The sequence below is a fragment of the Microplitis mediator genome, chromosome 8 (assembly GCF_029852145.1).
Source record: "Microplitis mediator isolate UGA2020A chromosome 8, iyMicMedi2.1, whole genome shotgun sequence".
Classification (NCBI taxonomy): Eukaryota; Metazoa; Arthropoda; class Insecta; order Hymenoptera; family Braconidae; genus Microplitis; species Microplitis mediator.
Genome location: NC_079976.1, coordinates 12,297,961 through 12,442,139, shown reverse-complemented (window position 1 = coordinate 12,442,139; position 144,179 = coordinate 12,297,961). Strand labels below are relative to the sequence as shown.

Here is a 144,179-nt window from a genome sequence, read left to right as displayed (position 1 = left end):
ATTTCGAAAAAAATTAAAAAAAAATTTTTTTTTAATTCTTTTGACAGCGGTTTCTCTTGAACGAATAAACGGATTTTGATGGTTGAGGTGGTATTCGGCGCGGCTTATAAAGCTCTAGAGCCCAGTCCATTTTGGAATCAATCCATCGAGCACATTAAAAGTTATCCGAAAACAATACTTTTGAAAAAATTTTATTTTTGGAATATCTCTGAACGAGCCCTACCGATCAAGCTCAATTTTCTTTCAGCTTTAAGATATTGACAAGCCGCGTCGAATGACACCTTAAAGTTCAAAATCGGTCCATCCGTTCAAAAGATACAAGTATTTACATACGTACGTACGTACGTACATGCATACATACATACACTCGGACATCATCGTGACATTAGTCAGAATAGCTTCCTGGGACCTCAAAACGTCGACATCTGATGAAAATTCGATTTTCGTAAATCGGACAGAAACCAATAACTCCCCGAATTTGTGAAAATTTACAATTTTCATAGCGGGAAGTTAAAAATACAAAATTTATGTTGAGGTTATATAACAGTGACCTCTAAGTGACATCATTTTCTATTAAATTGTACAAAGCACTTTTATGTGCTAGAAATTATAATTGCTACATTAAAAAAAAAAATTCATAAAGAAAAGATATAAGAGACATTAATATGTGATTTATTGGCTGAAAAACAGACATACTTTTTTCATATGAAAGTACATGCTTTTTAATAAATATTCAAAAATCTCCAAGTTCTTACTTTTGTTTATTTTTCTTGATACTGAAATATTATTGTTTTTTTGAGTATCGTCCCATATGGGTCGATACCAGATAAAAATGTCTCTGTTGGACTTGTTACCTCGAATGTGCATTCGATTGGGGGATAAAAGGTGGATCATATGTATCATTGGAGGAACAATTTGCGCGCCCATGAATATCTTAGCGGTGAATTCCTGAACTACCAAATATTTATTGTGCAGTGACTGCATGTTCTCACGTCAGATACTTTATTAATTTTTGCGCCTGCTTATAAATAATTATTTTATAATCATTTTTATTGTTCTTCATTTGTATTTAATTTAATAACAAAGAATAATAACAATACAAATTAGAAAAACTAAATAAAATGTCTAATCATAAAATAAATATATTAATAACCAGAAAAGTAATTATTTCAATTATTTATAAGCAAATGAAAATACAGATGCAAATTTATATAAATAAAAAAAAAGGTTACTTCACCGATTTGACATAAATCTCAGTGGGTTTCAATATCAAATATTATTTGTTACATAAATTTAATGTAAAAATATGAACTATAACAATTGTATAATGTTTATGCATAACCCTTTCTATCGCAATGCCGTCAAAATACGTACATCATTTTAAAGTAAAATTTTTTATATAAATGTGATAAAATGGTTCGATGTAAAATAAATATAACTATTTTTTATGTAAGAGTGCTGTAACAATATGAACATATCCGAAACATTGCATTGTGATGTAAATGTGACGATAAAATAGAATCACCAAGATTATCTGACTTATAAGTCGATTTTGTTACGTAATTCCGAGGTAATATCTAGAATGTAAAGCTAACGTTAGTATGTGATATAAATATAACGTTACATTTAGGTCACCAATGTGATATCACTCGGTCCGTAACATGCATATAATCTTGATGTCACATTTACGTCACAAATTTGACGTACCATTTACATTACAATTTATATCATCAGAATGTAAAATTTACTTTTGATTTGTTACGTTACATGTTCTCTAGATGTGATATCACTGTTACGTTGGTGTGTTCACTGGGTAATAGTTCCGTCTAATAATAGATTTAAATCAGGATCCAAATTATCTAATTTTATTTTTTTAATAGAATAGGTTGATCTGTCCCCCGTCGGATCAACCCCATTTAGTTTCCCTGATGCTGATTATTACTATTGTTTTGATTGTATCTGGGTCTTTTATTTAGTTGGTAATTTCGATTGCAAGTTTGTCGATTTTTACAATTTATTTTAACGTGTCCTTTCTTTCTACAGTTCCAACACGTAGGGGTAGTAGGGTTTGGATTAGGATTATTATTGTCAATTGCTAATCTCCTTTTAAGATTAGGCTTATAATTATCTGACTATTTATAATTATCTGAACGTTTAAAATTATCTGAATATGTAAAATTTTTATTCGATTGTATTTTATTTTTCTTTTCCCCATAAATTAATTTTGAAATTGATTCTAGTTCTAAAGCTCTTTCTAAAGCTTTATTGAAGGTCAAAATTTTTTCAGATCTTAAAGTAAATTGCAATCTCCTATCTAATAATCCACTAATAAAATATTGTGAAGATTGACGCTCAACTACATCATCTGTTGTGTCGGGATATGCGAGTCGTGTAAGTTTGTTAATTGTTTCAGCGAAGCTGTTAAGAGACTCGTAAGATTTTTGTCTTATATTTTGTAATTCATTTAAATGAACATAAGAAAATTTTCTTTCTCCGAATCGCGATAGTAAAATTTCTTTAATTTTATCATAACTTTTTAAGTTCTCCGATGATAATTTTTCTAACATTGTTTGAGCTTTCCCTCGCGAGGAAGCTCCTAAATATGACGCTTTAATTAGACCCGTCCACTCGTTATGGTTTGAAACTATTTCGAAATGTTTTAAGTACCTATCAGCGGATACAGAAGCATCGAATGTGTCTGGTTTCATTGAATCGATTGGTTTAAAAACAAATGATAGGTTGGATATCGCGATTATTTTTGTTTTATTTTTATTAATTTAGTCGCGCGATTTATTTTCTAAATTTTTAGTTGTTTCCGCGTCAACATGAATTTCTGCTTTAACGTTAATGCTTTGAGGACGAACCGTATCAGACGAAGTAGAGCTTGTGTCATTATTATTATTATTATTATTAGTAGATTTCATAAAAATCTAACTATTGCATTTGTCCTCATGATGAAATTTTCCAAAAATTTTGCTACCACTAAACTCAGCTCGACGAGCTGAGTCAGGAAATGCATTTGGTTCAAAAGTTTATAAATATATTTATATATATATTGAGACAATGTGAATTGTCATCTTCTCCCTCAGCCTTGCGGTTCCCATTTTTCCCCGTCTCGTCGCCGTCTGAAACCACCTAAAGCTAGAGTCATGGTGCCATGGTCACATGACTAATTATCACCTCAACGCATGACCGTGAGGGGAAGTGGGGAGCGAGCCCAAAAACTCAGCTCTAAGACCCTACGGTGATTGAACTTCACTTCGATCCTGGATCCGTTAACGTTCAGACGTTCTTATCATTTAGTATCAATTGTTATACTTGCGATATTCACGTGCTTTATATCTTGTAAATCTCATATTTCTTTCTGGCAATTAACTTGCAAAATAATATTTTTTTATTGTTTATTAGTTATTAATTATAATTAAATTTAAGTACATTGAAATTATACGTTACCGGTGACATATTCGCGGTTATAATATAAGAATTAAGCAGTAAAATCAGTGTGTAACAAGGATTTATTCTACGTGGCTACGACTGCGTATCCTGCGTTCCAGCCAGGACTATTAATATTGTATTCTGCGTGAAACGTGATTGTAAGTAATTGAACTTATTATAATTGGCAATAAATTTGCACATTGTCCTAATAAATTCCTTATTCTATTCATCACCTTACTCTATCCATATTTTAATATACTGGTGGGATTAGTTAATATGATAAAATAGTTATTAATTAAGTTAGAAATAATAAGTAAGTCAGCTGTAAGAAAGCAGCATACAAATTATCAGCCGTGAGGTAAGTTGATAAGCTTTTTTTTATACGTTCCCGAGTTTGAATAAGTGCGGGTCTTTGCTTTGCAAGAACCCCAGCCCACTGCTCTGTCCAGCAGAAAATAAAATTTGTTAGAGGCCAGCCTAAGCCAGGGTTCAACCCGCGAATTCCGGTGGCTGCTGGTAAAAATGGCGAAGACAAAAAGCGATTTGTCTCAATATATATACAATATAACGTGCCGTTCTACAACGATAGCGTCCACAATTTTACACCGATCTAGGAAACTTGGTATACTTATTCTATGGACGATTACCTTGGATGAGTTCGAAGATGAGTCAATTCGGCCAGTCAGTTTAGAAGTTATAGTTGATTAAAATTTTGTATAATTTTCAATAAAATTTTGTTTACTGATTTAACTGGATGTAACTTTTAAACGGAAAGAGATAGCTTATTTTTGTTTGTTCTATGTAAAAGATCGTTTGATTGCCTTCAATTTCCACTATACAGCTCATTGATTTAACTATTTTTTCTAATAGAAATGGTTTTGAACATTTACAAAATATTATAAAAAATAATTTTATGCAGGTTTTTACTTTGATTATAGCGACGATTTAAAACTGATCGCCTTGAAACTTGGTACTCGTACTTTGTGGGTGACTACCTTGATCGAGTTTGAAAATGAGCTCAATTGGTCCATTAGTTAAGAAGTTATAGCATTTCAAAATTTTCAAAATGTCCAAAATTCATATTTTTTCTTCAATATCTCTTAAATGTGATAACTTATCGACTTTCCATAAAATTTATCTGATAGCTCGAAAAATAAGCTTAAATTTTGATGACTATATATATGCCTAGACCAATAAAATTACTTATCTTACCATTCATTAAATAAAATTCTGCTATTGCATTAGTTCTCCTACTTTTTAGTAAATTCATAGAGCTACTTAAATTTATATGATTGCAGTGTAATACTTATAGAATCCAAACATCTCAATTTAGTGGGTATATCCAATTTTGTTTTATCGACAGTGTATGAATAATATGATATATCAATAACAAGATTAACATTAGTTATGATGATAATATTCTCTATATCTACTAGACGTTTGATATATTCTTATAGGCTTTTTATTTTAAATATTAGTACTAATTTCGAGTACGACACTTCGGCATATCACTATCAAATTTTGATCTTAGATTATTTTATTAGTAGATTTCATTGAAAGCAAACTATTGCCGTTGTCCTTATGGTATAATTTTCAAGGAATAAAACCATAATCTATCATAATTTTTCGAATAGGATTCGAAATACCATCAGTACGATAGTTTTGATATTATACATACGTATCTTTTAATAACTTTAAATCAAAACATACAGTGCATTATCATCAAAAATTCTTCTGAAGCCCATTCAGTTAGCTTCAATATTTGGCATTCACCTTAAAATTTTTCGATTTTTTTTGTTTCATTATCTTCAGAATTTTTAAAAGTGTCAAAAAAATTTCATTTCGTTATTAACTTTTATTTGAAAGGTGAAAATAATCAAATAATGCGAAATCTACTTCGATTTCGGCTGCCGAATGGCCGTTTAAGGTAGATTTTTTTAAAAATCTAACTATTGTATTTGTCCTCATGGTCGATTTTTCAAGGAATTTCGTTGTAAACTATCATAATTAGTTGAGTAGAGTTCAAAAATACCAATCGTTAAAAATTTATATGTGTATGTATATATATATATATATATTGTAACGTAATATTTCTTATAGACTCAATTAAACCCAATAATTACTCAAAATTCTTACTCGATAAACTTACCCCAAAACTCAAAACTCAAATAACTCAAAATCGGGCTACGTTACACTTCGCCCACCAATCACCCTTCTCATCTCCTCCAGATCCTGACGGGCGCCAGCCGACTTTTATTTCCCCGGTATCGGCAACCGGTCTAAACGTACACGTAAATTAAAACCTATAAACTATACCCTTTGGAGATGAAAGACATGACCAGTGGTAGCGGCATGTCCTGGTGCGCTCAGTATGCTAGGTTGTGGAGAGAGGGTCGCGGTTCTTTCAATGCGAAAGAAGCCGATTAATTAACTAATATAAAAGACATAAAATAACAAAACAAAACTAAATAAAATACCAAAAAGATGACGCGAGAGCGACGCGGAGGGCCCAAAAGACCCGCGGTCCAATACTCTCGGTCCATCGCGCAAATAAATACCTGGGCCAGACATCGGGAACCTCTCGACGACGACGACGAATCACAAACTTTATACACTATTAGATAAAATATAAAATAAAATATAAATAAATAATGCGGTAATTTGCGACAACTATCACGACAAACGGCTCCAAGAGCACCATACACAGAGCTACAGGCTCCAAAACGACGAAAGTCTCGGGTGGCGGTCGAGGTCCACCGTGGCGACTCTCCGACTCACCCCCGCTTACTCTAAAACTCCAAACTCGACTCCTGGGTCGACTCGTACACGAGCGATGCCAGGTCTCAACTTTTCTCCTCAACGGTACTCGCACAACTGTTTCACGATAAACTCCCACTCCAACTCGCTTACTCTACTCCATCTCTTTCAATCCTACATTCTCGCTTCTCCATCCATTCTTACCTTCACAAACATACAAGCCGCGGACTCACGGGCCTTCCCGTGATGTCACTCCCCGTGATATCCGAAGTTAGCGAATTGTTGGCTTCCTCGAGCATCGCAAACGAGGCCTGCCATCCCCCCAATAACCGTACACGTACCCCAGCCAACTTCGGGTACCACCACGAAGGGGCGGCGACATCTCAGTCGCACCTCCGCGATCACCACGTCAACCCCGAGGGCTAGGCCTTGGCCTAGTCGTCATCACTGGTCGGGAGGCACGTTATATTGGCCACTATCCGCGACACAGCTAGACATCCCCCGTTAAATCCACGCTCCATCACACAGACACTCCAAAAACATACTCCGTACACTACACGTACTCTATCGCACACTTAACTGATCATACACATTTATACTCCATATACTCAACTCATTCTCTACTACACTCAACTCAACACACATACTCACTTTTTTCTCTCACTATCACACCGACTTACACGTATTCCAACCTTCAACTCCATCCCTTCGGCAATGTAACGTCACAAACTCCCCCCTCCTTAGAGACAGGCTCGCCTGGCAAACCTTCTGGGGTCTGCCGTACATTGCCGAAAACACGACAACTTCGTGGCCCACGACCACACGAGACACAACAAAAAAAATGTTTCAAAGAATTACGGTCTTCATGACCGTAACTCAAAAAAAAAATAAAATAATTTTTGCCTTAAAGGCGCGGTACAGATCATCTAAACACACGGGATCGAATCCTGAGGTTCATGACACTTAACGATACTTATCGAGATATAGCCCGTTGGACCTAAAGTTCCCCTGGAACAGGTCTCAACTCGGCTTTCAGAATTATCGGGAAGTTGGTGAGGTTCAAATAAACACACAAATTATATCCAAGATATAAGCGTTTTATTAAAACTCTCTCGCCTTCACGGCACTCTCCAGTCGGCCTTACTCCGACTTCACTGTGGCCGCTTCCACTCATCTTCCGGTACACAGCGTCCTACCCGTCTGTCGTAGGGGCCTCGTCGAGTCCACCTCGTACGACACTCCGGGCAGTCAGCCATCGTCTTCTTGGCCCGTCCACAACCGTAGCAAAATTCGCCACGGGGTTTAGGGCACTCGGCATACTGGTGCCCTTCCTCCTTACAATTCCAGCATAGTGGATGTAAGTGGGGTGGAAGAGGTGTCCTGCGCCTCGGGTCATCTCTTCCACGCGACGTGCTTGGTCGCGAGCGCTTCTCCGATGCCTTCTCTCTCCGCTTTTCCGCGGATGGTGCTCGAGGTCGTTTATTGCGACTCTCAGCGGTGGTAGTCTGGTCGGTACTGGGGGGCGGTATAGTTTTTCTCGAGTCCGTTACCTCCGTCTGCCCGGAGGACTGCTCTGCAGCAAAGCGAGCTGCCGCTCGTCGACGTCGGGCTCGGCGTGCCTGCGCTGGTGGCAATTTGGCACCCTTGGGCTTGGCCCGATCTTCTCTTTCCTCAACGGGACTCAGAGGAGGAGGTCGTTGTACTGGCTCGGCAACACTCCTCAGCTGGTCCATGTCGACCGAGTTGCCCACCTCCATGGGCGTAACGCGGGACGTTGATGGAGGGTTCGGTCCCTCAGACTCTTCAGTCTGAGTTCCGACACTCCTCATCGGCGGGATGTCTGTAATCTGTCCACGGGTCGCGTAGACAGCACGACGCACAGTGGACCGCTCGAGAGCGCACCCATGCTCTCCTCGGTGACCCATGTTGACGGCGGTCACCATAATTGCCTGCATGAGGCCTGGGCGGTACTGTTCCAGCCACTCTAAATACGGTAGATGAGGCCGGACCGGATCCCATACGGGGTGGTCCTCCTCTGGCGGGATGTAAATCCCCGGTAAATATTCTGGAGGCTCCGGGAGGTCGATGAACTCCTCCACTTCCTCCGGTGTCGGGGGTCTCGAGTCGTCGATGGTGATGACCGAGACCGCGTCAGGTTCCGTCATCGCGTCCCCCTCGTCGGCAGCTAGCATCACGCGAGCTAACTCCTCCTGCAACTCCTCGACACTTTTCGCCATCTGTAACAAGGAATGGATTAGTACGTGGTAGCGGCTGGACTGGCCAAGCTATCACCGAGATTTACAATTAGACCGTTGCCTTTCCTACGATTTACATGATAACGAAACAACAAAAAAAAAGATACGACACAAAAAAAAAGAAAACGATACTAAATAAATCGGGACTAATTACTCGGGAGTGTGGTACGGTTTGAGATCCTGGACAGAGATCTTACCGAGATTCCGGCCGTCCAAGCTCTCCAACTCGTATACCGTATCAGAGATACGACGAGAAACAATAAATGGTCCATGAAACGGGGTCATCATCTTAGCCGTGAATCTCTTCGCGGCTGAGGATAACACATGCTGACGTTTCAATACCAAGTCACCAACCTGATACTGTCGGTGTCGTCGGCGCAAGTTATAATAGTGCGCCTGACGTTGAAATGCAGTCTCCAACGCATGCACAATGGACTCTCTCCATTTATTTAGACGTGCCATGCAGTCGACCCATTCTTGGTGTGGACGCGGAATAATTTCGATAACCCCCTCCACCTCTCGCCGAAGCGAAATAGCCGCCTCGGGCTCTCTACCAAAATTGGCAAAGGCTGGAGTGGCCCCCACGGAACTGTGAAATGCGGTATTATACGCGAATCGGAACTCATGCAAATGCAGGTCCCATTCGCGATGATCAGCACCAATAAAAGCACGTATCATAGTCCCCAGGACTCTGTTGACTCTCTCCACTGGATTTGCTTGCGCATGATACGGTGGAGTGGTCACGTGCTTATAACCAATTCTCGCTGCCAGAGCGTGCAAATCTCTGTTGACGAACTCGGTACCATTATCGGTAAGTAAAACTTTCGGTACTCCCCAGCGACACATAATTAGGTCTTCCAAGGCACACACGATCTTTGCTCCAGTTGCTCGTTTGAGGGGATATAATTCCACCCACTTAGTGTATAAATCCTGGATCACCAGAATGGCTGTATGACCAGATTTACTTGGAGTACCAGCACACATAACGTCTGCAGCAATCATGGCCCAAGGTGACTCGATGATACGTTGATGCATATGGCCCACGGGTGCAGCTTGCTCCACTTTACCTCGCTGGCATGCATCACACCTTCTCACGTACTCCGTTACATCTCGAAACATATTTGGCCAGTAGTAGAGTAAGGCCAAACGGTGATGAGTCTTATCCACGCCCAGATGACCTGCTTGAGGGGTCTCATGATTTTCCTGGAGCGCTCTTCTCCTCATCTCTTTCGGTAACACTAATTTCCAAGAATCGAGATCTTCAACTTCATAGTTGACGGAATGATTTGGCCGGTGGTGGTACATTTTATTCCCCTCCACGCGCCAATCGGGAAACCTATCTGGAGCTCGCGTGATATCTCGACATCTCCGCAGATACCACGGGTCTCGAACCTCCTCGAGTAGGTTCAGCAGCTCTGCTTCACCCTCCGGTATTCGAGACAAAGCATCCGGTACATGATGACAAGCTCCACGCCGGTGAACGATAGTGAACGTGTGCTCCATCATCTCCAGGGCCCACCTAGCCAGACGGCCCGTAGGATTCTTCAAGTTATTCAGCCAGCGTAGACTACTATGATCAGTGATCACAGTAAATTCATACCCTTCTAAATAACAACGGAACTTTCTGATCGACCAGATGACTGCGAGACATTCTTGTTCAGTCGTGGTGTATTTCTTCTCAGCCTCCGTGAGTGCACGACTCGCGTAGGCTATCACCCGCTCTTGGCCATCAACTACCTGCGTCAATACCGCTCCTAACCCTACGCTACTTGCGTCGGTCTGGAGAGTAAACGGTACTGAAAAATCGGGACAGACTAGAGTTGGAGCTGATGTCAACCTAGTCTTTAAAATCTCGAAAGCTTTTTGCTGCTCTTCAGCCCAGTGCCAAGAAATATTTTTCTTGGTCAGCCTGGTCAGAGGTTCAGCCACGGTAGCAAACTCTGGTATAAATCGTCGGTACCAAGATGCCATACCAAGAAATCTTCTCACCTGTCTGAGGTTTCTTGGTATCGGGAATTCACGAACTGCTGAGGTCTTCTCTGGGTCCACCTGGACTCCTTCGCTGTTCACTAAGAATCCCAAATACCGGACTTCAGCGCGACAGAAGACACTCTTGTCCCTATTGATGGTCAGTCCCGCCATCTTTATCTTTTCCAACACCTTCTCCAGCCAATACAGGTGCTCGTCGAAGGTTTCAGTAACGATAATAATATCGTCTAGGTAGACGAAGACATGAGGATACATTTCAGGGCCAATAAGACTATCCAATAACCGTTGAAAGGTCGCTGGAGCGTTGGTGAGTCCATATGGCATCCGTCTGAACTGAAATAATCCTCGACCTGGTACGGTAAATGCAGTAACCTCTCGACTATCTTCTGCCAGTGGTATCTGGAAATACGCTTGGCTGAGGTCAAGGGTAGTTAAATAATTTGCCCGCCTTAATTGATTCAATATGGCGGTCATGATCGGGATCGGGTAAGCATCTCGCTTAGTCTTGGCGTTAACTTTCCTGAAGTCGATACAGAAACGGTACTTGCCATTAGGTTTCTTGACCATGACAACTGGACTGGACCAGTTGCTGTTCGACTTCAGGAAAGTTAACGCCAAGACTAAGCGAGATGCTTACCCGATCCCGATCATGACCGCCATATTGAATCAATTAAGGCGGGCAAATTATTTAACTACCCTTGACCTCAGCCAAGCGTATTTCCAGATACCACTGGCAGAAGATAGTCGAGAGGTTACTGCATTTACCGTACCAGGTCGAGGATTATTTCAGTTCAGACGGATGCCATATGGACTCACCAACGCTCCAGCGACCTTTCAACGGTTATTGGATAGTCTTATTGGCGCCCAACGTGGGGCTCACAGTTAAAAGAAGCCGATTTTTTTTTGTTATTAACATTCATTTTGTTTATTAGTGATCCAGTTAGTTTTTTTTATTTAGTTCAAAGTTATTTTGTTGATTGGTAGTGTTACTGGATTCTTGGAATTTATTTTATTTTATTTCATTTTATTTTTTTTTCCCTTCGAGTTTTTTTTTTGTCTCCGTTATCGATTATTTTAATTTTGATATTTTATTTTATTTTGCTCGAGGAAGTTTTTTTTTTGTGTACTGATTTATTTGTCGAGTATGAAATTTCTTTTGTGGGTATGGCATCGGAACCTAAAAATAATATTTTAATCCTGGTAAGAAATATTACGTTACAAATTGGCCCCCACGTCGGGCGCCAATTTGTAACGTAATATTTCTTATAGACTCAATTAAACCCAATAATTACTCAAAATTCTTACTCGATAAACTTACCCCAAAACTCAAAACTCAAATAACTCAAAATCGGGCTACGTTACACTTCGCCCACCAATCACCCTTCTCATCTCCTCCAGATCCTGACGGGCGCCAGCCGACTTTTATTTCCCCGGTATCGGCAACCGGTCTAAACGTACACGTAAATTAAAACCTATAAACTATACCCTTTGGAGATGAAAGACATGACCAGTGGTAGCGGCATGTCCTGGTGCGCTCAGTATGCTAGGTTGTGGAGAGAGGGTCGCGGTTCTTTCAATGCGAAAGAAGCCGATTAATTAACTAATATAAAAGACATAAAATAACAAAACAAAACTAAATAAAATACCAAAAAGATGACGCGAGAGCGACGCGGAGGGCCCAAAAGACCCGCGGTCCAATACTCTCGGTCCATCGCGCAAATAAATACCTGGGCCAGACATCGGGAACCTCTCGACGACGACGACGAATCACAAACTTTATACACTATTAGATAAAATATAAAATAAAATATAAATAAATAATGCGGTAATTTGCGACAACTATCACGACAAACGGCTCCAAGAGCACCATACACAGAGCTACAGGCTCCAAAACGACGAAAGTCTCGGGTGGCGGTCGAGGTCCACCGTGGCGACTCTCCGACTCACCCCCGCTTACTCTAAAACTCCAAACTCGACTCCTGGGTCGACTCGTACACGAGCGATGCCAGGTCTCAACTTTTCTCCTCAACGGTACTCGCACAACTGTTTCACGATAAACTCCCACTCCAACTCGCTTACTCTACTCCATCTCTTTCAATCCTACATTCTCGCTTCTCCATCCATTCTTACCTTCACAAACATACAAGCCGCGGACTCACGGGCCTTCCCGTGATGTCACTCCCCGTGATATCCGAAGTTAGCGAATTGTTGGCTTCCTCGAGCATCGCAAACGAGGCCTGCCATCCCCCCAATAACCGTACACGTACCCCAGCCAACTTCGGGTACCACCACGAAGGGGCGGCGACATCTCAGTCGCACCTCCGCGATCACCACGTCAACCCCGAGGGCTAGGCCTTGGCCTAGTCGTCATCACTGGTCGGGAGGCACGTTATATTGGCCACTATCCGCGACACAGCTAGACATCCCCCGTTAAATCCACGCTCCATCACACAGACACTCCAAAAACATACTCCGTACACTACACGTACTCTATCGCACACTTAACTGATCATACACATTTATACTCCATATACTCAACTCATTCTCTACTACACTCAACTCAACACACATACTCACTTTTTTCTCTCACTATCACACCGACTTACACGTATTCCAACCTTCAACTCCATCCCTTCGGCAATGTAACGTCACAATATATATATATATATATATATATATATATATATATAAAAATATATATATATATTTTCCATGACTTCCAATGCAGTTAGCAGCATACGCATAAAGCATTGGAGTCGAATTCACAAATCACTATTTATTGATTGGTGCATTTGATGGTGCTAGGATGCTATTCTAACATTTTCAGAGCGATGTCTGTATGTATGTATGTATTCGTGTGTGTGTGTGTGTGTGTGTGTGTGTGTGTGTGTGTGTGTGTGTGTGTGTGTGTGTGTCCAGACATAGCGTGTTCATTCAACACGTTCGTGATCATTAGAGTGGTCGTTAAAAATTAATTTTCTTGAGGCGCCCCCTAAAAAGTTTCCTTTTGATGAAAAAACACTAGGAAAATTTTTTATAAATTTTTTACGTCAAAATAACACGTGCCTCAAGACGATTTAAGTTGATTTTTGAGTATAATCATGTTTTTTCAGAGAATTTCTGGTCAAATATATAGTAAAAATTATTTTAAGATTGGAAATGTTTCAACAATGAAATACCTTCAGTAATATCATTCTCAGTGATGAATTTCAAATTATAGTTTTATAAAAAGTTTAAACTTCTTCGTGGTTTAAGCTTATTTTTCAATTTTTATTATACTTTTAGTTTTTTATACGTCTGTAAGCATTCATATATGAGTTATTTTGATGAAAATGCTATAGAAAATTGCGGATGCACATGCATTAGATAACTTGTATAAAGGCCGTTAAATCATTCTCTGTCGATAAGTTACTAACAGTAGTATATACGTCTGTAATTTTTGTATAGTCTATATTGCAAAATTTGTATCAGCTGCTTTATATAAATCATTAACACGATATTGTTATAATTCAAACATCTTATTTTTAACAAGTAATATTGTTTATTACTTATTGAGTTTACTCGGGAATTGAATGTTATGTTTTGTTAGAAGTTATTGTGTAAGTCATTATCATCTGTAAAGTCTTACATGAGGTGCGAATTTAAGGTTAAACATTGAACATTATAAACGATACTCTTTTCGTGAAGTGTCATTTTTCCTTCATAATGGAAAATAAAATAGAAAACATATTTTTAATCGGAGAGACACATCATGAAATTGCAGGAAATCAACTTCCATCTAATTTACAAGTATTGAAATTTTTGTTTTACAACACGCGAATATTGAAACATAGTATAAAAGTCGGTGAAAGTTTAGTGTATAATGAATTGATTACTTTTTGGGAAAAAAAGAAAATTCCAACACAACAAAAATCTCGCTGTATGAAAAAAATTGATGATTTATATAACGATTGGAGAAGTTTACAAAGAAACTCATCAAGACGAAATAATATTCAAGAAAACAATGAAAAAGTATTTTTGTCACACTTAAATAATTTGTTTGATATAGCACACAGTGATGTTTTAACAATGGTTGATGACAGTACAAAAAGATTTTTATTAAATCAACGCGAACCTAATCGTGTTGGATTTATTGACGACGTTGAAGATATATCTGGTAAGTGTTAATATAAGTTAGACATTTTTAAAATTTATTCGTTAATTAAAATATTTTTTTTCTATCAATATAGAAAAATCTGAGCCTACTTCGCAATATGAATCATCCTCGCCATCATTCAGTCAAGAAAGTCTTCACAGAGATCCTAGTTTCGTTATTGACTTAGATGACGAGTCGCCACCATCGAAAAGGTCTCGTGGAAAAATAGACATTCTGACTCCAAAATTATGTACCATGTTAGATAAGTGTAAAATTAGTGATCGCGATGCAACAGGCTTATTAATTGCATTTCTTGAAGCTGTGGAACTTGATGCTACCCACTACATCGTTAATCGAACATCGATAAAACAAAAACGTGAAAATTTCAGAAAAAAAAGAGCGGCTGAAATCCAAACAAGATTTGCAAATAAAGATCTTTGTAGATTAATTGTTCATTGGGACGGAAAACACTTACCTGATATTACTGGCAGGAATTTCGTAGAACGTCTTCCGATAATAGTTTCATTTGAGAATGAAACTAAAATTCTGTCAATACCACCATTAGAAAACGCTACAGGCCGAGCAATGGCAAATGCAGTTTCTGATGCTCTTCAAGAGTATGGAGTCTGTGAATTAGTAGTCGGTTTATGTTGTGATACTACTGCATCGAATACTGGAGAATATAATGGTGCAGCAGTTTTAATTGAGCATTTGTTAGAAAAAGATCTTCTTCTTTTGCCATGCAGACATCATATATATGAGGTTGTATTGAGAGCTGTATTTGACAGTAAGTTAACCAATATTTCTGGACCAAATGTGCCTATATTTGCTCGATTCAAGAAAGAGTGGGATGGATTAGACCTAACTCAACTTCAGAGTGGAATAGCGGATCCCTTGATTGGTCAATTATTAGAAAATGATATTCAAGACATTCATGAATTCATTAAGCAACAACTTACTTTGAACCATGATAGAAAAGATTATTTAGAACTGCTAGAATTAAGCTTGCTATTTATTGGAATAATACCTGATAATATTACGTTTCATACTCCTGGAGCTATGCATCAGGCCAGGTGGATGGCTAAGGCAATATATTCGTTGAAAATTTTTCTGTTACGATCTACTTTTAAACTAAAGTCTACGGAGGAAAAAAGCCTGGCTATGATTTGTGTGTTTATTGTGAAAATTTATTTACGAATATGGTTTGTCGCCACATCATCGATCAAGGCGCCAAACTGTGATTTTCAGTTGATAAAATCCATTCATAAGTTTCAGCCTATTGACAAAAAAATCTACGAGAGTGCTTTAGGTAAAATTTTAAATCATCTGTGGTATCTGAATCCTGAAAATTGTTTATTGGCTTTATTCGATGATGATGTAGATATGGAAACGAAACAGAAAATGGTAAAAAAAGTGATCAAATTATCGCAAAATGCAGATAAACCATATTCATCAAACAGTAATGATGAACAAGTTCTTAGGAAGGCTGTAGTATCTCGTGCGGATATCCCAAAGTTATTTGACGAAGGATTAGAACAGTTTATTAATGCAACTTCTACCAATTTTTTCCATAAGCTTGGGCTAAATACGAGTTGGTTGACTGAAAATTGTGAGAATTGGTTGGAAGACTCTAATTATCAAGATTGTTTGACGGCTGTAACAAATTTATCAGTAGTTAACGATGTTGCAGAACGAGGTGTTAAACTAATGCAAGAGTACAACGATTTATTCACGAAAGATGAAGAACAAAAGCAATTCCTCATTCAAATTTTAGATGATTACAGAAGTAAAGGCATCAAGATAACGAAAAAAAGTTTACTCAAGGATTGGAATGATGAAAACTAAATTTTAAAATGAAATTTGTATGAATTTTGTAATAAAATGAAATTATTAATTAAAGTATCATGAATTTTTTTTTAATTAACACACCTTACTATTTGGAATATTTCCTGTTATTTTTAGTAACTATCGTATTCTCATGAATTCGGGTTCTGTAATTCTTTACATTTTGTATAAAATTGTATTTATTATAAGAAATCCTCAAAAAACATGATTATACTCAAAAATCAACTTAAATCGTCTTGAGGCACGTGTTATTTTGACTTAAAAAATTTATAAAAAATTTTCCTAGTGTTTTTTCATCAAAAGGAAACTTTTTAGGGGGCGCCTCAAGAAAATTAATTTTTAACGACCACTCTAGTGATCATGGCTTGTCCACCCAGCTGACCTTTTTCTTCCTTAAGTCAGCTGGCCTAATGTCCGAAACTAAAGGCTATATTTCTGCCGTCTCCTAAGGCAACGAAACTTGGCCTGTTGCGCATGCTGACCATTTTGTGGATGGAGCAGCGCAATAGTAACGATTTAGCGCTTAAGTGCGACCTTCGACAAAATCTGACTACTAGGGATGAGAATGTAAAGCAAACAAAAAATAATAATTAACCTTTTTAAGATTTTCTAAGCAGGATTTTTCATCTCCATTGACGTATTGGAATCGTTAATTGAAATATTCAACCTATTCTCCATTTCAGTATCAGAGATTCCACTTTTACCTTGGTCATCATTCCGTGAGTTTGCAAGAGCATAAGAACTAGGTTAAGACAAACCTAAGTTACCACGAAAAAAAAATCCGGAAAACGGTTGACTTTGCAGGCCAGCTTCGAAAGTTCCTGCTGTTTTCAAGCTCATGGAGCTTGAAAACATCGTTAATCCGTATTCAAGCTCTCTGAGCTCAAAAATACCTTTAAATACATTGGTATATTAATCTCTCTTGAGTTCGAAAATAATGACGTTTCGTATTAATCACCGAGAATTAGAGAAATTGAAAATAATTGATAATGATCATTTTTCAAAGTTTTGCCTACAAATACGCTCAATAAATTCAATATTTCTGGACAGAAATTAATAAATGATCAAGATGCAAAGTTAAGTAAGCTTTGAATAAAACCAACAAGTTTATATATGAATATAATGGTGCCACGACTACATATCCACGGACAAAATAACCGCAACAAAATATCAGCGGACAAAGTAACTGCATGAAGAAATATTCGAAAAAATATCAGCGGACAAAATATCCTTAAGAAAAATTTATAACATACTGTTAATGGTCTAGAAGTGGGCTCCATCTACTTTTGGCCATAAATTCTCCAGCTATCACCATACCTTATCAACAATTATCAGATTCAGAAGAACCGAAAGAACCGTGGGAAGATGAATTTGACTCAGGATTGGAGTCAGAGTCTGAGGAAGCGCCAGCTTCGTGTACACCAGCGTTACCCATTACTTCTCGCGTCGCTTTTCTGCCTGGGATTCTAAGAGGTAAACACCTACCCTCACACATTATTAAAAAAATCACTTCTCGTTCTAGATTTTTATCTGGCACTGGCTCACGTCCGCCAGTTATGACAGCCCGAATACCCGTATCTGTCTGGGTAGTCGGTATCCAATTGAACGGGATAATCGATACAGGCAGCGAGAGGTCGTATATAAATTCCAAAGTATACGACAAGATACGTAAATTTAGTTCAGGATAACTGCAGGAAGATGACACGTCACGTCAAGGTGTTCTTCTTGCCAACCACACAGCATGCAAGGCAATAGGAGGTGCACCATTTATAATCCAAATCGGTTCTGTGGCTGTAGAGCAGTATCTCAGTGTTATGGAAGGTTTCAGTCACTCGATTATCTTAGGAATGGATTTTGCTTTGCAATTTGGTATAAAAATTAATTGCGCCAATTAAACATAAAGATTTGATGACACCGAAGAAATATATCAGTTCCAGAAAATTAATTGCAATGAACAACGTGCTCGATGTCAGGTATTAACCTCTAGTCAGGAGGCTGATTTCGAGAAATTTCTCAAAGTAGAACTGGATAAATTTCAACTACTTTCGAAGCAAGACTCAACAAATTTAGCGCAGCATGAGATCGGATTCTTCAACCCGGAGTTGAGCCTATACAGGTGCGTCCTTATAGGAGAAGCCCTGTGATAGCTACAGAGCTTAACAAACAAATGGATAAACTTCTGGAGAAGGGCTATATTCGCCCGAGTAATAGTTTCTGGTCATGTTCACCGGTAATGGTCCATATAGCAAATGGAGACTGACGATTTTGCGTCGATTACCGACCAATTAATCGATGGACGATTTTCCTGCGCACCCACTGCTAAATATGCTCAGGATATTGAGTGCGTTACACGGAGCTGTCATCATAACGACGACGGATTTAACCGAAGCCTTCCACCAAATTTTAATGGCAGAAAATTCCATTCCTTTAACTGATTTTTCAGTTGCAGGGCGTTGACAGTATGAATGGATAAGGATGCCATATGGTTTATCTGGAGCACCATCTACATTCCAGAACGCGATAGATAAGCTTCGAGACCATTGCATACACCTAATCCATGAAAGGAATTAATCTCGAGTTTGGATCGACAAAGTTAATGCCTATTCGGATGACTGGGCATTATCAGTGAGACCTACGAAGAACATAAGCAAATACTTTCACTTGTTTTGGAAGTATTTTGTGAAGCCGGCTTGCTAATCAATCCAAAAAAGTGCAAGTTTGCCAGATCCGAGTCCAAGTTCTTGGGTTTTATTCTGGACAGTAAGGGCTTACGTCCTGACCCGGAAAAGATCGTTCTGATAATGAAACTTCCTCATCCTACCAGTAGGAGGCAAGTACCAAGTTTCTGTGGACTAGTTAATTGGTACAACCGTCTTTTACAGAATGTGGCAAAAGTTCAGGGATCACTTAAAAAGCTTTGCACCGTAAATTCCGAATGAAAATGGGGACCTGAAGGAGAGGTGGCTTTCCAGAAACTAAAGCAAGCACGTATCGAGGCCAAGCCTTTGGCGATACCGAAACCTGGGTGACTGTATATCCTGTATACCAACGCTAGTGATACTGGATTAGGGGCATTATTTTTACAAAAGGATCCCGAAACAGATAAAGAATACCTGATCATCTGTTTGAGTCGTCCACTACGAGGGGCGGAAACACACTATATAACTATTGAAAAGGAGTGTTTAGAAGTTGTCTGGGCCGTACGTAAGTTGAGATGTTACCAAGAGGGGGCACCCTTCACCGTAGTCACCGACCACGTCTCATTCAAATGGTTATATACTCTGAATGATCCCAAAAGTCATCTCGCAAAATGGGCAATGAAAATGCTGTCCCACCAGATCACTGTAGAGCATCGTCGTGGACATGAAAACGAAGGACCAGAAGCCCTTTAAATTTAATAATAATAATTATTATTATTATTATTATTATCATTATTATTTCGTTTTAGTAAAATGCTCAGGGGGTTATCCCCAGTAGTCCGACTCTACCGAGGGCCTCACCTGAGCACTAAATCGTTACTGCTGCGATGCTTCATCAACAAGATGATCAGCATGCGAAGCAGGCCAAGTTTTGTTGCCTAAGTAGACGGAGGGATACAAGAATTACAGCCTTTTGCATCCGTGATGCCAGAAACTCAACTTGTGCTGAACAAGTTGGAATTCTAGCCAGTGCGGACACAAAAGTCTACTTAATCCCTCCTAGGACGCCAACAATGAGGACGACAAGTTTGACACGGTAGCTTGGGTAAAGTTTGCCAATTTCAAACAGGAGATCCTGATTTATTTGGTGTTTGTGCTCTTCTTTTACCGTGATGTTATATTCAGCAGGTACTGAGAACTCAATGACATAAATGTCACGAGCGGTTTTATCCAAGAGCACAATTTTAAGTTTATAGTGGTCAATCTTCCACGTAGTTGCGAATGGCACGTTCCAATAAATACGGCAACGGTCATTCTCAACAACTTGCGGAATATCTCCTGGCAGATAAGGCAGCACTGGTGTTTTATCGATACCGTATGTATGTCTAAGATGGTAATAAAGTACTCGCAGAGCAGCATTGTGACGTTGAATGTATGCACTTCTTGCCAGCACAGGACATGCTGACAAGAGATGCATAAGCGTCTCAGGATGTTGCTTACATACCCTACACAATGTGTCAGGTAGCTGCATCTGGAGTACTTTAGCACGGTATTCGAGGCTATTGATTACACCGTCTTGGCAGGCAAAAATATATCCTTTGGTCTCGGACATCAGGCCAGCTGACTTAAGGAAGGAATACGTCATAAACAAATATTTTCTATTCAAATCCATAATTTAGTAATGTATATTTTATTGTTTAAAATGTGGAAATAAGTTACTGTACAGTCGTCTAGATCAGCGTAAAATAAAAATTTCCAAGTGAGAGAGCTTCTGTCAATAACTTTGAATGATTGAGTATGCTCATCAAAATAAGAATCATCCAAGTACTGAGTAATCAATACAATTTGGTCATTGTGAACATTTAGTATTTGTTTAACCTTTCAACTATTATAAATTCTGATGGTAACTGTTACCATCTAGATTATAAATATAACTATTTAAAATAATAATAGTAATTAACTCTAGTTAACATACAGGATCGTAACAATTATCATACATATGTTAAATATTACAATCTAGATGATTTATACAATCATCTAGACAATATCAACTACTATCAGATTGATAGTAAAATTTTTTACCATAACTAGACGGTAATTCCTATCATTGAATTTTCTGAGTGTGGATTAGAAATCTAAGAGATATTTTGTGTTTGGATAATAAGTGACGGTACCGGGTTTTACAGGTCATTTAGAACCGACGAGGGATAAAAAAAAATTTCAAATCTAGTAACAAATTAGGTGCCAATAATCTACTTCCCCGAGAAAAACGAATTATATATGACCATGTATGACAATATATGTACCATATACGGGCATACATGCTTCTCGAATGAAATAATATATATAACTATAAGTGATTCTATATAACTATATATGGGCATATCTAGTTACATATATTCATAGATAAAAGTGCATCATTTATTTTTTCACATTTTAGTCATCATATATGGCAATAAATAACTTGATCAAGGTATATATCGTAATATATTGGCATATGTACTTTTCAAATAATTCCATATATAACTACCCGACTAGAATTTTTTTCTAATTTGCCTGAAGTACCATAAGGACCTTGTCAAGTTAATATGAGGTTTGCCTTAATTGGGCAAACCTGAAGAGTTCCTTATCAGGACCTCATTAAGATATCCTAATTCAAAAAAAAGTTATTTGCCATCGGGTCAACCTGAAGAGTTCCTTATCAGGACCTCATCAAGATATCTTTATTCAAAAAAAATTTATTTGCTATTAGGTCAATCTGACGTGTTCCTTATCAGGACCACATGAGGATATCTTTATTAATAAAAAAGTTATCCCATCCCTTTAAATATTTTATTTACAAGCTAAAAATTAAACAAAGTACAAAACAATATTATATCAAAATTACGTCAATCATTGCAGCACGAATTGTTCACTTCTTCATCAGTTTTTCTTGGATATCATAATGGATATAATATTTACACTGACAAGATCACATATGTGTCAGCGCAGTGGATAGCATCAAAGACTTTGAATCGATAGGGTGCAGGTTCAAGACCAGCAGTCATCAGGATTATTTCATTAATAAAAAACATATTTACTTCCTCTAAGTAATGCTCTTAATACAATAGATCATATTCCGGATCGAATTAAAATTTTCTTATTTTTTTTCGAAATTTAATATTTTTTTTCAAATAATTACTAATAAGGCAACCCTGATAAGGATTTGATGAAGATATCCTGGTAAATACCTAATGGGGCTTAAGCGTTACATCCATATCAGTTCCTTGTCAGGATATCCTGATCTAGACCTGATTTGAAATAAGGTTAACCTGATAAAGTCCTTGCCAGGTCCTTGTGAAAAATTCTAGTCGGGAATATACGACTACATGTGGGTATATAAAACAGGGCACTATCTATTTTTACATATCTTACAGATCATATTCGGCTTAATCCGGGTGTATATGGTCATGTATGGGTATTGGCAAGGTGCGCGACGGAAACGACATCTGTCGACCGCATTAAATCATCCTCTAAAAGCGCAGAGATAATACGGCAAATTGATATAAACAAATAATTAAAATTTATAAAAATCGTGAAATATATGAGCAATACCACACTTGAAAGGTGGAAAAAAATAAATAGGATTGTATTAAAAAAGTAAGTATAAAAAATTTAAATAAATATTCTTTCGCACTGCATAAGCTTAGCTTCTGATAATAATGATAACAACAACAATAATAGTCATGATAACGAAAGAGTTCAAATAATTATAATTATTTTAAATTTGAAAACATTAATTTGCATTAAGTAAAGAAATCAAAATGATTTCAATTATTTGTAATTTTAAATTTTGAAACTCTAGAATTTAAAAAACTTTGTGTTAAAAATTTTTAACAACTCATTTTTTAACACTGCTTTCATATAACAATTCATAACATAAGTGCGATTTAACGCGTGTTTCGTCCACTGCGGGCGCTGTAGTAGATTCGGTTGTCCCTACCCTATACCCCACACCTTGCCAATATAAAATTCAGTACTAAACCATACGGTACTGAATCATACGGTACTGCATCATACGGTACTGAACCGTACGGTACTAAACCGTACGGTACGATACCGTACGGTGGAGTCGGAATAGTAACGGCCTTAGAAGTAACTCCACCTGAAATTAACCAAACTCTTAGCTGCATTAAATTTTTAAATGTAAGATTGTACTGAGTCCTATCTTACATTGTTGTCAGTTAAATGTCGCATGGTAACTGAATAAATATTAGATTTAAATAGGTTCCATCGGTAACATAGGATTGGTTACCGTCCTATAGATTAGACTGACTACAATGTAAGATCGTAGCCACTACCACGTGAGATTCAACTTAGTCCCATGTTACGCAGCCCCATCTTGGATGGAACTGAGTACAATCTTGGATTGGACTGAGTTAAATGTGCATTGTAGCCACTACAATGTAGATTGTAACAGCTCCAATGTGAAAACTTTTTTTACATTCGATGGGGCTCAGTACAATCCGACATTGTACACAGTCCAATCTCGTTCTTTCCGTGTAGCTAAAAACATTCTTTGAAATACGCAGAATTTTGTGGAGTAAATTTCATGTCGAAATTTCAGTAGTTTTTAAGTAATGCACGTTAAAAAAAAAGACGTATTATTTTATAGCTATAGATTATATATAATCATTTGTGATTTTTTCATGGCATTATATATAATTATATACAATTATGTAACATTATATATAATCATCTGTGATTTTTTTCTCGACGTTATATATAATTCTGTATAATTATATATAATTGTATAGAATAATATGTAACCATATGTAATTATGTGATATTATAATTATTTGTGAATTTTGTCGTGGCATTATATATAACTCTGTAAAATTGTATGTAATTCTATATGAATCATATTTAATTCTATATTAATCATATGTTATTGTGTATAATTATATATTATTTTTTTTACTCCGGCATGTACCCCAACGAAGAATTTTCCATAAATAAAACAACTTATAAGTTATAAATGGAATATATTTCGTATTTTTCGCTGAAATAAAAAAGTTTTCTATTTCATGATTTATTAATAAATATCATGTATTTATTTTCGATAGAATAGTCTGTTTGCACAAATGGAAAAAATGGAAATGGATAAAAAAAAGTAAGTAATAAAGCGTAAAAATGTGTAACTTGTCATTGATTACAATTCAATTATTCATTTAATTGGCCCATGAAAATTTGAATTTTTATTTTCCTTTACTTTAATCTTAATATTTTTTTGTTCTTTTTTTTCCTACCTAAATGACCGTGATGAATGAATTTAAAAAGTCATTAGTGATGGTCGTAGTGGTTATGGTGTTCGTATACTCGTACTTGGACAATGGTTAAATTTGAGTAGCAATTAGATTTGTCAAGTGACACGCGATCGTTTCTAGCTTCAATTGGATTAGCAAGAAGTGTTGAATGTGTATTGGTCATGTATATATATATATATATATATATATATATATATACATATATCACTGTATAGACGAATGTATATAGGAAGAGAATAGTGTTATAGTGTAAACGATGAGGATAGGGTTGAATGTCAGTTCAACTCCATTGAATTTAAATTTCTCTATACTGATAGCAGATGGATATATATATATATATATATATATTTACAGATACCATTTAATTGTTCTGTTCATATATCGTATAGTTTGCATCGTATAATTCGTTTAATCCGTAACGTGAGTATTCCAATGACTTTACCACCAACGCCCATCGTCACAATAATGTCATTTAAATGCTTCAATCGCCAATATCACTCTCTCGTCTTCTTAGTTTTTTTTATCTCTCTGTTACAATAAATATATATATTAGGGTGCTTCATTTCGGAGCCAGATTTTTTTTTTTCAAGTGCATATGGAAAAAACCATAGTTCAACACAAAAAAAAATTTTCGCGCATAAAAAAAAATTCTATGTCGATTACAGACCTAGCTCATTGAAAAATTCGATTTTCCCATTTAAATAACATGAGAAAATTTTTTTTTTTGTTTCAAGTATTTTTAACCTCATTAACAAATCAATAGATCAAATAGACTAATACATATTTTTGTAGGAAATTAAACGCTCTACAAAAAAGGTTTCTTATCATTTTTCGATGAATCCATCTGTTTCAAAGTTAGTAGAGCTCGAAGTAATGTTGGAGATCGTTTAAAAAAAAAAATCTGACTCTGAAATGAAGCACCCTAATATATATATTAGGGTGATTCAAAAAACAATCCTTTTTTTTTTTTTCCAAACAGGTTCCAAAGTTTCGTTTAGATAAAAAAAGACGCCTGTGAAAATTAGAGCTCTTAATATTAATATTAACATTGTCCGCATTGCACTTTTCTATTTCCCATAAGAATAACATGGAAAAAATTTTTTTTACGTCTTCTGATTTTTATAAGTAGCTAACGATGCGTCATAGGAATAATTGGCAGGGACATTTTTATAGGGAATTGAATGCTCTACAAAAAAAGATTCTTATCATTTTTTGAGGAATCTATTTGTTCAAAAGTTATTTGAGGTTGAAGTCAAATTCATATTGAATTTTGAGATTTTCTTACTTTTCCGGCGAAACTATCAGACCGAATACAAAATATCATCGGACCTTTTTTGTAGACAATTTTGATCCCTAGAAGTTATTTTGAATAATGTTTTTTCGAATTTCGCATTGTTTTCTAGTTATTTATACTTTGATGTCATGCTCATAAAAAAAACCGGTCTATCAGTTGACCCTGCGGACCAGCCCTAAAACTTCCCGCTGTTTTCGAGCTCAAGAACCTAGAAAACATTATTGTAAATACATTTTTGAACTCTTCTTTTGTATGCTGTTGTTTTCGGAAAAAAAAACGTTTTTCACCATTTTTTCTCCAACGATAGCGCTCAAACGAATTGATCGATTGAGACGGTTAAGGTGGCAACCGACGCGTTTTATCAAGTTCTAAAGCTGATCAAATTTTGAATTCGATTTATTGAGTCGTTTTTGAGATATTTGAAAAAAAATAAAAAATAAATTTTTTTTAAATTCTTTTGACAACGGTTTCTCTTGAACGAATAAACTGATTTTGATGGTTAGGGTGGCATTCGACATGGCTTATAAGGCTTCAGAGCCCAGTCGATTTTGGAATCAATCCATCGAGCACATGAAAAGTTATCAGAAAAAAACACTTTTGAAAAAATTTTATTTTTGGAATATCTCTGAACGAGCCCTACCGATCAAGCTCAATTTCTCACAGCTTCAAGATATTGACAAGCCGCGTCGAATGACACCTTAAAGTTTAAAATCGGTTCATCCGTTCAAAAGATACAGGTATTTACATACGTATGTACGTACATACGTACATACATACATACATACATACACTCGGACATCATCTTGAAATTAGTCAGAATAGCTTCCTAGGACCTCAAAACTTCGACATCTGATGAAAATTCGATTTTCGTAAATCGGACCGAAACCAATAACTTTCCGAATTTTTTAAAATTTTCAATTTTCTTAGCGGGAAGTTAAAAATAGTCTTCTGATCAATTTTTATAGCTTGACATTAAAATAAAAATAACTAGAAAACATTGCGAAATTTGAGAAATCTTTATAAGAAAAACTTCTAAGGAGTAAAATTATTTTCAAAAAAGGTCCAATGATATTTTGTAATTGGTCTGATAGTTTCGCCGGAAAAGTAAGAAAATCTTAAAATTTAATATGAATTTGACTTCAACTTCAAATAACTTTTGAACAAATAGATTCCTCAAAAAATGATAAGAATTTTTTTTTGTAGAGCACTCAATTCCCTACAAAATCATCCCTGCTAATTATTCCTATGACGCATCGTTAGCTACTTATAAAAATCAGAAGACGTAAAAAAAATTTTTTCCATGTTATTCTTACGGGAAATAGAAAAGTGCACTGCGCACAATGTTAATATTAATATTAAGAGCTCTAATTACAGGCGTCTTTATTTATCCAAACAAAACTTTTGAACCTGTTTAAAAGAAAAAAAAAAAATTGTTTGTTTTTTGAATCACCCTAGTATATTTAAATATATATATGGTGGTCCGGCTTCACTCCGCGAGATAGCATTTACAACTCGAGCCTCTCGCAGTACCTCGTCCCTACGCCTGTTTCAATATATAACAATTCCAACATGTAACTTCCGATACGGCGTTTTAGGTGGGGTATATGATAGACACACCTAACTGAGGAGTCTCAGCTATCGTACATTTAGACGAAACGCCTCTCACCCCACAAATTAATTTTTCCATCTCTCCTTCAAATTCACTTATTTGTACATAAATCATCCAGTTGTAAGTATTATCACCTGTACAGAAATTCTATTCACTCGTACACAGAACGACATTTTTAGTCTTTGGTATTTGGCGACTTAGGCATTGATTAGTCCAATTTATTCCTAAAGAGTCGTTATATACACTGGTCACAAAAATTAAGGGATAGAAAAAAAATCCGAAATTTTTAGATGATTTTCAACATGCTGTAACTCGGTGAAAAATGGTCGCAAAAGAAAAGTAACAAAAGCAAACTGTAGCCTCAAGTTTTTAGTTTTCAGATCTGGACCTCAAATTTTTTTATCATGCACAGTTCCGGAGTAATCATAAGAAAACCGACGAAAAAAAAATTTTCAAAATTTTTGCTGGTCTTTCAATAACTTTATGGGCGTCAATAAATTTTTTTAAATAATCTGACTCTATGACTCATTTAGGAAATTTTATGCCCTTTAGTTTGGTGGGCTGAAAAAGTCTCTACGACCATTTGGCGCCGAGTTATCATTGATCAAAGCAAAAAGTCCATTTTGGCTTTAATAATCAATAACTTCGGACGCATTGATTGTACAGAGAATCGAAGCAGGGTTTTAAAAACTGGAAAACATTCTCTATAAGGCTAAATTAGTGGCTTTTGATAGAAAAATTTTTTTTAAAGCGATATTGTTTAGTAAAAAACAGGTCAAAATTCGCAAATTTAAAGATATTCGGAAATCTTGCTATAACTTTGGATATAACGGATGATCAAAGGATATCTTCGTTTTTTTTTTAATTTCAAAGTGTCCTGAAAAAACTCTGAAAATTTCAAATCGCTGCGATTTTTCTTTCTTAGTGTCCCGAAGCTTTAAATTGATCGATGTTGTCAAAAATCACCATAATTTGTAGTTTATCGGTTTTTGTTCATTTTTTCGATTTAAAAATGTTTTTTTTTTTTTACCGATAATGTTCATTTCCTTGATCAAAAAGATTGATTGTCGAAAAAATTAAAAAAAAAAAATATTTTAAACAATTTTTTTTTTTTGTTGTATTCGCAATGATTTATCATTGTCAATAAGAATTCCTCAATTTTTTTTTATCGCCGGCATTAGCGATACCCAAAGCGTATGTTTGTTAAGTTGACATTTAAAGCAGATGCAGTTACAGCGGTTAAAAAATTTGAGGTCCAGATCTGAAAACTAGAAACTTGAGGCTACAATTTGCTTTTTTTACTTTTCTTCTGCGACCATTTTTGACCGAGTTACAGCGTGTTGAAAATCACCTAACAATTTCGGATTTTTTTTTCTATCCCTTAATTTTTGTGAGCAGTGTATATACTGAAAGTTTAATTAATTACACTGATAGTATTTTTATGAAATTTTTCCTTTCATAGAACTGAATGTTCATTTTTATTATCTTAATTAGGGAGAAATTGGACAACATTAATTTTTTGGAATATAAAAAAGCTCTTCGAGCTCGAAAGAAGTTATGACTTGCCACGCACTACCACAAATCAAAAATAATTTTAAAAAAAGGCCATTCGGCAGCCAAAATGGAGGTAGATTTCTCACTCAATCGATCTAATAAGTTAATTTCGTACATGCATATCTTGTGATACATGTTCGTTTGTAGTCATGGTATGAAATTAGGCTCATTGTCTAAGAGTGAGGGTAAAAAGGACAACGACTTACTTTTTCGGAGAAAATCAGATAGTTCATTTGACAAAACATTATATTGATAATATACCAATATAACCTTTACGCAAATTAAGTATTGTTATATTCATAATCTATAATGTTTATTTAATTTTCAGGTGGTTACTACAACCTAACGGTATTACTATTAACACAGTATTATTTTTCATCGTAGTCAAATTGAAAAATTATTACATTAGCGACAAGAAAAATTTAACGGAAATAGATTTTAATGTGTAATATATAAGTTATTAAGACTTGAAACCGTGTAATGGGTGTACTTATTACATTAATTAAATCGTGGTCTCAATGCAATAAGTATCCCACTCATGTACAAAACTTCAGGTGTTTTGCAAACCTGTCTAACTATGCTCAGTATCTCCAGGTGAGGGTAAACCCCGACTGGACCACGCAGTGAGAAATAAAAATGAAGAGAGAGAAAATTCGCTGTAGCTTATACTTATAAAGGGAAATGTCTTTAAATAATTAATAAGTAATTTATAGAAGAAAATGAGTCTGGCATTTATTTAAAAAGGGTCGTCTTACAAAATTTTCCAAGACCACCGCCGATCTCTCCAACCAAGACTCCAATCGATTGCGCTGATCCTCTAGTCTCTCAGAACCCAATCCTTAATCACTAGGTACCAAGTCCACTTCCAAGACCCAATTCTCCAAAAAATCCACAATAATTTATGATAACCAGAATAAGCTTCCACTCACCAGTGGGCTTATAGGCTATTGGCAAGAGCGTGTGTATGAATAAATTATACTGTATGTTGAATGTAAAAGTTTTATATATATATATGTATGACTGCGGGAAATGCGTCCGTCTTCGATAAACGCCAAAAAACCAAGAGACCGTCTCTCGAAAATCGCCGAGCCTCGTAAAACTGCCCCAAAACTCGACAGCAGTGACCCCAGCGATGAGTGGATTGTTTGTTTATCGGCCGTTGTTGTAGGAGGAGGTCGTTCTCGTTTTGGCGCGAGTCGAATTTGGTCTCCGGGCGTGGAAAAAATTATTTTTGCTTAACCACTGTAAGGATCGGATACCTTTATTATTCAGCTTTAATTTTTTTTTTATGGACCTTGATACGTCCACTTCTCGCCGAGATATCGGTCTTCGAATGGAAAAGGATCCTTTTGTCTTTGATTATCGATATCTCAGAAACCAATGATCGCACAGAAAGTTAATGGTGGGTTTTAAAAACTTGAATAAATTCCCTTCAACGATTAGCCATTGCTTTTTCGAAAAAAAAATTTTTTCCTATCGTCACATAAATTTAAAAATGCAACAAAAAAAGGGCTTTTTGTGGTTTTTTGGAAAATCAAGCGCTGAAACGAAAATATTGTGGAAATCGATAATGTTGACTGTGCATTTTACAGTTAAATATGTCCACAAAAACCCTGCAGAGAGCCAGATTAATCCCACATGCCGTTTTTTTGTTTCACGCGATCAAATTTTTAAAAAAATTAAAGGATCACGTTTTTTGCTTTGAAAAGCTCATAATCTTTAACAAGATGAAAACAAACATTTTTTCTGAGCTTTGTCCACAATTTTATTGCAGACAGTGCATAAATTTCCAAAAAAGAAAAAACTTTTTTTTCGAAACAAAATTTTCAGAAAAAAAATTTTTTTTGAATTTAATGACTGAGAGATCAGTGAAATCAAGGAATGCAGCGACGTAAACGTGTTAAAAATTATTGGGTGTTGGTTTTGTAAATTTCCTAAAGTTATTACAAAAAAAAATTTTTTTGAAAAAATTTTTTTTCTGAAAATTTTGTTTCGAAAAAAAAGTTTTTTCTTTTTTGGAAATTTAAGCACTGTCTGCAATAAAATTGTGGACAAAGCTCAGAAAAAATGTTTGTTTTCATCTTGTTAAAGATTATGAGCTTTTCAAAGCAAAAAACGTGATCCTTTAATTTTTTTAAAAATTTGATCGCGTGAAACATAAAAACGGCATGTGGGATTAATCTGGCTCTCTGCAGGGTTTTTGTGGACATATTGAACTGTAAAATGCACAGTCAACATTATCGATTTCCACAATATTTTCGTTTCAGCGCTTGATTTTCCAAAAAACCACAAAAAGCCCTTTTTTTGTTGCATTTTTAAATTTATGTGACGATAGTGTTACGTTCTGGCTCTAATTAAATTTAAATAAAAATTTTTAGAAATTTTTTTTTTGAAGTCTCGAATTATTTATTCGCCACAGTGGGCGAATAAACGGTTCGACACTTCTTATAATCATAATTAACTAATAAATTAATAAATCGTTACTTTGTTGGCGATATTATTTTTATTCACCGCCAACAATGTAACGGAAATCTCTTGCGATAAGAGAGTCGCCGTGGCTCGCGGATAGTCTAAACAGATGACGATGCATGAGACCCGGGCCACGACGATTCTCTCATAGGAAACCTGAGATGCAACGTTAACAGTTTTGATAATGTATTATACCAAGGAGCGACAGAATCAAGTCAGTCGATCACAAGATCTAATAGAGCTAAGAACTCTATACAAATCCGCTGGCTTGATCCTGTCACTCGGACTTTAAGGCAAAATATATATATCTATCCGTATTTTTTTCAAAATACATTTTCCTTTTTTTACTTTGGGCGCCGCCACTGGCAGCCCAATATTCTCACCTGCTTTGGGCGCCGACACTGGCAGCCCAATATTCTCACCTGCTTTGGGCGCCGACACTGGCAGCCCAAGCACTTCCTTCCTGACTTCCAAAATTCATGCCGAGAAGCCGAAGGGCAGGTAAAAAGGCCCAATTACGTCGGGTTCTTCGTACAATCCATGAGGATCTCGGTCGTTCAGTTCACCAACGCCGCCGCCTAGAAATTGTTGCCGAGGAAGTTCTTCTCGATCCGGTGACATTGGTTATTCCAAATTCGGGTATCGCGTTAAGTGAGGTTCGTGAGTTGTCGAGCTCTTGTGTTGTTAAGCCTTTGAGCTCTTGTGTCGTTGAGCCATCGAGCTCTTGTGTTGTTGAGCTGTCGAGCTCTGGTGGTGTGGTCCAACAGCTGGAGTCGCTCGTCCTTACAGAGGAACCGAGCCTTCAAGGCTCTTCCTGTGCAGAGGAGGATTCACGGGCAAACCCAGTCTTCTGGACTGGCATCAGTGAGGGTTGGCAGTTGGATCCAGTGGACGTACCATCCGTCCATCCACCCAGTGGGAGCATCCCTTTTCACGATCCTCGTTACGGGTACTACTCAGAGGCCTATTTCAAGGCCACCGGCCGAGACGCATACGCACCAGCGGAGGCGAAGAAGTTACGCAAGAAAGGGATTATTTGGGCTGACTTATGGGGCCCATAATCTCCACCATGGTAAGTCATTGAACTTTTTGCCTAAAATAAGAGAAGGTCAACAGCTGACGCACCTGGGGTCTATTGACACCCTAACGACGTCAACCTGGTCAAATTAAAAATATTCTGTAAGATCAATAGATAAGCCAGAATGTAACATTGGTGCTGTGACCAGGATGCTGTTGAGTTTCTTTTATTTTATTGTTTATTATAAATTATACAAAGTGTTGCTACGGAAATTTTAATAGAAAGTGACCGCGAGTGTTTTTCCTTCGTATTAAAAAGTGTTTAATGTTTTATGACAAAATAATTATAAATACTCGCGATCACTTCGTAAAAACGGGAACGATTTTTGAATTATTTAATTATTTCTCGTGGAACTTTATTTATTTTATCATTTAATTTGATCAGTAAACGACGTATTGGTGTTTTAATGAGTAATTTTATTCTCCGTCGGATTGTGATATTAGTTATGAATAAAATTCTTACCGTCGGAAAACTCCCGTCAATATCGTTATAATCGTTAGTGCTTTACAGTACGGAATTCGTTATAAAACGTTACTGAGTTATTTAAATTCAACTAGATAAATTAACTATAACACTTATCCAAGTTTGACATTATTGAATCAGTTGACAGAATTAATATAACCATTGGAATTATAACTATATAAGATCTCAAATGAGAATTCTATCCCGTTGATCTAACAGAAGTTATCTTTCATCAGTTTTATATTGGTGCTGTCCATTGCTCATTACTATGATTCCGAATAAGTGTTATTTATTTAAGAATTTTCAATTGTGAGCTAAGAATGGAGATTTATCAATGCTAATCGAGTCTAACGTAAAACCGTATGAAATTGATTATTTTCTATCTGAAATAAATAATTTGTTTTTTTCTCTTTCTCAAATCAATTATCAATTAGTCAATTTAAATTATTATTGAACTACTTAACCTTATAAATTAATTTTTTTTTAATCGTTAATTACAATTACTTCGAGAATCTTTTTTTTTGGATTTACGGAAGTAATATAACTCATAGAATATATTCAAAAAAATATAGCTGATAAATAGCGCGACAATTGAGAAGCTTAAATAAATAAATATTTTTTTTTTCTTAAAATGGATCGAAAAAGAGAACCTATGACAGAGGAGGAACTCCTTGAACTGTCTGATAAACTTAGCGAACAGTGTAAAATGCACGATGATCGGGAGGCAGATCTTGAGGCCCGGGAACGGCTCCTTAATGACCGATTAAGTGACCTTTCGGAGCGGGACCAAGTTAACATTGAAAAGGAATCGAAACTACGCGACCTTGAGGCTGAACTGCGAAAAATAGAAATTTCTTTAGGAGAACGCGAGCTTGACTTAAAGTCACGTGAATTAATAAATCAGGGTGAACCTAACGAGCTCAAGGCCGAGTTTGAACGTCGGTTGAAAGAATTAAAAGAGCGCGAAGCAGAATCGAGTCAGCTTCTGGAGCAGGCTAAAATAATGCAAACGGAGCGATTGAACAGACGCGAGGTTACGTTAGCCAATCGGGAGCGTGAGTTGACGGAGACTCAAGAAAAACTGGATCAACGAGAACGTGATCTGGTTGAGCGAGAAAACGCGGTAGCTGCTCACGAAAAAGAGTTGCGAAACGACTCGAAATTACTACAAGGTTGGGCTTCGGAGCTCAAGGAAATGAAAACAGCCGCCGTGACTAAGACACCGAGCGTTATTCAAGAACTAAAGGAGGAAATGTCGCGATTAAGAAACAGCGGGCCGAATGAGCTCACCTGTAACGCGAACATCACAATCAAGGACGCGTTGTCCTACGTGCCTACCTTTGACGGTACTAGCGCCGCGGTTTCCGATTTCATAAGGTCATGTGATCGAGCCTGTTCCATGTTGGCGCCGAGCGCCGAATTTATGTTTTTGACACTTGTACGGCAAAAATTTAAAGGCGACGCTCGGATCGCCGTAGAAAACATGGAATATAGTAATATGAAGGAGTTCGAAAATCTCCTTCGCACTGTCTTTGACCGTCACCGTTCTGCTAACCAATGCAAGGCCGAGCTAGAGAACATCATCATGCGACCCAAAGAAAACATGGTTTCTTATGTCAACCGCGCTCGCACGATCTACCGCGATATTCTGCACGCGGAAACAACCGAAAGGGGTACGCTGATTGATTCAGAGAAACTAAAAATTGAGAAAGACGCGATTGCGGCTTTTCTTAATGGCATTCCACCTTTACTGCAGGTTCAATGTTTGCTCAAACCACACGATACGTTGGAGCAAACATACGCGTCATCGATAGCCGCGTTTAAAAATCACGAGGACAATGCAAAGCGCTTCCAATTACCGGACGCGGTCTCTGTAGCGTATATACAGAGTAATCAACCTGATAGGTCTAAGCCACCTAGGCAAGAGCTCCAGGCGGATAAGAATAAAGAGCTTCGATGTAATTTTTGTAATAAACGTGGGCATTTCGAAAGGGATTGCTTGCAGAAAAAGGCATCGGGTAACAACAATAACAATAATAGATTTAATACCGACAGTAAATTTAACAATAAACACGGTAATGTTGACCGGAGAAACCAGAATAACGGATCCGGTAATAAGAACAACCCTCGCGGTAACGAAAGAAAACCCGAGAAAAATCGGGAGGAGTGCCCGTGCTGCGGCAACGTAAATCACAGTTTGGCAAACTGTTTTAAATTTGCATCGCTGGTACAAACGCGTTATGGGCCGTCGGGAAACTCCAAACTCCCGGGGAAGAACGACGACGGGTCCCACGGGAGTCCGAAACAAGTTCAAAGCCCGCCGAAAAATCCTTTCGAGGTCGCGCACCAGTCAACGTCGCGACAGTCGTAATTAATTTAAGAAAAATCGAGGTACCAGCAATTTTGGTCAAAAGCGATGATATCAAAAATTATTTAACGATCATGCTTGATTCGGGTTCGGAGGTAAATATTATAAAAATTGGTGCGTTAAATAAACCGCAAGGTATCGACGAAGAACAGAAATTAGCGCTACTGGGCATAAATAAAGACCCAGTATATACGGTTGGTAAAATCCACGTAGAATTATTCGGTTACGATGTTGAGTTTAATGTGGTGGAAGACGACTTCCCCATAGTTCATCCCGCTATTTTGGGTGCAAAATTCTTTAACGAATATGGCGCTAGATTCTTTTTCGATCGCAAATTATTTACGTTTTACGATATCGATGTCCCGTTCTTCGAAACGGAAATTGACAAACTGCCTCCAAGATCTGTTACAGTGGTTAAAATTAAAACCACTCCCGATTCATCTGACTATGGCTATGTACCTCGAATATACTGTGCATCCGAACTCGAACTCGGAGGCACTTTTGAAACTAATAATAATGGTAGTACGCTCTTACGGGCTTACTATAACTCTGATACTGAAATTTCTATTCCCAGGCCTGTGGTCGATTTACAATCGTCCTTATGGGGGGACGAAAGCGATATTTCCACTGAATTAAAATCAGTGAATTTAATTTGTGATTTTCCATGCGAGCCTCAATCAACTGCTATTAATGCAGATAATTTTGTTGAGCCTACCAGGGCTATTAATAACCCACGACTGTCTAAAGACATTGGGTCGGAAGTCGGGGAGGATTTGAAGGATTCAGGGGTCGTAGAATCAAAGGTATTCACGATGTCTGAAAATAATGAAATGCCAGAGCGGGCACAAGAAGTGACCAACTCTGTGCATATTACCGAAGATTTATCGGTTCGGCAGCGCATGGAAATCAAAAATTTGATTTTTGAGAATCAAGATTTATTTTATTTTTCTGGAGAAAATCTCGGATCCACAAACGAGATCTTACACCGTATAATACTACGGATGACCATCCAGTATTTAAGAAACAATATCGCTTTCCTCCCATACATAAGGAGGAGATCTCGAGACAGGTCAGAGAATTAGAAGAGAAGGGTATTATTAGACCCTCAGAATCAGGTTATTGTTCCCCGATTTGGATCGTTCCTAAAAAGGAAGATTCTTTCGGTAATAAGAAATGGCGTATGGTAATCGACTTTCGTGATTTGAACGAAAAAACTTTTACAGTCATTTACCCTACGCCAAATATTGTCGAAATAATCGACCAAATAGGCGATGCTGAGTACTTCTCAACTTTTGATCTAGCGAGTGGTTTCCACCAAATTAAAATTCACCCAGACGATATACACAAGACAGCCTTTTCTACGCCAAACCAGCATTATGAATTTGTTAGAATGCCGTTTGGGCTGAAAAATGCCCCTCCGACATTTCAAAGATTAATGAACAAGGTATTGGTGGGACTGCTTGGCAGGGGTGTCTTTGTGTATATGGATGACATAGTCGTCTACTCTAAAACATTTGTGGACCACGTCGCGAAAATCAAAGAGTTGTTTATTTGTCTACGTAAGTCGGGTTTGCAACTGCAACCCGATAAATGTAACTTATTTTTAAAAGAAATTATTTATCTGGGACATATAATATCGGGAAACGGTGTTAAACCGGACCCTAAGAAAACCGACGCGGTCGAAAAATTCGCGATACCGAAAAATGTTAAAAAGGTTCGGGAATTTTTGGGTCTAACCGGGTATTACAGGAGATTCATTGACAACTACGCGAAGATAAGCAAACCACTAACCTCTCTGCTGCAAAAAGATGCAGTGTTCGAATGGGGTCAGAGTCAATCGGAAGCGTTTGAGACGCTTAAAAAGACATTGATAGAGTCACCGATTTTACAATTTCCGGATTTCTCGCGAGAGTTTATCATCACAACTGATGCTTGTGATTACGGAATCGGGGCGTGTTTAAGCCAAGGGGAAATAAATAAGGATAAACCTGTGTCTTACGCGTCTCGCTTGTTAAATTCAGCCGAACGTAACTATTCGACCATCGAAAAGGAAATGCTCGCGATAGTCTACGCGGTGAATAAATTTCGGCCATACATCTATGGAAGTCAATTCACGTTAGTTACTGACCATAGACCCCTTACATGGGTTAATTCGGTATCATCACCAAACTCTCGAATAGTAAGGTGGCGGTTAAGCATGGAAGACTACATGTATAAAGTAGTTTACAAGCCGGGTCGCGTAAATTCAAACGTGGATTCTCTCTCTCGAAATCCGGTTGACGAACCAGAGGAGTGTACTCCTGAAGCACGGGTCGGCCCGATACGGAAATTTGATCCAGATAAAACGGCAACGACTCCAGATGAAACGAGCGAAGATGACTCTACCCCCGGGGTAAAACGGACGAGGAAGCAGTACAATCTCAGACGCAAAGTACGCGTTGTTACTGACCCGGAAGATAATGACACCGAGCCGGAGCAGGTAACTCCTCCAGTCCAATTCGTATTTAGACCCCGCGTGTGGCCTTCAGCTCCACCTGTACCTGATACAAATCAATCGCCCGCAGAAGGTCATCAATCTGCGAACGATTCTAGCGACGGTGAGGAAGTAGTAGTTTCGGATAACGAAGATCGGAGTCGTCACCAGGTTATTCCTGATTCGGACGACGAACCGATGTTAGAAGACGCGGAAGCGGATGACGAAGCTAACGCTAACGAAAACGATATCGGAGAGGAGCGACTCCAAACCGATGGAGAAACGTCGGAATCGGACGACGATAACGTCCAAGGTCGCAAAGACGTGGACCAAGAAGACAGCGATGAGGGAGAGTATGCACCCGTTCGTCCACGAGCCAGGCGAAAGCATACTACACCCATGACGCGAGAAATAGCTCCGAACGTTCGCGAAACGCGTGATCGGTTGTCAATGCAATCAAATAATGTACTAATATTTACAAACGTAAAAGGGAAACCTCATGACGAAGGAAGCAAAGAACTTGCTGACGTCTTGGAAATTCCCGCACAATTAACCTTTTGTAGGTCTACTGTAATACCCTACAGGGGAAATAAACGCTGTATAATAGCAGCCCCTAAGTATAGAGATATTGACCTCGTATCAGTCGAGGATATCCGAGAGACATTGGCTTCTGCATACAATGTAGTAATGGAAATAGGTCTAGAGTCATTCAGCGTGGCAAAAACTAATAATATAGATGATATAAATTGGTTGACAATCCAAGAAGAATTAATCGATATCTTTGCAGACACCGAGGTTAAAATAACTATCTGTCTTAACCTCGTGCGTATCCCAAATGAGGATGAAAAATTAGAAATTTTGGAGGAATACCACGGTTCGGCCGTGGGAGGTCACAAAGGGATGACCAAAACGTACAAAAGAATCAGACAAAATTTTTTCTGGCCAAAAATTAAACAAGATGTTATCGATTACATTCAAAAATGCTTGGATTGCCAACTAAAAAAGTTAATTAGAGTTAAAACAAAGCAGCCAATGGTCCTCACGGATACCCCTGATGCGGGTTTTGATAAAATAGGTTTAGACATTATGTACCCAACGCATACTTCTGCGTCTGGAAATAAGTACATATTAACTATACAGGATCTCCTGACTAAGTTTTCAATGGCAATCGCTTTAGAGCAAGCAACAGCCGTAGATGTAGCACAGGCTTTAGTAAATCGTTGGTTTTGCTACTTCGGGCCACCTAAGGCCATACTAACTGATCAAGGAACGAACTTCCTTTCGAGTCTATTAAAAAACATTGCGAAAAAGTATAAAATCAAACAATATCATACATCTGCATATAGACCTCAGAGTAATGGATCGGTGGAAAGATCTCACCATGTATTACAAGAATATCTGAAAAATTACATAGGCGAGAATGAAGATTGGGATGAATGCCTGGACATAGCCTCATTTTCATATAATGTAAGTGAACATGAGGGTACAGGATTCACTCCGTATCAGTTAGTATTTGGGAAGTTACCCCGTCTTCCTTCTCGCATACAAACTATTGAAGAACCTAATGAGACATATGCAGGTTATTTAGAGCAATTATATAGACGTATAAGACAGGCTGAAGTGACTGCCAATAAAAACTTACATCAGGCTAAAATTAGGTCAAAATTTTATTATGATAGGAAAATAAATCCACACCAGTTTAGACCGGGTACTAGAGTATTTGTACTACGGGAACCAAGGAAAAGTAAAGGAGACCCGCAGTATACCGGTCCTCATGACGTAATAGCAATCGGTGGGAACGAGACAGCCGAAGTAGATATAGATGGAGTGGTGAAAGTAGTTCATCTCAACAAGCTAAGAATATCTCGTATATAATTTTCAGGTGACCGGATTGGTGATACTGCTGGGACTTCTTCCCTTTTCCTTGGGGCTGGTTGGATATGACTGCAGTGGATCGTCAATGAATATGACTACGCTATCATTGTTGGATGTAGGGGAGTACAATTTCCCCGTAAGAAAAGCGGAAACTGAAAAAGTCTCAATAAGTTTATTGCAACCGGCTGAAATAATTCACGTCCACGTGATTGAATGCAAAATTTTAATCAATAGAGTCGTACAGCGTTGCGGAATGCACTCCCATACATCCTCCGTGTTAAACGGGCGTAGAGAGTATTATTTAGAGATGGATTATACTAGATGTAAGAAAATGCATGAAACGGGTGCAATCTGGCTTTACGATCGAGTCCATATGATTGATTTGAAAATGAACACTACAAACTTTAGACAGGCTATACTAGCCGGTGATCACCATATGGACGGTACATGTGCGGAAGGTGTGTTTAGTGATGCGTGGGGTACTTGGCAAAAAGTAGTGGCCGACGGCTTATTCGAAATATCTCTTTCCGATTATGAAACAACGCTGAACACTAAAACGAATCAGGTAATTTTAAGATCGGGAACGCGATGTGACGCGCAAAAACTTACTTGCGTTAGTAGTGAAGGTATGACCGCGTTCTGGAGTGAAACTTCAAAAGATTCGTGCCTGATGAAATACGCGTTGCTTTATCAAGGATCGGCCACGAGAATCATCGGGGAAAAGAGACATCCAGATGTCTATTCACTCACCACGGAAGATATCACCTTCGCGCTTGCCCAGCGAGGTGAGGTAGAAGTGTGCGGGCATAATGTTGTCAAAACGGAGCACCCGAAGCTTTTCATAGTCGTCCTTAAAACCTCAGATTACACCATGCAGGTAGAAGCAATTAAGACCGAAGATATGGATATTTTTGCGTATGTAAACAGCAAGTTTATATACGTCGAGAAATTTATTAGGCAGCAGATTCAAAACCTCTACCATGACGTCCTCGTAAGACGTTGTGAGTTAGAGCGTTCAATATTGATGAATGCATTGGCCTTGTCATCATTAGCTCCAGACGAATTCGGTTACGCGCTTATGAAAAGCCCAGGGTACTACACCACCGTTGCCGGTGAATTAGTGCACATTACAAAGTGCCTACCTGTGCCCGTGCGCGTAAGACACGATGAACACTGTTATCAAGAACTTCCGGTAACGTACAACAACCAAAGTTATTTTCTAGCTCCAAAGTCAAGGATACTCCTAAGAAGAGGTACTATCATCGAGTGCAATGCTATTCTACCTACTGGGTACTTCATTGATGGAGCATGGTACCATTTGACGCCTCAGAGTATTCGGGCACCAACACCACAACAACTTCAACCGCTGACAGTTCCGACTTGGAATTACGAAAACCCAGAGCATCTGGCTACATCAGGAATCTACTCTCCAAAAGATCTTGAGAAATTACGTAACCGGATAATGTTTCCGGCTGAAAGACCAGCACTGCTCAATTCCATAGCCATGGGAGCAGCTGGAAGAGATATACCCGCAGGAAGCATCAACGTGCTGGGATTATTCGACGAAGAAGCGCTAGAAAAATTAGCGCTTACCACAGGACAGAGAATCTGGCGAAGCTTAATCGACTTCGGATCCGTTACCGCTGGCATATTATCAGTTATGTTAGTATTACGTCTATTGAAGTTCATTTTCGACACGATATTTCATGCATACGCATTGTATGGCATATGGGGCTGCAGCTTAGTCCTAGTAACAGCAATATGGGATACATTGGCGAATCTCATACTGCATCACCATCACCGCAGAAGGTACGATTTGGATGTAGAGAGTCAAAGAGGCAAGGCTCCAATACCTCGTCCGAGGTCAAGTATATCCATTATCGATGAGGAACCTGAACTTCATAGGTCTGCGCCACCTCAAGAAATGTCCTATGCGGAACTAAATCGTCAACTCGAAGATCAACCACTGAGGTCCAAACTCCATGAGTGTACAAACAGTGATATGCTAACTCGTTTGAGAAACCGCGCGGAAAACCGCGAGTGAACATTTTTAGCGAAATTCGCGAGTGAACGCGAAAGCCAGATTGTGCCTATTTAAGTTAAAAAAAAAAAACATTTTAGAAATTTAAGGAATTGTCTTGAAGACAATAAATTAATCTTAAAAGACTTTGATACCTGTTATTATCAGGAAATTTTATATTTGGTAATGTTTTACTTAAGAATTACGCAATATAGTAGTATTAGATAACCGAAAGGGTGTTCAAAACACATATATGTATCTGTAATTGTTCTTTTTATACCATAAATACGTAGAATCATTGAAAGATGTTAACTGACTTAAGTCGGGAGGTTGTTACCTCGCATTATTTTTAACTTCTTCAGTCAGTTACTTCTTAAGTAACTTATGAATAACCGCAAGGCGGACGTACACCTGTACGAATTTATATTAAGAGTTAATCATTTCAAAATACCAAACGATCGAGTCGGGAGGTAATTAAAATACGAAGATACTAACGATTAGTTTCATATTAATAAGTTTAAATAACATTATAAAACGTTGTGTCTCAGGTTAAGGTTAAAATACTAGAGCCAAGAACCTTTTTTTTTTTTATTACAGTATTCAAAATCAAATTTAACCTTTAGTTTATATAGAGTCAGTCATGTTATTAATTTAAATTTATATCGAGCCACTTTATTTATGATCAGAAGTCGCACCGATTTTATTAAAGCGCCGCGACTTACTTAAGTCGGGAGGTGTTACGTTCTGGCTCTAATTAAATTTAAATAAAAATTTTTAGAAATTTTTTTTTTGAAGTCTCGAATTATTTATTCGCCACAGTGGGCGAATAAACGGTTCGACACTTCTTATAATCATAATTAATTAATAAATTAATAAATCGTTACTTTGTTGGCGATATTATTTTTATTCACCGCCAACAATGTAACGGAAATCTCTTGCGATAAGAGAGTCGCCGTGGCTCGCGGATAGTCTAAACAGATGACGATGCATGAGACCCGGGCCACGACGATTCTCTCATAGGAAACCTGAGATGCAACGTTAACAGTTTTGATAATGTATTATACCAAGGAGCGACAGAATCAAGTCAGTCGATCACAAGATCTAATAGAGCTAAGAACTCTATACAAATCCGCTGGCTTGATCCTGTCACTCGGACTTTAAGGCAAAATATATATATCTATCCGTATTTTTTTCAAAATACATTTTCCTTTTTTTACTTTGGGCGCCGCCACTGGCAGCCCAATATTCTCACCTGCTTTGGGCGCCGACACTGGCAGCCCAATATTCTCACCTGCTTTGGGCGCCGACACTGGCAGCCCAAGCACTTCCTTCCTGACTTCCAAAATTCATGCCGAGAAGCCGAAGGGCAGGTAAAAAGGCCCAATTACGTCGGGTTCTTCGTACAATCCATGAGGATCTCGGTCGTTCAGTTCACCAACGCCGCCGCCTAGAAATTGTTGCCGAGGAAGTTCTTCTCGATCCGGTGACATTGGTTATTCCAAATTCGGGTATCGCGTTAAGTGAGGTTCGTGAGTTGTCGAGCTCTTGTGTTGTTAAGCCTTTGAGCTCTTGTGTCGTTGAGCCATCGAGCTCTTGTGTTGTTGAGCTGTCGAGCTCTGGTGGTGTGGTCCAACAGCTGGAGTCGCTCGTCCTTACAGAGGAACCGAGCCTTCAAGGCTCTTCCTGTGCAGAGGAGGATTCACGGGCAAACCCAGTCTTCTGGACTGGCATCAGTGAGGGTTGGCAGTTGGATCCAGTGGACGTACCATCCGTCCATCCACCCAGTGGGAGCATCCCTTTTCACGATCCTCGTTACGGGTACTACTCAGAGGCCTATTTCAAGGCCACCGGCCGAGACGCATACGCACCAGCGGAGGCGAAGAAGTTACGCAAGAAAGGGATTATTTGGGCTGACTTATGGGGCCCATAATCTCCACCATGGTAAGTCATTGAACTTTTTGCCTAAAATAAGAGAAGGTCAACAGCTGACGCACCTGGGGTCTATTGACACCCTAACGACGTCAACCTGGTCAAATTAAAAATATTCTGTAAGATCAATAGATAAGCCAGAATGTAACAATAGGAAAAAATTTTTTTTTCGAAAAAGCAATGGCTAATCGTTGAAGGGAATTTATTCAAGTTATTAAAACCCACCATTAACTTTCTGTGCGATCATTGGTTTCTGAGATATCGATAATCAAAGACAAAAGGATCCTTTTCCATTTGAAGACCGATATCTCGGCGAGAAGTGGACGTATCAAGGTCCATAAAAAAAGAAATTAAAGCTGAATAATAAAGGTATCCGATCCTTACAGTGGTTAAGCAAAAATAATTTTTTCCACGCCCGGAGACCAAAAAAAAAAAATTTTAAAAATTTGAAAATTTTTTTGTCGCTGGTTTTTCTCAGATTACTCTAAAACCACTGACGCTAAAAAATTTTAAAGTTCTATTCCAAAAAGTAGATACTTGGAGCTACAATTTCCTTTTTTTTTTTTTCTTGTACGACCATTCCTCTCAAAGTTAGAGCCTGTTGAAAATCGCCTAAAAATTTAGAATTTTTTTTTGATCCTTTAATTTTTTCCATTAGTGTAGCTTTGAGATACTTCTAACAGAAATCGTCTAAGAGTTTCAATTTAAAAGTTACATTAACTTTATCAGAGAATAAAAACTGATTTTTACGAAAAATCGAGAAAATTTCAAACAGCCATTACTTCAAAACTAATCGACCGATTTAGCTCATCTTCGAATTTGATCAAGATAATCGCCTATAGAAAAAGTGTGGAATATTTCATTAAGATTCGATAAGAACTGTGGGTGCTATCGTACTGACAAGACCAGTTATAATCATTGGACTTACAGGTACATTTGAAACGCCATAAGTAATAAAAGAAATACTTTTGAAATATAAAATAGTTGTGAAATTTACAGGTTATTTTATTCACAATAAAATAAAACTGAAAAAATTCTATTATAATGGGAATTGCATAAGTTATGTGAAATAAAAACCATATTTTCAACATTTTTTGATTCCATTAAATTTTTAAAGACTATCGAATTATTGAATAAATTAGTTTTAAAATTATATAAACTTGAAAGTGGGTAAAAACTGATTTACTCGGAAAAACGTGAAAATTTCAAAACTGGTAGAGCACTCGGCGCGATACCGACATGGTCTGGGTTCGATTCCCAGTTCGAGCTATCTATATTTTTCTCAATTTATCTATGAATTGTCTTATTGAGAAAGTTATTTGAATGTTCAGGTTTCCACTATATTTAAATGGTGTATTACCGTATGATGGACGGTGCGGATCAATAAGTTATAGATCAAATTGAACGGAATATAGTATAGTGTCGGATAGCTCAACCGGAAGAGAACTCGGCGCGATACCGACATGGTCTGGGTTCAATTCCCAGTTCGGGCTATCTATATTTTTCTCAATTTATCGATAAATTGTCTTATTGAGAAAGTTATTTGCATGTTTGCATGTTTAGATTTCCACTATATTCAAATGGAAACAAAAAGCAAATAGCTTCGAAACTAATCAACCGATTCAGCCCATCTTCGAACTTAATCGTGATAACTGCCCATTGTAACGGGGTAAAATTCATTTAACGTCATGAAAAATCGTGATTTTCTGCGGCTGTTCAGCTACCCGAGCCGTAACCCCTAATGAGTACCCGTTCGAGTTTTTCGACTTGTCGCCGGATGCGCTAATTGGAGACACTTGGACTTCTGTCCCAAAATTAATTAAGTGGGAAGGCGATTTTCTGATGATTGCCGAAAATGACCGAGCCAAAAATATATGACGAGAAGACAGTGGCAAAATCGAGAAAGTCGGTCGAGCCGACAAATCAAACGGACGTCTATCTACCGTAAGCCTTATCCAGGAGGCAGAAAACCAAGGAAAACCAAGGCCATCAAGACAGACGCCAAGGGTAGCATCCACTGAATAAGTGCAAAAATTAGTGTTAACATCGTAGTGTTGTGCATAGATTAATTCTTGGCAGGAAAGCCAGAATTAATAAATTAATTAACATCGAATATAAAGTCATCAGAAGTGTTAACAACTCTGCGTCTCCAGTGAAATGAATTCTCGGCAGGTGAGGCAGAATTTATTGTAAAGAAATAAATTAATAATTAATCACGTATTCGGCCAGATAAATTCTCGGCGGGAAAGCCAGAATTTATTATAAATAAATAAATTAAGTATTGCGAAAAATTTAATTCTCGGCGGAAAAGCCAGAATAAACTATTAATTTAATTTAATAAAATAAGGACTTAGCAAGTAAAGATAAATTATAAGAAAAACTTTATTAGAATAATTTGTCAAGTAAAATGTATGTAAAGTTGAGTTCGGATAATAAGTGCGTGAGTCAACTGTGAAGAAACAGGACATGAGTTCAAAGTCCAATCATCGGCTTTACGTAAGTTTTCGCAGTACAATGTATCCAAAAGGAAAATTTACGTGAAATTAAAACGGTTCGATGAATTAACGTGTCGTAAAATCGAGTTTGGAAAATTTATAATTAAATCTAGTGGAATGAATTAAAAGAAAATAACGCGACTGTGTGTGAATACAGTCCTGGGGACAATGAATTAATGAATAAAAACGTGTGGGTGTGTGTGTGTGTGTGTGTGTGTGTGTGTGTGTGTGTGTGTGTGTGTGTGTGTGTGTGTGTGCGATATAAAATAATTCCAGGGGAATTAAGTTTTAATAATGACCCAGGAGATCTGGCAAGTTGCCATTTTATTTTAAAAAAAGTCCAGGGGACTAATATGTTTTAAAATAAAGATCCAGGGGATCAAACCGGTGGCCAAAATTTATTAATAAAAGTTCAGGGGACTTCGTAGTTTGTAAGAATAAAAAGTCCGGTGGGTGAAAGTGTTAATTGATAAATAAAAAAATTAAAAATTCTTTCAACTAAACGAATGCATAGTTCGTTTAGCAAATTTATTCAGCTTCAATTTGTTTTTTTTTTTTTTTTTACCTCGTAGGACAATTTGTGGCAGAGATATCAGCCTTCAAACAGAAAATGATCCTTTTGGCTTTGATCATCGATATTACAGGTACCAATGATCGCACAGAAAATTGAAGGGTGGCGGTGAAAACTTGAATAAATTCCCTACAAGACCCTGTCATCATTTTTTGAAAAAAAAAATTTTTTTCATTTTTAACATCCATTAGAAGTAAGTACTAAAAAAAGACTTTTTTTGGTTTTTTAGTAAATCCGGTTCTGGAAGGCCGAGTCTTATCTTCCAGTGGCGCACTTATTAAGACCAATTAATAAAGGGGCCAAACTTAGCATGATTGAGAAATACCCTGTTATACCATAGAATAAGTGTAGAAAATTTCATGAAGATCTGATAAGAATTGTAGACGCAATCGTGTCCTCAAAACTGCGTTATATCACCTATATATATACACTTATCCAAAAAATTAAAGGAACAAGAAAATTTTATAAATTTTTTAGTGATTTTTGGAAGGCTGTAGTTTCGTGAAAAATCATCGCATCGAAAAAATAAAAAAAGCAAATTGAAGCTTGAAATCTCTTGTTTAAAGATCTTCTAGCAAAATATTTTTTTGAGCCACGGTTTTTGCGGAATCATAAGAAAAAAGTCGAGACAAAATTTTTCTAAATTTTTTAGTTTTGTTTTTTAGGTCTACGGGGCCGGGAAAAATTTTTTCAAAAAAACGAATTCATGGCTCGTTTAGAAAATTTATTCAGCTACAATTTGCTTTTTTTTGTTTCTCTGTACGACAATTTGCTGCTGAGATATCAGCCTTTAAATGAAAAAGGAGCCTTTTGTCTTTGATTATTGATATCTCAGCAAGTAATGGTCACACAGTAATTTAAAGGACAGTTTAATAAACTTGAATAAATTCCCTACAAGCTACATTTTCGATTTTTTCAAAAAAAATTTTTTTTTCATCCTTGATATCCATTTGAAAAACCCACAAAAAATGACCATTTTCTGGTTTTTTAGTCAACTCATCGCTACTCTGCAAATATTGATAAAAAAAATAATGTTGCCAGGTAATTTTACAGCTTAATGTACCCCCAAAAACCCTGGAAATTTTCAGATTTATCCATTGAACCGTTTGTCCGGTCCGATTGCTCAAAGTTTTGCAAAACAATTAAAGGAACAAGTTTTGTTCCTTAAATTGTGTAATCATTACCAAAATGAAAAAATTAATTTTTTTCGGATTTTCTTTAATTTTTGCGTTAGTTATTCAGTAAATGTAAGGTCAAGAGGAAAAAAAAAAAAATTTTTCCAAAAAACGAGACCAAACAAGAATTTTTTTACATTTTTTTTTTTTTTACGTTTCATACGGGGGGTTATTTTTTTTTTCGTTTTTCGGAAAAATTTTTTTTTTTTTCCTCTTGACCTTACATTTACTGAATAACTAACGCAAAAATTAAAGAAAATCCGAAAAAAATTAATTTTTTCATTTTGGTAATGATTACACAATTTAAGGAACAAAACTTGTTCCTTTAATTGTTTTGCAAAACTTTGAGCAATCGGACCGGACAAACGGTTCAATGGATAAATCTGAAAAGTTCCAGGGTTTTTGGGGGTACATTAAGCTGTAAAATTACCTGGCAACATTATTTTTTTTATCAATATTTGCAGAGTAGCGATGAGTTGACTAAAAAACCAGAAAATGGTCATTTTTTGTGGGTTTTTCAAATGGATATCAAGGATGAAAAAAAAATTTTTTTTGAAAAAATCGAAAATGTAGCTTGTAGGGAATTTATTCAAGTTTATTAAACTGTCCTTTAAATTACTGTGTGACCATTACTTGCTGAGATATCAATAATCAAAGACAAAAGGCTCCTTTTTCATTTAAAGGCTGATATCTCAGCAGCAAATTGTCGTACAGAGAAACAAAAAAAAGCAAATTGTAGCTGAATAAATTTTCTAAACGAGCCATGAATTCGTTTTTTTGAAAAAATTTTTCCCGGCCCCGTAGACCTAAAAAACAAAACTAAAAAATTTAGAAAAATTTTGTCTCGACTTTTTTCTTATGATTCCGCAAAAACCGTGGCTCAAAAAAATATTTTGCTGGAAGATCTTCAAACTAGAGATTTCAAGCTTCAATTTGCTTTTTTTATTTTTTCGATGCGATCACTTTTCACCAAAATACGGCCTTCCAAAAATCACAAAACAATTTATAAAATTTTCTTGTTCCTTTAATTTTTTGGATAAGTGTATATATATATATATATATATATATATATATATATATATATATATATATATATATATATATATATATATATATATTAGGGTGGTCCTTATTTTGGACATTTTCGAATGTTTATTCTCCCAGAGGCTTATGTGGTCCGAAATAAATAAAAAAAAATATCCTCAAAGTTTCAGGGCTCTATCTCAATTTTAACCCGTGCCGCACAGCAATGTAAGTTTCCCATTTAAATAACACGGGGTTTGTGGCATTAAACGATTAAGTTTTTATTCCGGCTAAAGTAAATGTTCGAAAAATTTGAAACTCTGTAGACTTTATCCTTATATTACCAACTGCTCCTCAGAATTTTTACAGATTTTCAGCTACTATAATTTTGGGGGTACAGCATGATGAAAAAAAAGAAAAAAATTATTTTTTTTATTTTTAGCTAAAATTTTTTTCAAATAACATATCAAATCACTCTGCATCCTTATCAGAAGTTCTTACTTTTTTTCATTCTCGCACTCAAGTGGGTGAACGGCATATCTTTGTTGCAATAATACAGTAATCAGGAGCATTTCTTTTCAATTACAACAGTAAAAATTCCCTTAAAGTTTAAGCTCTTAATTTTAACGGGAAGAGTTACCGCAAAATTTTTTTTGTGATTTTTTCAAAAAATCTTTTTGTTTATGTTATTTGACAATGTGTCTCTTTCAAAAATACATAATGCATTCAATTGATATCTGAGATCGGTATATCAATGCCACTAATCATATTATGTCTCAGTTTAACAGTTGATAAATATTATCAATAAATTAAATTTTTTCCAATATTCGCTTAAATAAGTTGGTCACCTTTAAGTTTATTATTTGTTTTAAGCAATAAATAATAAACAAAAGGTTGATAGTTTTGTGCATTATAATATCGAAATAATTATTTGTTTACAATTTTCTAACTATAATAAATTATTAATAAAATAGATCTCTTTTATAAATAAATATAATAAACTTAACAAATCACAAAAACAAAATTTGCGACACGTGGTTCCGTTGGAATTAAGAGCTCAAACTTTAAGGGAATTTTTTTCTGCCGTAATTAAAACCGTTTGTGAGGTAATCGTAATAAATTTAAAGAATCCTTTTAAGGAACACTTTACTGCACACTAATGCAAAGTTTCTGAGTACTGTATTAGTGCAACAAAGATATACCGTTCACCCACTTATAGGTGCAAGAATAAAAAAAAAGTAAGAACTTCTGATAAGGATGCAGAGTGATTTGATATGTTATTTGAAAAAAATTTTAGCTAAAAATAAAAAAAATAATTTTTTTCTTTTTTTTCATCATGCTGTACCCCCAAAATTATAGTAGCTGAAAATCTGTAAAAATTCTGAGGAGTAGCTGCTAATATGAGAATAAAGTCTACAGAGTTTCAAATTTTTCGAACAATTACTTTAGCCGGAATAAAAACTTAATCGTTCAATGCCAAAAACCCCGTGTTATTTAAATGGGAAACTAACATCGCTGTGCGTTACGGGTTAAAATTGAGATAGAGACCTGAAACTTTGAGGATATTTTTTTTTATTTATTTCGAACCACATAAGCCTCTGGGAGCATAAAAATTCGAAAATGTCCAAAATAAGGACCACCCTAATATATATATATATATATATATATATATATATATATATATATATATATATATATATATATATATCCATATTAGGGTGCTCCAAGAAAAATCGATATTTTTTTTTCTTTCAGCTGTTGTAAAAAAAGTTTTTATATATCGAAAAAAAAATCCTGTCAAAACGACGATTCTTTATTTCAGTTTTAAAAGGTGGCGCTTGCTCTTTGAATATTCCCATGCTAATAGCACGGGAATTTTATTTTTTGTATAAAATATCCTATAACTCCATTTGACGTTGAGGGAGAAATTTGAGTCAGGAACATTTTTGTAGAAAATTATGACAGAGTGATTAGCTTGCCAAGTCTGGTCGCACCTAAGTATTATAGTCGAATATTAGGGCGCCACTGGAAGATGGACTCGGCCTTCCAGAACCGGATGTTTATTGTATTTATTTTATATGCTCAGGGTCGTTCGTAAATTTTATAATTTTGTGAGAGAGGAGAGGAATTATGAACAGGCTGAAATAAATTTATTTAAGACTTTAATTCCAATTTCTTATTAATCAAGCACCTTGCTTATTATTTATTTTCCCTTAATAACAATTAATAATCCCAGACAAACTATGCTTATGACAAATTAAACTTATGACAAACTAAACTTATGACAAACTAAATGCGTCCCCTGGACGTTTCCACACACACACTCCCACGTTAAAATACCGTCCCCTGGACGTTAAACCTTGAACCTTAATACACTTTGATTAAAAAACCGTCCACCGGACGTTAAACCTTATTTTCCTTAATTACTAATTTTAAAAAACCGTCCACAGGACGTTAACCCGCATTTTCTTAATTCTAGTGTCCACCGGACATATCTTAAACCTAACTTATATTTTGTCCACCGGACTTACATCACAAACACAATTTCTTTCAACTAACATTTCTTGACTCTACTTTCATTTTTAACTTTTAATATCATCAAAATCTTTTTCACCCAAAATTTTATGACTCTAATTCAACTAAAATTCCAATATAAATTTCCCATATTAACTCATTTTAATTACAATTTATCACTTCCTTAATCTATAATTAACCCACTGATTTTACACACATTAATTAATTAATTTGTTGTTTAAATTAAGTATTAATTAATTAATTTTTCCTTATAATTTTCACTAGTAATTTTCCCACTATTTTTATACATTAATTTACTTCACAATAAAATAATCCGTTTCTTTCTATTTTACTCAATAACAATTTATCACAATTCTAGCGTCCTTTTTATGACTTCATTTTATTTAGATATTTTAATTAATTAACTTAAAATTAGTTTATAATTAAATCACGACTAGAATTACGTTATGAATTGACTAGGAATTCGGCCATTGAGTTGGCGTCACTCGGGTCTTGAATCTTACTGACGGATTCGAGTAAATTAAAGTTTATTTATGAATTAATTCAGCCACTGGAATAAATTCCGGCCTCAATTAATTTATTGGCGTGATACGATAGTTTATCTAATTAATTATTTACGCGAGAAAATTATTTTATTCCAGCCAAAGGCCTCGGATAAAATAATTCAGAGTTATAGACACAATATAGCGAATAAGATCGGCGTGACACAACTTTTGAAAAGACGAGACGCGTGGTTGTAATGGCCAACGGCCTACAACTTCCAATTTATATACGCGAGGTCCAACGGAAAGATATTAATTAAATTAATTATAATTTATTCTGCCATTGGAATATAAATTCCGGCCTCAATTAATTATAATTTTACCTTGATGAATTTTACAGCAGCAACCAGATGAGACTCGTAGCTGATGTCCGGCTATTCCTCCAACTGCTGTCCAAATTTCCTTACAGGTAAATCGGCTCTTCTGGTTCTCGATTGTCCGGTTGTTCTTGCTCCAGATTATTAAGGTCCTCGTCTTGCCTCGTATAGAATGATGTAGATGATGCGTCCAATCACTCTAGTCGTTCACTAACTCTCACTTAGGCGTCCATCGCCTTCGGTCGTCCGATTGACTCTCTTGATTTTTGGCAACTCCACTCTCTTATAACTACTCGATTCGGGTCTTTTTGATTCACCCCCGGAAAACTCATCCCTACTAAATTAATTAGTCAAAGAGAGGGACGGATGTTCGGGTCTCACTGATTAGCGACACCCGGTGACATGTCGAATCACTCAATTTAATAAACCGGGTTATAATTAGGACCCGTTATCGACCGTGAACAAATCCAAATTTAGATCTTAATAAATAGTCATTGGAATCTATTTTACCCTGTTACAAAATTTTATGCTCTACAAAATTATTCATGAGATCAAAAGCTCTAAAACGTACGGTTCAAAAGTTCCGGGTATTTAAAGTTGATATCTTTTTAAAAATCAACGTTCAAACGGTCTTTACACCAAAGCTGCTACTCTCACGGGAAATATCAAATAAAGGCTTTGTAACGAATTTCATTCATTACGAAAAGGCTATAAAAAAATCAACGTAAATTTTGTACTCAATGAATAATTAATATGTTCAATACATACTTTTTCATGGAAATTATTATTTTCTGCTTGTATGACATAAAGGCAACAATTTTTTTTGCCAAATTTACTGTGAATAAAACTCAGCAACGATCAAAATTATCGTTTTAACAAATTTATTGTACCATTATAATATTTCCCACTTATTTTCAAATCGATTTATGTAAAGATTGGGTTAAAAATATGACCATAGTCATACAATTGATTTTTAAAAAGTTATCAACTTTATATACCTGTAACTTTTTAACCGTACGTTTGAGAGCTTATGAGTTTATGAACAATTTTGTAAAGCATAAAACTTCCTACAAAAATATTTTTGACTCAAATTTTTTCCTCAACGCCAAATGGAGTTATAGGGTATTTTATATAAAAAATAAAATTCCCATGCTATCAGCATGGGAAAATTCCAAGAGCAAGTGCCACCTTTTAAAATTGAAATAAAAAATCGTCCTTTTGACAGGATTATTTTTTCGATACATAGAAACTTTTTTTACAATAGCCGAAAGAAAAAAAAATATCGATTTTTTTGGAGCACCCCAATCCATGTATAAATTTTGTAACGAATGATTTTTTTGAACACTACTCAACTAATTATGATAGGTTGTGACCTAATTCCTTGAAAAATCGACCATGATGACAAATACAATAGTTAGATTTCAGACAAATTTACCTAAAAAGCTATAATATTATAACCATCACATTATTATCATAATTAATAATGCACGGCTTATAATGCGAAGCATTAGGGATTGATATACTATTATTCTTGTTATTGATATTCATATTATTTATATACTCTCAATAAAACACAATGGGATATACCCGATTGAATTAGAATGTTTTGATTGTAAAAATGTTACACAGCAATAATATGAATTCGAAAAGTTTCATGAGTTTACTAAAAAGTAGGAAAACTAATGCAATAGCTAAATTTCAATGGATAAATGATAAAACGTAAAAATTTTTAAAGAGTTGCGTCACGAGGACCAATACAATAATTAGATTTCTATGAAGTCTACTAAAAACAAGTAACTCTTAAATTATTGTTTATAATTATTGTTAATGGGCTGCATAGATTCGGGCAAAAATAAATAAAGTTATTAAAGTGAAGAGTTAAAGGAAGTCTGAATTGAATCATACGGTCAAAATATGAAATATCCAAGTAATATTCAGAATATTTTTAATGTTTTGTTGACAAAATTTCCTAGACCATCGAACCGATTATAATGAATTATGTGGTGATTAAACGAAACTTGCAAGGCGAAAATTTTGTGTATTTTTTAATCAATTGGTCAATTGTATTTTGTGCTATCCAAAAACAATAAGGTGAATTTTTATTGTTTTAGTTCTTTCGTAAACGATATCTCTCGAACAATGTAACCGATTAATATGGTTTTTGCAGCAATTGACGTGTTACGTCAAGTACCGAGGAATTTTTAGAAAAATACGTTTTTTACTATTTCTTCATCCAGCGTTACTTCTCGAACAAATCAACCGGTGGAGATGGTTCGTGCAGCAATCGATTCGTGTGGCTGAGTTCTAGAGCTGATTAGATTTTTTAGTTGATTCATCAAATCGTTTTTGAGAAATTTCAAATAAACAAAAAAAATCTTTTATTTCGTATTGTTCGATTTTCTTAAAGTCCATTCGATCGAATTATCTAAAATTTACAGGAAAGTTGATGGCTGACAAGCTCTATACATATTCCTAGGACCTCAAAACGTCAAAATCTGATGAATACTCGATTTTCGAAAATCAGGGTGAAATTAATAACTTCTCGTACTACGGAAGGTAAGGACGTCCTCATCCACGTATTTGTTAATCTCGCTCACGGCTCGGGCAGCCAACTTTATCTTGGTCTGAAATCGTCTCGTTTCACCCCATCCCTGATTAAAAAAAATGATTAAAAAGTATTTAAAATGATTTGTTTTTTAATCATTTTAAATACTTTTTAATCCTTCAAATCATTTCTAATCCTGTCTCTTATGGACATTTAACGTGTGAAATCATTTTTAATCATTTTTTCTAATCAGGGTTGTCACACTATATAATATGCGTCACTATTTTTCGATACCCCGGTTTTGCCCAGCTCAATTTATAACCATCCATCAATAATTTTGGGTTTTCCCATAGATATCTCAAAGTCATCATTAACTTTTATTGATTTTCCCTCGATTATTACATGAATTCTTATAGAAATCTATTATGGTTGTATTGAATGATAATGTAGGTAGAGAAATCCATAGGAATCCATACTGTTTTTTTCCATCTTTCGCGAAACATCTACATGGATTCTTATAGATTTCCACGAATTTTTTCCAAAATTCCTGTAGATTCTCATACGGATTTTTTGGATAATGCAAATACACTAATGCAAAAACTTAAAGGAACAGAAAAATTTTAGAAATTTTTGAACGATTTTTAAAAAGCGGTAACTTTATGAAAACTAATCCTATCAAGATTTTAAAGAAGGCATTCTACAGTTTTAAAACTCCAATTTCGAGATCTTCTGATCAGAATTTTTGCAGATCCACGGTTATCACGCTATCACAACAATCAACGCAAAACAAAAAATTCTCATTTTTTTTGTCTATCAAAGAGTCTACGAGTCAGGGAAAATTTTTTTTCAGCTAAATCAACACATAAGTCAGTCAGCAAATTTATTCAGCTTTCATTTGCTTTTTGTTGAACCTTGTACAACACTTTGTCGCTGAGATATTAGCCTTCAAATGAAAAAAAAATCCTTTTGGCTTTGATAATCGACGTCTTAGCTACCAATAATTGCACACTAAATTGAAGGTCGGCGCCCTAGCGAATTTGTTTATACTGAAAATTTAAGTTTCATTTGGGTTCATTTTCGGTATCCCTGGTTAAAAAAGTGAATTAAAAAGATTAAAAAAGAACACATATTTAATACTACTTAACACTCTTCAATACTCTTAATTCTCCGGAGAATTCAGATCGAACATAAAATGAATCCTTTTTAATTCTCCTCCGTCTAGCGAAAAAATTATTATCGTTTTAGGATTGAAAAGAATAAAAAAGGATTAACCCTTCGTCACTCGCTCAATGAGCGCGGCGCCGCCTTTTTTACAATTATGCAATTTTCTCATAATTACGGTGACGGATGACGTCGAAAAAATTAGAATGCTTGAATTAGACTTTCTAAACGAATTTCTAGCATTAGCCGCTCCTAAGAAATAAATTATTTTGTTAAAAAAAAATATTTTCATGCGAAAGAAATTGAAAAGCGGCGCGACGCCGCCCAGTGCGAGTTAGTAACCGGTAAATGTCCGCCGCGCACTGCTGCCAACTTGTGTGTGGTAATATTCTCTTGTACGATATAGATATATAAATATTTAGGTTTGACAATTAGGTATTCTCTCTTAATAGAGATACATTTTTTATTAATAATTAACAATAATTCTACGCGTAATAAGTATTTTGTCACAAACAAAAATATGTTATTTAAATACTAATTATTATATTTACAAATATATATTTATATTATATGTAATTTGTGTATAATATTCAAGAAGAATTTCGAGGTTATAACCACAACAGGTAATTGAATTTTATTTTGTTTTTAATTAATTTTGAGTTAAAATAATGAAAAAATTCTAGTAACAATAGAAGCATTATTAATAATTATAGAATTAATAAAATTAACAATAATAATAATATAAAATGACTTCACTGGCAATCCAATCCAATTTCAAATATTTTATTCAGTAATATTTCGCCAACCTCCCGGGGATGGCATCTTCAGACTTCCTAAGTTAATTTACATTTTTGTTACAATTTTGTTACAATTTATCCAAAAAAAATTAAATAATATATAAAACTTACAATATTGAAACGTGGAAATTTTTAATACAAATATGAAATTATTATTTAAGTTTAAATACAATTTTACTAATTATAAATCTGTAATCAATATATATTAAAATAGAAAAGCACGTGTCTTATAGAGGTTATTTAATTATTATTTTATTTTATACCTTATTAAATGTGAAAAATTTACGTAAATGATTTTTTTCTTCTTTTTCTTTTTCATTTTGACAAGTAATTTATATTTTATAATTATTAACTATTGTTATTTTATTGTTATATATAAAGAAATTTTATAATGTTGTACCTTCAACGATTGATGTTATAATGTGATATTTTTTGGTTAGTTTGTAGTCGGTAATAGAGTTATTTTATTTATTTATACATTGATTTTTTATCTTGTAGTTGTCGGTAATCGAGTTATTTTATTTATCGGTACATTGATTTTTGATCTTTTACTTGTACTATTGTAGATAATGTGGTATTTTAATTTATTTGTATAAATTTTAAATATTATGACTGTTGGTGAATATTATAATTACTATTAAATTTAGTTCATTGTTGTTATATCTGACTCTATTATAGTTCTACTATTGTAGATAATATGGTTTTGTAATTTATTTGTATAATTTAAATTTTATGAATGTTGGTGAATATTGACTCTATTTTTGTTTAATAGGGTTGTTATAAGACTCATTTAAATTTTCTGTATCTTTTCTTTTGTTGACTGTATTTTTATCTTTTTCTATATATATTGATTCTAATATTAATCTTTTTCTGTAATTTGATTCTGTATCTAAAATTTTAACTTGATCATAATTAAAATTATGGTCTTTATTAATTCTATGAATTGTAAGCATGTTATGTTTGCTTGGGCTAAGTTTAATATTGTTTTTATGTTCATTTATTCTAGTTTTAAGCCATCTTTTCGTTTGGCTAACATAACATTTTTCACAATTCATACAATTTACTTTATAAATACAATCTGATTTTTCTAAATGATTTATAGGATCCTTTCCACTATTATAGAACTGTTTTAAACTATTTTCAATTTTAAAGGTTACCGGAATTTTATATTTTCTAAAAACGTTTCTTAGAAATATGTTCAAATTATCATCATGTGGGAAACTAATAGTTTTAGACATATCTAAATTATTTGTAATGTTTCTATTGTTGATTTTATTATTTTTTTTATCTACTAGATGTTTCCATCTCTTATTACAATATTTGTTAATGAAATCTATTGGGTAGTTATTATCTATTAAAGCATTTTTAATTAATTTTAAATTTTCTTGTTTGTATTTTTCATCTGCAATATAAAAAACTTTATCTATTAAATGATATATTATGCCTATTTTTTGTGAAATTGGGTGATATGAATAATAATTTAAATATCTACCTGACCAAGTTGGTTTTTGATACCAGTTTATTTCTAAATTTTCATTGTTTCTAATTATAACTGTATCTAAATAACTAATTTTATTATCTCCCGGGAAAAAATGATTTTGCCTAATCATATATGATCATGCATAATTGTCTATATATGATCAGATCCAAAAATTGGCCAGGTCTGATCATACATAACTTGATCTGTTTATACATGATCATATATGATTATATATAATCATGCATGAACGAATATAGTCATTTTTAGAATCTCATTTAGAATATCTGTAAATTATTAATTAAGTAGTTTAATTAGGATTTATTGTCTTCATCAATATCAATGTCGGTTAAAATTAAATAAAAAACAAAAAAAAAAATTATTAACCATCGACAATTATTTTACTACGAGGTCACCCATCCAATTAATGTCCAACGCCGATGATGCTTAACTTTGGTTATCGATGGTTTGTAGTCTGATCCTCTAGTCTGTTATACACTTACAATTAAGAAACGTTTATGGCATTACTTAACTCAAATAATCAAATTGATACTTTATACTTTTAAATTACTGCCGAAACCTTTGAACATTTTTTAAGTATTGGGGATTTAAGTTTGATTGATAGTTGACAGAATAAAAATTTAATAACATTGATATTAAAAAATTGTCATATTATTTAATATATATATATATATATATATATATATATATATATATATATATATATATATATATATATATATATATGTATTAGGGTGCTTTTATTTTTGCGACTATTTTTTTTTTCGCTCCCATCCCGAAATTTTGTTGGAAATACCCCCAAAAAAATTCCCTGAGAGTTTGAGCCCTTAATATTAATATTAAGTACTCGACCACAGCGTGTGAAAATTTCCCATTTAAAATACACGTAAACTTGGGTTTTTATTTTTTAAACTTCTATAACTCCGCGGCATTTTATGATATCATCTCGCCCAAAGTCGCGATTTTCTCAGAATTAAATGCTCTACAAAAGTGCTCATGGTCGCGAAGTCGTAACTCGTACAGGTGGGGTAGTACGGACCACTAAACTGAATTTTTTCATAGGATTCTTGTTTTTTCTCTCAACAACAAAACCTACAGAAAAAATGTGAAAAATAATTTTATAGAAAATTCAATTCTCTACAAAAAAGGTCCTTAGCACCAAATCACTCAGATTGATATTTTCTGAGATATTAGTCAAATAAAAAATCAATATTTTCTAAGATTTGATTCGACATTTTATGGGAATTCAATGCTGCGTAAACTTCAATAATTAATATCTCAAAAAAATCAATCTAAGTGATTCGGTGCTAATGACCTTTTTTGTAGGAAATTAAATTTCCTATAATGTTGTCATTTGCATTTTTTCTGTAAGTCTTGTTGTTTATGAGATAATGAGAGAAAAAACAAGAATTCTATGAAAAAATTCAATTTAGCGGTCCGTAGTACCCCACCTATATGAGTAACGACTTCGCGACAATGGGCACTTTTGTAGAGCATTTAATTCTGAGAAAATCGCGACTTTGGGCGAGATGATATCATAAAATGCCGTGGAGTTATAGAAGTTTAAAAAATAAAAACCCAAGTTTACGTGTATTTTAAATGGGAAATCTTCACACGCTGTGGTCGAGTACTTAATATTAATATTAAGGGCTCAAACTCTCATGGATTTTTTTTGGGGGTATTTCCAACAAAATTTCGGAATGGAAGCGAAAAAAAAAATAGTCGCAAAAATAAAAGCACCCTAATATATATATATATTTAAATATTTATAGGTTTCATATCAATGAAATCTGATCAGATTTAATCATAGACATATAAAACTACATATAGGTTTATATCAGTCACGTCTGATCAGATCTAATTATATATAGGCCTATATCTAATTATATATGGGTTTGTATCAATCATGTCTGATCAGATCTGATCATATATAGACTCATATATGGTTATATATGGAGTTATAACAGCCAGGTATGATTATATCTAATTATATATAGACTCATATATGATCAGACCTGATCATATATAGACTTGTACATGATTATATATGGGGTCATAACAGCCAGGTATGATCAGATCTAACTATATATAGACTTATATATAAATAGATCTGATCATATATAGACTTATGTATGATTATATATGGGGTCATAACAGCCAGGTATGATCATATCTAATTATACATAGACTTATATATAATCAGATCTGATCAGATCTAATTATATATAGACTTATATATGGGCTTATAACAGCCAGGTATGATCAGATCTAATTATGTATGGGGTCATATATAATTATATATAATTATATATGACCCCATATATAATCATGCATGATTATATATAACTTCATATATGATTATATATAATCATATATGATCATATATATGAACATATATAATCATATATGATTAGGCAAAATCATTTTTTCCCGGGCTTTATTTTCTCTTTCTATTGTAAATTGTATTCTTTTATGGTAGTTATTGAATGTTTTCAGGAGTGTGTCAATAGAATCTTTTGACAAACATAACAATAAATCATCGACATATTTTTTTATAAAGAATATTTCGAAATTTATGTTTTTCAGACTAATGAAAATTAATCTGTCCATAAGAATATCTGCAATAATTGGTGATAATGGTGAGCCCATTGGTGCTCCAAATATTTGTTTATAAATTTTATTATCAAAACTAAAATATGTATTGTTTAAACATAATCTTAAACCTGTAATGAATTCATTTTGTGGTAACGGTATTGAATTTTTGATTTCTGTCCAATAACTTACTATTATGTTTATCACCAATTCTATTGACATATTCGTGAATAATGATACTACATCTAATGAGCAAACTTCAAAATTTTTTGGAACAATTCTATTGCTTTTAATAAATTTACTAAATTCAAAACTATTTTTTATGTTATAATTATATTTATTTTTACAACAATTTAATAAATTTGCTAACCACTTACTAAGATTATAAGTGGGACCATTAATAGAAGATACAATTAACCTATAAGGTATCTTTGGTTTATGTATTTTTGGTAGTGCATATGCTCTTGGTAGATTACTTTTGTGTGTTATTAAATTATTTCTCGTGTCAGATGTAATGTATAATTTTTTTTCCCATTTATTTATTAAATCATTGTTACTTTTTTCTAAAATGTTGTTGTAGTTTTTAAATATTACTTGCTCATAAGTTGATTTATCATTTAACATTTCAATTACTTTCTTTTTATATTCTATTTTGTCTAAAATAACTGTTGAATTTCCTTTATCGGCTCTAGTTATCATAATATTTTTATTGTTTTTAAGAAATGATTTTATGTTGTACGAGTTGGAAGTATTGGAATTATAACTGTAAAAAGTGTTTGATAATTTATTTATGAACTTGTTTCTTTCTGATATTTTTTTGTCTTCATCAATTAAATAAATTTTAGATTCAAAACTGGTTATAAATTTATATAGTGGAAAGGATTCTTTATCATATTCTAAACTGTGCTTAGGGCCTAATTCAATATTGTAAGTTTTATATATTATTTAATTTTTTTTTGATAAATTGTAACAAAATTGTAACAAAAATGTAAATTAACTTAGGAAGTCTGAAGATGCCATCCCCGGGAGGTTGGCGAAATATTACTGAATAAAATATTTGAAATTGGATTGGATTGCCAGTGAAGTCATTTTATATAAAATTAAACACCAATCAAAGAATGTATGGATGTTATTTCATTCATACATATTAAAATATAAACAACTAATAATAATAATAATAATAACAATATCAACAATAAATAATTTATTAAAATACATTTGAGTAATAATTTTATGAGCAAGCGATTTTTTAAATAAAATTGTTGTTAAAAAAAATTTAATTTTAATTGAAACGGAGTAATTCCTAATAAAAAAAATTAAAAACAAAATGGAAAATCTATCTTTTATTTTTTAATTTCGATAAATTAATTATTAACAAAAATTTCATTTAGATTATTTTTTATATAGATTTAGCAATCTGAAAAATGTGGCAACAGCGCGCTTGATTTAACACGGCGGCGCAGCGCTCACCGCGCGAGTGACGAAGGATGAAAAAGTGATGCGGGTGACGAAGGGTTAAATATTTTTAATCCTAACTTATCCCTTTTAATTCTAAAATAATATTGCAATTTCTGATCGCGTGAAGGATTCGAAAGTATAAAAGAGGATTCGAAAAAGTTTAATTCTAACTAATTCTTTTTAATTCTAAAATAATATTTAATTTCTGTTCCCGTGGTGGATTCAAGAGAATAAAAGAGGATTGGAAAAAGTTAAATTCTAACTAATTCTTTTTAATTGTAAAATAATATTTAATTTCTGTTCTCGTGGAGGATTCAAGAGGATAAAAGAGCCCTCGCAGATTTGAATCACGGTGGGAACACGGTGGGTTTGTTCCATTTTACCACTGTGATTACGCGGTGTATCCAACGTGATTACACGGTGGATACACCGTGGAAACACGGTGGTGAAATAGCACAAAGCCACCGTTGAATCACGGTGGATTCACCGCGTAATCACAGTGGGAACACCGTGTATACACAGTGGTCAAGCCACCGCGTAATTACGGTGGATACACCGCGTAATCACAGTGGATACACTGTGTATATCCGGTGGTGAAATGGAACAAACCCACCGTGTAACCACAGTGGATCCACGATGTTTACACTTTCACGGTGTTCCCACCGTGATTCAAATCTGCGAGGGAGGATTCAAAAAAGTTTAATTCTAACTAATTCTTTTTAATTCTAAAATAACTTTGAATTTCCGTTCTCGCGGAGGATTCAAGAGAATAAAAGAGGATTCAAAAAAGTTTAATTCTAACTTATTCTTTTTAATTCCAAAGTAATATTCCATTTCTGTTCTCGCGGAGGATTCAAGAGAATAAAAGAGGATTTAAAAAAGTTTAATTCTAACTTATTCTTTTCAATTCCAGAGTAATATTCTATTTCTGTTCTCGCGGAGGATCCAAGAGAATAAAACAGGATTCAAAAAGTTCAATCTTAACTTATCCTTTCAAATTCTAAAATAATATTCAATTTCTGTTCTCGCGGAGGATTCAATAGGATAAAAGAGGATTGGAAAAAGTTTAATTCTAACTAATTCCTTTTAATCCCTAGCGAATTTGGTTACACCGAAAAAATATCTAAAACATACCTGGTACTTGAGTATCATTTTAGTATGTTTTCAGTAGAATTCTAAAAGTATACCCAAATTATACTTATCCATAATGTTAATTAAGGTATTTTTTTGAACAAGTTATACCGAAGTTATACCGACAGATTATTTTTCACAATGTTACAGCTTTTCGAAAATCACTAATAAATTTCTCAAACTTTTCTTTTCCTTTCATTTTTTTCATTAGTATATTTTACGTAAGGTCTATTCCCACCCCCAATCATTACTAATGTATTTAATATTTATCAAAATTTTATTTTCGAACGTCTCTAAACAATCCATTAAACAATCAACTCACACTATCGATTAACACATTTTTTTTAAGTTATGTTTTACAAAAAAAAAGTTAAAAGGAAAGTTAAAACAATGCGATATTCATTGTAAAATCGCAAAAAATACTTTTATTGATAGAAACCATCAAGAACTTACTGTATTATTTTTTTTTTAACTGAAAAAAATACAGAAGCAGTTTTGTAGTTAAAGTTTGGAAATCAATTCGAGTTGATGACGAAGTATTTTTCCAGCTGAACTCTTTGGTATCACATCAATAAATTTAATTCCACCGCGTAAATGTTTTTGCATTGAGACTTTATCTATCAACAGAACAATTTAAAATTACTAATAATAATATAATAACTTATCAATAATATAAATGAATGATGATAAATTATTATTAATGAAATTACCATCAACAAATTTACGTAATTGCTGTGATGTTATATTAGAGTGTAATTTTTTAACAACGTAAGCAACCGGAATCTGATTACCAGTATCGTCATATTTACCAATAACAGCCGCATCATTAACATCTGGATGTGACAGTAGTATATTTTCAATTTCAGCTGGAGCAATTTGATAACCTTTGTATTTAATCAATTCTTTCAGTCTACCGACAATAAATAAATCACCATCGTGGTCGAAATAACCTAAATCACCAGTGTGTAGCCAGCCATTATGGTCAATCGTTTGACCAGTTGCCTCAGGATCATCTCTATACCCTAACATGACATGATCACCCTTGAAACACAACTCACCCGTTTCATACGCCTTCAAAGACTTTGATGTCTCTGGATCAATAACTTTGCAACATATACCAGACGTTAGATTACCAATTGTCTCGGATTTCGTACTGTCACGATCACTAAGACATATTGCTACTGATAACTCAGTCATCCCGTATCCTGTCCGTATATTTGCTGATGGAAAACGGTTTCTTACTGCTTCACGTACCTAGTAAAGATAATTATTGTTCGTTACAATACGTACATTGAAAGTTAAAGTCTATATGGCTGGAACCAGTCGAAACAAGACAATTTCAGGCAATCCGAATTGGATTGAAATCAGTAATGATCAGTTTCTTCTCTAGTGACCAAATCGACTAGTTTCTGATTCTAATTTCCAATGCATCTTCCCATAGTAGCATTCTTAAGAAAGTTATGTGAAAATATGTATCGTATGTCTGAAGTAAGTCTGCATGATCAGTCTTGGAGAAGTCTAAGGCAAGATACTTCTGTACGATGTCTCAAGTATATCTGTTGCAATATTTGGCTAAGAGACATGCGTAACATCCATTAGTTTAGACTTGCTGCAGAATTTCATAAAATATCTGCAGATGGTAGGTTACCCTCACGTCGTAAGCCGTATATTCAGAATTAGTAGAGTAAATTCAGTGGTGCTTACTAAATGTTCGATTTAATTTTATCGAGTGTCAAGATAATAATTTGTAGCGCTTTAAATTTGAATGAGGACCATTGAGTTTTCTATAGGTACTTAATTTAACCAAAAAGCAACAGGGCAAACTTCCTGGCTCTAGTTATTTTCTTCATTGATAACAAGGTTGTAGTCACAAGACATTTCAAATTTCAATAAAATTTATAGTTATGATATGATAATTAAATTTGACAGGAGCATTCGTGACTATTTTGACACATGCACTGTCGTGTATTTGTCAGATATTTACTTATTTCAATAACTGATAAATATGAAATAAAATGTCCTATGAATAAAGAATAAACAAAAATGCACATGTAAAAATTAAAAAATCTGTATGTGTATTTTTTAAAATTTTGACTATTTTGATTTTTAAATTATTTGTTTGTAATTGAAAAATCTCTGTATATTTGCTACATAACCTAGTCATACTAAATAGTGACAGCTTGGTGCATTGCGAGCCGGCCACAAAAGAAGCACTTTCTGGAGTGTGATGTGACCAGAAAGGCCGTATTTTCGGCTTGGGGAGCAAGAAAAGTTTTTTTATTGAATTATGAATATAATTTATTTAATTCAAAACTAACATTTTTTCATTCCAATAGACCGTTGTCTTGAGTCAATAATGTAGTTTTCTCAAACTGAAAGTAAATGTTCTTCTGCCACGCAAAAAAAGTTCTTGGTTTGAGATGTTGATATATATTGTGACAATTTACTATACTCACTAACTAATACAGAAAAGCATCTTGTTTTGATAGTTCTTTTTTACTTGGTTAGAAACAAAATAAACTTGATTTACAATAAAGATTCTCAAATCAAGATTATTTAACTTGAATTAAAATTTAATTATTCTTGATACAATATTTTTATAATACTAGTCGAAGAAAGTGTTCTCGAATTAAAAAAACGCGATTACTTAGCCCAAGAATAAAAAAAAATGAAGACAAAAATTATCTTGGGCCAAGTCAACCTTTTCTTCTGTGCAATATTTAACTTTAAATGAAAAAGAATTTTAAATATATTAACGTTACGCCTTAAGACAATGCTACTGGGGTTATTATAAAAAATGAATGGTGTGCAATAAATCAAACATGATTTCATATGTGATGTGATGGTAGCGCTTGCCTTCAGCTTGAGAAATCAACGCCTGCGATTGATTAATGTAACAAAGCCAAGAAGTGACTAGTAACTTTCAAATGCTTATCTCTTTTGACGGGACAGTTTCCTTTCCCTTTTGGATAAAGTCACGTTTCGAACATCACCATCCCAGACAACACCCTTAATCGAGAAATATAATCAAGTGACGACCAAGGGTGGACGTTAACTGGAGGCGAATTAAAAGAACCTATACATGTGGTATCTAACCATAACCACCACAAGTCTATACCTCTGTGGGCCTAACACTTTTTCCATCTCATGAAATAAAGAAGCTCTGGACGAAGTGGGCTTAAAGAGATCCACCCGTGGCACTAGTCCTCTGTACTGGTCAACAGGCCGCTTCAAGATAAAATGGTAAGATGCGGCTTCACTTTGTTACCCGAAAAAGTGTCCTCTCTATTTATATCGCTTTCAAGTTGTGGACTAGCTATTATTGACTCATTCCGTCCCCGAGCGACAAACTATTTCCGAAGTTTTCTGGCACTTTGATTTTTCAAGCTAAAAGAAAGATGGCCGCCACTAGGGAAATCAACGTCTGCGAGTGAAATCGTCTTGTTAATCGCTGATCTTATATGTTATCATATTTTCAAATATATTATTTACTTCCTGTGATAATGGAGCAGCACCACATATAATTTCTTTCAGTGAACTGAAATTGTATTTACTTATAATCGGACTTTTTGCTAAAAATATCATTGTTGGTGGAACCAATGGCAAAGTATTTACTTTATACTTGTCAATAGCTTCGCAAAATAATTCTGGACTGAACGATTTCATTACTACTGCGGTAGTACCCATTGTTAGAATTGACATCATCATTGCGAATCCATAGCCATGGTAAAACGGTAAAAATATCAAATCTATTGACTTATCTTGAAACTCACGGAATTGTGGTGATCTAAAGAGACATATTTTGTTTTTGTATAATATATATATATATATATATATATATATATATATATATATATATATATATTTTGTTATTCATTTACCTAAGAGTATATGAAATTGTCAGGGCATTGTAATGAGATAGCATAACACCTTTTGGCAATCCAGTAGTTCCACTTGAATAGAGAATAACGATTTCCTGTTCTTTCGGCACTGATATTTTTTCTGGTTCATAATAATGGTAAAAATCACAATTATAATCTGAATTTATATTTGATATTATATTATCGACTGTTTCAATATTATTATTATTCTTAATAAAAATATTTTCTAATTGAATTAATTCAATATTCCATGGTAAGAATTTTATAACTTGTGAAACTCTATCCTGAGTTTTTTGTGATACGAAAATAATACGTGGATGTGATATATTACAGCAGCGTTTTATTTCATCTAAAAACATTTATAATTGAATAATTATTTATTTGTAAGTGTCCGGTAAAAAATTATATATTAGTACATTAGAACCAAAAGAGGAGGGAGGAATATAGGATCAAAATAAGTGTACAGAAACAAAATATTCTTTGGCGTATGGAATTTTCACTTGCCCCAACAAAATTGTTTGCATTATGAATCGAACACAAAAATGTTCTTGAGGGGAGAAATTTTTTCGCCCTTACGGTGTTGATAATGCCGTCAATTTTTGTCATTTTTGCACATGCCATAAATTTACCGTTATAGTTTAGTATTATTATGGTTATATTGGCCATATTTTTTTTTACTATGATTATGTAGTATGTTTACTGTACTTATGCAATAGAGTTACCAGAATTTAACAGTACCCTAACGGACCCAAATTAAGTTAATTACGGTAGACCCACCGTAAATTACGGTAATCCACCGTAAAATACCGATTTACTGTAAATTACGGTGGATTTACCGTAATTTACGGTGGTTTTACGGTAATTTACGGTAATTCAGTAATCCACGCGAATTTTTTAGGGTAGATTTATCGTATTCGACGGTAAATTTACGGTATACCCCCCGTAATTTACGGTAATCCACCGTAAAGTACCGATTTCCCGTAAATTACGGTGGATTTACCGTAATTTACGGTGGGTTTACCGTAATTTACGGTGGTTTTACCGTAATTTACGGTGGTTTTACCGTAATTTACAGTGGGTTTACCGTAATTTACGGTAAATCTACTCGAATTTTATGGTATTCTACGGTAGATTTACGGTAAATCAGGTCTGCTAGGGTACACTGTAAAAAATAAGGCACTGACATCAAACTCCCTAAGAGTTTGACATGTTTCCTCTTCAGTGAAATCAAATTAGGTAGAGCTCTCGGCGCGATACCGACATGGTCTGGGTTCGATTCCTGATTTGGGCTATCTATATTTTTCTTAATTTGTCTATAAATCGTCTTATTGAGAAGATTAATCGTAAGTTTAGGTTTCACTATATTGAAAAATTGGTGTCAACTCATGTCAACCGACGAGTTCTTTGGAGAGAGAATCCGATGAGGTTGTAGAAATAATTTTACGAACTCACATAATAACTGAAAAATACTTGACAAGAATATGAATGTATTCGTTACAAACTATCGAACTATATTTGAATGAAAGACTTCATATTATCGATTCGATAGAAAAATTTATCTACAAAAAGAGTCACATATTTATTTCGTTCAGATCAATGTATAAGAAATTGGTTGTTCATATCCATTCAATATGAAAACAAAGTACTAGAAGCACAATTAAACTAAAACTTGCCTACTAGTCCAAGATCCCAGGGCCGGCAGACGTCACATATTTTCTCACGGACGAAATGTGGACGATTGAGTAGTGTTAGTATGTACAACGATCGTATGCCTACCTGCTCGCTTGGTCAAACGGCCAATTTCCAGGTATCAGGTGATCAAGGTACATAAAAACATTACTTACTTCACATAATTTCTCATGGCTGATTTTCACGTATGTTTTAAACAATATAGTAGAAAATAAGTCGTCAATACTCCCAGACACTTTCCGTCGGCCATATTGCTTTGCAGACGCTTTAAAGCTCCCGAAATAATTAGTCAAGCTCACGTAAATTCTGATGCTCCATTTTTATATATGTTCACCCGATAACTATTTTAAAACCTATGACAAGAAGACAGACCGATCCAAGGGGCCAATCATCCCCTAAAATCAATTTTAATACCTCTGTGGGTGGAAGCGCGAGAGCATTATCCACGCGTATGAGACTGAGTGAGACCGACTGCGCTGTTGAGGCCATGAAAATTAATTGAGCAGATATTTTACAATTTTTAGAACTTTTGTTAACAACTAAATTATGACGATAAAATTGACATGTAATAATTTTGAAAAATTAAAAATGCAATTTTTGAAAAATAATACTAAAGTGAGCCGACGTTTTTAATTTTTTTCTTTATTTATTAAGTAAAACTAAAAAATAATAGACCTCTCTCTCTCTCTAACTGTTTACTCGTATCAATTAATTGTAAATATTAAAAAAAAATCAGCTCAAAATAAAAAAATTAAAAAATCAGGTGAATAATGAAAAATTAACTTGTAAAAAAGAGCTTATGTGACCACAACAATTCTAGAATTGTACTCTTCAAGCTGTTTTAATATAATCGAGTAAACTTCAATTTTTGACTTCCCGCTAAAAAAAATTGAAAATTTTCAAAAATTCGGGAAGTTATTGGTTTCGGTCCGATTTGCAAAAACCAAATTTCTATCAGATTTTGATGTTTTGAGGTTCTAGGAAGCTATCCTGACTAATTTCACGGTGATGTCCGAGTGTATGTATGTGTGTACGTACGTACGTACGTATGTATGTATGTAAATATTCATAACTCTTGAACGGATGAACCGACTTTGATCTTTGAGGTGTCATTCGACGCGGCTTATTAATATCTTGAAGTTGTAAAAATTTGAACTTAATCGGTATGGTGCATTCAGAGATATTTCAAAAATAAAATTTTTTCAAAAATGTTTTATTTGGATAACTTTTAATTTGCTCGATGGACTGATTCCAAAATCTAATCAGCTCTAAAACTTTATAAGCCGCGTCGAATGATATCTCAAAGATCAAAATCGGTCCATTCGTTCAAGAAAAACCGTTGACGAAAGAAATCAAAAAAAATTTTTGTTTTGAATTTTTTTGAAATTTCTCAAAAACGACTCGATGAATTAATTTCAAAATTTGATCAGCTTTAGAACTTGATAAAACACGTCGATTGCCGCCTCAACCGTCTTAATCAGTCAATTCGTTCACGAGATATCGTGGATTAAAAAAATAGTGAAAACCGTTTTTTTTTTCGGATATCTACAAAAAAATTAAATCATACGATTTCAAAATCTAATCAGCTCTAGAACTTAATAAAACGCGTCTATTGCCGCCTCAACCATCAAAATCGGTTAATTCGTTCGCGAGATATCGTAGGAGAAAGAAATGCTGAAAAATGTTTTTTTTTCAAAACAATGGCATACAAAAATATTATCGAGCTCGAAGAGCTTGAAAATGTACTCACAATAATGTTTTCAAGCTCAACAAGCTCGAAAACAGCGGGAAGTTTTGGGGCTGGCCCGTAGGGTTAACCGATAGACCGATTTTTTTTTAATAAAATGTCAAAAACTTGACAGTTAACAAATTAATTAAATAACAACAATTTTTTTAAATTAATTATTTATTGGGAATTAATATTACAAAAAATAAAGTAAAAAAATATTGATCTTTTAACATTTATAGGGAAGATGGAGCAAAAGGGGGCAGGGAAGGCAAAACGGGGTACCCCCAAAATTTTATAAAAAAAAAAATTTTTTTTCTCCGTCAAATTACATTAAATCCGATTGATTCTTTCAAATTTTTATCGTCAAATTAAAAAAATGTTAATACATTAATCCATTTTTCGGCTGATTTTCTATAGCTGGGGCAAATTTGGCCACTGAAAATATTCGAAAATAACATTTTATTTTGTTATTGATAAATTTTTTGAATAATGCAAAACAATCTATAATCTAAAAAAAGGCAATTCGGCAGCTGAAATGGAAGGTAGATTTTCCAATTGATCTATATAAAAAGTTTCATACATACATATCTTGTGATACATGTTAGTGTAGTCATGATATGAAATTAGGCTCGTTTTCTAAGAGTGAGGGTAAAAAAAGACAACGACTATTTTCGACAGAGAACTTCAGATAGTTGATTTGACAAAACATTATATAGGTAACGTACCAAACTAACTTTCACGTAAACAAAGTATAGAAAATTTAATTAGTATGAGATCATAATTGTAATCGCTATTACGATGGCAAGACCAGTGATAATCATAGGGATTAGAGGTACATTTGATACATCATAAATAATAATAGAAAAACTTTTAAAATATAAAATAGCTGTGAAATTTGTACAGGTTATTTCGTTCAAAATAAAATTCAACTGCCAAAATTGTATTATAATGGGAAATGCATAAGTTATGTAGAATAAACACCATATTTGCAACATTTGTTGATTCCATTAGAATTTCCAAGGCCTTCAAATTATTGGAAGAAATGGTCAAAACATAAAGTTAAAGGTCAATTATTAAAGCTTACTAAACAAGCTTTATGATACTTTTTACTGAAATTGTCCATCAGTTTTAGTTTTAATGTTATATGAACTTCAACAGTGAATAAAAACTGATTTTTTCAAAAAATCGTGATAATTTCAAACAACCATTACTTCAAAACTAATTGATTGATTTAGCTCATCTTCGAATTTGATCAAGATAATCGTCTATAGAATAAGTGTAAAAAATTTCATTAAGATCCGATAAGAACTGTGGGCGTTATCGTAATGACAAGACCAGTGATAATCATAGGGGTTAGAGGTACATTTGATACATCATAATTATGACGATTATTTTGTTCGAAAGATCATACTTGTAGTAACGTTCCAGTATGCTTATAATTTTCACCAACTTCAGATTATTTATTTAAAAATAAAAAAATAAATCTCACTCTCTTCACTTCGATACTCACCTTTTCATATAGTTTAGCGTTAATAGAATTCTTATAAGATCACGGGCGGGTTGTTATCACCATTAATAATTGTAAGTTGATACTTACTATTCCTTATTTTTTGAAAGGGTTGGGAAGTGATCTTTCGAACAAAATAATCGTCATAACTATGATCGAGCTTCGCTCGCCTTCGGCGAGCTCGCTCGATCATGTAATTGTAACTCATATTTTGTTCGAAAGATCATACTTGTAGGATGTTTAAAGTGTACTGAAATGAAATTTCATTTAGAACACATATTTATTTATTAATAAACTTAAATACAAGTTTTTATTTATTAATTTTTTTTTTTAATTTTTTTTTTTTTTTTTACAGAACAGTAAAATTACAATTAATGACAATAAGAACTTATTAGACCTTAAATTTATGAAAGGATTGCCTTCGCAAAAACATTATTATCTTTAACGATAGGTCTATTATAAAAAGTATTAAAAACATTCGACTTTTCAGACCAACCAGCTAACTTTTTAATAATTTCAACATCAACACCTTTAGCCAGGGCTGATGATGTTTCTGCATGCCTGACACTATGAGGTGGATATTTAGAATTAATGCCACATTCCCCCAAAAAAGCCCTAATCCAACGACTTATAGTGTCCTTAGAAGCTTCCTGGTAGGGTCTTTTAGTTGTAATAAACAGAGAATCTGTGGTAACTAACATTTTTGTAACATCGAGATATTTTTGTAAAACTAACACTACACACAATCTTGGATTTCCAACAAATTTGGGTAAAATTAATAAAGGGTGGCAAATTCCTGGTCTAGAAGTTTTTATCGCATCGGAAATTTCAATTTCATAACCATTATCGGTTCTCTTAATGTTAGATCGTTTAATAAGACTCAAAGTTTGTTTCCGATGGGCAGTAACCAAAGCTAAAATCATAAGCAATTTAATTGTTAGCTGTTGCAAATTTAAATTATCCAAAGGATACATTTTTTCTAATTTATTTAAAACTGAATCTAGACTATAAATACGATCGTATTTAGGTTTAGACGGTCTTAATTTAAAAACACCCTTAAGTAACCGACATATTAAAGGACTCTTCCCAATAAAATCTCCGCATAAAAAAGATAGCGCCGACCGATATGTATTTAACGAACTATATGATAATCCTTTGTTAAATTTTTCCATCAACCATTCCATAACCCATTGCTCATCGGGGCTAAAAATATTGTACTTATTTTTATTACAAAAAGAAACCCAATCCACTATTGGTTTCTTATATTGTTTTACAGTTGATGGAGTGATTGAGGACATTAGTAATTCAATGCAATCTTCTTTTATGCCGCGACTTTTAATAGACTTCCGGATAATTTTCCTGCCAACAGCGTTAATTTTTCCGCTAGAGGGTGATTTATTCTGCTACAAGAATTAAACAATAAGTTATTAGAAGGTTGGAAAACAATCGGAGGTTCCTGCAACAAGGATAACCAAAGAGGATACCAGGGTTGAGTACACCACTCTGGAACCACAACGATACCACAAGCTTGGTCCGTTTGAATTTTTCTCAGAGTTCTTAAAATCAAAGAAAAATGAAGAAACGCGTAAAAATAAAAAGTGTCCCACTTAACAGTAAACGCATCTGAATCTCTGTGCCAGGAACAATAATATTCGCATTTCCTGTTTTCGATAGACGCAAACAAATCGACCTGAGGCTGACCAAAATGAAAAATAATTTTTTTAAAAGCCCAAGAAGCTAATTCCCACTCCGTATCGATATTATTACTTCGCGAAGCTGCATCAGCAATAATATTTTCTTGGGAAGAAATGTTTGTGGCGAATAATCAGAGATTACGCTCTTCACATCATGACCAAATCTTACGTGTAATATTATTTAATTTTTTGTACTTAGTACCACCCATTTTATTAATATACGCGATTGCAGTCGAATTATCAATCTTCAAAAGAATCTCACAGTTTAATTATTCGTGAACGACTTTAAACCATTAAAAGCAGAAATTAATTCTAAACAATTAATATGCAAAGCTTTTTCTTCAGAAGTCCATTGTCCAAATACAACTTTATCATCACACGATGCACCCCAGCCAGTCAGGGAAGCATCCGAACAAATTGTTATTTGATAATTAGACTGACGAATCGGATTCTTTACAGTCAAAATATTATTTTCCCACCAGAGAAATTCTTCTTCCAAACATTGATTCAATTGCATAACCGCGTCATAATCGTCATGAGAATTAAGCAAGGATAAATATTTTTGTTATTCAAACAATTTTGAATGAAACCAACCATAATTTACAGCCGGACAAGCTGCCGTAATATTACCCAAAAAACAAGCAAAATCACGTATCACACAGGAATTTAATGCTTTAAATTACTGAAACAGCTCTAAAAAATGCTCTCTCTTTCTTTGCGTTAATTCTAAGGTCATTGCCTGAGAGTTTAAAATAAATCCCAAAAATTGACAAGTGGTAGATGGAATTAAATCGCTTTTATCATTATTAATAACAAACCCCAATGATTCTAACAAATTTTTCGTAGCTGTAATATTTTCAGTGCAACCTTCAAACGTTTCATGAGTTAACCACCAATCATCTAAATACACAACCGATAACCACCCCAAACTTCTTAAATAATTAACTAGGCTTTGTGATTTTAGTAAAAACCGAAGGCCCAGTACAAATTCCAAAGGGTAAACAAATTTATTCATACAACTGTCCCTTCCACCGAAATCTTAAGTATTTACAAAAATTTTCATGAATAGGTACTGTGAGATAAGCATCTTGCTGATCTATACTAGCCATGTAATATCCTTTAGCCATTATTTTCAAAACTGTCCTGATATCTTCTAATTTAAAATGTCTCGTGTCAATAAAAGTATTTAATTTCTTTAGATTTAAAATTAAACGCATTTTACCACTACTTTTGGGTATTAAAAAAATACTAGAGACGTATTGACCCGCAGTATAGCTACACTTTCAGATTGCTCCAATATCTAACAAATGATTTACAGCCTCCGACATTATAGAAACATCTGAATCAGATCCTGAAAACTCCGGTGGTTCAGAATACTGAACCGGAGTGTGCAAAAAAGGAATCTTATACCCCGAAATTGTTGACAAAATAAAACTGTCTGACGTGATAACCGACCAAGCTTGTGTAAAAAATTTTAAACGCCCAGCAACCCTCACCTCTACTTGCTGGGTGCGTTGCTCTGCTGGTTTTGTCGACTCTGGAACCTGGTCGTCGCACGAGATGATGTCTGTTGAACTGGAGCACGATTTAAACGGGAAAATTTGTTGGGGCCCTTCTGGTTGAAGCTCGACTGCTGCTGGCCTCCCTGAGTCACAGTTGAGCTTCTCCAGTTTAAAAACTGGCGAGGTTTGGTGAAACTAGTTTTATCAGGCGTAGGCTTTAAGGACAAGCCAACTTTTTCGACCACAGTGGCTGCTTTAATTCGTTTATCTAGACCTTTTCCAAAGAGAAAATCGTCCGTTTTTGAATCAACAGTAACAGACTTCCTTCTTTCATCGACATAAGAATAAACTTGGTACTTTCTAGTCTTGGAAAGTTGGAACATAAGATCACATAACATTTGACTGGAATCACATAACCATTCCAGCAATACATCTTTTTCAATTGGTTCATCGTCATCGTTGAAAATTGCGCAAAGAGATTTCCCAAGTGCAACTAAACCACGGCCGCAGAGATCTTGGTTTGACGATAAATGTTTGTCCTTGCTCCTAGCTGTCTTATGCAGGAGAGGAATCAGTTCTGGATTTTATTCGGGCGTCTTTAAAGGACAATTTCCCTTGGTTGGATAATTTTCCTCAAACGTCTTCTTGACCTTTGAGTCCAAGCCAGACTCCAAAATTTCTTTCCAGCAAGCAACTAGCTCGGGATGAAAATTAAAAGATTGATCTTTTAATTGATGCTTGGAAACACCGAGCAGTTGAGAAGCTTTTTCATTAAGCTTCATTGGTTGATCTGTGTCACCTTTCATCTCTTGAGACTCTTTGGATATCGATTGTGAAATATTATCACCATCAGAGATCTCAGTCTCCTGATCATCATACTCAGAGTCTGTAAAGACAGAAGATCTAGGTTATAAAAGCTATAAAAAGAAGTAACTTCCTTTTTTTTATTTTTAAACTGCATTATAACCTAGTCATTTGATGCAATTATGATAAACATATTGCACATCAAATAAAGAAAACTTTTGATTTAAAGTTTAATTGATTCTAGTCAACTGACTGAATCAAAAGGGACAATTGTCAAAAAAAAATTGTCCGAGAATAAAAAATTAATTGATTACTTGACATTTATTAACATTTACCTTTTTCAAAAGTTGATTCATCATCAGAGACCTTTTCAGAAGATAAAACTTTAGCTTCATCAATCAGTTTCTGATACTTTTTTAATTTTTCCGCATAAAAATTTATTTTATCGATAGACTCCTCATTCTGACGGTTACTCATCATAAAAAAAAATCGGTCTATCGGTTAACCCTGCGGGCCAGCCCCAAAACTTACCGCTGTTTTCGAGCTCGTTGAGCTCGAAGACATTATTGTGAATACATTTTCGAGCTCTTCGAGCTCGAAAGTACTTTTGTATGCCATTGTTTTCTAAAAAAACATTTTTCAGCATTTCTTTCTCCCACGATATCTCGCGAACGAATTAACCGATTTTGATGGTTGAGGCGGCAATAAACGCGTTTTATTAAGTTCTAGAGCTGATTAGATTTTGAAATTGAATGAATCAATTTTTTTGTAGATATCCGAAAAAAAACGGTTTTCACTATTTTTTTAATCAACGATATCTCGTGAACGAATTGACTGATTAAGACGGTTGAGGCGGCAATCGACGTGTTTTATCAAGTTCTAAAGCTGATCAAATTTTGAAATTAATTTATTAAGTTGTTTTTGAGAAATTTCAAAAAAACCAAAACAAAAATTTTTTTTGATTTCTTTCGTCAACGGTTTCTCTTGAACGAATGAACCGATTTTGATCTTTGAGATATCATTCGACGCGGCTTATAAAGTTTTAGAGCTGATTAGATTTTGGAATCAATCCATCGAGCAAATTAAAAGTTATCCAAATAAAACATTTTTGAAAAAATTTTATTTTTGAAATATCTCTGAACGCACCCTACCGTTTAAGTTCAAATTTTTACGGCTTCAAGATATTAATAAGCCGCGTCGAATGACACCTCAAAGATCAAAGTCGGTTCATCCGTTCAAGAGTTATAAATATTTACATACACACATACGTACGTACGAACGTACGTGCGTACACACATACAAACACTCGGACATCATCGTGAAATTAGTCAGGATAGCTTCCTAGAACCTCAAAACGTCAAAATCTGATAGAAATTCGATTTTTGCAAATCGGACCCAAACCAATAACTTCCCGAATTTTTGAAAATTTTCAATTTTCTTAGCGGGAAGTTAAAAATCAAAACAATAAATTTAAATGATGATCCTCGAAATAATTTGAATTTTGTTAGAAAAATCAAGTTTAAAAATAGAAGAACCTTCTGAATAATTTCTTTGTATTTTTTTCTGAAAACTACATTCAAAAACGAAGAAAATGAAAAAAAAAAGTTTTCGTTTGGTGCATTTTCGGACAGATGCTGGCAATTCAAAAAAATTCCTTCTACATTCATTGTTTCATGGTTGAAAGAATTTTTTTTTGAATTGCCAGCATCTGTCCGAAAATGGACCAAACGAAAACTCTTTTTTTTCATTTTCTTCGTTTTTAAATGTAGTTTTCAGAAAAAAATACAAAGAAATTATTCAGAAGGTTCTTCTATTTTTAAAATTGATTTTTCGAACAAAATTCAAATTATTTCGAGGATTACCATTTAAATTTAATGTTTTTTTTTTTTTTTCCAAATTTGAAAGTTTTCTGAGCACTCTCGAAAATTTTAAGCATGGTGTTATGAGAAATAAGGCTAGTTATAAAAATTTTTTTTTTCAACTGGAAAAAAAAAAATCTAAATCGAAAAAACATCACTCTAAAACAATTTGAGGATCTGCAGAAAATGTCAAAGTCTTATATAAAAAAAAAAAAATCAAAAATCATAAATGGTAAACATCGAAAAATTTTTTATTTTTTCTAAAAATCTATAAAAAAAATCAATGAAGATAGGTTGCAATAATTTTTTTGTATTTTTTTTCAAAAAGTACATTTAAAAACAAAAATTTCGAAAAAAAAACATCCCAATCAGTCGAATTTTGGAAATGTTATAGCTATTTACAATAAAAAATGCCATTTTTTTCAAAAATTTATAACTTTTTTTTCGGTTCGGTGAAAAAATTTGAAACAATTATGAGAAACGTTGTTGATGGGGTAGAAAAAGAGAAAAAATTTTCAGTCAAATCTGAAGGGGTCGGGTTCAAAGTGGTCGATTTGGCGTGGAATGCCCCGTATAAATACTAATTTGAAGTAAAGTATCTACTACAAACTAATAAAATTTCAAGCCTCATTTTTTCCGTATACATAAATTTCAAATTACCTTCAACATAATCAGGATTCACTAGTGTGACAGTAGCACCTCGATAAATAGTTGCACATACTGCTATAAAATAATTCAGAATATTTTCACTTGATATTGCGATCGTATCACCAACTTTGACGGCTTTTTCTTCTAAATATTTTGATAGCAAAATACTTTTTTTAAGTAATTCATAATTTGTCAATACTTGTCCTGTTTTTGCGTCAACCTTCAGAATAAAAAATTAATTACTTTAGTTAATAAGTATGACTATGGAAATAATATTAAAAATTTAACCTGAACAACACGGAGTGAGGCTTGACGTAATTGGTTTAGTATATATTGTCCGTATGATATTTTTGGTATGTCAAAACTTGGTGGTCCACACACTATATGTTCTTTTTCTGTCATTGTTTGTTGTTTTAATCTAAACAATAAATTTATTTATCCTTGTAGTTCAATTAGAAATAAATATTGATAGTAACGAGTCCCATGCAGAAGCTGCCAGAGTTGAACGACGGGGCCCTACTTGGCCCAGCACTGGGGAACCTAGCTTTGGCACACCTCTATTGGTCCATGCTTGGCTCAAGATTGGGGACTCAGTCCTGGCGATCCCAATCGTTACCCGAGCCTGGGCCAGGACTGGGTAACCTAGCCTTGGCCGTTACAATGATTACCCGATCTTGGGCCAAAACTGGGTTCTCCTGCCTTGGCTATTCAATAGCAACCCAGACTTGGGTCAAGACTCTATTTATTAGCACTTGACAGAGCTAATGTCAGTAGTAGACATGCAATGTTCATTATTGCTCCAGTTCTATCAAGTGTTAGTGTTAATATAGAAGATACAACTCTTAGTTACAGAACAATCCAACGAACTCGCATACTCTTACGAAAAGACATTGCCATAGGACTAAAAGATAACTTCAAAGCTCACGATAAATACGTCGTGCATTGGGATGGCAAAATACTGAATGACATTGCTGAATCGAAATTCGTGATCGGTTACCGATTCTTTTGACTGCTTTTGGTACTGAGCAGTTACTTGGAGTTCCAGAAATGAATAGTGGAACGACAGAAAATCAAGTAGCAGCCATCTTATCGACGTTAAATCAATGGGGTATTATTTGTTACATTAAGACGATGTGTTTTGACACGACTGCAGTTAATACGGGTAACCAATCAATGATGATTTATTTAAAAGACAATTTTATTTTCATTCTTCTAGTTGAATTGTTTTCATACATAAATTAAATTTTCGACACGTGCCCATTATTTATAATTCTTTATTTATTTAGATTTTGAATATGCGTTACAATTTTTTTTAAATACATAACTTAAAGTGTAATTATCTATTCTTACTATACAGAAATCCATCACGGTACATGTGAAGAAATTGAAACGGCTTTAGGAAAAGAATTAATATGGTTACCATGTCACCATCATATTTATGAAATAATTTTAAGAAGTGCATTCGAAGTGTATTGGTCAGCAACATCCGGACCAAATGTTACAATATTTGGGTGATTCAAGAAATTTTGGGACACAGTCGATAAAACGAAGTATAAATCTGGTGTTGAAGATACGATTGTTACGAATGAAAAAAAAATTATCTCTCTACATTTATTATGCGATGCTTACAGGTATTATTTGAATATAATTTTAAGTGTAGAGGAAAATTTTCGATTTTTTACGAATAATTGATTATTTTTGGTAGTTATCGCAACCCCGAGACGACTATGAAAAATTATCGGAATTGTCATCAATTTTTCTTGGAGAAATGCCACGAGACCAAATTTCGTTTAAGCGTCCTGGTAGGAAGATCCTCCACATCGCAGTTTTTTATTTTTTTCTCAGTCCCATAGAAAAAAATTCATACCTCATCATTAATTGATTGTACAGAAAAATGTTTCTAAAGAAATTTGTTGGAAATTTAATGTTCTACAAAAAAGGTATCAAATATTTTTTCCGTCAACTTCACCATTTAAATGATATTGGAGATTTAAGTTAGATCATTTTAAGACAAATTTCATTTTTGTATATGAATTTTATAACTCGACAATAAATGACTATTATAAAATGCGCAATGCAAATTGTATGTAGGAAATTAACTGCTCTATAAAAATGGTATCTTATGTTTTGGCGATTAAATTAAGCGTTCAAAAGATATTCATCATCAAACTTTCATGTGTACTGATTTTTCGAGTTTTTGATTAGATAATCGAAAAATTTCAATTTAATTTATGAATTTCCTACAAATTTCATTTTTTGTCATTAATATAAGTATTATTTGAGTTTTATTTTCAAAAATTTTGAAAATTTTTTTTCAATAATTCTAAACACTTTATTTTTAATTATAAGAAATCACGATCATGTTGTTTTTTTTTCGATAACGTCTTCAAAACGTCTTTAAAAATTTTTTCACTATAGCTGGAAATTGTTCTAGGGAAATTTTCTTCTCTCGAGAATTTTCGTTGCGTATTTTATTTCTTTTTGCAAGTTGTTAAAGAGCATCGAAAAAATTACCCTACTTGCAACAAAAAATTGTTTGAAAATTAATAACTCAGTTGAAAATTGAACTAAAAAACTTTTTTATAACTGATTGGACATTTTTTTTCCCTAAAACTGAAACATATCATAACATATTTATAATGAAAACCCCGCTTTTCTTATTAATAAATAATTAACTAAGCAATAAATAATTTATTTTTTTAAGTGTAGGAACACAGAAAAAAAGGAAATCTTGAACCAAGAAATAAAATGTCTTCGAAATTTTTTTCTTGAACCAAGCGAAATTTCTTACTTTATTCAAGTAAAAAAATTATTTGGATCAAGAAATTATTTCCTTCGCGGAAGACATAACTTTCTTAGTCTGACACATGAATTCTTTAAACCAAGAAAAAACTTTCTTGGTCCCAAAAATTTTTTTTTGGTTCGAGAAGATTTTTTTTTTAACTCAACAAATTTTTCTTTTGGCTGAAAATTGTTACGTTTTTAAGTCAAGAAAAAATGTCTTGAGCTGAAACGAAAAAGTTTTTGAACCATGACAAATAATGTTTTAAACCAAGAACAAACTTTCTCGGGCCAAGAAAGTTTGTTCTTAACTCGAGAAATTTTTTTCTCGTCGAAAGACTGTTACCTTATTGAGTCAAGAAACATTGTCTTGAGCTAAAAAAAGAAAGTTTTTGTAGTAAGAAAAAAAATTTTTTAAACCAAGAAAAAAATTTCTTGGGCCAAGAAATTTTTTTTTTTTGTCGCAAACAAAAAAAAACTTTTCAGCCAAGAAATTAATTTTTTTAATTAAGCAAATAAATTTATCGAGATAAAAAATTTTATTTTTTTTTTCATTTGTTTATTGAACAATTTTTTTTTTTTTTGTTCAAATATTACAAACAATTGTGAAGAACATGGCAGTAGATCATGAAACTACAGTATTTTGTTTTTGTTGTTTTGTTTTGTTTACGTTTATTATTTTTGTTTCGTATGATTACGATTATTACTATCACTATTACTATCGTTATTATTATGATAATTTATTACATTTATTACTATTGTTAGTTCTGTCATTATGATTAAATGATTCTTTAAAAATTGTTAGTTAGTTACTTGCGTAAGACGAATATTATTATAAACATGTATTATTTTTATTTTGATTTATTATTTCCGTGATTAAAATTCGACAAGGTCGACGTTGGTTCGCTTGCGGTAACTACCGTCGAACTGATAAAAGCGAATTAGTGAGCCGATAATTTTTGTTCTAAAGAAGAACAAAAATCGAGTTTCTGCAAAGTATTATCTACTTAAATGTTATAAATTACTACTAATTAAATTTTCATTCTAAGTCCGAAGGAAATTTAGAATAGAAAATAATTTATGATAAATTAATTTTTCTGTTTGAATGTCATGGGCCTAAGTCCCGGCGAGAATTTGTACGAAAATATAATTTGTTGTGGAAAATTACGGATTGTCTGAATGAAAATAAATATTTCACAGCGAAAATTAATCGGGACTTAGAATGAATCGGTGAGTTTTTTGAAGTTCCACGGCACACGATAGGTGGCGATGTTGGGCAAATAATTTCCGCTTATAGATCACTAAGGTTGAGGTGATAAAGCCGAAAAATTATCCACCGTTGGGCAACTTTTCTCTGGGTTTAATTCCTCGACGGGAGTTTTCTAGACGAAGAATTAAAGAGGGTCCACTCTACCTGGCGCGGACTACGACACAGGTAAGTGAACAGTTTCACCCACGACGAAAAGGCAACCGCCAACCTGGAGGCCTTCAGCCAAACGGTGGTAGGCAATCACAACCGAGTAGGTGGGGGCGAGGTGGATTTTATTCACTCTCCCCTCGGGTAACATGGAATAGGGCCTGCGGGGTGGCACTAGCTACCCGTCAGGAAATGGGGACAGAGGGCCAAGAAGGGGAGCTTAGCAACGCGATTTGTACCGACGGCGGTAACGGAGAATTGTAACGCCGTGTATGAGTGGGTTTTTCTTTGTTTTATTGTAATTGTACTACTGTTATTTTTATTAGAATAAAGAGGTTTTGTAATTTACTGATAGTTTACTTTTGCACAATAATTTACCCTCGTCCGAATCCTGGACTCCGGCGAGCTTCACTCGAGCCGGGGGTAAGATTTGTTTACAATAAATTAGTTAATAAAAGTACCCGTTACACAATGCTGTGAAGCAAATAAATACTGCATCAGAAGCATTTATAAGGGATAGGCCAGTTTCGCAATAAGTTAAACATTTAAAACAAATTGAGAAAAAACAATTATCGCTTAACCCAGGAATCGAATCCAGATCGATTCGGCGCCACGCGAGAGCTTTACCAATTAAGCCATCCCAGCCTTTGTCAGAGAACGTTTACTTTGCCCACATATACTGAGCCATACTCAGTCACATTTTTAGATCCTAAACACAGAATTAATATTACAAATGTTATGCCAATAACTTAGAAAAATGTTAGTTTTGACATTTTACCAAAATACTGAACGGATCGTATGAATCGTTCATAAATGAATTTTGACATAAAAATAAAAAAGTTTTAAAAACAAAAAAAAATGTAATTACGAAATAAATTGAGATATTATTCAATATTATTTAATTAATTTATTATAATAATATAATTTAGTAATTTAATTTTTAATTTATTTAAAATAAAAAGGTGGACTCAAAATCCATTTGCTACGATAGTGTGAGAAAGAAAGAGAGTGGGGAGTATTCATTCCTTAGGATGCGAAGGAGGGAGCATCTATGAGTGAGAATCCAAGAGGAAACTTTCTTGGCTTGAGACTCTAGTAATCTTGGTTTGAGATTTTTCGTGTGATTGGTCAGAGAAAGTACACTTCACTCAAACCAAGAGTTTAAATTAAGTAAGTATTATTAAAGTAAGTAACATACTTAGGTTGAGAAAAATGTTTATTATAATAAGAAATGCAAGTTTTTGAAATAAGTAATTCTATTATCGGACCAAGTATGAAATATGTATTTGCTTAAGAATTTTTTTTTTTAATTGAAGATTTAAAATTCAAGAAATAATTTCACTTCGTTCAAGAAATTTCCGGTTTTCATTCTGCTCGCTGAAAAATTTCTTGGTTGAAGAAAAATTTTCTTGAGTCAAGATTTTTTTTTACTGTGCACAGATACTTACACATAAAATATTTTGAAGTTTCTCAGTTGATAAAAACTAACATTCGTGTAAATTTACTCAAAACTTATAAATTACATTAAAATTTGTCGATTATCTAATCAAAAACTCTTAAAATCAGTACACATGAAAGTTTGATGACGAATATCTTTTGAACGCTTAATTTAATCGCCAAAACAGAAGATACCATTTTTATAGAGCAGTTAATTTCCTACATAAAATTTGCATTGCGCATTTTATAATAGTAATTTATTGTCGAGTTATAAAATTCATATACAAAAATGAAATTTGTCTTAAAATGATCTAACTTAAATCTTCAATATCATTCAAATGGTGAGGTTTACGGAAAAAAATATCGGATACCTTTTTTGCAGAGCATTAAATTTCCTACAAAATTTTTTGTAAACATTTTTCTCTACAATCAATTAATGATGAGGTATTAATTTTTTTCTATTGGACTGAGAAAAAAATAAAAAACTGCGATGTGGAGGATCTTCCTATTAAAATTAAGAGCTTATATTTGGTGAGATTTCTTTTAAGGTGTCTAGCAACCCATTTTTCCGTAGCACGTGTGAAAAAAAAACTAGTTGATTTTTTTGACCCACTCTAATACATATACATATTTAGTCAAGTATATAAGCTCGAGAAACCTAGAAAAGTGATAACATGTGACTATCTTAAATTCACAAGACACTACTCTGTACGGGTAAGTCTGTTTACGTATGATAATTCCACGTCAAAGGTGATGATGATGGTTCTCACACTGAGAAAAAAAAAATTACTTCTGACAACTAAATTTTAGTTATAACAACAAAATGATTTGATTGCCCATTGCCAATCATATATTTAATTGTTTTAACTAAATATTTTATAATTCAAAAACAAAACAAGTTATTACAAACGATAAAATATTTACACAGAAAAAAAGGAAATCTTGAACCAAGAAATAAAATGTCTTCGAAATTTTTTTCTTGAACCAAGCGAAATTTCTTACTTTATTCAAGTAAAAAAATTATTTGGATCAAGAAATTATTTCCTTCGCGGAAGACATAATTTTATAAGTCTGAAACATAAATTCTTTAAACCAAGAAAAAACTTCCTTGGTCTCAAAAATTTTTTTTTTTGGTTCGAGAAGATTTTTTTTTCAAATCAACAAATTTTTTTTTATGGCTGAAAATTTTTACGTTTTTAAGTCGAGAAAAAATTTCTTGAGCTGAAACGAAAAAGTTTTTGAACCATGAAAAATAATGTTTTAAACCAAGAACAAACTTTCTTGGGCCAAGAAAGTTTGTTCTTGGTTTAAAGCATCCCGACTAGAATTTTTCATAAGGGCCTGACAAGGTCCTTATCGGGTTAACCTTATGTCAAATAAGGTCCCGATCAGGGTATCTTGACGAGGATCCTGATATGGATGTAACGCATAAGACCCATGAGGTCCTTATCGGGATTGCCTTATCAGGACCTTACCAGGATATCCTCATCAAATCCTTATTAGGATTACCTTATTAGCAATTATTTTTAAAAAAATATTAAATTGCGAAAAAAAAATAAGAGAATTTTAATTCGAACGAGAATGTTATCTATTGTATTGAAAGCATTAATTAGAGGAAGTAAACATATTTTTTATTGATGAAAAAATCCCGATAACTGCTGGGCTCGAACCTGTGTCCTTTCGATTCAAAGTCCTCGATGCTATCCACTGGTCTGACATACACAAGTGATCTTGAAAGTGTAAATATAATATTCATTATGATGTCAAAGAATAACCGATGAAGAAGTAAAAAATCTGTGCTACAATGATCGACGTGATTTTTATATTATATTCTTTTGTACTTTTCTAAATTTTTAGCCTGTAAATGAAATATTTGAAGAAATGGGATAACTTTTTTTTGAATAAGGATATCCAGATACGGTCCTGATCAGGAACTCGTCAGGTTGACCCGATCGGTAAATAACTTTTTTTTGAATAAGACTATCCTCACGAGGTCCTGATCAGGAACTTGTCAGGTTGACCCGATGGCAAATAACTTTTTTTTTAATAGAGATATCCAGATACGGTCTTGATCAGGAACTCGTCAGGTTGACCCGATCTCAAATAACTTTTTTTAGAATAAGGATATCCTGACGAGGTCCTGATCAGAAACTTGTCAGGTTGACCCGATGGCAAATAACTTTTTTTTTAATAGAGATATCCTGATGAGGTCCTGATCAGGAACTCGTCAGGTTGACCCGATCGGTAAATAACTTTTTTTTAAATAAGACTATCCTGACGAGGTCCTGATCAGGAACTCATCAGGTTGACCCGATCGGTAAATAACTTTTTTTTGAATAAGACTATCCTGACGAGGTCCTGATCAGGAACTTATCGGGTTGACCCGATGGCAAATAACTTTTTTTTAATAGAGATATCCTGATGAGGTCCTGATCAGGAACTCGCCAGGTTGACCCGATGGCAAATAACTTTTTTTTGAATAGGGATATCCTGATGAGATCCTGATCAGGAACTCGTCAGGTTGACCTGATGACAAATAACTTCTTATTTGTATAGGGATATCCTGATGAGGTCCTGATCAGGAACTCGTCAGGTTGACCTGATGACAAATAACTTATTATTTGTATAGAGATATCCTGATGAGGTCCTGATCAGAAACTCGTCAGGTTGACCTGATGGCAAATAACTTTTTTTTTAATAAGGATATCCTGATGAGGTCCTGACAAGGAACTTGTCAGGTTTGCCCTAATAAGGCAAACCTTACATTAACCTGATAAGGTCCTTATGGTACTTCAGGCAAATCAGGAAGAAATTCTAGTCGGGATTATTTTTCTCGGGCCAAGAACGTTTGTTCTTAACTCGAAAAATTTTGTTCTTGTCTAATGACTGTTACCTTATCGAGTCAAGAAACAATGTCTTGAGCTAAAAAAAAAAATTTTTGTACTAAGAAAAAAAATTTTTTAAACCAAGAAGAAACTTTCTTGGGCCAAGAAATTTTTTTTTCTCGCAAACAAAAAAAAATTTTTCAGCCAAGAAATTAATTTCTCTAGTTAAGCAAATAAATCTATCGAGATAAAAAATTTTATTTTTTTTTTTCATGATTTTATTGAACAATTTTTTTTTTTTGTTTAAATATTACAAACAATGCTGTGAAGCAAATAAATACTATATCAGAAGCAAATATAAGGGATAGGCAAGTTTCGCAATAAGTTAAATATTTAAAACAAATTGAGAAAAAACAATTATCGCTTAACAGAGGAATCGAATCCAGATCGATTCGGCGTGACGCGAGAGCTTTACAAACTAAGCTATCCCAGCCTTTGCTAGGCTGTGTTTACTTTGCCCACATATACTGAGCTACACTGGCTTATGGTCAGTCACATTTTTAAATCCTAAACACAGAATTAATATTACAAATATTATCACCAATAATTTAGAAAAATGTTAGTTCTGACATTTGACCAAAATACTGAACGGATCGTATGAATCGTTCATAAATGAATTTCGACATAAAAATAAAAAAGTTTAAAAAAATAAAAAACAAAGGCCATAGGGGTATAAGTATGGTGAATCGGCCCCGGAAAGATATTTGAATGATACTTAGAGGATATGTAGGTACTAATAAAATACTAAGATCCTGAAAGTTTCAGATGTCTAACTAAATCCGTTTCCAAGAAAATAAATATTATGTAGAAAATAGAAAAGTTTTTTTTTTCTCAGGATTGGCTTAACCGATTGGTCTAAAAATTTAGTATGTTTTGAGAGCTCATAATAGCTTTCAAAAAAAATAATAATCAGTTTTATAGCTTCATAAGATCCTTGAAAAAAAATTGTTTTTTTCTATATTGTTTTGTTTTCTAACTATGATACAATTTTGGAACAATTATGAAACTATTTTTTTTTTCAAAGCCTTATGTACTCCCCTATAACGCATAATTTTTTCAGATTTTTCAAAAAGGTACTCCATCGTTAAAAAAAATAAAAACCATTTTTCAGCTCAATTAATGCATCTATTCAAAAAGTTTAGGCTATACTTTTTTAATTTAATGCACATTCAGATAGTTTGTAGCTATCAGAAATAATATTTTGTGTTTAAAACAATGACAAAAAATTTTCCATCAATGTAAAAAATTAAAATAGTTCAAAATAATTAATTATTTAAGCGGATACCAATACGGCCGCGGCACTATTAGTATATTTGTATTCCGCAGTTCCATCGAAAGTACCGAAAATACTCTTATTGGAAGATTTCCGGAGAGTTAGCGGCACTTTTATTATTTTTGTATTACGCAATTTCACCTGAAAGCACCCTACGAACTCTTTTTGGAAGATTCCAAGAATTTACGCGGTAGTTTTGGTATTTTTTGTATTTCGCAGTTTTACCTGAAAGTACCCCACGATCTCCTTTCGGAATTTACGCGGCAGTATTGGTATTTTTCGTATTCCGCAGTTTCTCCTTAAAATACCCAAAATACTCTTATCGGATGATTTCGGGAATTTTAGCGGCACTATTTAAAATCTTAGACATCATAAAAGATAGCAGAATTTGATAATATTTGTTCAAAATAAATGCTAACATTTTTCTTAAGGATTTTATGGCTAGTTATATGCTCTTTGACAATTTAAAAGGTTCCGCCAATCTTCCGCTTAAAGTTCCGATCAGTCTCATGAGCGGCGGGTTCTAAAAACGGCAAGCTGTGAAACGAAAAGTTGTTTTCAAAAATATTTATTAAAATTAATAAATAATTAATTATTTTGAACTATTTTAATTTTTTACATTGATGAAAATTTTTTTGTCATTGTTTTAAATACAAAATATTATTTCTGATAGCTACAAACTATCTGAATGTGCATTAAATTAAAAAAGTATAGCCTAAACTTTTTGAATAGATGCATTAATTGAGCTGAAAAATGGTTTTTATTTTTTTTAACGATGGAGTACCTTTTTTAAAAATCTGAAAAAATTATGTGTTATAGGAGAGTACATAAGGCTTTGAAAAATAAATAGTTCCATAATTGTTCCAAAATTGTATCATAGTTAGAAAAAACAATATTTTTTCAAGGATCTTATGAAGCTATAAAACTGATTATTATTTTTTTTGAAAGCTATTATGAGCTCTCAAAACATACTAATTTTTTAGACCAATCGGTTAAGCCAATCCTAAGAAAAAAAAGACTTTCTATTTTCTACATAATATTTATTTTCTTGGAAACGGATTTAGTTAGACATCTGAAACTTTCAGGATCTTAGTATTTTATTAGTACCTACATATCCTCTAAGTATCATTCAAATATCTTTCCGGGGCCGATTCACCATACATACCCCTATGGCCTTTAATTACAAAAAAAATTGAGAAATTATTCAATATTATGTAATTACATTAATTAATTAATTTATTGTAATAATATAATTTAGTTATTTAATTTTCAATTTATTTAAAATATCAAGGTGGACTCAAAATCCAATAATGCGCTAGTGTGAGAAAGAGAGAGAGTGGGGAGTATTCATTCCTTAGGCTGCGAAGGAGGGAGCACCTATAAGTGAGAATCCAAGAGAAAACTTTCTTGGCTTGAGACTCTAGTAATCTTGGTTTGAGGTTTTTCATGTGATTGGTCAGAGAAAGTACACTATACTCAAACCAAGAGTTTAAATTATTTAAACCAACTTCCTTTATTTTTAGTTCGAGCTCGTACCGTTTATTGGTTCAAAACATCATAGTTCTTTAATTAAGTGTAAAATTTTCCCGAACTAAATAATTTTATTTCTTTGTTTAAGTAAGTAACATACTCAGGTTAAAAAAAATATTTATTATGCTAAAAAATGCAAGTATTTAAAACAAGTAATTCTATTATTGGACCAAGTATGAAATATGTATTTGCTTAAGAATTTTTTTTCTTAATTGAAGATTTAAAATTCAAGAAATTATTTCACTTCGTTCAAGAAATTTCTGGTTTTCATTCCACTCGCTGAAAAATTTCTTGGTTGAAGAAAAATTTTCGTGAGTCAAGATTTTTTTTTTCTGTGTAGTAACGATAATTATGCATTAAGTAGGAAACATAAAATCAAATTGATTACCTTTAGAGCTTATAAAGTAGTCATAATGAAATATATTAGTGATCCTTAGAGAATCAGTTATTATTATGAATAATCAAATATTATCTTAAAATGAAAGAATATTGATTTAACAATTGAATGAATGCATACTTAGAGAAATAATTTTCATGATACCAGCATCGAAACTTGAAGTTTTAGTGTATCTACAGTCCGTCGAAACAAGCGAATTTCAAGCCCATGCTGTAAACAACTGCTAGTGAATTCGTAATTTAAAAATACCTTCATACAGTGGGCAGAAACATGCGTGTTTCTTCCCTTGGGAAGAAACACAATCGTTTTTGCCCGGTGTCAGTTATATTCAATGTTCATTTGTTGCCTTATGACTCTCATTTGTTTACTTGTCACTTCAGATTACTCATTCCATTTTTTCAATGACAGTTCTAATTAACCAAATAAAATTACTAAAAAATGAGTGAAGATGATATTTCTCTCTTATTTGCTATTCAATAAGTGACTGTAATTCACATATTTCTCATTCTCTAACAGTTCTCCGCATTATCGGCTTGAAATTAACTTATTTTTTACTGGCTGCTGACACTGGATCTTGAAGTTCCGATGCAGGTTATCATGAAAAATATAGTGTGTGACTCAGGATAAAACATGATTTCATACTGCGGGTGATGTCAGCCCTCGCCCTAGTCCGGAATCGTTTTGTTTCATCCCTTGTCACACAATATACTATTATTTCCTTGACAGATACTTTTTTTTTATACTATGACAAAAATTGTTCAGGCAAACATTAATGTAAAATATTAGTGTGATAGTGTGATACAGGATACCCCTATATTACTATCAAAAAAGGGTTGTCGTCAATCTGCTAATTTACAGCGGGTAACCCATTCCATAAATATTTCATGTTGGGAATATAATAATTCTGATCTAAGTTTCTTACTAGGAACACTACAAGTAGTGGGCGCGATCTAGTGGCGACCACCGAACTACTCCCGCTACTGCTGCCTAGCACCATAACTTCCTCTCCTTCGTATTTATCTTTTCTCCCAAAAAATTTTTCTCTTAGCTTAAGTTTTGATGCTAGCCAACAGCAGTGGGAGTAGCTCGTTGCTCGCCACTTGATCACGCCCACATCTTGTAGTGTCCCTGGTTAGAAACTTATTTCAGAATTATTATACTCCTAACTTGAAGCACTTATGGGACGAATACACTTCTGTTATTCAACCGAGTGACAACTGCCTTTTTTGATAATAATTATCATGTATTAATACATCTCCTATTACATTAAGACATTAACATTTTCTTGAATACTTATTCTCGATATACAAAAATAAAAAGTACATTTTAGATGAAAAAATTTTTGTTTTTTACTTCATACTCATATATATTATTTATTAACCTCGAACAAATATATATTTATTTTTAATGAATATATCTTTTTGTGTCTAAGTAATATTTTTTATAGAGTTAATACTACAATATTTTGTTTTAATATCTGGGTTTGTTGGCACTATAAAATAATTTAGTTGTCTATTAAATAAATATATTTTTAACTTGAACAAATGATTTTATCATCTTAGAAAGAGAAATATTAATGTCAACCAAATGAAGTATATTAAATCATTTGTTAAAAATGACAAAACAGATTATGTTTACGTCATAAAATTTAGTTGTCTCAAATAAATTTTAGTTTAACAGAACTTAACAAAACCAATTTAATTGTCCGAAGAGAAATTTTTTCTCAGTATACTTCCAGTTAGAGACGTTATTTAGTGGTTGTTAATCTAATAATAATAATAACTATAAATAAATATATGAATATTTTGTAAATTAACTGATGAAAATTAGTTTTTAACTGATTCTGTAGAAAAAAAAAAAAATTAAAGTCAGTTAAAATTAAAATCTTGAGAGAGAATGAAGATAAAGAGGTCAGAGAAGGATCAAGGATGGATGGTAGTGTGAGGTAGGGATAAAAGGGAGCTGGGAATACGGGATGGAATTCTCAACGAGCTACAAGAACTTCATTTTCCAAACCATTACGTTCCCTCCGTGTACACTGCAGGGTGTGTGTAACGAGAGGGATAGAGAATGTGAGTTCGTACATAGTATAGCCTGGTGGGAAACCACTTTTACTTTTAAAATTAATTTATATCGAAATTTAGAATGACAATCATCGAACTGAACAATAAGTAGAAAATCTTTTAAGCTTTTTATAATAGTATAATTTGATCTTCTTTCTATTCTATACGTGGGAATACGGAGCAAAAAAACGTCTTGTGTTTAAAAATTTCTAGTTATGGTTTGAAGAGAAAAAAATGCCATCTGGCAAACAGAATGAAAGGTAGATTTTTAAAAAATTTTCAGTGCCTCCCTGACTTTTCGATAGCTCGCGCTTAGTTTAAAACGAAGGTGGCCCTTGCACATTTTCACTAAGGTTGAAGCAAATTTTTTGAAGGTCAGTTTTTCAATTCGAGATTCTTAATCCGCGATTTAAATATTGTTATCATACTTATATACTTATATTTACAAATGTACGAGCAAAGCTGAGTTAATCGCGTATTACTAAAATCTCAGATTGATAAACTGACTCTGAATAAACATGGTTACCCGATGAAAAAAGATTTTGTCTAATCATATGTGATTATATATGTTAATATATATGATCATATATGATTATACATGTTCATATATATGATCATATATGATTATATATAATCATATATGAAGTTATATATAATCATGCATGATTATATATGGGGTCATATATAATTATATATAATTATATATGACCCCATACATAATTAGATCTGATCATACATGGCTGTTATAACCCCATATATAATCATACATAAGTCTATATATGATCAGGTCTGATCATATATGAGTCGATATATAATTAGATATGACCACACTTGGCTGTTATAACTCCATCTATTACCATATATAAGTCTATATATGATTAGATCTGATCAGACATGGCTAATATAAATTCATGTATAGTCGTGCATAACCCAGTGAACACATGACCTTCATATGACGTCAGAGACAGGTCATATAGAGATCATAAAATTATTACGTAGATATGACATAAAAATGACTTTATTGATGACTTTGAGATGATGTCATATAGTGTGACATAATTATGACATAGAACTGACCTAAAATTTGACTTTTATATGACATCATAATGGTGACTTAAATATTATGTCCTATCCCTATTATACTGTGACGTCATATTAAAGTCATAAATTTATGGATTATTTACGTAAGAAATAAATCATACAATTCCATAAATTCCAAATCATGTTCTGACGTAAAAGTGATATAATAATACCGTCATATGCTTACATAAGAAACGGCTCATATTTTTACGTAAAACTGATGTACGATAAACGTCATACTTAAGCATTAGCTTCAGGTCATCCTCTTACATACCACTGAGGTAATATTAATGTCATGACTGCATAAAAATAAACGGTATTCTTATGTTAACAGGGGTTTGTACTTTTCTCTCTATTACACTAAAGTCCACGAACGGTACTATCTTTATTGCACTTGTACAGTAAATGGAAACTTTGGCCGAGTTTTTCTCTTAAACAAACGAATCTTATGAACCAATTAAAGCGCACTTCGCTAGATTAGACAGTAATGCATCAAAGTGCGGTCTGTGTTTTGTATTCAGAGATTTTGATTCCAAAAAAAACCCAGCCGAAAATATCTGATAACCTCTGTTAAACTGTATTTTATACTATGTATTATACTATTTCATATTATGTATCGATTTAAGGGGGGGGGGGTAGGGTTTTAAAGGCGAAAAAAAAGCATATTTTTGTGATTTTTTCCCAGCGAGATGAGTTATATAATTTCATTAAACTTAATCACATATTATTGTACAACTTTTAAAGAATATCAGAAAAAATTTTCAACGAAAAATATTCATTAATAAGCTGGTGACGTTGAATCTCCGGAGGCGCCTCGAAAAAAAGTCGTTTTGCGGTGAACATCATAACTCGTTACCGGATCATCGGAAAAAAAAAATTGATATGCATTTTAAAGTTGATGTGTTTCTCGAGGTAACCACGAAGAGTTTTTTTTTTTTTTTTTTTTTTCGATTTTTTGCAGCACTTAGAAGTGAAAAACGCGATTTTAGCTAAAAAAATCGCGGTTAATTTGTTATTAAAAAATAGAAAAAAATGGAAAATAAAAAAAAACTCTTCGTAGTTACCTGTTGATTTATGTGAAGAAGTAATGTTCAAATTTTGAAAGGGATCGGTTCAGCACATTTTGAGTTATGATGTTCACCGACTTTAAAAATAACGTTTTCGGGAAAATCCATTTAAAGTTTTTTATTCGTGAAAATTTGAAATAAACTATCAATCAAAGAATATGAATTTTTATACTTATATTGAGTCATCAGTTTACATCCTTTGAAAGACACACAGCCGGAGAAAGGGATTCGGAAGAACAAAGAAAATTGCAGCTGATTTCTACTAGGGGTATGTAGGGGCAGGTCGGGCAGATATAAGAATCAGATATATCGGCCGGTCATTTGAAACGCTGTAACTCCGTTAGTTTTACTCGGATTGATTTAAAATTTGTACACAATATTCCTGACATATTGTTCAGTCAGAAAAAAAATTAAAAAAAAAATTTTTTTTAAATAATTTCAAAACCCTACCCTCCCTTAATAATCGACAGTGTAATTTTATGTAAAATTTATTAATTTTTATTTTTATTTGTAGTGTCCAAATTTTAGTTACCACAAATTATCTTTAAATGCAAGCATTAAATGTACTTTTAACGTTGAAAGGATTAGGATTATCATATAAATAAAATGTATAAACTAATTTCAAAATCAATTGTTACATTGTAATAAAGGTACAGTAACAAAATAATCACTAGTAACATATGAAAAATAGGGAAGGGAGGGGCAAAAGGGGGTACTTAAGGAAATACCAAGTTTTCGAGAACTCAAATACGCTAAATCTTTTTTTAACTTCCCGCTAAGAAAATCGACGATTTTCGAAAAATTGGGAAGTTATTGTTTTCACCCCGATTTGCGAAAATCGAAATTTCATTAGATGTCGACGTTTAGAGGTCCTAGGAAGCTATTCTGACTATTTTCAGAATGATGTCCGAGTGTCTGTATGTATGTGTGTGTGTGTGTGTGTGTGTGTGTGTGTGTGTGTGTGTGTGTGTGTGTGTGTGTGTGTGTGTGTGTGTGTGTGTGTGTGTGTATGTATGTATGTATGTGTGTGACCGGCCTATAACTTTTTAACTAATGAACCGATTTGGATGGTTAAGACAGCAATCGAAAGAGCTTGTTGGCCATCAACTTTTCTAGAAATTTCAGATCTTTTGATCAAGTAGACTCGAAAATATTGGCGAATTACGAAAAAAAAAATTTTTTTTTTTTAGTTTTGTATTGATTTCTTAGAAACGTCTTATACGATCAACTTCAAAATCTAATCAGCTCTAGAACTTGATAAAACGCGTCGATTTCTGCCTTAGCCATCTCAATCGGAGTATTCGTTCAAGAGTTATCGCGGGCAAAAGAAATGGTAAAAAACGGTATTTTGCGAATATCTTCGAAACAACTGAACCAAACAATTTCAAAATTTTATCAGCTTTAGAACTCAATAAAATACGCCGATTGCCGCCTCAACCATCAAAATCGCTCAATTCGTTCCTGAGATATCGTAGGAGAAATAAATGCTAAAATCGGTTTTTTTCGAAAACAATGGCACACAAAAGTATTTTCGAGCACGAATAGCCCGAAAATCTATCCACAAACATTGTTTTCGAGCTCCTCGAGCTCGAAAACAGCGGGAAGTTTTGGGGCTGGCCCGCAGGGTCAACCGATAGACAGATTTTTTTTTAATGATATTCAAAGTAAATAGAAGAAATTTTCAGTTACCGTTGAAAAAAAAAATTTTTCATTTCTGCGGGCAAAGTGGGGGACCCCCTAAAAAAGGTAAAAAAAAAAAATTTCTGGATTTTAAACGAATTTGATTAAGTTGAATTTTTTCGTAAGTAATTTATATGATGAAAAATTATATTTTACATGTTTATTGGAGCCAAAAGAGAAAAACAAATTTTTAATAGTTGCTATCATAAAACAAACGTCATTAATATTTTTCAACTGACAATTGATTTTTGAAAAAGTTTACCAAAAAAAATTCAAAGTAACGCTTAAATATATTTACAGAAGTGATTTTGGAACGTTTAAAAACCATTTAAAATATTAAATTTTTAACTTCCCGCTAAGAAAAGTAAATTTTCAAAAATTCGGGAAGTTATTGATTTCGGTCCGATTTACGAAAATCGAATTTTTATCAGATGTCGACGTTTTGAGGTCCTAGGAAGCTATTCTGACTAATTTCAAGATGATGTCCGAGTGTATGTATGTATGTATGTATGTACGTACGTATGTAAATACCTGTATCTTTTAAACGGATGAACCGATTTTGAACTTTAAGGTGTCATTCGACGCGGCTTGTCAATACCTTGAAGCTGAAAGAAAATTGAGCTTGATCGGTAGGGCTCGTTCAGAGATATTCCGAAAATAAAGTTTTTTCAAAAATGTTTTTTTTGGATAACTTTTAATGTGGTCGATGGATTGATTCCAAAATGGACTGGGCTCTAGAGCTTCATAAGCAGCGTCAAATGCTACCTCAACCATCAAAATCGCTTTATTCGTTCAAGAGAAACCGTTGTCGAAAGAATTAAAAAAATTTTTTTTTGTTAGTTTTTTTGAAATATCTCAAAATCGACTCGATAAATCAATTTCAAAATTTGATCAGCTTTAGAACTTAATAAAACGCGTCGATTGCCACCTCAACCGTCTCAATCGGTTAATTCGTTTGAGAGATATCGTTGGAGAAAAAATGGTAAAAAACGTTTTTTTTTTCGAAAACAACAGCATACAAACGTATTTTCGAGCTCGAAGAAAAAAATGTATTCACAATAATGTTTTCGAGGTTCGTGAGCTCGAAAACAGCGGGAAGTTCTGGGGCTGGCCCGCAGGGTCAACTGACAGACCGATTTTTTTTTATAAAATTATGGGGGTACCCCGTTCTGCCTACCCTACCCCCTTTTGGCTTGAATAATTAGTGTGCTATCTGGCTTGGGGAAAGTAGAAAATCTTAGAGGGGACGTTTCGAAACAAGCGGATAATTGCTTGTGGGAACCCGAAAGAAACAAGTGGAGTGGCCCTTTACATAGGGTATGGGGAGAACTTGCGTCCCACTACTAATCTATGCAAGCAGTTCACCAGAGCTGAAGTCTGGTACCATGGGGGCCCCATTTCCAAGCCCCATTTCGGTCAGAGTCTCTTTATTTCCTGGGATGGCAGGAATGGGGGGCCGAGTGAGGTAGGACTCGTGGTGGCTGTTGGTGAGACACCCACATGCAATGCATGCCTAATGGGTAAGTTAATATAAGCTTATGCTCATATTTCGCTATTATAATATATGGTGGATTCAGTATATACAATAGGGATTACGCAGCGCGAGTATGCCCAAAAGGGCGAGGTATCGACCTCCCGTCAAACGGAGGTGGGCTTAACGGCCCCGTTACATTAATTAATTAATTACCCCCTTCCCCTATAAACTTTTCGACTTTACAACGTCTGTTGTAACAGTTATCAATTCTGGATGAATACGCTTTTTTACTCAATAAATATTTAAATCTTTAGAGTCACAGGGTTTCACAAATAGCGAATAAAATTTAGAAAAATGTTCACCTTGTATTGTTATTTGATCATTGGTAACATTTATGTGATTAATCATTAAAATATGATTATTTGATAATAAACAACAATTTGCATTTTTTTTTTTAATTCAAGGTGAAACCATTAAACTCTAAAGAATTAATTTTACCATTATTTAATTTTTTAATCAGTGGATATGATGGACGAAATGATTATTTACTGGCAATGCATCTTCTTCATGAACACGATTAACTACTTGTTCTAAAGGTCATCACTATTTTTAGATTAAATTTATGTCACCTTGACGTCAACTAAATGACAAGTACGTCAGCTGGACGTCATATTTTTGTAAGAATTTGGTAGCAACTTTACTCCTCCATGACATCAGAGTGATGTCAATTTGACGTCAGTTAAGTCATGATGATCTCAACCGGAGTTCATATTTACGTCATCTATCTTACGTAAAAATCTTACGTCAGGAAGTGGGAAATCATGAGTCATATATGACTCATAAATGACTCACATCTTACGTAAATCATGACGTTGCTGACATCATTCTGACGTCAGTTTGACATAATTGTGTTCACTGGGAAGTTTATATATGATCCCAGTAAACACATTGACGTAAATTTGACGTCAGAGTGACGTTACGCTATGTCATCATTTACGTAAGATATAAGTCACGAATGAGTCAGGTGTGACTCATTATTTCCCACTTTTTTACGTAAGATTATGATGTAAAACTAATGACGTATGCATGATGTAAATGTGATGTCTGTGTGACCTTCTATGACGTCAATATGACATATGGGTGATGTCAAAATTATCAATTCGGAAAAAATATTTTGAAAAAGAAAAAAATAAAATGAAATACCGAATTTTTGATTTGATTATTACTGCGCGAATGCATTGTGAATTCCGAAACAAGATTAGATAACGTTAAATGATGAAAAAATCCTGGGCGTCTGCTGGGTTCGAACACGGCTCCTCTTGGCTGGTAGTCCTGAACGTTGCTCACTGGTCCACATCACGAGAGTTCAGATCTCGAGCTTAATTGATGTATTTAGAGTGAAATGCCGGAAAAGACAGAGTTAATAAGTTTTCGTGATGGATTTTTACAAAATTTAAAAAACTCCATGAACTTATATGAAATTTTATAGAAGCAATATTTGTCGACCTCGATGATAATTGTATAAAATTTCATTAAGTTTCATCAAATTTTTAAATTTTTTGTTGTGATGTGAAATTTAAAAAATCTTATATAAAATTTTGCGAAACATTAAATAATTTCACAAAATCGTATGAAATTCAATCGATTGAAAAATTGTGATACTAAACTTTAAAATCATAATAGCAAAAGAGTTCAAACTGTTGTTACATTTTCTTTGTCATCCTAAATGATATTTTCGATATATCATTTAAACAAATAAAGTTAATTTTTTTATGCTCACGCTAATGTTTTAATCTAAAACGTCTGAATGATCTATTATCGAGTTGATCGATTACTTTGACCCCAAAAATGTTCGACGTTTAGTTGTTATTTTTACACATTTACACATATTTGAAAATTCATTCTATGATTGTTTTATTTCAATAAATAGATGATAAAAAACTATGACTCGGACATTACATCAGCATTGCGTAAAATACTGACTTGTCACTGATGTAAAGATATGATTTAAGAGTGACATCCACATTACGTATAACCATGACTTTGCTACTGACATAAATGTATGATTTTAAAATTACGTCATTATGATATACGGATAATGACTTTATTACTACATAACAATGTGATGTAGATTCTATGTCAAACGTACGTAATACATAAGTCATAACTGTGACATCGTACAAGAGTCATGCTTACATCAATATGATGTCACAAGCTTTACATCATATTAAAGTCATATAGAACGTCAGATTGACATCAAATTCACATCAGAAGTCGTGACATTGCTATGACCTACGTATGACGTCAAAATAAGGTCATGTGTTCACTGGGATTGGATGTGATCAGACTTTATTGGTATGAAACCTATAAATATTTAATTATATATGTATAGTTCCAATAAATATATATATGGGCAGATCCATTAATTCTCGACGAAAGTGTGCGCACTCAGGTCAACGATTTTGATGCCGATTTTTTCCTCAAAAGTACACCTTAAAAAAAGAAGATCCTGAAAATTTGGACCCGATATAATCAAATCTGGCCGCTGGAGAATTTTTTGAATTTTTTAAAAAGTCGATTTTTCACTGATTTTCGAATATTTGTATCTCAACTTCTATATAACTTAAAGACTCCTGCCCAACGGCATTTTTCTCAGTAGACTCTTTACTTTTAAGAAAAAAATAAGTATTTGGTCTAAACTCAAATAGGGCTTAGCTGACAGCCTCTAACTAACGAACTGTTTTGGTTAAATTTTACCTATTTGTAAAACACTAGTATACGTACAGTGTTCGAAGTTGAGGATCGACCAGCAGCTAATGTCTTCTACTGGGGTATACTTTAGTAGAATCTATGCAATTTTTACTTCATTGCTTCTATTAAATAAAGTTATAGCCATCTGAAACCAATCAAATTTTAAAAAATTGCAGTTTTCAGATGGCTAGAACTTTTTTCTCGGAACTTCGATTTCCTTCAAACTTTCAGGAAAGTTGCTTTATTATGTTCCTAAAAAGCCCTGAAAATCGGGGCTAGGGAATCGAGCTTGTATTCAAGTTATGAATTTTTTAATATTGCCAAAATTGCGTTGTTAAATATAATATTTGCTGATAATTTCTTACATATCTATCGAATTATTCATATCTTATAGACAAGTGAATTATTAATATTCTCTGTAGATAGATATAGCTGCTGTCAGTAACCATTTGAGTAACGTCTCAAGTAAACATTTTACCCTCAAAAGCGCTATCGTTCTTATATTGTTTGAATTTGTTTCAAAAGTCGCGCTCGGGCTACTCTATTACTCAATTTATCCGCTTCGTGGCGTGACTGACCGATATAACACTTATACATTGGTTCAAGTTTTGATAGTTTAAACACTCCAAATTAAACACATAAAAATTTCTAAATACTGTAGACTTTCATACCTAGAGAACTTCAACGTAGATTGTAATGCTTTCATGAGCGTATGATAACATTGGTACCTCAGTCACGCCACGAAGCGGATAAATTGAGTAATAGAGTAGCCCGAGCGCGACTTTTGAAACAAATTCAAACAATATAAGAACGATAGCGCTTTTGAGGGTAAAATGTTTACTTGAGACGTTACTCAAATGGTTACTGACAGCAGCTATATCTATCTACAGAGAATATTAATAATTCACTTGTCTATAAGATATGAATAATTCGATAGATATGTAAGAAATTATCAGCAAATATTATATTTAACAACGCAATTTTGGCAATATTAAAAAATTCATAACTTGAATACAAGCTCGATTCCCTAGCCCCGATTTTCAGGGCTTTTTAGGAACATAATAAAGCAACTTTCCTGAAAGTTTGAAGGAAATCGAAGTTCCGAGAAAAAAGTTCTAGCCATCTGAAAACTGCAATTTTTTAAAATTTGATTGGTTTCAGATGGCTATAACTTTATTTAATAGAAGCAATGAAGTAAAAATTGCATAGATTCTACTAAAGTATACCCCAGTAGAAGACATTAGCTGCTGGTCGATCCTCAACTTCGAACACTGTACGTATACTAGTGTTTTACAAATAGGTAAAATTTAACCAAAACAGTTCGTTAGTTAGAGGCTGTCAGCTAAGCCCTATTTGAGTTTAGACCAAATACTTATTTTTTTCTTAAAAGTAAAGAGTCTACTGAGAAAAATGCCGTTGGGCAGGAGTCTTTAAGTTATATAGAAGTTGAGATACAAATATTCGAAAATCAGTGAAAAATCGACTTTTTAAAAAATTCAAAAAATTCTCCAGCGGCCAGATTTGATTATATCGGGTCCAAATTTTCAGGATCTTCTTTTTTTAAGGTGTACTTTTGAGGAAAAAATCGGCATCAAAATCGTTGACCTGAGTGCGCACACTTTCGTCGAGAATTAATGGATCTGCCCATATATATTAAATAATATGACAATTTTTCAATATCAAAGTTATAAAATTTTTATTCTGTCAACTATCAATCAAACTTAAATCCCCAATACTTAAAAAATGTTCAAAGGTTTCGGCAGCAATTTAAAAGCATAAAGTATCGATTTGATTATTTAAGTTAAGTAATGCCATTAACTTTTCTTAATTATAAGTGTAGAACAGACTAGAGGATCAGACTACAATCCATCGATAACCAAAGTTAAGCAGCATCGGCGTGGGACATTAATTGAATGGGTGACCTCGTATTAAAATAGTAGTCAACGGATCATAATTCATTTTTTTTTTTATTATTTAATTTTAACCGACATTTATATTGATAAAGACAATAAATCCTAATTAAATTACTTAATTAATAATTTACACGGAGAAAAATGTTGGTTCAAAACCTACTAATTTTTATTATGCTGTCGACGAAACTTGAAACAGGAAGGGAAGCATTCACAAAATTATTATGCTCATACGAAAAATTATTATGCTGTATCATAATACTTACTACGCGCGAGACACTTATCGATAAGATTTAATAAAAATTACTTCCATACATTGTAATAATTGTGATGCGGCATATTAATTTTTCATAAGAGCATAATAATTTTTTGGATGCTTCCCTTCCTGTTTCAAGTTTCGTCGACAGCATAATAAAAATTAGTAGGTTTTGAACCAACATTTTTCTCCGTGTACAGATATTCTAAATGAGATTCTAAAAATGACTATATTCGTTCATGCATGGTTATATATAATCATATCTTTTCATATATAAACAGATCAAGTTATGTATGATCAGACCTGGCCAATTTTTGGATCTGATCATATATAAACAATTATGCATGATCATTTATGATTAGACAAAATCTTTTTTCATCGGGTAGAAACGAAAGTATACATACGCAATAAAATATGTATTGATGAAAACAAACAATTCATCAAAAATCCGAGATTTATAAATTCATCAAAATTATCAGAAACGGTGCAAGCGAATATTCAGATATTTAAAAATGGAAAATGAAATATTAAACTCAAAGATTTTTCATGAAATTCGTAGAGATTGTTGATAGATTAATAAACGAATAGGTAAATAACAGTTATAATTTATATTTATCTATTAATAATAGGTTTTAATACGAGAGAGGTTAAAGAGGCATATGACACCAGTATAGAGACATGGTTGACTCGCGCCGCCACGTTCACATGTATTAGTCATAGACACATCGTAAAATTGGACATTTCATAAACTGTCTAGACATTTCATGAACTGCAGACAGATGGTGTAACGGTCATCTTGTTACACGAACTGTCTAAAATTTTTAGGCATTTCATGAAATCCAACAGGGCCTTAGACAGATCGTATAATGTTGTAGGATTACATAAAATGTCTAAGTTATTTATACAGGTCATGAAATGTCTAATGACAGTATTGCTGATTGTGTAATATTTGTAAATTAAATAAATATTTTCAAACAAGTCATATTTCGCACTCAACAACTCTGTGATAATGGTTAATCGTGAGCCTAGTGATCCCCAAAATATATGATGTTTCATCATGAATCAAAAAGAAGACGTGAACCAAGGAGCTGTAAAAGCCGGTGCCATAAAAAAGTGGTTTAGGCCGGAAAGTCTTGTTTTGGCTGGCTCTCAGTTTCGTTCGTGGGATGAAATCGGCATGAATCTGTTATCTTTGAGGCAAGCTGTTAAAAACTGCAGCGGGGGACAGGGATACTTTGAATGCTCGTGAAGATTTTAGACGTGCAATGCATAACTAACAGTCTAATATATATTTTGTAACGTAATATTTCTTAATACTCAATTAAACCCAATAATTACTCAAAATTCTTACTCAATGAAAGTAACTCAATAACTCAAAACTCAAGTTACACAAAATCGGGTCACCGTTACACTTCGCCCACTGATCACCCCTCTCATCTCTTCCAGATCCTGACAGGCGGCAGCCAACTTTTATTTCCCCGGTAACGGCAACCGGTCTAAACATACACGAAAATTAAAACCTAATATCTAAGTCCTTTGGAGATGAGAGACATGAAGGGTGGTAACGGCATGTCCTGGTGCGCTCAGTATGCTAGGTTGTGGAGAGAGGGTCGCGGTTCTTTTGACGTGGACGAAGCCGATTAATTAAATTAAAATTAAAATAAAAGAACCAAACAAAACCAAATAAAAATATCGTAAAGATGACTCGAGAGATCACGCAAATCAATACCTGAATACAACATCGGGAACCTTTCGATGACGACGAATCCCAAAACGTAATACACTTCTAGATAATTATTAAATAAAATAGATAATGCGGTAATTCGTGATGACAATTATTACGACTAACGGCTCCAAGAGCACCATACACAGAGCCACAAGCTCCAAAACGAAGACAGTCCACGGTTGCGATCAAGGCCCACCATGGCGACTCTCCGACTCACCACCGCTTACTTCAAGACTCCAAACTCGACTACTGGGTCGACTCGTTCACGAGCGACGCCAAGTCTCAACTTTCTTGCACAACGGTAGTTACCCAACTGTGACGCTCTAATCTCCCACTCTAACTCACTTGCTACACTCCTTCTCTTTCAATTTCACATTCTCGCTTCTCCATCCATTCTTACCTTCACAAGCATACAAGCCGTGGACTCACGGGCCTTTCCGCACTGTCACTCCCCGTGATATCCGAAGTCAGTGGATTCTTGGCTTCCTCGAGCATCGCAAACGAGGTCTGCCATCCCCCAAATAAAAGTAAACATACCCCTGCTAACTTCGGGTATCAACACGAAGGGGCTGCGACATCTCAGTCGCACCTCCGTGATCACCACGTCAACCCCGAGGGCTAGGCCTAGTCGTCATCACTGGTCGGGAGGCACGTTATCTTGGCCACTATCCGCGACACAGCTAGACCTTCCTCGTTGAATCCACGCTCTACCACACATACACTCCAAAACATACAACGTACTGTACACATACTCTTACTCTCATACTCTCAACACACTTAACTCACCGCACAAATTTACTCCATACTCTTAGCTCACTATCTACCACACTCAACTCGACACACATACTGACTCTCTCTAACACACGAACTCACGCTTACTCCAACTCCACCTCTCTCTCTTCGGCAATGTCACGTTCCAATATATATTGTAACATGAGGAAAATTCGACATCGACCCAAGGTTTTAAATTATTGGAAGATAATGAATCGTTATCCGGTGAGCCAATTCTGGTGACACCTATGATGAAAAATTCCGACTTCGACCGAGCAATCGATTCACCGCATGGATTGAAACGGGAGATCCGGGATAGACGCTGAACTGAACGGCCACGTTTTTTTATTTGGACAATTCGACTCCAACCAATTTCGATCCCGACGATTGAACAACGCGATTTACGACTAACACGACCAATCCGAGTTTTGATCAACGACTAGTTAAATTAATTGATCGCAACAAATAATTACGACCGACAATAACCGAGTTCGTGAACAAGTGAACAAGCCGAAGCCTCGGCTCGAAACTGAACAAAGTGTACGCCTGCATTGTTTTGTTAATAAATAAGTGAAGTGCGATAATAATTAATTAACGAAATCCTTAATTACGCGTAATAACGGTATGATAGTGAAATTGATCGCGTTACCGAAATAAAATATTATTTTATATTTTATTTTATTTTGTTCGAGCCATTCCGAGAATTACGGATTATCCGTGTCTCATTCGCAACAGCAGTCTTGTCACCTCGCCGTGTAAAAATACTCTGACGTCACTCGGCATCTATTGGCAACCTTGTTCAAATTTTAGTAAGTTGGGCGCCAGGTGATTTAATAACCGCCGATAAACAATTTTTATTTAATACGACTCAGGGTAGCGGGTCGGGAAAAGGTATATATGTATATATATATATATATGTATATATGTATATATATATATATATATGTATATATATATATATATATACATATATATACATATATATACATATATATACATTTTTTAACGAATGGTATTGTTGAACTCTACTCAACTAATTATGATAGTTTATGACGAAATTCCTTGAAAAATCGACCATGAGGACCAATACAATAGTTCGATTTTTAAAAAAATCTACCTAAAAATCGATAAACTCGTTTTTTGGGTTCAAAATAATGACAGATAAGAAATATAGAATTGTTTTTTTTTATTAAATAACAATTAGTAATTAAAAAATTGCATTTTCAATTTTTCAAAATTATTACATGTCAATTTTTGTTGTCATACTTTATTTGTTATTATTTCATTATTGTCATTTATTTATTTGTTGTTGGCCTTAACAGCGCAGTCGGTCTCATACGCGTGGATAATGCTCTCGCGCTCCCACCCACAGAGGTATTAAAATTGATTTTAGGGGATGATTGGCCCCTTGGATCGGTCTTTTTTCTTGTCAAAGGTTTTAAAATAGTTGTCTGCCAAACATATATAAAAATGGAGCATCAGAATTTACGTGAAGTTGACTAATTAGTTCGGGAGCCTTAAAGCGTCTGCAAAGCAATATGGCCGACGGAAAGTGTCTGGGAGTATTGACGACTTATTTTTCACTATATTGTTTAAAACAGGCCTGAAAATCAGCCATGAGAAATTATGTGAAGTAAGTAATGTTTTTATGCAGATGCTGGCAATTCAAAAAAAAATTCTTTTAACCATAAAACAATGAGTGTAGAAGGAATTTTTTTTGAATTGCCAGCATCTGTCCAAGAATGGACCAAACGAAAACTTTTTTTTTTTATTTTCTTCGTTTTTAAATGTAGTTTTGAGAAAAAAATACAAAAAAATTATTCAGAAGGTCCTTCTATTTTTAAACTTAATTTTTCGAACAAAATTCAAATTATTTCGAACATTACCATTTAAATTTATTGTTTTTATTTTTTTTTCCAAATTAAAAAATTTTCTAAGCACTCTCAGAAATTTTAAGCATGGTGTTATGAGAAATAACGCTAGTTGTAAAAATTTTTTTTTTTCAATTGGAAAAAACAAACATAAATCGAAAAAACATCACTCTGAAAAAATTTGAGGATCTGCAGAAAATGTCAAAGTTTCATGTAAAAAAAAAATCGAAAATCAAAAATGGTAAACATCGAAAAATTTTTGATTTTTTCTAAAAATCTACAAAAAAACAATGAAGATAGGTTGCAATAATTTTTTTGTATTTTTTTTCAAAAAGTACATTTAAAAACAAAAATTTTGAAAAAAAAAAAAAGTTCCAATCAGTCGAATTTTGAAAAAGTTATAGCTATTTAAAATAAAAAAAGCCATTTTTTTCAAAAATTTATAACTTTTTTTCGGTTGGGTGAAAAAATTTGAAAAAATTATGAGAAACGTTTTTGATAAGGTAGAAAAAGAGAAAAAATTTTCAGCCAAATTAAAGGGGTCGAGTTTAAAAGTGGTTGATTTGGCGTGGAATGCCCCATATATATATGTATATTTCTCTCTAATGAATTGTATTGTAATTTAAATACAAAACCAAATTTATCATTACCCGGGAAAAAATGTTTTTATTAAATTTTTATAAAATTTTATACAATTTTATAAAACTTTGTAAAATTTTATAAGATTTTACAGCGAAATTTTATAAAAATTCATACAATTTTATAAAATTTTACAATATTTTATACAATTTTATAAAATCTTATAAAATTTTATAAAATTCAATAAAATTTTATAAAGTAAGATCTGAGTAAGGAAAGTAATAAATAAATGCGATTTTATAAAATTGTATGACATTTTATAAAATTGAATAACATATAATAAAATTTTATAACGTTTTACACAATTGTATAAAATTATATAAAATTTTATACAATTTTATAAGACTGTACAGCGAAATTCCATAGAATTTCATATAATTTTATCAAATTTCATAGAATTTTATCAAATTTTATAAAATTTTATTTGGTAAGATCTTAAAAGGGAAGTAATAATTAGATAAAATTTTATATAATTGTACGAAATTTTATAACATTTTATAAAATTGTATAAACTTTTATACAATTTCATAAAATTATATAAATTTTTATAGAATCTTATACAATTTTATAAAGTAAGATCTTAGTGAGGGAAGTATTAATTAAATGAAATTTAATATAATTGTATGAAATTTTATAAAGTTTTATACGATTTTATAAAATTATATAAAATTTCATTCAATTTTATCCAAATTTATAAAGTAATTCCTTAGAAGGGAAGTAATATTTAGATGAAATTTTATAAAATTTTATAATGTTTTATACGATTTCATAAAATTATATAAAATTTTATACAATCTTATACAATTTTAAGTAAGTCCTTAGAAGCGAAGTAATATTTACATGAAATTTCATAAAATTTTATAAAGTTGTATACACGGAGAAAAATGAAGGTGAAAATTCCATGAAATTTTATGTGAAAATTCATAAATTTTTTTTATGCTAGCCGACTAAACTTGAAACCGTATGATATTCCAATATTTTATGTTATACGTGTTGTTACTAATTGTATTGAAGCATAATAAAATTTCGGTGCGGCCGACGAAAATTTCTTTCTTGAACATAATGCATTTTGTATTGAGCATAATAAAAATTATTCAGTATTTTATAGTTATAATAACTGACACGACAAAAATTGTGTCGCTAGGATGCAATATTCGCCGTCTTATGATAACAAAATGTACCACTAGCACAATAAAAATTGTTTTAATTATTTTACTTATACGATCAAAATTATTTAAAAATTTATTGAAAAAAATAATAATTTTCATTTTTGTTCTTTTACTCTTTAAATTAACTTTTATAAAAATTATGTTACTAATCTAAAAAATTTATATAGACTCTTTGTAAAATTTATGATACTAACATAATAAATTTAACGAGACTTTTCTTTACTTTGTAAATTCAATATTGCACGAATCGTGAAATTAATTTTTGAAATGTATTGTCAACTAATAACCAATACCAATGCTGCTAAAAAAATATAAAATTAATATAAAATAAAAAATAGAGTGTTTTGTGTTGATATTCTCATATGTTTCTATCAATTATCTTTAATAGTCTTGTATGTATATACAAAAACGTATAGTATAAATATTAAATGAAATTGATAGAAACATATGAGAATATCAACACAAGACACTGTATTTTTTATTTTATATTAATTTTATATTTATTTAGTAACATTGGTATTGGTAATTAGTTGACAATATATTTCAAAAATTAATTTCACGATTCGTACAATTTTGAATTTACAAAGTAAAGAAAAGTCTCGTTAAAATTATTATATTAATATTATAAATTTTACAAAAAGTCTTATAACTACCAGGTAAACACATTGACGTAAATTTGACGTCAGAGTGACGTTACGCTATGTCATCATTTACGTAAGATATAAGTCACGAATGAGTCAGGTGTGACTCATTATTTCCCACTTTTACACGTAAGATTATGATGTAAAACTAATGACGTATGCGTAATAATGATGTAAATGTGATGTCTGTGTGACCTTCTATGACGTCAATATGACATATGGGTGATGTCAAAATTATCAATTCGGAAAAAATTTTTTGAAAAAGAAAAAAATAAAATGAAATACCGAATTTTTTATTTGATTATTACAGCGCAAACGTATTGTGAATTCTGAAACAAGATTAGATAACGTTAAATGATGAAAAAATCCTGGGCGTCTGCTGGGTTCGAACACGGCTCCTCTTGGCTGGGAGTCCTGAACGTTGCTCACTGGTCCACATCACGAGAGTTCAAATCTCGTGCTTAATTGATGTATTTAGAGTGAAATGCCGGAAAAGACAGAGTTAATAAGTTTTCGTGATGGATTTTTACAAAATTTAAAAAACTCCATGAACTTATATGAAATTTTATAGAAGCAATATTTGTCGACCTCGATGATAATTGTATAAAATTTCATTAAGTTTCATCAAATTTTTTAATTTTTTGTTGTGATGTGAAATTTAAAAAATCTTATATAAAATTTTGCGAAACATTAAATAATTTCACAAAATCGTATGAAATTTAATCGATTGAAAAATTGTGATACTAAACTTTAAAATCATAATAGCAAAAGAGTTCAAACTGTGGTTACATTTTCTTTGTTATCCTAAATGATATTTTCTATTTATCATTTAAAAAAATAAAGTTAATTTTTTTATGCTCACGCTAATGTTCTAATCTAAAGCGTCTGAATGATCTATTATCGAGTTTATCGATTACTTTGACCCCAAAAATGTTTGACGTTTAGTTGTTATTTTTACACATCTACACATATTTGAAAATTCATCCTATGATTGTTTTATTTCAATTAATAGATGATAAAAAACTATGACTCGAAAATTACATCAGCATTGCGTAAAATACTGACTTGTCACTGATGTAAAGATATGATTTAAGAGTGACATCCATATTACGTATAACCGTGACTTTGCTACTGACATAAATGTATGATTTTTAAATTACGTCATTATGATATACGGATAATGACTTTATTACTACATAACAATGTGATGTAGATTCTATGTCAAACGTACGTAATACATAAGTCATAACTGTGACATCGTACAAGAGTCATGCTTACATCAATATGATGTCACAAGCTTTACATCATATTAAAGTCATATAGAACGTCAGATTGACATCAAATTTACATCAGATGTCGTGACATTGCTATGACCTACGTATGACGTCAAAATAAGGTCATGTGTTCACTGGGTACTCATCTAACTTAATAAACATTTATAAGGATGATATAAAATAAATAAAAATACATCTAATTTTCCATAAAATTAAAATCCATGCGGTTTACATTTATTACATACAATGATACATCAAATAGTTTTTTATTTTATTAAAACCAAAAAAAATATAATTTATTCTTATTCGTAAGTGTGTAATTCATTATCAAACGTAAAAATAGTTATGCAAACAAATCTCATAAGCATAATAATATTAAAATCAATAAGAACAAAGATTTTCACATTCACACAACCCCATAAAACTCAACTGAATAATTGACACTTGCTAAATAAAATGGATGCTTCTTGAATGAATGCCCGCGGAGTACTGATCAGAAAAATAACCAAATAAATCCGAACATTTAGAACGAAAGATTATTTTGTTTAAACACCGTTGTAAAAATTACTCAAAGACAAACAAAAATTATTGTCAAAAAATTATAAATAACTGTATTTCAATGAAATTTTATTAAATGGGTGTAAAGACTGTTATTAATTTTTTTAAATTTAATGATTATCTAGAAGTGTTGTTCCTCAACTGAGTAAATATCAGTTTAAATTTCACAAATTTTATTATGCTGGCACGAGAAATTTTGCATTACTGATAAAGTAGAATTTCTACTGATCATATAATGAAACTTATCAACTGACAAAACTAAAACTTTTAAAATTTTAAGAATTTTTATTATGCTAGCTTTAGAATTTTCAATTGAACCAATGTTCGAGAATTTATACCCAGTAAATAATAACAAAAATTGAAGTAAATATAAATATCATGACAAAATCTGTAAATTTTGTTATTCTATTGTGGCAATTATTATTTTTAGTTCTTATTAATTCTTGTGTGATCAAGAATTGTAAAATTTATATAATATAAAACAAAAAAAACATTTTTTTGTAGAAAAAATTTTACACAGGAGTTTAAAACCTAACGAATTTATATCGAATTTAATACTGTTTGAAATAAATATTTTCATGCTGAATATAATTTTTGATACAAAATTATAAAAAATTTACAAATCCATAATTAAAAAACTATAATATATAACACATAATAATTTTTATTCACATTTCAATTAGTAACAAACGTTTATCAAAACTTTACTCTCAATTTATAAAATTTTAAGATTTATTTTGATATTACTTTCATAGCATAACATATTTTATATTTGTTGGTTATTAAAAATCAAAGACTTCAAAAATCATTATGCTACTCTATAATTTTTTTTGCGTACCTATTACTTTTTACTAATTTTTCATAAAAATTATCATAATTTATGATTTTCTAAACAGATCTAGTAGATATCGAAAATCAGACAGTACGTTTTCGTTTATATTGAGCTTCATTTCTCTCCGTGTACAATTTTATAAAATTATATGCAATCTTATAAAATCTTATACAAATTTATACAATTTTATAAAGTAAGATCTCAAAAGGGGAGTAACAATTAGACAAAATTTTATATAATTGTATGAAATTTTATAAAATTTTATAATATTTCATAAAACTTTAGAGAATTTGATGTCACTATTGCATCTAGTGTGGGGTAGCATTTTGTAAAATTTGACAAAATTTCACACAATTTTATAAAGTTGATTACAAATTATTATAAATATTGTTAGAAATTCAAAGTAAATAGACAAAATTTTCAATGGCCATAAAAAAAAAATTTCATTTTTGCAGGCAAAATATGGTGATAAACAAATATGAAAAATTTATTATAAAAAATATAATTGATATTTGATTGATTACCTAAATATATACAGGGTACCTCCAGAAAAATGTAGAAAAAAAAAAATTCTGAATATCGAATAAGTTTGATTTTATTAAAATTTTTGTAAGTTATTTACATTAAGAAAAATTATATTTTACACAATTATTGGATGCAAAGGAAGATAAAAAAGTTTTTAATAGTTTTCATTATATTACAAAAGTCTTTAACATTTTTCGACCGGCACTCGATTCTTGAAAAAGTTTAACGGAAAAAATTAAAAATAATGCTCAATTATATTTACAAAAGTAATTTTGGGATTATGGTTATAATAGATTTAAAAAAAAAAATTTTTTATATAAAATTTTAAAAGTACCTCGTTTTGCCTACCCCCGCCACCCCTTTCTCTTACATATTTATATATATATACTACATAATGTGATAATTTTGAATTTAATGTTTTTAAACTTTTGTTTTGTCAACTAGCAATTCAAATTAAATCGTCGTTACTCGAGGAAAAGTTCAAAGGTTTTGCCATTAATTCAAAAATAGAAATCATTAAAAATCAATAAATTTAATTAAGTTTAAAATTTTACGTCCATTAAACAATCGATAGTTGAATTATTCAAATCTTTTTTTTACATATAATTATAAATTAATGCTATGAAATATGGCTGAAAATAATTCATGAGTAATCATTAATACAGCCACGAATTTTCCTAAGCTACAAGTGACCGATAGACGAGCGGAGCAGTCTATGATTCTTCAATAATAAAAGTTAAGCAGCATCGAGGTTGGACATGAATTGGATGGGTGACCCATCCCGGAAAAAAAATCATTTTATAAAACTTTATAAAATTATATAAAATTTTACAAAATTTTATAGAACTTTATACTGAAAATGGCCTGGTAAAATTTTATGAAATTTTACAAAATTTTATAAATATTTATAAGATTTTATAAAATTTTATAAAATTTTACCAAGCCATTTTCAGCATAAAATTTTTTCCCGGGTAGGTGCATTATTTACGTAGGATATAACAATTTGATCATTTGAGTTGAGTAATGCCATGCACTTTTCATATTTGTAACTGTATAGCAGGCTCGAGGATCAAACTACAATCCAGCAATAATCAAAGTTAATCAGCATTGACGTGGGTAAAATAGCATTTTAACCAATAGTTGATGTATTTTTTTTTAAATTTAAATATCACTAAGTCTTATATTAATGAAGACAATAATCCTAATTCAATTATTTAATTAATAATTTATATTTTAAATGAGATTTTATAAATGAATATATTCGTTCATGCATAATTTTATATACTTATATAAGATTATATATGATCAGGTCTTGCCAGTTTCCAGATCTAATTATATATAGTCATTAGGGTTCTTAAAAAAAAAAAATTTTTTTTTTCACTCTTACCCCATAAAACGTTAGTGGTTGCCGAGAAAAAAATCCTCCCAAAAGATGGGCTCTCTAGCTCAACTCTAAGAGGTCGCTATTTTAATTTTAATTTCCCATCTGATTAACATGTAACAATTAATTTTTTTATTCCAAGTGTAATTACTCGTAAGCTGCTCAATATTTTTCAAATTTATACATAGATCTTAAAAGTTGATTTCTCAAGCTTTCCAAAACCCTATGACAATTCATAATTATCCCCAATTGAAGCTAGCAAAAAAAAAAATATCGAAAATGAACAATTTCATTTTGGAATACAAAATCGATACTTTTCAGATAGCTTTAATTGACATTTGAATAATGGTAATTATGACTTGCCGTAGGGTTTTGGAAAGCTTGAGGACTCAACTTTGAAGATCTATGTATAAATTTGAAAAATATTGAGCAGCTTACGCGTAATTACACTTTGAATAAAAAAATAAATTTTTACATGTTAATCAGATGGGAAATTAAAATTAAAATAGTGACCTCTTAGAGTTGAGCTAGAGAGCCCATCTTTTGGGAGGATTTTTTTCTCGGCAACCACTAACGTTTTATGGGGTAAGAGTGAAAAAAAAATAAAGTTTTTTTTTTGAAGCACCCTAATAGTCATACATAATTATATACAATTAGATAAAATTATTTTTCACCGGGTATCTAAAGTGTTGCTACTGGAAAATAGTTATCCTAACAAAATGTATCGTTAAATTCCTTAATTGACAATTCCGATTGAAGTCCGATAGACTTTCAATCGGAATTCATTGGTTTCAATCGGAGTTTTTAATTAGGGTTGATAATACTAGATTGCTGCAATAACTATCTTCAATTTTAAACAAAAGTATTTTTAATATAGCCATACTATTCGGTTATATTGCCCATTCTCGGTATTGCTGTTACAACGATTCATATACAGATTGCTATTATAGCTATTCCGGTATAGTTATCATAGCAATCTAAATAGTCAATATAGCAATCCGGATTTTAGATAACAATATGTATTGTCAATACACTGTAAAAAATTCGCGGAGTGGATGCGGATTAAATCCGGAGTGAATGCGGAGTGAATGAATTTTTAATTATTCACTCCCCTCGGAGTGAAATTCACTCCGCAGGGGAGTTTTCGCGGAGTAGATAATTTTTTATTAATTTAATCCCTCCGGAGTGAAAATCACTCCGGAGCGGAGTTTTGTAAATATTATTAATGAAAAATAACTCCCCTCAATAAAATCGAAGTAAAAACTCGCGTATTACATAATTGATCAGCTGATACGCACACACATATTTAGCCACACACGCGCACTTGCACACATACGCACGCACACATTTGCACACACACACACACACATTTGCACACACACACACACATTTGCACACACACACACATTTGCACACACGTACACATTTGCACACACAAGCACACATTCGCACACACGCACACAAACATCTGCACACACACATGCACGCAACACACACACTCGCACACATACACACACACACACACACACACACACACACACACACACACACACATTGTTTAGCAGTTTAATATAAATTTATTTAAGGATGAAAACTCCGGACCGGAGTGAATTGGGAGTGAAATAAAATCCGCGTCACTCCGCTAAAAAAAACTCCCAATTCGCTGGCGGAGTGAATTCGGATTTAATTTCGATTCGAATTCACTCCGGATTCACTCCGGTTTTTTTACAGTGTACGTATTTTCGTAGCAACTATTCATATAGATGGTTGATTTAACAAACAATTGTATGCCCGCTTGGCATGAATGTCATCAAGATTTTTTTTTGATATCAGAACGATAACATAATTATTCAGATAACTTTATGATACCAATACGATGACTTTCTGACAATCATGCCGAGCGGGTATGTATAGATAGCAAAGAAATTTAACCTTTACGCAAGTAAAATATTGCTTACCTACTTAAAAATGTTTATTTTTTACCTGCTTATTTATTAAGCCACAAATTGAAACTGATTTTTTTTAATTTTTCAAAGATAAATTTTTATTTCCAACAATAATATTTTTAAAAAAATAATTGGATGTATAAATATATTCAACTCCGCAAAAGATGGATCTATTCTCCTATTACTTGGCTGTGATGAAGTTCATGAATTTGCACTAACGCGCAAGCGCAGCAATAACTTAATTTTCTGATTACAATTGAAGCCATGATGTATGTCAATCTATACTCGCTAGGATTCACGATATTTATCGATGTTTAAACTATCGATGTATTGGGAATTCGATACATCGATGTTAGATGTAAAATTTCCAACTAGCGATATCGGAATGTAAAAGAAATTTCTACATTATCATATGCCATTAACATAGTGGACAACTTACATTTATGAAAACACATTGAAACATCTACAATTTTGGACAAATAATTTCATCTACTTATGATAGAATCTTAAGCTGTTTTGAAGTGTTGAAAAATTTTTTTCTATGATTAACCTTTGGTTCGGTGGAATCAACGTTGATTTTCAAACTGTAATATTTCATACTTAAAATGTAAAACTTGCTGCGCGGCGCCAAACTGTAACTTTTACAGTTTCATTTGTGAAGCGCTGCGTTACTATTTGAAAATGTAATAAATGTTCGTTCGAACAGCAATTATTCCTGTTTTTTTTTCCGTGTAGGATGAAAATAGGATTAAAACTTAGAAATTATTTTTCTTGTAGTATTGATAAGAAACTAAAATTTTAAAAAATATACAAGAAATTAATAAATAAAAGATAATTTAATAACTCAATAATGAGTTTAATGATTGAGTTAAAGATTCGAAAGTACATAAAAAATTTCATTTTCCAAGTCAAAAATGTTGATTGGCTTGATTACACTATATTGTGATAAAGTATATGTGTGAAGATTTTAAGAGTGACAAGTATGATGAAAATTTTACTCAAATTCTTTTGAATTAATTGGTTGTGATGAATAAATTTGATCATCAATTGGAATAATAAAGCATACGTATTCTAAAGAAGACAGGAATACATAAATAATTATTCGTTTCTTCACATCTGTGAAGGTAAGGAAACGCACAATTTATATCAGTATCATTATTCAGTTATCTTTAATCCATTTTTTTCTAAAAATTCATGAATAATATAAAAAAATTATAAATACAATTATACTTTAAAAAAAATAACAAAGTCAATCGAATAATATTGTAATATTTTGATTTTTTTTATATAAAAACATTTTATAAATAATATAAGATAGTTAGAACTATAAATATAGCATATCAGAAAAATATATATTTCCATAATAATATATATTTTTGTAAGGTAATTTATTAAAGGTATATCTTAAATAAATTGAAAACCCAAAGATAGTGCAAAATACTGCGATATTATTCAATTAATTTTTTTTTTTTTAAAGTATAATTTTATTTATAATTTTCTTATATGATTTATAAATTTACCCAGGTGAAAATATGTGGCCGAAAATATGCCGAAAGTTGGCCGAAAATACGCCAAAAAATTTTCAATGTTATTAAATAGGCCGAAAATTGGCTGATATTTGGCCGACAGTTGAATCGGCCTGTTTTTGGCCAGAATATTTTTTTTTTTCAATAAAATTATCGTGAGTAAAAATCTTTAGCCGAAAACAGGCCGAAATTTGGCCAACAGTTAAATCGGCCTGTTTTCGGCCATAGTATTTTTTATTAAATTGTTATGTCAGATTGACATAAATTTAATGATTTAGTGGGTATTTGGTCCAAGCCGAAGCCTATAGACCGGAAACCCCAGCGATCTTTTATTGAGGAGGATAGGTTTATTTTTTTATTAATAAAACAATATTTAATTTTAATTTTTAACTATATTAACAATTCGATTACAAAAATGTAGAGGTTTAGAGATTATGCTTCTAATTACAATGTTGGAATTACCTCCTGATTCAAATAAATTTCAATTATAATCCAAAGACAGGTGGCTAGTCAGCCGACTCTGATTTACAAGATTCAAAATTATATTTACTATTTTAATTTTTAATTACATATGCTCGAATTTTAATTTTGTAATTCTGATATAACTAACTGAACATTTCAAACTTCCAAATAACATTTTAATTTCAAACTACACGTGTTCGAATTTTCATTTTGTAATTCTGATATAATTAATTGAACATTTCCCATACAGGAAGCCCCAGAGTTGAACGACGGGGCCACGTCTGGGACATTGTTGGGAAGCCCATCTTGGCAAACCTATACTGTCCCATGCCCGGGCCATAACTGGGTAATTAGTCTTGGCCATTCCAATGATCACCCAGGCTTGGGTCAAGGCTGGGTAACCTAGCCTTGGCCAAGCCTAGAGTCACCCTAACTTGGGCCAAGTTTGCGTAACCTAACCTCGGCCGTTGGATGGTAACCCTAACATGGGCCAAGACTGGGTAACCTAGGCTTGGCCAAGCCTAGAGTCACCCTAACTTGGGCCAAGTTTGCGTAACCGAACCTCGGCCGTTGGATGGTATCCCTAACATGGGCCAAGACTGGGTAACCTAGCCTTGGCCAAGCCTAGAGTCACCCTAACTTGGGCCAAGTTTGCGTAACCGAACCTCGGCCGTTGGATGGTAACCCTAACATGGGCCAAGACTGGGTAACCTAGCCTTGGCCGAACCAATGATTACCCGAATTTAAGCCAAGACTAGGTTCCCCTGCCTTGATCATTCAATGGCAAGCCAGATTTGGGCCACGGTAGGATTATCCAAGTTCGGCTATACCTATAGTTTCCCATCCTTGGGCCAGAATTGGTTAACCCACATTTTTTATTAATTATTCAATTAACTCATTATTATGGTTTTTTAAATTAATAATTATTTATTTTTGAATTAAAATAAGTTTTAATTAATAAATATTATAATATTGCGATTAAATTTATTTACAACTAATAATTGAAATATTTTTTAGTTCGTTGTTATTTGCAATCAACAACCGTAATTTAATAATTTTAGTTATAAAAATTAATTTAAGTAAGAAATAACTCATGAATTTCTACAATAAATGTTATTTTTAATATTGGTGGTAGAGCAAGACAATTCAACTGGGTTCTTGATAAATAATCAATTAAATTTAATAAATTTTATTTTTAAAAATTATGTAATTATAATAAAAATAATACGAAATTATTATTTTTTTTCTTAATCGAAAATATTTATTTAATTGCTTTTTATATTTCATAAAACCAAGTGGTTGTAGTAAAATGAATAAGTACAACATATAAAAGTTTCGGTTCAACATTAGTAGGTTCGTCCAGTAGCTACCGTTCAAACCTAGAGATCAGAAGGACGGCAGTTCGCGCCCAGAGCCCAGCAGAATTTCCATTGAGTTTTTTCACATCATTTACCTCACTTAAATAGTTTAAACGTTAATGATCACAAACTCTATTAGGATAATAATAATAAAATTTTTTTTAAATTAAATTTATTTGTTTTGTCGATGCATGGGCCAAGTCTGGCAAGCAAGCATGGGCCAGGTCTGGCAAACAAGCATGGCTCAGATCTGGCAACCACGCATGGGCCAGCCTTGGCAATGATGCTTGGGCCATTGGTAACAACCAAGCCTGGCACCCTGTTATCATCCCAGACTTTTGCCAAAGCTGGGCCAAAGCGGGTTTACAAGCATGGGCCAGAGATCGACAGCATTGCGCCAAGCGTGGTCCATATCTGGCCCCGTCGTATTTTCCTGTATGGGTTCAAACTTTCATTTAATATTTTAATTTTAAACTACACGTGTTCGAATTTTTATTTTGTAATTCTGATATAATTAATAAAACATTTTAAACTTTTATTTGATATTTCAATTTTAAACTACACGTGTTCGAATTTTTATTCTATAATTCTGATATAATTAATAGAACATTTTAAACTTTTATTTAATATTTCAATTTTAAACTACACGTGCTCGAATTTTAATTTTGTAATTCTGATATAACTAACTGAACATTTCAAACTTCCAAATAACATTTTAATTTCAAACTACACGTGTTCGAATTTTCATTTTGTAATTCTGATATAATTAATTGAACATTTCCAACTTTCATTTAATATCTTAATTTTAAACTACACGTGTTCGAATTTTTATTCTATAATTCTGATATAATTAATAGAACATTTCAAACTTTTATTTAATATTTCAATTTTAAACTACACGTCTTTGAATTTTGATTTTATAATTCTGATATAATTAATAGAACATTTCAAACTTTTATTTAATATTTTAATTTTTAAACTGAATATTTTTAATTTATTTAATATTTTAATTGTACCTGCTTTCTCTGTGCGAATTCATGATGTAGTACTTATACACGTTTAACAAACTCTTTTCCTTTTCTTTTTCTTCATTGTATAAATAAAAAAACTTGTGCACACTCCGATGATTGCAGCCAGAAGAGAGAGAGTTTCTTCCTGTTTTTGGGACCTAATTTTTCTTATCGGCCCCTCCATATTTCCCATTTTGGTCGACGCACGCATTATTCTCCCCCCTAAGGTTTCCCTTAGCAGGTATTTTGCTGTTCGCGTGGCTCATTGTATATTAAAAAATTTTGTGAATAAAAATAAATTATTTTGAAAATTATAAAAATCGATCGGACGTAACAAAATAAAATTATGGTATTTAAAAAAATTAAAAAAAAAAGAGTTACATATGACCATACATGGCCATATATAGAGCCTATATACTTTTAAAACAATTTTATACATAACTACAAAACCAAAATTGCAGATATCACAATTACTTACATACCGAATTTTATAGCCCGGGAAAAAATGATCAGACCTGATCAGACATGAACAGGCATGAGTCTTCAGGCCTGATCAGACATGAAAAATGGCCATGCCTGGCCAGGCCTGATCAGGCATGTTCAGGTCTGATCAGGTATGTTCATGTCTGTTCGTGCCCATCCGGGTGAAAAAATTATATATAAAAAATGGCCCTATATCATTATATATAATTATGTATAACTACATTCAATTATACATTTATATAATTATTGCTATAAAAATAAAAAAAATAAAAAATTCGGGCGTGTGCAGGATTTGAACCGTGGACCTTGCGCTCGAAAGTGTAACTCGCTACCCACTGACCTAAGAGATTTAGTTGAAAAGTAAGTTTCGTATGAACTTCAAGTAATAAAAATCTTATACGTGATAGATTCTTGGTCAAAAAAATTTTAGATCTATGAGCAGACATGAACAGCCATGAACAGACATGAACATATATGACCAGACATGAACAGGCATGGACAAGTATGATCAGGCCTGAGCGTATTTAACGCTTCAGACATGAACAGGCATGAACAGGCATGGACAGGTATGAACAGGCATGATCAGACCTGACTGTATTTAACGCTTCAGACATGAACAGACATGAACAGGCATGGACAGGTATGAACAGGCATGATCAGACCTGACTGTATTTAACGCTTCAGACATGAACAGGAATGAACAGGCATGATCAGGCCTGAGTGTATTCAACGCTTCAGACATGAACAGACATAAACAGGCATGGACAGGTATAATCAGGCCTGATCATGTCTAATTTCAGGCCTAATAATACATGAACAGGCATGATCAGGTCTAATTTCAGGCCTGATCACACATGAACAGGCATGGTCAGGTCTGATCATTTTTTCCCGGGAGCGCACAAAAAAAAGTAAGAAATTTTTTCGTTATTGCTAGTAATAGATTTCCAACTATATTTTGCTGTATTAAAAGTGATGTATTCTTTCAATCTCTTCTGGCACAAGTAAGCTTACTAGTCATCGTCGGTAGCGTAGCCTAGTCGTTAAAGCGTCGGTCTTTCGTTCGTTAGGTCCCGGCTTCGAATCCTACTTGAGCGTGTGCGGTTTGTTGATAATTCTAGCGTTTTTTCTCGAAATTAAAAATTTATACTAGATTATAAATTAAACTAATCACATATCTCATAATTCCCGCATTACCAAAATGATGGAACAAAAAAAAAAAAAAAGAAACGAAATCGAGTGTCTTTTTTTTTAATTTAGTTGAAATTTTTATACATAGCTATATATTGGAACTTTAATATATGATCATATATAATGTCCGGGAATTAAAACCCTTCCTCAACCTAACTCGCCTGGAAACGAACATGAGTAGGTCCAAAAGAGAGTTTAAATTTAAAACCTTTCTCAACCTAACTCGCCTGAAAACGAACGTATGTAGGCGCTACTGGAGTGAAATAGGGTTTAATTTCAATGGAGTTCTCTATCTTCTAAAACCCATTTCACCCTGACGTTCAGACTAAAAACTATACTAGGTTGAAACAGGGTTCTATTTAAAAAAAATTCCGACTCGAGACCCCTTAAAATCATGACAATAATTTCCCAACGCTTCAAAACTGTTTAAGATTTCGTCCTAAATAGATAGAATTATTCATTTAAAATTGTATATAATTCAATATATTTTCATAAATATACTATAATGACACAAAATCTGCGAATAATTTTATATTTAATCTATCACATTTAAAAATAAATGAATCTACTGTGAAAAGATTTCAATTCAAAAGGCCATGGGACAATAAGAATACCGAATCGGCCACAGAAAGGTATCGGGCTCTAATTTTAGGAAATATCGGTATTCATAAGATATTTCGATGCTACAAGTTTCAGTTCTTTATCTATTACCGTTTCTGAATAAATCGAAAAATACTGAAAATCAGTATAAATTGTTATTCTTAGCACCTTGTGAATCGATTGATCTAAATACCGGATATGATTTGAGGCATGATGGTAGCTTCTGAGAAAAAAAAAATATGGGCAATATCTGTTCATAAGAACCTTGAAAAAACGAGGTTATTTTCTTAATTTTAATTTTTAACCATGTTACGATAATGATGAAAATATGAAACTATTTTTTTTAAATTCCTCATTCAATTTTCGATGAAATTATGAGCTTCGGAAATTTTCTAAAACGGTTCTTCATATTGAAAAAAAATGAAAAACCGATTTTGGCTCAAAAATCGATTTCTTTTTATGATTTAACTCATGAAATGATAAAATACAGAACTTTTGCGATTACTGTACTAGTGAAAACAACAGAATAAATTAGGAACACTCATATAAAAATAATTGTTCTTTATATAATGAACTCGAATCATTATAACAAACTTTATTTATAACTATACCCAGGAAACACATTGACGTAAATTTGATGTCAGAGTGACGTTACGCTATGTCATTATTTACGTAAATTATAAGTCATGAATGAGTCAGGTTTGACTCATTATTTCGCACTTTTTTACGAAAGATTATGATGTAAAACTAATGACGTTTACATGACGTAAATGTAATGTATGTGTGACATTCTATGACGTCAATATGACATATGGGTGATGTCAAAATTATCAATCTGGAAAAATATTTTTGAAAAAAAAAAAAATGAAATTCCGAATTTTCGATTTGATTATTACCATGCGAACGCATTACGAATTCAGAAATAAGATTTGATAACATTAAATGATGAAAAAATCCTGGGCGTCTGCTGGGTTCGAACACGGCTCCTCTTGGCTGGTAGTCCTGAACGTTGCTCACTGGTCCACATCACGAGAGTCCAAATCTGGTGCTTAATTGATATATTTAGAGTGAAATGCCGGAAAAGACAGAGTTCATAAGTTTTCGTGATAGATTTTTACAAAATTTAAAAAATCTCCATGAACTTATATGAAATTTTATAAGAACAAAATTTGTCGGCCTCGATGATGATTAATTAAATTTAAATAAAAATTTTTAGAAACTTTTTTTTTGAAGTCTCGAATTATTTATTCGCCGCAGTGGGCGAATAAACGGTTCGACACTTCTTAGAATCATAATTAAATAATAAATTAATAAATCGTTACTTTGTTGGCGATATTATTTTTATTCACCGCCAACAATGTAACGGAAACCTCTTGCGATAAGAGAGTCGCCGTGGCTCACGGATAGTCTAAACAGGTGACGATACATGAGACCCGGGCCACGACGATTCTCTTATAGGAGACCTGAGATGCAACGTTAACATTTCGATGATGTATTATACCAAGAAGCGACAGAATCATGTCAATCGATCACAAGATCTAGTAGAGCCAAGAACTCTGCACAAACATGCTGGCTTGACCCTGTCATTCGGACTTTAAAGCAAAATATATATCCGCATTCTATTAAAATACGCACTCCTTATTTAAAATTTGGGCGCCACCACCGGCAGCCTAATATTCTCACCTGTTTTTGGGCGCCGATACCGGCAGCCTAATCACTTCCTTTCCGAATCCAAAATCCACGTTGAGAAACAGGAGTCAGGATGTGCGGTTTAGCTCCGTCGCGGGATTCGAGGTGTGATCGTGGACCTCACCGAAGGTCGTCTGAGAATTAAGTCGGAGGAAGTTTTTGTTGAGCTTTCAAGCTCTTGTGTTGTTGAGCCTTCGAGCTCTGGTGGTTTGATTGACGAATTAAAATTGCTTTCCTCTACGAAGGAACCGAGTCTTCGGAGCTCGTCTTGTTCGCGTTCAAAGGAGGCATCTAAGGGATTACTTGGGGCGAGTGATGGGGCCCAGAATCCCCACCATGGTAAGTCCTTAAACTTTTTGCATAAAATAAAAGAAGGTCAACAGCTGACGCACCTGGGGTCTATTGACACCCTAATGACGTCAACCTGGTCAAACTAAAATTATTCTGTCTGATTAATAGATAAGCTAGAATGTAACAATGATAATTATATAAAATTTTATTGAGTTTTTTCTAATTTTTTAAATTTTTGTTGTGATTTAAAATTTAAAAAAATTTTATATAATATTTTGCGAAACATTAAATAATTCTACAAAATCGTATGAAATTTAATCGATTGAAAAATTGCGATACTAAACTTTATAGTATTAATATCAAGACTATAAAGACAAGAGTTTAAACTGTCGTTACATTTTCTTTGTCATCCTAAATGATATTTTCGGTATAACATTTAAAACAATAAAGTTAATTTTTTTATGCTCACGCTAATGGTTTAATCTAAAACATCTGAATAATCTATTATCGAGTTTATCGATTACTTTGGCCCCAAAAATGTTCGACGTTTAGTTGTTATTTTGACACATTTTTGAAAATTCATTCTATGATTGTTTTATTTCAATAAATAGATGATAAAAACTATGACTCAGAAATTACATCAGCATTGCGTAAAATACTGACTTGCCACTGATGTAAAGATATGATTTAAGAGTGACATCCATATTACGTATAACCGTGACTTGAATACTGACATAAATGTATGATTTTAAAATTACGTCATTACGATATACGATAATGACTCTATTACTATGTAACAATGGGATGTCGATTTTATGTCAAGCGTACGTAACAGTGACGAAATTACGCCTAGGCCCGTGAGGCCAGGGCTTAGGGCGGCATGACTGTAGGGGCGGCAAAATTATCAGATCGCCGAAAGTTCAGATTTTGAAGTTCAGATTTCCACCATTTAAATATAGTGGAAACCTAAACATGCAAACCTCTCAATAAGACAATTTATAGATAAATTGAGAAAAATATAGATAGCCCGAACTGGGAATCGAACCCAGACCAATTCGGTAACGCGCCGAGTAAGATGGACGGCGGAGTCGAATTTGAAATTTACAATTTGCAATTTCCGACGTTGGAAAGTGAGAAATAATTATGGAAATGGATATGAAAATCTACGATTGAAATCGATCAGAACCACTTTTTTAAGAGCTCGACATTAAAATGGGAATAACTAGGAAACGATGCGGAATTTGAAAAAACTTTACTGATAATAATTTGTAGGAAATAAATTTTTCAACAAAAAAGATTCTACAAAATTTAGTGATAAGTCTGATAGTTTCGCCGGTAAAGTAAAAAGATCTCCAACTTTACTTCGAGCTCCAATAACTTTTGAACAGATGGATTTATCGACAAATGATAAGAGACCTTTTTTGTAGAACGTTCAATTTTCTACAAAAATATGTATTAGTCTATTCGATCTATCGATTTTTTTAAGGAGTTAACAATACTTAAAACTAAAAAAAAAATTTTTCCCGTGTTATTTAAATGGGAAAATCGGATTTTTCTATGAGCTAGGTCTGTAAACGACATGGAATTTTTTTTCTTGCGCGAAAAATTTTTTTTTGTGTTGAACTATGATTTTTTCTACATGCACTTAAAAAAAAATGTTGCAACGAAATGACGCACCCTAATATATATATATATATATATATATGTATATATTTCACATGTTTATTTACGAAACCAAATTACACTACAGTTGACAGGCACGTTCGACTCTTTTTAGTAGATTAGAAATAGATTAGATAGAAATCTATTTTTTGCATTTGTCCTCATGGTGGAATTTTCAAAGAATTTTGCGATAATCTATCATAATTCATCGAGTAGGTTCCAAAATACCATTGTTTCAAAAGTTTAGATATGTATATATATATATATATATTAGAGTGGCGCAAAAAAACCGACTATTTTTTTTTCCATCTCGCATGAAAATTTGTTGGTTTACGATGTTTTAAGAAGCCTCTCCACAAATCAGCTGAATAAAAAATTTTTAAGAGGTCGGTCACGAATTTTGAAAATATCAAAAATGATCGAAATTCGGATTTTAATTAAAAAATTTTTTTTTTCTCGTGGCAGCAATAGTTTATATTTGTAAAATCATGACTATGCTGAAAATTTCAGCCCAAAATTTAAATATTTAAACGGTGCTCAGGAATTTTGAATGTTTCCGAGCGCAGTCTCTTGGACGTTTTTGAGCGACCCTTAAATATTAATAATAAAACTTCTCGATTTTTTCACCATCAATTTGCATGACAACGAATGAAAATATAACCCGAGAAATCGCAATAATAAGTCATTTACATACTTTTTTATTTTTTAATCCGATTTGTAGGTTTTTTCGCTTATTCAAAACTTACCAAATTTTATTGTTTAAGACTGTCCTGTATATTTTTGGTTATGCAAAAGTTATATTTAAGTGAAATGACGATAATTGAGTTATAAAAACTAATTCAAACTATTAGTTACATATTATCAGTTAATATTCGAAATTCTTGAGCGCCGTTTAAATATTTAAATTTTCCCTCGCGGAATTGCCATAACGGTATTTCTACGGTATTTTCCGAGTATTTTTTGGGTATAAGTATCATTACGGTATACCCTAGGTATAAATGCGGTATGTTTGTGAAATTTTATTACCGTATTAATACCGTAAATATATTGTGTTGATACCAAATTTATATAGGGACTGTACCGTATTTATACTGTGTTTATAACGTATTTACGCTCTCGCTATACCGTATTTGTACAATGATTATACTCCATTTATATGGTTTTTATGCTGTACTTAAGTCGGTTATACCGTATTTATACGGTTGCTATACCTCATTTAAACAGTGGTCACACGGTATTCATATAATGTTCACACCGTATTTAAACGGTATTTATGCGGTATAAATATGGTGGTTATGCCGCATTTATACAGTGATTATGCCGTCTCACTCTTACAGGCTGAAAAATACTTTTCATATCTTTCAGTTTTATTAACAAACAATCTTCAGATTCTATAACAGATACAATATGTTTTACTACTACTTGCATTCTTAAATGGCTCATCTCTTCACTATGTTCTGCTTTAAATTTTTCAATAAAAAAGTACAGCTGTAAAAATGAACTAGTTCATTTTTACTTTCACAAAAAAATTTTTTTCAAAAAAATTTCTCTCATTAACAAATAAAAACTCTTGAAACTAGTAAAATTTTGTCAATTTAGACATAAAAATATGTTTACTTGAGGAAAAAAAATTTTGATTCAAGATTAAAATTTCAAGATCATTATTTACTTGGTGCAAGAAAATTTTACTTTTCCGAATCGTTAAAACAAAATTTCTTGAACCAGGAATTGTTTTCTTGATTCGAATTAACTGTTTTTTCTATGTAGTAATGATTCGCACGAACATCAGATAATTTTGAAATACATTTAGAATCAATATTAATAACTAGGATTATTTTATGATTAAAAATTACATTCTTCAATTGAAACATGTCTAAACACTGCAGTGTTTATGTCGTATGGGTATTTTGACATAAAAGTCTTTTTTTAGCTCATAAAGTTCTTTATTTGTACATTATAAAAACCTTCACGCGTCTTTTAAATTTTAGTTTCTCTACACAGAAAATACAGTTAACTTGATTTAAGAAAAATATTCTTGATACAAGAAAATTTTTTTAACGATTCGGAAAATAAAAATTTTTTTACATCAAATAAATAATTATTTTGAAATCTTTACTTTGAATCAAAATTTTTTTTCCTCAAGTTAACATAATTTATCCCCCATGGAAAAAATTTATATGTTGAATATATTAAAAATATATTTCTACATATAAATCATATATAAACGTAATATAACAAATATATACGTCCAATATACTAAAAATATAAACGAATATATGCTACATATAAAAAAAATATAAATAGAATATATATGGAATATATAACTTTTGGCCGATTTTCGTATATATAAAATATATGTTCAATACAATGAAGTTATATGTATAATATATTTTGTATGGATAATCATCAAGGTAATAAAAGTTCAAAGAAATATATACAAAATATATTGGCTTTATATCTAAAATATAATTGATAGAATATATTGTGAATATATGTTAAATATATTTAGTTTATAAGGAAAATATGATAATTAAATATAACCAAAATATATGTGACGTATATTTGAATTATATTAAAGTTAATCCTCTTACATCGGTGTAATTTTATTTTAACACCGGGCGGAGTTAAAATGGGTCCATTTTTAACACCGCTCTTTTTACAGTGTATACACCTACTATAATCTGCATATATTTTTTTAGAAATACCTACTTACATTTTTAATATAATTCAAATATACGTCACATATATTTTGGTTATATTCAATTATCATATTTTCCTTATAAACTAAATACATATATTTAACATATATTCACAATATATTCTATCAATTATATTTTAAATATAAAGCCAATATATTTTGTATATATTTCTTTGAACTTTTACTGCCTTGATGATTATCCATACAAAATATATTATACATATAACTTCATTACATTGAACACATATTTTATATGTACGAAAATCGGCCAAAAGTTATATATTCCATATATATTCTATTTATATTTTTTTTATATGTAGCATATATTCGTTTATATTTTCAGTATATTGGACGTATATATTTGTTATATTACGTTTATATATGATTTATATGTAGTAATATATTTTTAATATATTCAACATATAAATTTTTTCCATGGGGGAAAGGCTTGGTTGATGAATTAAAACCTAATATCTATAAAGACGATGAGTGGAGACTCTTTATAGATTCATCAACTAGAAGTCTCAAAGCTGTCTTGCTTCACATTGGAAACATATTAGCGCCAATTCCAATAGCCCATTCGACGACGCTTAGAGAGACCTATGAAAATTTGGGAATTGTATTGGATAAGATAAAGTATTCAGAACACCAATGGCAAATTTGCGGGAATCTCCCAATCACAACACTTCTTTTAGGCCAACAATCAGGATTCACAAAATATCCTTGCTATCGATGTTTGTGGGGCAGCAGAGACAGAAAGAATCACTATGTGAAAAAAGAATGGCCTACGAGAGTGCAATTAAATGTCGGTACTCATAATGTAATACGAGCACCATTAATTCAGCCTTCAAACTATCTGCTACCGTCACTTCACATCAAACTAAGTCTCATAAAACAATATGTTAAAGCTCTGAACAAGGATGGTGATTGTTTTCAGTACTTAACAGAAAAGTTTCCGGTGATAAGTGATGCCAAATTAGAAGAGGGAATTTTTAATGGATCCCAAATTAGAACTCTATTTCAGGATGTTAATTTTATAGGTAAAATGAATGATACGGAGAGAGTAGCTTGGGTAAGTTTCAAAAATGTGTGTCATAACTTTTCAGGAAATAATAAAAGTGAAAATTACAAGACCATAGTCGAAGAATTAGTGACAAATTACAAAAATATAGAATGCTTGATGAATCTAAAATTACACTTCCTAGATTCTCACATCGACCACTTACCTGAGAATCTTGGGGAGTACAGTGAAGAACAGGGAGAACGTTTTCATCAAGACATAAGTGAAATGGAGACTAGGTATCAAGGAAATTGGAATATCAACATGATGGCAGACTATTGCTGGACACTCAAAAGAGATATACCAAAAGAAAATAACAAACGAAAGAGAAATCCACTCCGTAGATCATTTGAAAATGAAAGCGTTCGATACCACCGGAAAACAGTTTAAAAGTTGGGAAAATTATTCTTCTAATATGTCATTTTTATAGATTTTACAATTTTTTTGCATTTTCAGATTTTAATCTTGTAAAGTTATCTTTAAAGCTATAATTTATTATTAAAGCTATATACGAAAAATTATATTATAACCAATAAAACGTTGTATTTAAGTTAATAAAATGTGATACACTATAATTTCAATATTTAAAAATTGCATATTTAATTTTGATAATCACTTCCTCGCAGAACAAAAAGGGCGGCATATCTCACGGGGCCTAGGGCGACATCAAACCTAAATCCGCCATTGGTACGTAATAAATAAGTCATAATTGTGACGTCATACAAGATTCATGCTTACATCAATATGATGTTACAAGTTTTTACATCATATTAAAGTCATGTAGAACGTCAGATTGACATCAAATTTACATAAGATGCCGTGACATTTCTATGACCTACGTATGACGTCAAAATAAGGTTATGTATTCACTGGGTATACCCCATGGAAATAAAATATATAAAAAATATATTTCGTGATGTATGTGGAATATATGTGGCATATAAATAAAATACAAAAAAAATATAATTAAAATTTATGTGAAATATACGCACATATATTTCACATATATTTTACATATAAAATAAATATATGTCAAATACATAACTTTTGGCCGTTTTTCGTATATAAAAAATATATTTCTTATATAGTCAAAATGTATATCACATGTATTTTTTTTATACGGAAAATATATATGATGAAATGTAATCGACATATATGTGGGATATATTTTAAATATATTTACGTTATTGAGGCAGATCTTTGGTGCGTGTGTTTTCGTGTGTGTGTGGGGGAGGGGATTGGAGCAGATAAATTATGACTAAAAAATCAAACTCGTCAAGACTGAGGTGCCAAGTCCTCGAGCTGTCAGATTTGTCCATGATGAACAGGCTTAGCAATTTTTTCAGGATAAAAAAAATGGAGCAACAATATCATGACATAAAAAAAATTCAACTGGTCAAGGAAGGAGTACCAAGGGATCTAGTTGTCAGATTGGTTGAGGATGAACAGGCTCAGCATTTTCTTCAAAAAAAATAAATGGAGCAAGAAAATAAAGTCAGCACAAAATTCAACTGGTCCAGGCAGGAGTACCAAGTGCTCCATCAGTCAGATAGGTCCACGATAAACAGGCTTAGCAATTTTTTCAGGATAAAAAAAAATGGAGCAACAATATCATGACATTAAAAAAATTCAAATGGTCTAGGCTGTAGTACCAAGGAGTACCAAGGCATGTATCTGTCCGATTGGCTGATGATAAACAGGCTCAGCACTTTTTTTCGTGGAAAAAAAGATGGAGCATAAAAATTATGACTTTGACAAATCCAACTAGTCCAGGCAGGAGTCCCAAGGGATCTAGCTGTCAGATTGATCCATGATAGACAGGCTTAGCAGTTTTTTTTAGGACAAATTAAATGGAGCAACAATATCATGACATGAAAAAATTCAACTGGTCCAGGCTGGAGTACCAAGGCATCTATCTGTCTGATTGGCTGATGATAAACAGGCTTAGTACTTTTTTTCGTGGAAAAAAAGATGGAGCATAAAAATTATGACTTTGACAAATCCAACTAGTCCAGGCAGGAGTACCAAGGGATCTAGCTGTCAGATTGGTCCATGATAGACAGGCTTAGCAATTTTTTTAGGATAAAAAAAATGGATCAACAATATCATGACATTAAAAAAATTCAACTGATCCAGGAAGGAGTACTAAGGGATCTAGGTATCAGATTGGTCCATGATGAACAGACTCAGCGCTTTTTTTCAGAAAAAATAAATGGAGCAAGAAAATAAAGTCAGCACAAAATTCAACTGGTCCAGACTGGAGTATTGAGGGATCTAGCTGTCAGATTGGTTGATGGTGGGCAGGCTTAGCAATTTTTTTTAGGTTAAAAAAATTGAGCAACGATATCATAACATTAAAAAAATTCAACTGGTCCAGGAAGGAGTACCAAGGGATCTAGCTGTCAGATTCGTCCATGATAGACAGGCTTAGCAGTTTTTTTTTAGGATAAAAAAAAATTGAGCAACAATATTACGACATTAAAAAAATTCAACTGGTCCAGGCTGGAGTACCAAAGGATCTAGCTTTCAGATTGATCTATGATGGACAAGCTCAGCACTTTTTTTCAAAAAAATAGATGGAGCAAGAAAATAAAGACAGTATTAAATCCAACTGGTTAAGACTAGGGTACCAAATGCTCCAACTGTCAGATTGGTCCATGATGGACAGGCTCAGTACTGTTTTTTAGGACAAATAAGATGGTGAAACAAAATAATGATTGCAAACAATCAAACTGGTCCATGCTGGAGTACCAAGGGCTTTAACTGTCAGTGTGGTCGATGATGGACAGGCTCAGCCTTTTTTTTTTAACAAAAAAGTTGGAGCATCAAAATAATTATACTCTGAAATCACACGATATTCATATTTTTTTTTCTTATTCAATTTAACAATTTTTTATTATTTAAGAAGAAATTTTTCACTGTATTTAGAATCTGCTATATGAAACAAAAATAATAATATTTAATTCTGAATATCTGTTTTTCTCAATTCTAATCGTCATCAGAATATATTATTTCTTGAGCTTTTGAATGTTTTTGTCTGTAAATCCTTCTCAGTGTCGATAGTTTGGTATTTATAGCCTCATTCATTTTCCTGTCGTTGTAAGATTTAGCAAACATTCTTCTTACAGTATCTGTAATACAGGAATTAAAATTATTCAGCATAATTTTACAGTGTTACAATGTCGCTTCTCGAAGTTAATTACTTTACGTTTTAATGCATTTAATCTTGTTGCATCAAGCGCTTCCATTCGGGTTGAGTCTAATTTTATTTTACTTTTTCCTCCTTTCACATTACTCGTTAATAAAATCTCAGTATCAAATATTGCCATCAATAACGTTATGCCCATTGCTGTAAATGTCACCTTGCTTTTAGCTGTGTCCCAAGCATCTGTTGAAATGGTTACTCCGCTTCCTTGGTGCCCAATCTCAATCTATGTAGAAAATTATGGAAATTTTTACTTTGATTTGTTTATTTTCAAATCTGAGTAGATGTATGTATGTATATTAGACTGTGCCAAATGAAATCGATATTTTTTTTTTTTCGGTCCCATACGAAAATTAGGTTGTCTCACTAAAAAAAAAATCTGTCTATCGGTTGACCCTGCGGGCCAGCCCTAAAACTTCCCGCTGTTTTCGAGCTTCTTGGGCTCGTAAGCATTGTTGTGAATTCATTTTCGAGTTTTTCGAGCTCGAAAATACGTTTGTATTCCATTATTTTCGAATAAACCGTTTTTTACCAATTCTTTCCCTACGATATCCCGCGAACGAATTAACCGATTGAGACCGTTGAGGTGGCAATCAAAAGCTTTTATCGAGTTCTAGAGCTAATTAGATTTTTGAATTGATCGATTCGATAGTTTCCGAAATATTCACGAAAAAAAAAGATTTTTTTTTTCATTTTTTCGTCGACGATATCTCTCGAACGGATTATCTGATTAAGACGGTTGAGGTGGCAATCGGCGCGTTTCATTGAGGTCTAGAGCTGATAAAATTTTGGAAATGATTGGTTTAGTCGTTTCGACGATATTTGCAAAAAACTGTTTTCTACTGTTTCTTTCGTCGACGATATCTTTTGAACGGATTATCTGATTAAGACGTTCTTAGTGGCAATCGAAAGCTTTCATCGAGTTCTAGAGCTGATTAGATTTTGGAATTGATCGATCCAACAGTTTTCACAATATCCAGAAAAAACGAAAAAAAAAAATTTTTTTTTTTTCGTATTTCTTAAATATCTCAGAGTTTATTTGACTAAATGGTCTAAATTTGTTTTGAAAATCTAAGTTCAGAAGATACCTTTCGAATGCCGCAAGAACCATCTAAATCGGTTCATTCACCAAAAAGATATGAGAGGTTCCCAGTGAACACATGACCTTATTTTGACGTCATACGTAGGTCATAGCAATGTCACGACATCTGATGTAAATTTGATGTCAATCTGACGTTCTATATGACTTTAATATGATGTAAAGCTTGTGACATCATATTGATGTAAGCATGACTCTTGTACGATGTCACAGTTATGACTTATGTATTACGTACGTTTGACATAGAATCTACATCACATTGTTATGTAGTAATAAAGTCATTATCCGTATATCATAATGACGTAATTTAAAAATCATACATTTATGTCAGTAGCAAAGTCACGGTTATACGTAATATGGATGTCACTCTTAAATCATATCTTTACATCAGTGACAAGTCAGTATTTTACGCAATGCTGATGTAATTTTCGAGTCATAGTTTTTTATCATCTATTAATTGAAATAAAACAATCATAGGATGAATTTTCAAACATGTGTAAATGTGTAAAAATAACAACTAAACGTCAAACATTTTTGGGGTCAAAGTAATCGATAAACTCGATAATAGATCATTCAGACGCTTTAGATTAGAACATTAGCGTGAGCATAAAAAAATTAACTTAATTTTTTTAAATGATAAATAGAAAATATCATTTAGGATAACAAAGAAAATGTAACCACAGTTTGAACTCTTTTGCTATTATGATTTTAAAGTTTAGTATCACAATTTTTCAATCGATTAAATTTCATACGATTTTGTGAAATTATTTAATGTTTCGCAAAATTTTATATAAGATTTTTTAAATTTCACATCACAACAAAAAATTAAAAAATTTGATGAAACTTAATGAAATTTTATACAATTATCATCGAGGTCGACAAATATTGCTTCTACAAAATTTCATATAAGTTCATGGAGTTTTTTAAATTTTGTAAAAATCCATCACGAAAACTTATTAACTCTGTCTTTTCCGGCATTTCACTCTAAATACATCAATTAAGCACGAGATTTGAACTCTCGTGATGTGGACCAGTGAGCAACGTTCAGGACTCCCAGCCAAGAGGAGCCGTGTTCGAACCCAGCAGACGCCCAGGATTTTTCATCATTTAACGTTATCTAATCTTGTTTCAGAATTTACAATGCGTTCGCGCGGTAATAATCAAATCAAAAATTCGGTATTTCATTTAATTTTTTTCTTTTTCAAAATATTTTTTCCGAATTGATAATTTTGACATCACCCATATGTCATATTGACGTCATAGAAGGTCACACAGACATCACATTTACATCATTATTACGCATACGTCATTAGTTTTACATCATAATCTTACGTGTAAAAGTGGGAAATAATGAGTCACACCTGACTCATTCGTGACTTATATCTTACGTAAATGATGACATAGCGTAACGTCACTCTGACGTCAAATTTACGTCAATGTATGTACTGGGTTTACATCCACACACACACACACACACACACACACACACACACACACACACACACACACACACACACACACACACATACATACATCCAGACATTGCTCTGAAAATGTCAGAGTAGCATCCTAGCATCCTAGTAGCACCTTCAAGTGTCAACATATGATGAAAACCCGGTTTTTGAAAATCGGGGTGAAACCAATAACTTCACGAATGTTTTGATAATCGTCGATTTTCTCAGCGGGAAGTTAAAAAAATCCTGAAAAAATTTCAGCTCGATATGTCTATTTTTCAGTTAGCGCTCGCCTAAATAAGAATTTTTTAATAAAATTGTTTTTTATCCCAACTTAATATTTTACAACTCATTAAATATAACTGATTAAAAAATGGCCAAGGTGCCATTTTGTAGGGAATTCAATTCTCTACAAAAGGAACTTTTGATCGAATGAAAAACATCAGCCAATTTTTTTCTGCAGCCATTTGAACCTAATTTTTTTTCGAAATTTACATTTGGGGCATTCCATACCAAATCGGCCACTTTTTGAGGTCACCCACTCCGATATTTTTGAAAAATTTATATGTTTTGGAGGCTGATTAAAAACGCTCTCATAAATTTTTTCAAATTTTGTTGACTACTCGTTTCCGAGATACTGATTTTTTTCAAAATACGAGGTTTTTTTTTTGAAACGGTTATAACTTCGCGAAAAATACACCAATCGGATCGTTTTTTTTCAAAATCTTCGTTCTTGAATGTTCTTTCAAGAAAAAAACACGTTTTTATTCTTAATCAATTCCTTCATTGTTTATTTTAAGTTTGAAGCAAAAAAAATGTTTTTTGAAAATGTATGCCCCCTCCGATTTTTTTGAAAAAATTCTCAAAAAAACTTGGATGAATTTAGAAAATTTTGAGACCAATCCGATCGTGGGCAAACAATTCGTTCTATTTTTTTTCTTAATTCGAAAAAAGTTTTTTTCCCTAAATATTGTTTTTCGACTTAATTTGACCAATGAACATTCTCAGATCGGTCTATTTAGATGCTATGATTTTTTTCTAAATACTGTGCCGTTCGGAGTATACTATTTTTGGAAGTTTTTCTACTCATTCAATAAATAAATTTTGAAAATCAACTAAGAACTACTTATGAGTTATCTTTATGACCTAGGAGAAGTGGAACGTGGCCTTATTGGGACGATAGCCAATAAGGAACAAAAAATACCCAGGAAAGGATAGTAAATGAAATTGATCTGAATTTAAACCCCAAAGTAATAAACGAAGTTTATTTTTTTTGACGCTTAAACAATTTGTGAATTTCAAATTCAGTTGAATTTGAGCATTGTTTTACAAGTAAACTTCCATCTTCATTTGTATCACACAATAAAGTTTTTGAGTTCCTTTCGTAATTGCTGTTCTATTAAATTTCATTTCGTGATACCAAATGAAGATGGAAGTTTACTTGTAAAACAATGCTCAAATTCAACTGAATTTGAAATTCACAAATTGTTTAAGCGTCAAAAAAAATAAACTTCGTTTATTACTTTGGGATTTAAATTCAGATCAATTTCATTTACTATCCTTTCCTGGGTATTTTTTGTTCCTTATTGGCTATCGTCCCAATAAGGCCACGTTCCACTTCTCCTAGGTCATAAAGATAACTCATAAGTAGTTCTTAGTTGATTTTCAAAATTTATTTATTGAATGAGTAGAAAAACTTCCAAAAATAGTATACTCCGAACGGCACAGTATTTAGAAAAAAATCATAGCATCTAAATAGACCGATCTGAGAATGTTCATTGGTCAAATTAAGTCGAAAAACAATATTTAGGGAAAAAAACTTTTTTCGAATTAAGAAAAAAAATAGAACGAATTGTTTGCCCACGATCGGATTGGTCTCAAAATTTTCTAAATTCATCCAAGTTTTTTTGAGAATGTTTTCAAAAAAATCGGAGGGGGCATACATTTTCAAAAAACATTTTTTTTGCTTCAAACTTAAAATAAACAATGAAGGAATTGATTAAGAATAAAAACGTGTTTGTTTCTTGAAAGAACATTCAAGAACGAAGATTTTGAAAAAAAACGATCCGATTGGTGTATTTTTCGCGAAGTTATAACCGTTTCAAAAAAAAAACCTCGTATTTTGAAAAAAATCAGTATCTCGGAAACGAGTAGTCAACAAAATTTGAAAAAATTTATGAGAGCGTTTTTAATCAGCCTCCAAAACATATAAATTTTTCAAAAATATCGGAGTGGGTGACCTCAAAAAGTGACCGATTTGGTATGGAATGCCCCATTTATATTCACTATTAATCGCTTAGAAAACTATGTTGCTATGTATGAAACTTATTGAATTCAATTTCTCTAGGAACCTTTATGATCCCACGGAATAGTTTTCATACTTGAAGTAATAAATTAACATTAAACTATTGATATTAACAATATTTCTAACAATACTTTTTTTTTGTTTTGACATTTTTCGCATTTAATCTTTCTAGTTATTTTTTTCTGCATTAGAATGTCGTTTGTAATTGTGATTTTGAGATTCTCATACTGCTGATCAATAATTATTACTTTATTGATAAATATATACATTGTATCTCATAATAAAATACTTATAAAAATTTAAATAAAGAAAAAAGTGATGTTCTAATTGTGCAGAAAAGTTTTTATCGATTCTGTTACTAGTTTTTAAGAGCTTATGATATGTCAGGAGACCCTATTGCGGATATAAACTGTACTTGTTCCAAACTAATTAATTAATTAGTTAATTAATCAATAAATAGATAAATTAAATAATTTCTACTACAAGTTGTTGCTGCCCATTGTAGGCAACTTTCAGATTGTTTGCAATAGGTTCACCTGACAAATCATAAGCTCTTAAAAACTAGTAACAGAATCGATAAAAACTTTTTCGCACAATTAGAACATCACTTTTTCCTTTATTTAAATTTTTATAAGTATTTTATTATGATAAACAATGTAAATTTTTATCAATAAAGTAATAATTTTTGATCAGCAGTATGAGAATTTCAAAACCACAATTATGAACGATATTCTAATGCAGAAAAAAATTACTAGAAAGATTAAATGCGAAAAATGTCAAAATGAAGAGAAAGTCTTGTTAGAAATATCGATAATATCAATAGTTTAATGTTAGTTTTATTACTTTAAGTATGAAAACTATTCCTTGGGATCATAAAGGTTCCTAGAGAAATTGAATTCAATAAGTTTCATACATAGCAACATAGTTTTCTAAGCGTTTAATAGTGAATATAAATGTAAATTTTGAAAAAAAAATTAGGTTCAAATGGCTGCAGAAAAAAATTGGCTGATGTTTTTCATTCGATCAAAAGTTCCTTTTGTAGAGAATTGAATTCCCTACAAAATGGCACCTTGGCCATTTTTTAATCAGTTATATCTGATGAGTTGTAAAATATTAAGTTGGGATGAAAAACAATTTTATCTGAATATTCTTATTTACGCGAGCGCTAACTGAAAAATAGACATATCGAGCTGAAATTTTTTCAGGATTTTTTTTTTTAGTGAGACAACCTAATTTTCGTATGGGACCGAAAAAAAAAATATCGATTTCACTTGGCACAGTTTAATGTGTATATTATATATACCAAGTCCATTGACAATGGTCTCGCGTAATTAAGTTCTCCACTTTCGACAGGTTCACCGTTGCGTAATAAGGATTTCGTATTTGTAGTTGGTCTCGAAGGCTGTTTGATAGCTGTATCATATAATTTTTCAATTTTTTTGACTTTTTCTTTCAGTTCTTCAATCTTTGAACGAAAATTAGGATTTTAATTAAGCTTAATTATTTAGTAAATATCAATTAATAATTATTGTTACTATTTTTTTTTCTATTACCACATTTAAGAGTTCTTGGTTTGATCCATTATGTAGCCCACCTGATCGATTATTTAATAATGGCTGTATTGAACCAGTGAATGAACTCTTTGCGTAAAAATTTTAAAGTTTTATATCATTATTATAAGTATAAATATTTTTGTACTTGAAATTGTTACAGATGTTCTGTCCGACTATTAATTATTTAATATTTGGTTTGCGTGGATTAGGCGTTCGGACTAACCAATGCAATTTTCGGCTCAAATGTTTAGTTCAAGCCGTATTCATTTGTTTAGGGATACGTTTCGATGTGGACTTTCTTTTATTTCTAGTTTATATTTAAACAGAGGTATCTTTCTGAATATATGAATGTACTATATGTTCATCGATAAATATAATTGTAAAATTATAGCTTCTTTTTTACCCGCTTAAATTTGAAGCTGATTGGAATTTGGTTATTAATTCGAGAAAGATAAAATAGCCACTTATGAATTTCTTACCTTTGTGTTGTTTTCTCTTTTAATTACTTTTGCTAGGAAATTCCTTCGAAGTAGAGCTCTGGATCCTTGAAGGTGATCTCCAGATGTAGACCCTTGACTTGGCTGCTGTCTTTCTCGTACAAACCGGTCCTCGCGTAAGGGTAGGATGTTAATACTAACTAACTTATGTTAATTAATCAAACACAAAAATTCGTTTTCACTTTGATTTTCTTTTTATTTCACCTTTAAATTTTTAATCTTTAGTAAAGATAAAATTCCTTTATGTTTCTTGATAGAAAATAGAGATGATACTCTTTAAAGGATCGTATCTTTATTTTTGAACATTTACTACACTTTTAATATACACTAAGATTTTTGGTTTTCTATGTTTTTAATTTTATATTTATGAGAATAATACTCCTTTAATGTTCCTTATAGGAAATAGAGTTGATACTCTTTTAAAGGATGATATTTTCTTTTATTTTACATATGGATTGCTTTATTTTTTTTATTTCTATAATAGTAGTAAACTCGATATAATTTCACTCAAGATAATAATTAAACTCGGAGCTATTCACTCACAACCAATAACACTGTTAACTTTGTCAACTTTAATTTTCTCTCGCGATGCGAAATTTTTATTCACTTTTACCGATGTATTAATTTGCGTTTGCGCTATAATTTATTTTTAGCAATGATAATTTCTTTATTTTTTTTCTTATATAATTTTCAAATGTATAGATGTATATATTTATTCTTTAACTGCGATATAAAAAGGTTGAGGATACTGCTGTACCTAATTACTGACTCTTTGCTGAGGGGTAACTCAGCTACAAACCGAAAAGCAAGCCGGTGCTCGGTAAAGTGTTTTTGCTCTTGAAAAATTTTTAGGATGCAACCATGGGGTCCGAGTCTGGGGAGGGGGAATTCGCAGCGTCTTACAAAGTATGAGATGTCCCGTTGACGGAACTTAATTTAAGTCTATGTTAATTGTGGGTGTCACCACGCATAGGAAGACCATTGAAAAATTGAGTAGGGAGCCGGAAAGAATAAGGGAATGAGAGACACGAGAAAAAAAAAACTGGTACGATTTTTGTACCGCTTAATTGAATATATCTTGGTTTCTTTTATAAGGAATGGAATAGCTATTCCTCAGGATTGATCAACGTGAATTTTGAAAAAGGTTCCGGAGTCGGACATAACACAGATTAGATTTAGATAGTTGGGAAGCAAAATAGAATAATCTCACAACTAGGTCAAAATATTTTTTTTTTCTGTAAATGGTTCTAAACTGTGAATTTTAATTATTTGCTATTCTGTACCCTTCTCCCTTGCATTATAGTTTAAAAATACATACTGATTGAGCTCCATTAGCCAATCTACTAAAACTTGCTTCGCTGTCATACGATTTTAACAAGTCTAGATTTCTGATATAGGGTTGAAGTTGCGGTGTGGATACTTTTGAGTTGTGACCAACTGATTGTACAATTCTGTCACGATCGCGGTCATCATTTTTGGCTTTTTTACGATCATTTTCTACTGCTTCCTTTTCCCTTTCATGTCGCTTATTTTTATGACGATCACTTCTATGGCTGTCGCGCTCTTGGCTTGGAGATCTTGCCTTACCACTAGTTACTCGCCTTGGTGATAATTGCCCAGCTATGTCATCCAGTTTTTTTTCTAAAGTTGACTTTAGATGTTCTACAACTGACAAAGATGTCCAAGTTGGACAGGCTCAGGTTATTCTTTCATTTAAAAAAAGAAAGATAGAGCAATAAAATAATTATTTTTGCCATTCACCTAGTCTATGGTGATGTAGCAAATACTCCAATTGTCAAAGACGTCAATAATAGACAGGCCCTGTTTTTTTTTTTTTTTTTTTAAGTATAAAAAAAAATGTTTTAGAGTTCATTACACTGTAAAAAATAAAGACTGAATTCGGAGTGTATATTTATTTTATTTAAATGCGAATTCACTCCATCACTACAGGTTTCGAATATAAAATAACAATCACTTCGCAGGCGGAGTGAAAAGGAAGTTCTTTTTTTAACACGATGATTTCGAAATGATGTTTTTTTTTTTAATCCAAATTCACTCTGATCTGGAGTTTTAATGTTACAATAAACTCTTCGAAGTGTAATTTATTTTAATGTGATTGAATAAAAAAATAAATAATCATCCTTTTCGCAATCAAGTGCATTTATAACTAATTCACTCTGGATTTTATTTAAATTTACTCCGCAGATTTTTTACAGAGTATAAATTGTAATAACAAACTGAAAAATTTAGAAATAAAGTACTAACACGATATGTCAATGACAAGTCCATCGTAACTTTTCCATCCTTCCCGTGGTTCATGTTTTGAATCTCTCCATTCGATGACATATGAATCTTCTAAATTAATTTTTTTTGGATTAAATTTATCCGGTTCAAAACCCTTGATCCATTCGATTGGTATGTCTGGAGTGTACTTGTTCTTACTGTCTCCAGAATCAACCCACTTAACCAATGCATACATTTGCCGAGGCATTATGTTATACAGTTTTACAAAAACTTTTTTTCTGAGAAAATTTGTCAAACTAAAAATTAATCTTTTATAATAAAATAGCTGAATATCAAAAACAACAACAAAAAAAAAGTTAACTTATATATTGTTACATTCTGGGGTATTACCCCAGAATAATTAAAAATATAAATAAATTTATATTAATAATTTAAATGTTCAGGTTTGACATCATTAGGGTATCTATCGACCCCAGGCGTGTCCGTCGTCGATTATAAGTGATTAAGAATTTTTCACTAAATATTTGATTAGGGTTACATAATAAATGGTACACCACATTTACTAAAATTAGGTATCTTTTAATTAATAAAATATTAGGTTGAGTCAGTCAGTCACTGGACCGAGGTCCGGTGACTTAGATGTTCGTCGGCTGACTGCCTGTTCTGTCTCCGCAGATCCAGTACAGAAAATTATAAAATTATAAATTGTCCAACGTCGCATCTCAGGTTACCCTAGCGAACGTCGTCGAGGCCTGGGTCTCATGCCTCGTCATGAGTTTAGACTACGAGCCACGACGGTGTTCGCGGAAATCGCTTATCTACTGTAATTACTTTGATGAAGAATTTTTCTTCACCAAAGTTTTATTATATATTATCAAAAGAAATTTTAAAATCTTTATTTAAATATAATTAAAGCCAGAACGTAACAATATATGTAAGTTAACATAAATAAACAAATAATTATTATTTCTATTATACTAAAGTAATTAAATTACGTTTGTAAAATATTTATTGCTTTCAATATTCTATTTTGCAATCGTACTTATTTGCAACATTATTTTGAAGCCATGAAAATTGTTAAAAATATATGTTCAAGATTGTGTGTGCATAAAACCTAAAAAAAAAAAACGTTATTATGACATCAATTGAAAAAGTTATAAAATATAAATATTATAATTTGTATAACAGCACTGGGCATGTTCCCACTCGCACGAAACGTCGCTGGATTATAAATAATTCTAGGTAATTTGTAGTAATATTAAATTTATAAAATTTTATAAAGTAAAATCAGATTGTATAATTGATTTTTACTGTTTTTATCATTTACAAAATAATATTATAGATTCACGAATTATTTACCAAGTGGGTGTAGTGAGATTCAAGAGTCATCGGAGGATGAATCGGTTGTACGTAAGATTTATGCACGAATAAAAAAGCTCTTTAATTTTTATCTACAATATATATATATATATATTTATATTGTAACGGGTTTTTCACCACCGGGGATCTACCGGAGTGAAGTCCGAATACATTTACGATTTTTGGCAACCTTGTTCAAAATTATTAGTTGGACGCCAGGTGATGTAACAATCACCAAATAAACAATTATCGAAATCGGCTCAGGGTGGCGGATCGGGGAAAGGTCAAGCACTTATGATTACGATAAATAATTGATCAGAATTAAACAAATAATCAGTAGTATTTTAATTAAACACAAAATAATGGATCGGTATCACAAAAATAATCGGTTCCGAACAAAATAATAAATTGCCGTGGTCGGCTTGACTCGATATAAACATATTATAAAAAAAACGTC

The 144,179-nt window shown here is 32.9% G+C and overlaps 1 protein-coding gene and 1 long non-coding RNA gene across 4 annotated transcripts; both read right to left on the bottom strand.

The window, feature by feature from the left end:
* Nucleotides 1-56,080: 56,080 nt before the first annotated feature.
* LOC130673136 (uncharacterized) lies at nt 56,081-58,190 on the bottom strand. The gene is made up of 3 exons (XR_008990836.1): nt 56,917-58,190; nt 56,765-56,842; nt 56,081-56,689 (listed from the first exon to the last, which is right to left on the bottom strand). It is a non-coding gene; the product is annotated as an uncharacterized LOC130673136 (long non-coding RNA).
* A 4,657-nt stretch (nt 58,191-62,847) lies between these two features.
* On the bottom strand, nt 62,848-116,220 carry LOC130673303 (uncharacterized). 3 transcript variants are annotated; one of them, XM_057478278.1, is made up of 7 exons: nt 115,992-116,220; nt 78,934-79,063; nt 78,658-78,865; nt 67,214-67,562; nt 66,825-67,119; nt 64,142-64,586; nt 62,848-63,949 (listed from the first exon to the last, which is right to left on the bottom strand). In XM_057478278.1, exons 2-7 carry the CDS (start codon nt 79,045-79,047, stop codon nt 63,834-63,836), a joined length of 1,527 nt encoding a protein of 508 aa, XP_057334261.1. In that variant the 5' UTR covers nt 79,048-79,063; nt 115,992-116,220; the 3' UTR covers nt 62,848-63,833. The 3 variants fall into 3 exon arrangements, with proteins under 3 accessions (XP_057334261.1, XP_057334259.1, XP_057334260.1); XM_057478276.1 differs by having other exon boundaries at nt 62,859-63,949; nt 64,043-64,586; nt 115,992-116,218; XM_057478277.1 differs by having other exon boundaries at nt 62,859-63,949; nt 64,043-64,586; nt 116,017-116,218.
* Nucleotides 116,221-144,179: the final 27,959 nt, after the last annotated feature.

What these genes read in the sequence shown, in the direction of transcription:
- LOC130673303 (XM_057478276.1), bottom strand. Translation starts at nt 79,047, where the DNA reads ATGACAGAAAAAGAACATATAGTGTGTGGACCACCAAGTTTTGACATA. An exon ending in CCTCACTCCGTGTTGTTCAG is followed by an intron (nt 78,866 to 78,933) that starts GTTAAATTTTTA and finishes TTTATTCTGAAG; the next exon opens with GTTGACGCAAAAACAGGACA. An exon ending in ATTACGTAAATTTGTTGATG is followed by an intron (nt 63,950 to 64,042) that starts GTAATTTCATTA and finishes TTCTGTTGATAG; the next exon opens with ATAAAGTCTCAATGCAAAAA.